Source organism: Phalacrocorax aristotelis, chromosome 3, assembly GCF_949628215.1.
Source record: "Phalacrocorax aristotelis chromosome 3, bGulAri2.1, whole genome shotgun sequence".
NCBI lineage: Eukaryota > Metazoa > Chordata > Aves > Suliformes > Phalacrocoracidae > Phalacrocorax > Phalacrocorax aristotelis.
In genome coordinates this window covers 130,398,098-130,519,993 of record NC_134278.1, presented here as the reverse complement: position 1 = coordinate 130,519,993, position 121,896 = coordinate 130,398,098, and the positions used below count along the sequence as shown (strand labels likewise).

Here is a 121,896-nt window from a genome sequence, read left to right as displayed (position 1 = left end):
GTTGGTCAAGGGACAGGAGGTGCACAAGGAGGCGCGGAGAAGGCAGCCTGTGGGGACCACAGAGCTCTCCTGCTTCCCGAAGCAGCAATTCCCACGTGCCAGGCCGTGCCGGGCTGCTGGAGGGGCTGGCACAGCTCCCAGCTCTTCACTGCTATGGCCAGCCCCGGTCAAGCTTGGATATCGGAGCCTCAGGGGGTGGGTGGGCGGGAATGCCAGGACTGTCCTGCGAATTGCGACACTCCAAAACGAGCTTGGCAATGTGACGGCAATATGACGAGAAGGGCTGGCACCCTGTCACACCACTGTTCTTGTCAGGCCACCACGTAGGTTTAGGGCCTTCTCAGTAGTCTTGTTGGAGGCTTGTTTTCATTTGCATGCAGCAGGCAGGGTCACGCAGCAGACCTGTATCAGAACCCACCGCCAAGGGCTGTGCCTGGGGCACCTCACCTTGCTGCTTTTTCCCGATCGTCCTGGAGCCGCGGTAACTCGCTCCTGACGGCCCTAGCTATCCACAATGCGTAAGCGCACCAGTACGGCACACCACAGAGGCTAGTGCTACAGGATATTTCAGTGAATGTCAGACAAAGGTTCATCTGGAAAAAGCCCCTCCAGCAGCCCGCACTGCTAAGTAACACTGCACCAAATCCGCGGTGCCTTTGTAGTTTTAAGCTCTTCCTGAGTGATTCCGGGTTCTTGATGTCAGCCCACTTTATATCTCCTTGCACGATACAAGGCGCCCTCAGCAGCCTTTGGTGCTTGCCGTTCCCTCAGGCCAGCTCAGCCACAGACATGCAACTCATGACAGATGACAGATGGCTTTGGGAGCTTCTGCTGAGGCAATATCTCTCTTTTGGTGTTTAGCGATAGCTGAGTTCTTCCAGAGCATTATTTATTATACTCTTATTGTGCACAGACTCATTAGATGCAAAACATTCTGCCAGTCAACTTTATTCCGCTCCTTCACAGCTGTCATACTGGCAGCCCGAAGACGATGACAGATGATGGTGATGGACAGGGGGACTGTAACCAGTACAGCCCTGACAGATTTAAATCAGCATGCCATTCATCTATGGAAATACTGTAACGAAAAGTCTTCCTGTGTTCCCGCTGTGCCTGTGCAACAACTCGGTGCTACGCTCTTTTTATTCACACATCATATGCACATGTCTGTGAATTGAACCTTCAGGTTGTGCCTCTGCACATCTGCTCACAAAAAACACGTTAGCACATAGGGGCTGACAAAAACTGCCAGATGAGTGCCGTTATCTGGTGAGCTGAAATGGAGTCCGCATGGGCACGCAGCCCTGACTCCGAGACCCTGCGGAGAGCAGTGAGATGCACAGAGGTGGTGGCTGTACTCAGGAGATCTCGGGGCGCGGAGACCAGCCGCTGAAGGGGAAACCAATGGCGCTGGCGGTCACTTCCCAGGAGAGAAGGTCAGACTGAGAGAGCCGCTCACCCCTGCGCCACGTCGGATGTTAGGCAGAAACTGTTCCTGCTGGGTGTCAACCAGATTATGTTTCACCACTGGCAGGCTTCCGCTACTGCTTCTTGCACAAGACTCGTCTTTTTCAGTTTGCCAGCACACCCTGGACCGCCAGCAGCCCTCCTGCTCGGCTGCCTCTGCCTCCCCTCTCCTGCTTTCAAGCAGCTGTGCGCTCGCCTGGCGCCTTCCAGGTATGCTCCTTCACCGGGGACGCCAGGGCCTGAGCTTCCGCAGCACCAGTTTTGCTTTAGGACACTTGTAATGGTTTGTTTTGGTTTTTAAGCAAAATATAGATTGGCTTTTCAAGGAAATGTTTGGTGCAGTATTAATTTTTTTCAGCACTTGTTTACGCAAGTAATTATAAGATAAGATGATCATGTTTCATTTGCATTTGCCAGTGCCACTGTCTTCTGTTTTCTTTAGCATTATCAGAAAAACAATACAAACAAAACATTCACACTAAGCGGTCTTACTCTACACTAAATTCCAGGAGGAGGAGTGCTACAATAGGCAACTTCAATCAGGGTATGTTTTATAAGGAACAGATAAAGGACAATCTTTGGCTGATACCAAGATGTGGTGCCAACACAAAGTTGCTAGGGAAATTCATTCAAGTCACAGATTTTGTTAAGAGGAATGACAACAGAAAACGGCCTAACAACAGCTAAGCGAGGCCAAGAATAATGAGAAATATAATATTGGGTTAATTTGTTCTACAGCAAATTAGCAAGGTTCCCCTCCCCTGCCAAAATCATCAGCACTGACTCCATAAGCACTGCGGAGGTTTTGTTATTTTTATTAATGATTCCCAGGCTGCTTTTTCATGTCCTCGCCCCCATCGCTGCCCTCCTAATGAAACTGGTGCAGAGTGACAGGACACAGCAGCGCACAAAATCTTCTGTTAATCCCATTTAATACCCGACAGTTTAAGTCCATTTCAACACTGTCAGATGGCTAACTTAATAGTATTTGTTTATGCAATGGGCAAAGCGATGGGACAGGGTTCTTTACGGTGCCTCTTGCAATTGTCACGAAATCGCACAGACCAATTTGACCCTCGCTGCTTCTGGCACCGTCCCCTCCTCCGCTGCTGCACCTCCGCCCTCCTGCCAGCGGTCCGCTTTCTCCTTCCCAAGGCGAAGAGGCCTCTTCCAGCGTCTCGCCCTCCAGCCTGGCTTCCTCACTGTGGAGGCAGGCCTACGGGAACTATGAGCTGTGGCATTAGCTGTGGGAGAGCAGCCGTGCTCTCCATCGCTTTTGTCATCTGTCTTCTGCCTAAACCATCCCACTGAAGTAGGGAACCAGCCCATACTGGCAGGCGACTATTTTTTAACACGGTTTTCTGTCATTCAAAGGTAAGTTTTCACACAGAGCAGTGCGTGAGGGCAAGGAGAGCACGCAGTGCTAAGACAGCAGCCTGGTCTCCAGCTTTTGCCTTCTGCCTGCCTTAAGGCTGCCACCTTTGTCCCTAAGTTGTTCCCCGACACGTTTGGGGGCGAAGCGCGGCGGCGGGCCCTGAGGGCACGCCGTGAGGCGGCGGGGGGGGGGGGGGTGTCCCCCGAAGGACAGCCGGGCCAGGCCAGGCCACCCTCCCCTCAACCCGCCATGCTGCCCTCGCCCCGCGCCTGCGCACCCCTAAGATGGCGGCCGCACCGCCTGCGCACGCGCCGCCCGCACCCATGGTGCCCCGCGCCGCTCCCTGCCCCGGAAGCGCTGCCCGCCGCCTCGCCAGGTGCCGCCGCCGCCGCCGCCGCCGCCGCCGCGCCCCGGACTGCCATGGGGGTCCCGGCCTTCTTCCGCTGGCTTAGCCGCAAGTACCCCTCCATCATCGTCAACTGCGTGGAGGAGAAGGTGAGGCGGGCCGCGCCCCGGCGCCGGCCCTCTGACGACCACCCGGGCGTTGCACCAGGCCGGAGCGGTTCGGGAGGTGTTGCTGGCTGGGACCGAGCGCCTGGCTGGGCCCCGCTGCCGCCAGCCCCCTCCCTGCGCCCTCGGGCGCGCCGGGAGCCTTTTCAGAGGGGTTGGGGGGTTGTTGTGTTTTGTTTTGGGGTTTGGGGGGGGGGGGCGTGTTTTGGTTTCGGTTTTTTCAGTTGCTAGTTTGGGCTTTTTTCTGACAGGGTGCTTTTAATTTCGGTGGAAGCAGTCGGTGTGGAGGAGAAGTTAACACTCCTGCACGCAGCAAGCTGGGAGGAATAGGGTTTTGGAGCAGGGAAGGGGGCTTGTGCCACAATTGCTCCCTAGGCCCCGAGGGAATGGCAGGGAGATGTGCCAGGGGAGGGTTAGGCTGGGCATTAGGAGAAGGCTCTTCCCCCCGAGGGTGGTGGGGCCCTGGAACAGGCTCCCCAGGGAGGCATCACGGCACCAGCCTGGCGATATTCCAGAAGCACTTGGACAAGGCCCTCAGAGACACGGTGTGAATTTGGGGTGTCCTGTGCAGGGGCAGGAGCTGGGCTCGATGGTCCTTGTGGGTCCCTTGCAGCTCAGGGCATGCTGTGATTCTATTTCTCCCACAATTCTCTAGCCTTCAGCCACTTCAGTGAAGTGCGAGCCCCTCCCGGCATGCCGGCCTCCGCCTTTGCGTTGCTTCAGGCAAAAAGAGTGGGTTTTAGGAACGTGTTTGGCAAAACTGGCATTGAATGGGGAGTAGTGGGGATGCTTTTTGCCGTTTCTTGTTTTGTTTCTGTGCATGTTCTTCATAGTTCCTCCTTTTCAAGAACTCTTTTGTAAAATACAAGCTGAAGCAAGCTTTAGGACTTGTTGAAAGTAAAAGTGCAACTGCAAGTCTTGAAAAGAGTAAGGAAATCCAAGTGTAAATGGTTAAAAATACTTGTGGGTCTGGAAACTCTCCTGTCTCGCTGAAACCACCCTGTCTGCAAGCGGATCGGTTCTGTGACCCTGCTTGTGATACAGGCCGAGGAAAGACTGTGCCAATGCAAGAGTTGAGGGCAGGAGTGAGGTGTCTGAGGAGGAGCTGGGTTGGCCTTTGTAGCTGCATGGTTTTCTGTGAGATTTAAGTGCTATCTTGGTGTACGTATGGCGCTCATTCTCCTAGCATTTGACTACTTCTCAGTTGTATAATTTTCAGGTCTTACTAATTGTTTTTGTCAGTTTCTTCTTTCACGTATTAGTCTTTCCACAGCTTCATACTTTACTCTGATTATTTTTTGTGTGTGTGGCCACCAACACAGGATAGCATGCTTGCATCCAAGACTTAAAAGAAGTCTGTAGCTGTGCTCTTTAACCCTGAGCAGCTTCAGCTTTTCTTGGCTTGTTGCTGGTATTTCCTAGTATAGGAGAAATATCTCCTGCCTGAACAGGGAGCTGATTTTTCCAAAGATATCCTCTAAAATCTGGCTTTTTGTAGGAACAGAGGATGTTTTTTGGTGAAGACTTAGTCGCAAGCTAGCTGCTGGACTCCACAGGTGGTCTTCACTAACCCATAACTCACAATAGATAGGGTTTGTTGATAGCTTTAAGCTGGCTGGTCAGATGGTTTATATTTATCGTCTTCCTTGCACCAGCACTGAGGTCTGTGTGGTTATCTGGGGAGCCCTTTCTAGGAAGTCACGCAGGTGAAATAATGTTTGTTTTTGTTTTTGCTAGGCAGTTACCAGATAGGCTGGTTCCTTCATGCACATCTCTGCAGCCACGTGAATGCTTGTGCTGTCCTAAGGGACGCGGTAGGAGGTGGAAGGCGACAGGGAGGACGGGGTGCCTCCCTTCAGCGGCAGCACAGACTTGCATTGGATTTGGACAGCTGCACTGCGGTAGCTTTACAGGGCAGTGAACACCGCAAGTTATTCTCCTCAGGGCTAACTTTGCCAAAGCTTTTCTGAGAAGATGAACTCTTGAGTTCCTGCTTCCCAAAATGCTTTTCCTGAACACTTTTCCAAATAATTTGTGTCATCTTTTCTCAGGTTGTACTAGCTGTGTTCTGCTTTTCTTTGTAATACTGTTTTTGAAAGTTCATTTTCCTGCTGCTGAGCATGCGCTGTGGCTTCTGCCTTTTTGCTATCCCCCATCCTTCCCTGGGAGAGACGTGCCTCATGTTTGGGAAACACCGTACTGTGAAGGAGATGGGATTGTGTGGGCAAGGTAGAGAAGATAAGGGAAAAGAGGAATAATTATGTATTGACACTGGGATTTTTTGGCTGTTATTTTGCATGTTATTACCTGCCTGCCTTCAGCAAGAAGTCAATGTATGCAAATGGTAGGCAGGTGAGTTTTAGTATTCAGTTCTTGTTACAGTCAGGGTGTTTGCGTTTCAGATTCAGGTCATGAAACTGAATCGTAGATTTGGCTTAATCTAATGTCACACAGTTAAAACTGAGTTACTCTTGTTTTTATTACAATTGTGGTTTTGGTTAGCCTCTCTCAGCATGATGTGTGAAGTTTATTTTACCTGTGGCTGCAGGAAGAGAATTTTTTACTTCAGTGGATAGATAAGATGTGAGGATTTGTCTGCCTGGGGGAACTATTACAGAAAAAGGCGGTTCGTGGGTTTACAAGTATAGCTTATTAGCCACTCATATGGATGCTTGCTTTGGAATAAGCTGTTGGCAGCTAGCAGTGATTGTTCTGGTAGCTTTACTGAACTCCTGGTTTTTGTGCCCCTGATGCAATCTCTTCTGAGGATCTGGGTAACCCTCAGTTTAAAGGGCTTTCGGGGACACTGTGTCAGAGTCACGTCTGCCAGGGAAAAGTGGGTGGCAAGGGTGTTGAGGAGAATTAGAGGATGACGGGTCTCTACCAGCTACACGTATCGAGCATGTGACTTTCGACATGGAGTCTGCCTTCTTCCAGCTGGGGCTGTGGATCTTCACAGAACTAGCGTTTGAAGGTGTGTGCACATACCCTACCTGTTGTCTTCAAATCATGCCAGCTGATTTTCCTTATCCCCTTCTCGCCAAAGTGGGGAACTCACAAAGGTGAATTATTTGGTCTTTTGCTTATACTCAGCATCACAATTGGCTGGCTGTACAGTCCAAGCCCTTCATTCTCCAAACCCCCCCTTTCCTTCACCACGTCCATTCCAGTAGTAAAGTTAGACTGTGGAGGCAGCAGCTCTGTCGCTTTTATGACCCCACTGGCAGGATAGCCTCAGCGCTCAGTAACAGCAGGGGCCCGGAGGTGAAGTTTAGTTGTGATGTTTTGAAGCAGTGTTCTGATCAAAAGGGTGCAAATACAGTTTTGGCAATATCAAGTAGATCCTCTTACAGTTTTGTCTTTACTGTAAATGGCTGGTTTATATTTTTGTCTTACAGGCTTATCCAGCTGTTTCTGGATAATGCTTTAAGACCTGTCTATTTAAAAGCACTCACAATTTGAGCAGCAGATCTATCTACAGTCTGTAACAATTAACTATGGTTTTCTCCAAGAGCGGAAGACTTACTTTTTCATTACATCTGTAAACATTTAGATTAATCTTTATTTAATCAAAACTGCTCCAGTGTTAAGGTAAAATAAAGGCAGACATAGTCTTGGTTTTACTGAGTTTGTGATTGTATGTCCTGTGGGGTTTTTACTAATTGAGCTTGTAATAGCAAATATTCTTTACTAAAATAAAAAGAAAAAAATATGACATATAAAATAACTGAAGTGTCAGATCCTGATGTCCTCATCCATGTTGCTCTGCTCCAGCTTAAGAGCAGGTTGCAGCTACGGTAAGGACAGCACATGGATAAATCATATTCATTACCATTTTATATTCAAATCTAGTCATAAATGTGAGAGAGGACTGGGACAGTAGTGAGAAGCTGTAGTTTGTCTTACTCTAGATGAATTTAAACTTCTCTCATGATGTAATCAGCTTTATGTGTATTTTAGGATTGCTTATAAATCTCTCTAATCAGAAATTCTGTATCTCCTGGTAGCTTGTCTCTTTGAAATATTAAAAAGTTGATCCTTGTTCTCTTACCTTACTAGATGATTTCTTTTCCTTAAATCTGATTAATCTTCTTCTTAAGCTGAGCAGGAAGAATAAGAGGAAGATCTTGAAGATAATATAAAATCCAGGAGAGAATATTCTTAATCAAATTCATACGAATTAATAAAGCTGCAACTAAAGTATCGTATTTGAAGATCTATTTTCAATGGTTTCAAAAGAGGCTGTAGATTGAAAGCGAACAGTTTAGTTATATCACAAGAGATATCACTCCCAGATACTTAAACCTTTTACAAGGCTGTTACATTAAAAATCTGATAGGTTTATGAGGATGTAATGGTAAAGTTGCTGGCATAGCAGTATGCAGATGAAAACTGAATGGCTTTCGAAGCCATCTGAAAGAGATCATACTCATTTTGCCTTACCTTCACAACGGAAAATAAGATCTGTGATGGGCAGTTTTATTTTCCATATCACATAGTTATAAGCCTTTGATATCTTCTGAGTCACAGTTAGCTCTGGCAAGAGGCTTGACGAAAGATCAAGTAGAACACAAGGCAAGCTTCTTGTCCCATTATCTGATGTAAACCAGCATGCATGCTCTTCTTTTAAAACTGTAAGTCTTGGTTGCCCAGAGTAACTTTATTAGAACTGCAAGCCACAGTACAGTGTTTGCACCTGACAATTAGTTTCTGCTAAAACCATGTGGTTTTGTCTGTCTGCGTGTTCTAGAAAGTTCAGTAAAGAAAGCCAACACTGGTCAAGGTTTTGTCTGTCAGGATTTGACTAGTTTGGATGAGTAGTGTAACAAAGATGTGAATTAGCAGAAATTTCACCTGTTTTAAAATGAAACAGAGGGACTTAGTGTTCAGTTGTTTAAAAATGACTTCAAAAAATTGCCCTGCAAGAATTCTGTATGCCTATGGCTATAAAAAATGTGAATACTGAATTAAGACTTACTTTAAAGCTTTAGAGGTTTTAAATTTTGCCTTTTAAAACTGGGACAAGTTCAGCTAGTTCTGCTGCTACTCTAAGCAGGGAAATTGTATTGAAGTCCTTTTAAATCCAATTGATTGGACTCTGTATAAGAGATGTGGGAAACTCATTTAAAAAAAAGGTAGCAAGCAGCAAGTCTGCAAATACAAGTTCAGAGGAAGTGCTCGATGCTTGTTCATCAGCTGCTGAGAAGTTTCACATGAATCAGAGGACCAGCAGTATCGCGTCCTTCCCTCCTGTCTCACGTAATCATGTGATCACAACCTTTACATAATAACATGACATTCACTTTTTTCTTTATGCCAAGTTATTCAAGAGTACTTTTCATTCCAGCTCTGCGATCTGTTAAGACCCTTTCCAGTCATAATGTCTCTGAAAATGCATTTGACTTTTTGTGATCAGCTCATGTCTCATCCATCACTGATGCTGTTGGTGTTTAATGCAGAGGTTTTTATGTTAAAAAAAAAAAAAAAAGACTGTATGGTGAGAAAACAAAATTGAACATGCTGGCTACTCTGCTGTGTAGAGGAGCCAGTCTTTGAAACACTCAGCAGTGTTTCAAAACTGCTTGCTTTGACAGCTTGAGAGAAGGGGATGGGGCTTTTTTGTTACACAGGTATTCCAGAGCCAAAGCCAATCTCTGCCCTGGGCTGATTAGAGAGGCTGTCCTCTTCCACCAAACAGTGACTTGCAATTGACATGACAGCATACACAAAATAATGTGGGATTATTTATTACTTCCAGTTCAGCTGAGATTTGTTTTCTTTGTATTTCTGGGTTTACCTTGTATAGCTTGTTGTAAGTGTTCAGGAATGTCAAAGACGGACGGGAACATAGGTGGCTATAGGTGGTTAAAGTTGATTATAATTTAGTGTCAAGTTTACCATCTGCAGTGGGGCCTGGGTTTCATGTTCATTAGGCAGAAGCCTAGTGGTACAAGTGAAGCATTAGAGTAAAAAGTTTACTTATTTGCGGAAGTGGAAGGTAAGGACTGGGTTTTATTTAGCATTTCAAATATACCCACGGACAGACTCAGAGGCAGGAGTTGAAGGGTCCAGAGGTTTGAGCATCTCGGTGCATTTGATAGTCAGCAGGAAAAGTAATACAGATATACCCAAACTGGAGGTTTCGCTGGTGGGATCTGAAAGGATCTCCTTTCCTTGTGTAGAGCGATCTTGGGGAAAGGCCTCTTTCTAGTTAAATCTCATTGTCCTTTGCTCACCAGGATGTGCTGATATACTTTGGGAAGCTTGTCATGTCATCAGCCGTAGGTGGATCACTTTTACTGCCCTGCCTCCCTGAGCTGTGTGACTCAAAATCGGATTGCAGTGAGAAAGGGCAGAGGTGCAAGTTTGTTTGGATGTGTCAATCTGACCAACGAAGTGTTTAAAGCAGAAAGATTTTTATGCTTCTTGGTTCTCATGTTAAAGTTATAGCATCATATTATAAACTTTACTAAGTCCCTTTGCTGGATTTTGAGGGAGTCAGTATGGTCCTGGCAGTAGAAGGAGTTGCCTTCTTGAACAATATGGGGTATGGAGACTTATTCTTTACAATACAAGCTGGTCAACAGAAATGAACCAATTCTGCTGTAACTCATTATAATATCTTCTGGTTGTGCTATTTTATAAACATCTTTTTTAAAAGCTGCTATTTTAGTAGTGTAAGCATGCATCTTCGGGTAATTATGTGGGTAGCTTGTTGCTATTTTTATTTTTCTCAAGGGCAGTAGAAAAAACTTTTATGAGTCTGTACATTAATATTGGTTATTTGTGATACTTCTCTAATCAAGTACCGAAATATTTGTTTTGACTGCGTTCGCAGGCTAAAGAGTGCAATGGCGTCAAGGCTCCAATTGATACAAGCAAACCTAACCCTAATGAGGTGGAGTTTGATAACCTGTATCTGGATATGAACGGTATAATTCACCCCTGTACACATCCAGAAGACAAGTAAGGCGATTTTTTGTCTCTTTACAAATAGGATTTATTGATAGCATTTCAGATGTTAAATTGAGTGCTCTGTGTTTTAGGCCAGCGCCCAAAAATGAAGATGAAATGATGGTTGCGATTTTTGAGTATATTGACAGGATCTTCAACATTGTAAGACCAAGGCGACTTCTTTACATGGCCATAGATGGAGTAGTAAGTATTGATACAGTTGGTTCCCAGTAGTGGCTGTTTGTAAAGTTAGGGTTGATGCCATCCACTCTGATAAGATCCTCTGGGAAACAGTTTTCTAAAATGAAAATCTACTGGTAAATTATACTGTTAGTTTAATTTTGGTGAGGGTAATTCAAAGTATTCATGGGTTTTGTTGTCCACGGGGTTATATGAGCTGGCTAACGTAGTCTACTGCAGTCTGACCTTTGCTTCTGAAAAGCAGAAAACTTCCATAAGACGGTAACACACTGAAGCTACTTCTGTTCCTCTGTTCTGTGGCTTTAGTAATAATTTATGCCATAGGCTGGGAAAGACCAGAAAACTGTTTAAGCAGACGCACTTAAAATGGGCAGTGACTGAATTGTGCTGTGGAATATTTCACAGGCCAGCCTTAAGGCATGTTTGAAGCTGAAAGCTTGTCTTTCTCCATACCTGATCCCATGTCACCATGCTACATCAGCGGTCTAATAAAAGTTACCACCTTTTCTTAATAACTTTGCTTTACCGAGTATTTTCTACCCAGATTGCATAGTCTCACTGAGAGATGCCAAAACGGCCTAGCGCACTGCTGGTGGGCCTCTTAAGCTTTGGGGTTTTTTTAGGCTTTTCAGTTTCTCAAAGGTAAAATGAGTATCATTAAGCAAAAAGATTTTTAACGTGAGTTCAAGTGTAGGAGTTCCTAAGGTCTGTGTGTACATAGACGTAATCACAACTGAACATTGATGTATCCTTTTAAAAACCCCAACATACCTGCCAGAAGTAATAGCTAACTACTCTCTGCTTTAGTCTTTTTTATTTTCAAAAGAGTTACAAATACAATTGTAGGAGTTTCTTGTTGGAGAATGGGTGTGTAATAAATAATGCTTCTCAGATACATGTCACTGTAAGTTTCATTTATTTTGTATGGGGAACTTTGAACCGTTAAGCATTGTGCATTTTTGAGATGGGCGTACAGCTGTGCGTGTTGCTGCCTTACCTCATGGAGAAGCTATTACCTATTTAGAAGCACGTCCAGCTCCCTGTGCTGCCGTATGAGAGCTAGTGGTGACACGAGGGAGGGACAACAGAAATCCCCGTTTTGGTTATAGTTCAGACTGATGTCTTGCTAAATGGCTGTATAATCACAGATCAGCCAATTTCAAAAGACTTGTCCAGAGAGGAAACAATTGTCCAGATGCAACAACTGAACCAAGCATTATGATACCCTTTTTTAGGCTCCACGTGCAAAAATGAATCAACAGCGGTCTAGAAGATTCAGAGCATCAAAGGAGGGCATGGAAGCTGCTGAAGAGAAGCAAAAAATAAGACAAGAAATTCTGGCAAAAGGTAGAACTGTGCCCATATCTGAGGTTTTTCAAGTGAGAGTCACCTTGTTTGTTTTGAATGCTTCGGTAAGGTCTAGAAAAGGGATGTCTTCCTTAGTGGATGTATTTGTGCATTACTAGGAGAAGGGGGGGAATAGCAAACCTCAGAAGCATGCATCCGTGTTTTTCAAAGTTAAGATCTAAGATAAAACAAAATACCACTTTTTTTATTTCTATTGTCTCCTGCCTGAAAGGGATTTGTTTAGAGTACTCCTCATTGCTTTAGGAAAAAAATGTAGATGTAGTAGCGGAAAACTAACCAAAACTCTTATGGAAGGAAGTACAAATTTGTAGGGCTTGATGAAAGGAGAGCTGAGGCTTAAAAGCAAGGATTGAATTAAAATACTGCTGCACAGGAATAAGGAACTGCAGGCAAGGGTAGTTACTTGACAGCAGAAACTCTAACTCAATGAGGAAGCAAAGTCAGTGCAACTCTGTAGGGGTGGCAGTGACATGACTGGAGTGAAAGGAGTGTGTGTAGCTGAAGCGTGCTGTCTGGGCTGGAGCAATTAATTCAGGTGACTGTAAGAGGAATGAATGTTGCAGCCCAAGCGAGAGGGCCATTGTGTGACCTAGGTAGAGATTAAAAAGGGAGGACAAAGACTTTTTTAACACTTCTTCCTGTAGCATTTCTAGACTATGAAGACCCTTTATGAAGCTCAGAGATGAGAGAAGTTGGTGTAACCCTGTTTGTGAGCCCAAGTGAATAGATAGTGGAAACATAGGGGAGAATATGTAAGAAAATAATTATTTCCTAATGTTTTATCTCATTTAGCAAGCTCAGTTTCTTTGAGATTTCTTTCAGTCTTTTGACAGAATAGGTAGTGAAATGACTTTTCTGAAGTAACAACATTGACAAATGTACTAATACCTTATTTTAAGATGGAGATAATGTAATGGTAAGAGCTGTTCTAGTTTTGTTGTTGTTTGGGATTGGGTTTTGTTTGGGTTTTTTTATTTGTTTTTAAACAAACTAACTTTCAATGAGTGTTACTTGTTATCAGGGGAGCCATCTGGGTTTTTATAATGCAAAAATGTTTTTAATGTTCCATATTGGTTTACTTCTGTCAAATATTTTTATTGCTCTAGGTGGCATTCTTCCTCCAGAAGAAGTGAAAGAGAGATTTGACAGCAACTGTATTACCCCGGTAAGTAATCTTGCACTTTAACCAGCAATTGCCAGTGTCTGAGTGAAGGTTTAATTTATTTTCTTCTGTCACTTTTTAGGGAACTGAGTTTATGGACAATCTTGCTAAATGTCTCCGCTATTACATTGCTGACCGTTTGAACAGTGACCCAGGGTGGAAAAATTTGACAGTAAGTTTCACAGTTTCATACTTCAGGAAAATTAAGGTGATGTGTTACGCTGGGTTGGGATATGATTGAAGTGTATAAATTTAACAGATTTGTCTCATCTTCTGGCACTGTGCTGTTACTAACAGCGGACCAACTTGCACGTTCTGCTGGGACTTCATAGATACATTTCATCCTAATAACACAATCTAACAGCACCATTTGTTTTCATTTCATTTAAGAGCAAAGGAAAGATTTGATAGTAGAAGCCACAATTTGATATAACAGGAGACAGGGTTTTAGGAATACTTTTTCTTCTTTTTGGGACGAAGCATCAAGATAGACTGTATATATGTTCTTTTCACTGTTTTAACTCGTTTGCTCTCTCAGGTAGGCTGCATTTTCTCTGTTACCCTAACGGTGGGAGACAATAGATCACAGGCAACACAAATAATACGCATTAGCTTTCTTGCCTTTACGGACTTTGAAATTCTCTCCTCCTGTTCCTCAACCACTCCACTCCCACTGAGTTTTATTTCTGACAACCCTGTGTTTGCTCTGTGCGAGAGGGCAGAATGGTCAGTCTTCTCGGATGCAGCTGTCTGTTTTGTTTTCCATAAGCTGACTGTTAAAGTGGTCTAATTAGAGGGCAGTTGACTCTGCTTAATTCCCTCTGTCAGACATGAGTTTATAAACGCTAATGTTCATCTGGACATTGGTGTAAGGAAGTGTATAACGTGATAACGTATCAGTGTATCTATGAGTTTAGAAGATCTAAAGGGAAGGAGGCATACATCTGCTTTGTCTGCTAGTTCTCTAGTGTGTATTTCGATTGCCCTGATTATTTATCAGGAAACTTCAAATATGTTAGTTATTGATGTGATAATTTCAGTGGTCTTTGAACCAATATGTCAGCTTCCTCCTGGAATTAGTAGAGAAAAATGAAGGTCTATTCACTGGTTCCAAACTCTTCAATAATTTCAATTTTGAATCACAGTATTTTAGTTAAAACTACAGATTAGAATTTCAAGTATTCGTAAGTCAGAACCAGTATATGAACTACATAAATTGGGGGTTTTTTTACTGTGCTGGCCTAAATTGTTTACATTATTTTAAATTATTCACAGGTTATTTTGTCTGATGCTAGTGCTCCTGGTGAAGGTGAACATAAAATTATGGATTACATTAGAAGACAAAGAGGTAACATTCAAATAAATGTAAACATTTTGTTTTAAATTAAGATGTGGTCAGTAATAATTTATTTTACTTGGCTCTGACTAAATGTAATTTTCTTTTGTATAGCTCAACCAAACCATGACCCAAACACTCATCATTGTCTGTGTGGGGCTGATGGTGAGTTCTGTCTTGCTCGCAATATGCCCTATTAAGCTTGCTTGTGCTGTTTTGTGATTGGGTTGGGCTGTATTTTGTAAGCTTTCACTTGTATTTGTGTAAATAATCCAGTGTATTTGTTAGGTTTTTGAAAGCTTTGTGTAACGCATGGGGAAAGATCTAGCCCTGTCCATAGCTGAAGGGCTAACTTCCACTTAGTGGTGCTAGCAGGGTAGTTTGTGGGTAAGCACACCAGTGTTCATGCATGCTTAAGGCAGCACATACCTTGCTTCTGAACTTTTTAAAAAAGCTTGACAATGTTTATCCTTCATTATATTTTCTCTTTTGATTGGTAGCTGATCTGATTATGCTTGGGTTAGCTACACATGAACCAAACTTCACCATAATTAGGGAAGAGTTTAAACCAAATAAACCCAAGCCATGTGGTCTTTGTAACCAGATGGGTCACGAGGTTAAGGATTGCCAAGGTTTGCCCAGAGAAAAACAAGGCAAGGTAAGGATTCTGCTATTTCTAGAAATTCTTTTTGTCTGTAAGCTAATTTATGTTTTAGTGAGATCCTCAAATTGTTCTTGCTGTTGGTTTTGGCTGAAACTTAATGCCAATTATATTATTGGAACTACCTAGCTCTCCTCTTACATTAATAAGTAAAAATTGTACTTCCGTAGCATAAAAGTATTACGCCAAACCTGACATCCTTGCCTGTGGTGTTTTGTTGGGTTTTTTGTTCTTATTTCCATTGGTGAGAGGCAATGATCAGTAACTTAACAGATATGCAAAGTAGCAAAATGCATGCTTGGCGTAAGAACTTGAGAAACTGTACTTGTATATCTCTTAACTCCTCTCAAAGTAAGCCTTTAAAACTGAGCTGGAGAAACTTTGAGGTGAGCTTGGATGTAATGCAACTCTTCCCTTTTATTTTAGCATGATGAGTTTGCAGACAGTCTTCCTGTTGCTGAACAAGAATTTATCTTCATCAGGTTATGTGTTTTACGAGAGGTATGTTGAAGCAGTTACTATGTCTGATAATATAAATAATATTTTTAAACTCGATACACAGTGTTTTCTAATGTCCTTTCTTTTGTGTGTTGCAGTATTTGGAAAGAGAACTCACTATGGCCAGTTTGCCTTTCACTTTTGATTTTGAAAGAAGTGTTGATGACTGGGTCTTTATGTGCTTCTTTGTGGGAAATGACTTTCTTCCTCATCTACCATCTTTGGAGATCAGGTAGGTGAGAATATATGTTTTCTGTTTCTGCAAGTATACCTTCTGTGGTCTTAAATTACAAGAATCTCATGCTTTTTTTGTTTGTTTTTAGGGAGGGAGCAATTGATCGCTTGGTTAACATATATAAAAATGTGGTGCACAAAACTGGGGTAAATTTTTTTGCTTTTTCTTTAAAAATATGTGGGTGTTTGCTACAAAAATAGGCTTGCTTTTCAACTATATTATTTTCTAATTTTCAGGGGTACCTCACAGAAAGCGGTTTTGTCAACCTGCAGCGGGTCCAGATGATCATGTTAGCTGTCGGAGAAGTTGAAGATAGTATTTTCAAAAAGAGAAAAGATGATGATGTAATTTTTGTTACGTTCTTGGAGTTCGCTTTTAATCACATGTGTTACTGTTAGACTGTGACACTCTTTTAACAGAATAAGAAAAAACCCAAACGTTGTAATTTTTTTGTTATAATCTCTAGTGAGTTTCTCCATACCCAAAAAAGAATCGCATACTTCCCACTGATTTTCTTCTCCTGGACTGCAAGGCCTGCTTTTCTAATTGTTAGCCAAAGTGAAAACTGTATGTGAGCTCTGTTACTGCCTGCGGCTTTTTCAATAGCTGGTATGAAAACTGAAGAAGGAATTGTTTTGTAATTTGCTGCAACCTGTGGAAGTGCAAGCCGTGAGTAGGTGGAATACTAAATTTGAATTCCAGGTGCATTCTTGCCTTGCAGTACCACCTGCCATTTGAAATATATCCATAAATTGTTGTTCTTTTGGTCTGTCTCTACAGTTTTTGCAGACATATTCCAGTTTATTCTTTTCAGTACGGGGGATAAAACACCTTGTGAATGAAAGAGCAGAGTTGTATTTACTTTCCAGTCAAAAAATACCGTGTCAGTGCTGGCAAAATGTTTTATTTACGATTGCCCCAGCCTGCACCTCTCTTGAAGTGGGAATGCCAATTTGATGATCAAGTTTCCAGTTTCCATAGCCCAGGAATAAGAAATATATTTCCTTGAGCCTCTTTTTCTCCCGTTTCTATGACTTTAATGTGTCTCCTACTACCTTTTTTTTTTTCTCCCCTGGTGGCTGTTCCAGTGCAGGCAAGTAGCTTGTGTCCTTTGACACTGCTGTTACCTCCACCTTCAAGTAAGGCTATAGCTAAACTTAGTAGATGATATAAGCCATTACCAAAATTGTGGCGCTTTGAATACATGGGTGGTACATTCTGCTCCCCCCGCCCAGGTTTTCAGGGTAGGGTAGAAAATTCTATCTCATTTCTGTTGGATTTACAGACACAAGAATTTACCTTTGTCTTATTCAGAACATTATGTAAGAACCTTGTGGCCTTCTGGTCGGTAGAGGATTATAATGAAATATTTTTCCAAGAAATCTGTACGCTTGACTGACTTTATTTCTCTTTATTCTCTATTTAGGATAACTTTAAAAGACGGCAAAAAGAAAAAAGAAAAAGAATGAAGGTAAATTAATTCCTTTCACAGTGCAAAAACTAGCAAGAATTCAAACATATACTGTAGCTTTCAGTGGATGTGTCGGTTGAAACTGCAGTTTAATCATTGTATTTTAACTGTGTTAACTATTTTAAAGGATTTTTTCATGTTTTTTTTGTAGACTTGAGCTTTGAAAGAAGGAATTGCATATTAAAGGTTTCTTAAAAGGGAAAGGAGGGAGAGTGTTGAATGCACTGGATGATAGCTGTGTGTTGTGTCCTTCAAATCTACACAACTCTGAACTTCCATGATTACAGAAATTGCTTTTCCATGCATTGACACAAGTCATCTCAGCAGTTACGTTGCTGAGGGCAACAGAGTTTGGCATAAGAGTTTAGGTTTGAATACGTTACATCAGTTTGCATTAAATGGATTTGCTCGATTAGAGATGTTTCTAAAAGAGCAAGGAAGGCTTACCCCAAACTAGTTATCTTACGCTCTGCCTGCAAGCAAGTCAGTGTTGCCAAATGTCTCTCAAATGCAGTAGAGAAGCATTAGCTGTTGTGGGAATGATTTGCCCTTTGTGACCCACGTAAGCCCAATTCTTTAAACTTCTGTTATTGGAATGATGTTGAGTTTTCTTCTACTCACAAATCACATGTTTTCTGACTGTCCTTATTAGAACGGAAGAGGTTATTCACTTTGCTTACAAAGAACATGTTCTTCCCAGCAGGTTAGATGAAGTCTCACTTGCCTGAAAAACTGCCTTTCAGCCCACATAGAAAGAACATGGGCACACAATGCAGGGTTTGTTTGGTTTGGGTGTTTAGTTTTGTTTTTAAGAGCTTAATAAATTATAGGAATATAAGGGTCTCACTTGTGTTATATCTGGTTGAGATGTTAAACATAACTAATGCAATCTGAACTGAGTAAATTATGCTTGTTTTATATAACATGTTAACCTTAAAGTTGTGAGACAGCATCATCTCACTGCTGTGGAGATTACACAGCATTTTCAGTGTACTTGTATGTATTTATCTTTTAGAGGGATCAACCTTCTTTCATTCCTGGTGGACAGTTTTCCCCTCAAGCTCTGGGAAATCGATCTAGTCCTCAGGCAATCAGTAACCCCAGACAAGCCGCCTTTGAGATGAGAATGCATGACAGACAGAACTCCGTAAGTAGATGTTCAAAGGTATTTACACATAGAAGGGGAAATAATCACATCTTGTGTTACCGTGGACACCTTTTTCTCTACCCTATCAAGCTGTCTTGAGAAGTGGACAACAAAACACTTATTTTTCAAGGAAGTGACTTCTAATAACCAATTTTTGTGTGACTGCTCAAACAAAATGTTGTTCTTTATTTTAATGTTTGGTATCATACTGCTTGTTAAATAGTTCTGGGATGGCACGTGTGAGGGGAATGCATCCGAGTCTCATACAGCAGCTCTTCTGCCCAAACTTGTTGGGTGCTTGTGGAGTCAAACCTCCTTGTGAGTACGCATTTAGGAGCTTCCTCATTAGGTTTGTGAGAGACACAAACCAAATACCTGAGCCAGAGGTCTTGTAATATTCTTTTTGGGATTTGTATATACACGGAGACATAGATATCTGTTCTGGAAATTTGTGGTTTGCATAGCGATGTGTATGTCAGCTGCTTTCACTTTCCAAAGCATTGCTTTTCACTGGGAAGAGGAGAAACTTAGATGAAGTTTTTGGAAAGGTATTAAAAAGTGAGGGAAGACTTGAAATAAGTTGAGTGCTCTGTTAGAAGTCTTGATTTAAAGTTAGCTTTAAGTAACAATTATGACAAATATTTTCTTTCTGGGCATAAATCCTCATCCAAACAGTGAATAAATTAAAGGGCCTTTTCATCATAAAGATGTGTGTTCTGTCTCTTAAGTCTAAATAAATACAATACGCTTTTTCGAAGTATAATTTCAGTTATTCTTCCCTTTTAATCTTGAAACTTTTGCAGATGGGGTAAGCAAATGAGTTCCTTTATGGAATGGGAGAATTTTCTTTTAGACTCTGTAACATTAAGATAGATCAATTTGAAAGGAGTTTAAAAGATCTGTTGTGAAGAAACTTAGAGTATTTCTGGCAGTTCTGAATTACGAGCAGCATTTTTACAGTAGTCTGCATATGCGTCTTTCACTGTTGCTGTGAAATGAAGCTGTAACATAAGCTGTAGGACTAGAGACTCCAGTAGTATTCCAAAATTGCATGTTTCATCAATTTATACTGTCTTGTTTGTTGCACGTTTTTCTTTCTCAAATACAGTGCATTTTTTGCCTGTATGTATCAATGCCTGCCTTGTAATACAAAGATGTGTTATTCTTTTCTTTTGCCACTTGACTTGATAGTTTAAAGGTTGTGTAGCTTTTGCCTTGAGTATTTGGGGAACTAAAAATAATGCATGTAATTGTCACAAAGCTGTTAAAATTAACTTGAATTTAAAATGCCTAATGAATACTTTCCCCCCCACCTCTATTTATCTGTAATAATTCTGACCCTAGACAACTTCATCTCCAAATACCAGCCTCAATTCTGATGGCAGCCCATCTCTGGCAGGAGGAATTAAGAGAAAAACTGAAGATAGTGACAGCGAGCCTGAGCCAGAGGATAATATCAGGTGAAGCCATTTTTTGTAGCACTTTGTTAGCAAATTGCTGAAATAGATGCAGTCTAATTAATGCCATTTAGCTTAGAGCAGCAGTGCCTTCAGATGCTTTTCTATGATCTTTTTATCCACCGGTAATTAATGTGGAGGGCTAGAATATTCAGTAAATTCCAGTGAGATGTGTAAGCTATAGCTGTTAAATCTAAGTATCTAGATTAGTATGCGTGCAGGTTTTCATCCTCCAAGCCACTACTCCCTTTGAGACCAGGCACTAGATTGGCTAGACATTCAGTGTTCAGCTTTGATTATGTGAGCTGAATGCCACTGTTTTGCTGTTGAATTTTTGAGCTATTTAACCCATAAAATTCAGCTACATTCACGTGTGCAGCATTATTTATCTTGACTATCGCAATATGTTTTCCCCCATCTTCGATTTGTAGCAGGCCCTGTTTTGTCTATAACAAGTTCTTTAAATGTCTTAGGATGGCTGATCCCTGGATGATTAAGGGATAGGAATTTATGAGAATTAACTGACAGTGAATTACCAGACTCACTAGTCTGCGTTTATCAAAGGTCTAAATCAAGCTATCACCCTCTAAGCCGAGGGTGAAGGCCCTTATAATTTTTTTGTTAAAGGTTCTGCCCTGATAAATGCAACCAGGAGGTTTTTGTGTTCTGTAGAGTCAGGGGCCGTAGGTGGACATGGCAGAACAGTAAGGGTTGCTTCACTGTGAAGTGCTGATTGCTAGTGTCCAGCACTGTTGTGGTGGTATATTTGTGACATCTAGCCCATCAGATCTTAAAATATCAGGTGTTCAAGCTCTCATTCTTATTTTCTATCCTCTATGTGCAGATCTGAGTGGATTATTTTGTTTTTTTAATCAAGCAAGCAGAATTTTTATCTAAAATTAGGATAAATTTTAATGTGGCTTTCCATTTGAATTTTAGCAGACGTTCCAAAAGAAGCCTTAACCGTTTTATAGCAACTAGGGTGAATGAATCATGGTGACTTACGAGTAGCAATATTTTTGACAGGGTTGGTGTTGTCAAGCAAAAGATGTGCTGCGTTCATCCACAGTTATTTAAGCTCTTTCGTAGCTCTGAATATTTATTCAGATCCTTTTCTGAGTGGAAAATAATGTTATGCTTCTCATTGTAACTGCATAAATGTACTAGATGCAACAAAGTTGTTTGTGAAAATATATTTTGTATTTAGAAGGACCTCAAAACTGGAACAAATAGTTCTAGTCAGCTAGCAGATCGGGTTTTGTTATGTTACAGAAAAGGTTTGTGAAATTTATGCAAGTGTCTAGCTGCCAGGGAGCTCCTAGGGTGAGATGCTCATAGACTGTAGATCATCTTGACTCTGTCCTTCAAGACTTTAGCACAAGTCGCTCTGTCCTTGCTCACCTGGCTTTCTTAGTCTTGAAAACATCTCTTGGCTTCTCTATCTCCTCATCAGTTTGAATCATCTTTGAACTAGCTCAGGTCAGATTTAAAAAAAATATCCCTGTACTGGGAAGCTACCTTGAAACAGAAGCAAGGTTTACAAAACCAAAAAGATGTAAAAAAGCCTGAATCGATCTTTGTTCTCTCTTAAAGGCTTCGCATGCTATATATACACTGCTCTGTGGGATTCTGACAAGTGTACATTTGAGTTGACCTTGCAGGCTACGTGTGTGCTTCAGATTCTGAACGTAATTTAAAGTGGTCACAGCCTTTGTGGAAAGGGATCTTGCATGATGATTTTCAGATGTGACAATCAATGCTAAGTTTTGAATTGTTGAGAATAAAATTCTAATTTAAAAAAAAATTAAGGGATTATCTGATTTAATCCGTTTCTAAATCAGATTTGTAATTTGCTTTACTCTGGTTCACTCGAATACTGAAATTCACGTGAACTTTGAGATATGTGTGTGTAAAATACATGCACTATGGTGAATAATAGGTTTAAATTTAAAACAAGCAAACCAAAAACCCCAACAAAAAAACTGAAAACACCCCCCAAAACCAACCCAGACAATTTTATGAGGGAGGTCAGTTCTGAAGCATATCAAGATTGAATCAAATGTTAAGTAGATCTTACTTTTTCCGTTACTTAAGCTGCCTATTTAGTGGCAGTCTCTGAACTGAACTGGAATTTCCCCCCGATTACGTTGTGTCTGTTAGGACTAACAACTTGAAGTTTTACATGCGTACTAACAGCTCCTTGCTTGCCGCACAGCTGTCCTCTCAAACCGACGTGTCACCAGTTGAATGACAGGGACCGCGCAGATGTTGTGAGCAGATAAAACATCCAAGGAAGAAAAGCTCTGGCATCTGTAGGCAGTGATTCCTGTTGCTGCCTGTGCCCACTGCAGCTGTGTTCCCCTGCCCACTCAGTTTTTAGAGGAACCTATGGTCTGTGTTTATCTTCACAGAATATTCTTGCTAGGAATGTGGCACAATATAGCACGCTATCTACTTTTTTCCTAACTTTGCACATTAGAAGTGAGGGATTCAGATGGCTGTTTTCCCCTGCCCCATCTGTAGACAGACATAAGGGGGAGCTGTGTGAAGTAAGGATAAATGGTGTCTGAGATTGCTCTTTTGACTCCAACATCCATCTCTGAAATGAAAGATTGAAAATCCCTGTGTAAAAAGGAACTCATCAGACGTGAGTCAGCAAGCATGGGATTCCCGAGTTGCAGATAGCTGCTGGAAATCATAGCTTGTCTGAACAGCAATAAAATATAGAAATCAAGCTGCTGCTACTGCTTATTTTAACTTGCTTACTTTTTTTTTTCCTTTGAGTAGCAAAGAAACTGTACCACTTTTCTGCTTGACAGGGGTATTAAGAAGAGAGGAATAAACTTGATATGAGAAGGTATTCCAGTAAGATAAAGATTTCTGGCCTAGGGTAGATTAGACAAAAGAATGAAGGGGGAGAGTTTGTTCTCTTTCTAGTAGTTGGAAGGGTTAGAGAACAAAGTTCAAATGGCAGTTTTGGTAGTAGGTTCCCGATAAGAAGGATGAAATTGCTGATGAGGAACAATGCTGTTTTGAAAAATCCTGATGGCAGCAGCAGGCACATCTACCCTGCTCCTAACAAGTATTCTGAAGATGTGTATATCAGGATGGTAGCTTCAGAATTTCATCTGGGTTTTCTGTGATGCCAATCATCAGATTTTGTTCTCTTACTGTTGATTATCTGTTTTTATGCTTTCATTTAAATTGTATAAAAATGGAACTTGAAGTAGCAAGTGAGTTTGGCTCATATTGTAATTCAGATACGTAAATGTGCATTTATTAACATGTATTGACATCTGTGTTTGTTATCCAGGTTATGGGAAACTGGTTGGAAACAGCGCTACTATAAAAACAAATTTGATGTTGATGCATCTGATGATAAATTCCGTCGTAAAGTTGTACAGTCCTACGTGGAAGGGCTTTGCTGGGTTCTCAGATACTATTACCAGGTACTTTAAAATTTCTTCTCTGACACTTCAGTTTTCTTTCTGTGTCTTGCACCCTGTTTCTTTTCAGGAAATCATAATTATCCATTGCTCATTTTTGAAAAGCAGTGGCGTTTTTTTAAGACAGGTCTGAAACAAATGGGTGCCCATTCTATTTGATGCTCAAGATTTGAATGCAGTTTTTGTTTCTCACTGTAGAGTAACAGCGCTTGTTAGCTTATTAAGGACTGATGCATATTTTTCCTTTGCAATACATAGCCATGCACGGTGAAATTGCAGATGACTAAATGAGTGAACAAAGGGCAAAGCCTGTGAAATCTTAGGAAGAATTTGAAAGGAACAGAGTTGTCAGTCTCCTCCATAGATTGTAATGATGTTCCATGAAGTGTATTGTGATTGAAGTAATCTGTATCTGATCTAAATCTTTTGATAATTGAGATGTCAGATTGGCAAGAGATTAGTTAGACATATTGGGGTTTGTTGCACCGATGGCTAATAACTAGCTTCGTGCCCTGAAGACAAAGTAAGTTACATTTTGTGTGTGGCCTGGGAATAGAATGTGCTCGAGCTGATAAAGTTTAGCTGTTTCAGCAGGGCTTTGTAGCTTGAACGCAGTGCCATGGAGATAAATTGGCACATTTTTTCATAGGTGGCTCACACCTGTCCAACTTAGAGCCAGGCAGGGCAAATACCTTGCGTGCCTGCAAAAACCTGTGCAGCCTCAAAGTGAGTTTATTTAATGTGTACTCTTCCTCCCCCTGTCCCCCCGGGAACAAAAAGGGACTGTGTCCCATTTCCTTCCACTGTATTAATTAGCTGAGTTTGGGCTCCGACTTCCGTGTTATGGTGGAGGAAATTCGTAGAGTTTAAGGTTTGTAAGTCTGTTGCAGTTGATCTGCAGGAGATGTGAGCCTCCACATCCCTGAGTGGCTCCTTTTGCAAAGGACAAATGTCGCCTGGACGCCTCTGTAGGTGGAAATGCCCCTTATCCTGCGCACAGTTGAGGTCTGCTGAAGGCAAACTGTGTTCCTGTTAAGGGTGGCTGAATATAGTCCTAGAACTCTGTATGTGCCCACATGCCTCCCAAGTGTGTAAATGAATCTTCAGATCAGCTGTAGGTGTCTTACTTTCTGGAAAACTGTCAGTGTGACCTTTGGTGTCACAGTAGTACAACACCACTGCAAAAGGCAGTCTGGAGTTTAAGGGAAACTGAAGGGCTTAGAGGAGGGGAGTATATGGCAAAACTACTTATGCTCATTTGAAGATGGTAAAATTAAGTTTGTTTTATTCAAAGACGCATGCATGGGCTGTGCCTTCATTGCTTTGGTCAGTGGCCATGGCCTTGTGCAGACATCATGTGCTTTTATAACTGTTCAAACCGGGGTTGCATCTGCAGTTGCACTGTCGAGAGACTTGTGGCTTTAAAAGCATAGGAGCTGGAAGAGAGGCATACGCCTGTCTTAAAACAATATGAACAGATCAGCTTGTAAAACCAAACTAGTTATTGAGGTGTATGAGGGAGACTCCTTGTCCTTCTGGGTTTGTAGACATTCTGGCTGAAGCAACTGATGCATATAGAAGTGATAGATGGTTACAGTTGCAAAGAAAATAAATCAGTGAGGTTGACAACTTCAGGGAGTGCCAGAGTGCTCCCAAGAAAATTGAGGCGGAGTGCCAATAAGAACTCGAGGAAAAGTGACTGTACAGGAAATATTTTCTAGTTTAGAAGTGCTCCAAAGGAAGACTTGATGAAAGTACACGAATGTTTAGGGCTTTGTTTTTGCTGTTTTGCTTCATATTCAGATTACTCTAAAAAGAAGGAGAGTCTCTCTAGTCCTTGTAAAAATTATATTGCAGACTTAAAATAGTGCAGCAATGGAATACTTGCACGGTCTGCTGTTTGTACCAGCACAACAGACTACGTGCGGGCACGGTTCTGTACCCTGCTATACATGGACAGTCTATGGGTGCGGCGCAGCAGTCGAATCACTTCGTGCCCATATGGAAGTTAGATTAGGGAGCTGTTGGACCGGGGGAATTTCAAAATAGGTTTGCTTGAGGGTTTTTCTTTGGTTGTGTGGTTTTTTTTTTTTTCTTTTTACCATATACGAATTGTTTCCAATAACTACTGCTTGTGGTCCATAAAACTTCTGACAGAATACATGTGCTTTTCTATTCTTATAAAAAGCTAATAATGCAGAGCATGTTCCACTGGTGCGAACATCAGTTTGGAGAGGGAAAAAAAAAGAGAAGCCAATCCACCTGGCTCATGAAACATACTGAAACAATCTGAAGAATTGCATCAAATGACTATAGTCTCTGTAATTTTATACCAAAAAATATTGCTGGAGGAGCTTCATTGGCATTTACTTATGCAGAATTGGAAGTCAAAATAGTAGGCTTTTGTTTCAAGTGGTACTGCTAAGAAAAATAGCTGAGGAGGTGAAAACTTGACTTAAACCTTCTAGAGCCACGTTTCCTTTACAAAGCTCATTGTGTTCTGATGTGTTTGAGTTTACTCTTCTTCTCCTTTTGAGGATTATCTTACCTCTTTCAGGTGAATGCACTTTATATTTCCTGATATTCAAGACAGATGAATAATGGCGGGGGGGGGGCGGACGCAAAATATTACTCAAAGTGTGTATTAGTGCTTGTACTAGAAAAGCAACAGTTAACACCAGAATACTTTTCAACCTGCAACAAAGAGTGTTCACATTTTCACACCTTGTAGAGTGTATCATATCAGAGTTCTCTGCTCCCCCACATTCCTAAGTTAGCGGTAGGATTTTGCATTGAAAAAACAGTAGTGCAAAGTGGGTGCTGCCAGAAAAACACAACTTCTGTTCCTGTTGAGACCTCTGTAATGGCTTTCTGCCCAGCTTGATTTCTGCCGTCCGTACAATTACGGAAAGCTTGGAAGTTCCTCCTCTGTGTCATCTGTGTGTACTTCCCTGCTCAGGATGTGGTAGCAACTCTACACAAATTGAAAATGTGTCCAGTTCTTACAGGCTCCTCAGCTTAGCCCCAGCGACTGGTTAACCATATGGATAGACTGTGATTTCCTACCCTTTGCAATAAATTTTTGTGCTCGGTTGTGTTGGACTTTGTGCACATGCTCGTGTGTTTTTTCTCAAGGGGGAGGAAAAAGGCATGAGGTACGTTACAGTGTCCTGAAGCTAAGGTTAAGATGCTGCTGTAAGGTCTGTTGTGTCGTTATGGTGCTAGGTCCTGTCTCTTTGGCTGTCTCCCTTAGTGACTCAGACCTAGCACATAGCAAGAGTATTGGCATAGAAGTCTATCTGCTGTTCTGTGCTGCCGAGGAAATGCCCGAGGTCTCCATTCACTGTCCAGTGAACTCACTCGCTCTAGTCTGGCTATGAAAAGTTAAGTCCCAACCTGAAGTCCAGAGTACCTTTAGAGGCAAGAGCTCTTTCTTTTCTAATCATGGGGACTCCCCTTTCTCCCAGTTGATGCTGGGCTAAATTTTGTCATCCTTAGTGACTGGGCTATGTGATTTTTATTTTTTTTCTTTTACTTTTCTGATTTGTCTGATTTTTTTGTTTCTTTATCCTAGGGCTGTGCATCCTGGAACTGGTATTACCCTTTTCACTACGCTCCATTTGCTTCTGACTTTGAGGGTATTGCAGACATGCCTTCAGATTTTGAGAAAGGCTCAAAACCGGTAGGACATCTTTATTTATTTAAGACTGAACAGCTCGTTAGAAGTGTCCTACATCATCTTGTTTAATTTCAACAGTTTAAGCCTCTTGAACAACTTATGGGAGTATTTCCAGCTGCAAGTGGAAATTTTCTGCCACCAACGTGGAGGAAGCTCATGACAGATCCGGTAAGAATCCTTGTTGTGTTCCTCTCCGTAAAGTTATGCCGTCCTGCAGTTGTGTGAGCATGACTTGCTGCTTTTTGGTAGACCATGGAGATTCTTCAAAGGTCTTCAAAAGTGATTCTTTGAATTCAGATGTTTCAGTGAGGAAAAATTATTTCCTCAGTTTAGTACGATTGTTTCCTTTCTCATAGAAACCTCGTAAAACTTAACTGGGGAGCAGATACCCTAACCCAGTTATCTGGAATGATTCTATCCTGCTGAATTTCTTGTTTTGCTACTCTGTGTAATGGGAATGCCCTACCACCTTCGTGTTTAAGTGGCATTTAATAAAAGTTGTTTCTGTTAGTCAAAGTTCTTTGCGCTCTCCTTAGCTTTGTGTTTGCTCGCCCTCTGCGAAGCGCCGTGCTCCATGGCATTCTGAATCAATGTCATAATTGGCTTTCATGTTCTGTTTTTTTAATTTCTCAAATACAGGAATCAAGCATAATTGACTTCTACCCTGAAGATTTTGCTATCGATTTAAATGGGAAGAAATACGCTTGGCAAGGTGAAATTTAAAGTTTTTTCTTTTTTGAGCTATATTATATGGACCTTAGTCTTAAGAAACTATGTAAAAATAGGAAGAAAATGGAAAATTATCTTAGTGAGATAGTGACACACCAAGTCACACAGGTAACTTGTGTTACTTGGTGTGGGGGAGAAGTATTTTGCAGCAGGTGTGTTTTTGATAATTTGTTCTTCAGAGTAATTTCTTATGGTTCAGTAACTGAGGTTTGGCAATGATTGTTTGTAATTTCAGCATTCTAGATTTGTTAATTTGTCCTGAACTAGATTAATTTTTTTTTATTTTTATTTGCCTTAGTGTGTAATTGTATTTTTTCTCCTTTGCATTTAATTAATGGTTCTTGTTCTGTTCAATCAGAACAGAAGGTTCTGATTAGTACCTCTGATGCATTAGTACCTTGCAAAAAGTGCTTTGGGGAATATAGAAATATTTGGATGCATACAAAGAATGAGAAACCAGCTACAGTGTTTAATGCAGCTTCTTTCTTTAGAGAATATTAATTTCAAAGTTCTGCCAAATTTTGTGGCTGGGTACACTATTGGCTAAATAGTGTAAACATCTCAATTATAGGTATAATTATTGGGGCACAAAATGAAACACATGAAATTCCATCTGAGTCATAGGAAAGCACATTTTTGCTCTGAGGGTGGCCAGACACTGGAACACATTGCCCAGAGAGTCTGTGGAGTCTCCCTGTCCTTGGAGATGTTCCAAGCCCCGCTGGCCAAAGTCCTGGGCAACCTGAGCAGCCTGTGACCGTGCTGGAGCAGAGGGGTGGATGATCTCCAGAGGCTCCTGCTGCCACCAATGATTCTGTGGTTCTTCCCCAAAGGCAGCTCACCTATGTTTTGAAATAGCTACCGTTAGATACACGAGTATCTTACCTTGGGACAGTGTTCCCAAATCAAAGAGCGTATTCCTAGGCATTACGAGACGTGTTGCATAGCAGGTTTTCCCTCTATAACTTGAAGCCCTCTCTTACCCCTGTTGTAATTCTGGCAACTTTCCTTGGTCCTTTTGTCCAGTTACCACACCTCCAGTCTCAAGCAGTCTAAAGCAGTCTAAAGCTCCCTTCAGCAGGGTTGCCTTCAGCAACCTGTAACGTTACTTTTGATTCATTTAGTGCTTAACTGTGTTATATACTCTCTGTTCTGGACTATCATCTGGAATTCTCATGCTTAAGAGGCAGTTGTGAGACAAGAAATATTTTCCAAGCTGGAAGTGCAGGCTATCATGGTTAAAAAGCATCTAGTATACCTTGTCCCCTTAATGAAATGTTTGAAGATCTTCCTTTCAGAGATGTGATTATGCTTCTGGAGGCTCAGCATTGATCCTTTTTGCAGTCTCTGGGGTTATGAACACTTCCCGTTTTGTTGTCATTCCACCAGTGTGTTATGAAGGTGAAAATAAATTGTTTGTTTTCCAGCGTAGGCTTATCGCTGCTTCCCTTAACAAGTAGCGATGTTCCAGCCGAAATCTGAACATGGCTGAGGTCTGGTGCTGTCTTTGATAAAGCAGCAGTCAGTCTGCGTGAAGATTATCCTCATACTTCATAAGCAGGGACAGGGCAGATTTCTTGTTTGGTGAGGTTGGCAACAGCAGGCTGTACAGCTCTGCTCCTTGTTATTTTACAGTAGGCAAAGTAAAATTCCGATTCGGTTAAACTTCTGACACATCTAACATTTTATGGTTTGTTCCAAACTGGTTTTGTTAGGAGAGGGTACGAGCTTCTGGTGTAATTACGCTTCAGGTAAAGTTTTAAGTTGTCCCCTTTCCTTCAGCTCCAGGACAAGCTTTTGTTCTTATAAAGCCACGTAAAGATCTAACTTCCGGAGCAAAAGTGTTTCAGGCAGACCAAGTTTTAGATTGGGACTCTGTCCGTGGGAGTCCAAAGTCTCTGTGAATATTGTACTTTAGAGTGATGACAAATGTGTCTGAGACCTGCCTGCTGGTAGAGCTGGTATAGGCACAAATGTGAAACTGTGAATATCAGTTTAGTAGAAAGCCTTTGCTGTCATCTTGGTCAGGAAAAGCTCTAGTGTTCATGGTAAGTGTTCATGGTAGTGTTCACAGACTGGGATCCCCCTGGCAGGAGAGCAGCTCTGTGGGAAGGGACCTGGGGGTCCTGGTGGGACAGGAAGCTCAACATGAGCGAACAGTGGCTGCTGCAGCCAAGAAGGCCAACAGGGTGCTGGGTTGCATCAAAAAGGGCATCACCAGCAGAGAGAAAGAAGTCATTATCCCGCTCTAGTCAGCGCTTGTCAGGCCACACCTGGAGTACTGTGTGCAGTTCTGGTCCCCGCTATACAAAAAGGATGTGGGCAGGCTGGAAGGGGTCCAGAGAAGGGCCACCAGGATGATCCAAGGACTGGGAAGCTGCCATACGAGGATAGGCTGGGAGAGCTGGGTTTGTTCAGCCTTGAGAAAAGGAGGCTCAGAGGGGATCTCATCACCACGTACCAGTACTTAAGGGGCAGCTACAAAGAAGATGGAGACTCCCTTTTTACACAGAGTCCCATGGAGAGGACAAGGGGGATGGACACAAGTTGCTCTTGGGGAGATTCCAATTGGACAGGAGGGGGACATTTTTCACAGTGAGGACAGTCACCATTGGAATAATCTCCCCAGGGAAGGGGTTGACTCGGCCACGTTGGGCACCTTCAAGAGTCGGCTGGACAGGGTGCTGGGCCATCTTGTCTAGGCTGGGCTCTTCCTAGAAAGGTTGGACTAGGTGATCCCTGAGGTCCCTTCCAACCTGTGATTCTGTGAAATAAAATAAAAACTAAAATAATTATTCCAGATTCCAACTGATAATAAAGGTGACCAAAGTAAATCTTTGAAGAATTTTCATAGTAAATTTGTTAGTGCTTTTTTGGATTTTATAATAGAAGAAAATATATACTGGAGTGTACCAGGGAAGGCTGTTCTCCAGCTTCATCTGATATGACTGAGCGGGCTCTGAGATGTGCTGCCTAGTGAGAGATTTTGATCCTGAGAGGACCCTCCATGTTATCTCAGAGTGAAATTAATAGCTGGTAGGAATAGTCCCTGATGGATAATATCTGTATTGCCTCATTGCTGAACTGGGAGTGATTTCTTCCATTGTTGTCTCTTAATAAATTAATTTGAATAAAGTAGCGTTGAGTTCTGCCAGGGGAGTATCTGTAGCAAACGAGACAAATAGTGACTCTCTTACTGAGCTCATCTTGTTCTAAATGAGGCAGGTGTGGGTAGAGGTTACTGCTTCCCAGTGCCTACCCAGGACTAGGGAGGAGGAGGATGGAGGGGTGCTTGGAGATAAGCTTCCCTTTGCAGCCTGCACTACCACTGAACTGCTTTTCTCTAAACAGCCTGCAGGGTCTCAACCTCTGAAAGCGTAGGGTTTTCTTTTCTGTGGCTGATGCAACATTTGGTTTTTGGGTAAAGAATTTCTTGGAGCTTTCCATGCTAGTGTCTTCTCTTTTTTTTTTTTCTTCCTTTTTTTCCCCAACAAGTGTGAAAAAAAATCATGTTTTGGTTTTACCAGGTGTTGCATTACTGCCATTTGTTGATGAGCGACGCCTTAGAGCTGCCCTGGAGGAAGTCTACCCTGACCTCACCCCTGAAGAAAGTAAGGATTGTGATATTTTGTTACAACTTGTTATTACCAGTGTGTTTCCCCCTAAATGTGCAAGGTATAAGGGATGTTTGGTTGAACTGAATTATGGCAGGCTGTAGCCTCTTTTTCCTATATGGTGCTCTTAATTGGAATGATCCTCGATGGGTTTCGTTTTGTAGCTTTCACTTACTTCTCTTTTACGCAAGTAGACCTGCATAAGATTTAACCTGAAAATTAGATGGCAGATTAATTATATGAAAAGCTTCTACCAGTATACACTGTCAAGTATTTGTTAAATTAATATGTTGCAATCAAAAGAATAAACTCTGTTTCCAAGGTTAGAGTTGATGGTAAAACTTGGTCGGTGTATTGGCTGTTCTGACCAGTAGGCTCGCTGTGTCCAGTTATGATGTGTGAAGCTTCGTGTTCAGATTATGTAGGCAAATGTACGTGTTACTTTTTCCCTTGTACAAAAATAATAGCTGGTTCTTGCAGGTAAACTGCTTGGGAGTTGTGTGGGTTTTGGGGGGGGTTAGGTTGGGTTGGGGTTTTTTTTTTACCCAGCCTGTCTGTATCTTCAGCATTACTCTGTTCTAAATCCAACGTTCCTCCCATTGAACACAAGATTCCTCTTGTTTTACTGTCTGCCAGCTACCCTTGTGACCAGAAATGTCCTGTTCTGGGCAGAGACACTCTTTCCAATGCTGTCAAGGAACGTTCAGAACTTTCTCCTAAATCACAGCAAGGCTTTTCTTTTGTGGAGATGTCAACAGGACGGTGTGCTGGTCTGCTGTATTCCTTCTTCCCCTCTTTGCTCTGAACTCTTATCCCATTCTCTTCACCTTTTCTAGGCAGAAGAAATAGCCTTGGTGGTGATGTTCTCTTTGTTGGAAAACACCATCCGCTTTGTGACTTTATCGTAGAACAGTACAAGACCAAAAATACAGAGGTAGGCTGTGCTTGTTCTTAAGGGTCTGTGTAAATGGTGAGGGTGGAGGTCTAATAAAGTGCTTCAGCTGAAAAGTTGGTTTTTATTCCATAGCCAGTGGATATACCCCCAGAGCTGTGCTATGGAATCCAGGGAAAGCTGACACTGAATGAAAATGCTGTTCTTCCGGACCAGTGAGTATGGCTTTTGGTATGGGTTGTTCGATGCTAAGGGGAATTTCTTTCAGTTATGTCTGGATTTAAATAAAAATATCTTTATGCCCACAATGAGAAACCTAAAACTCCTGACAAAGCAATGCATTTACTTCTGAGGCTAAACGTGGTTTCCGCTAGCTTGTAATAGGTGTGTAGTATCATCAGCACGGGTGAAAAACCAAGCAAGTAAACCTTTCATTCCACAGTCCTATATTTTTTTATTTCAGAACTAGGTTTTTAAAGCAGCATCAGAAATCTTTAAAGCGCTCTGATATGTGTATTTAGTTGCTGCTGAATCTTTTGTTGTTTGTCATTTAACCTATGGAAGACTGATTTTTATGTATTTAGAAATGTTTGAACTTGAATAGGTGAAAGTAGCCATGATCAGCGGCCCTATTCACTATGGTCGTGTTGTTTTGGCTTCTCTGCTTCTGTACAAATGTTAATTTAATGCAGTCTGATGTAACTTACAGTAGTGCGTGCTGTTTAAAAAAAAAATAATCCAACAATTCTGCTTTCTATATGCTAATCTTAATTGCATTAAAGGAAGATCCAGAGAGATATATTTTTGCCATTTTCCATTTAGGCAGTAGCACTAAAATCAGGACTGCTACCAGCTACACATACAAAAAATGCTAATATTTTTTGTTTTCTAGGTAATGCATTTAGTTTGAGAAATTATCAGTTTAATCTTCACATTGTAGGATATGCATTCATTTATCTAACTTTGCTTAGGGGCATAAGCAGGTGTTCAGTAACTCATTTGCATTAAATGCACAAACGCGCCTATTTTGTTGGGCAGATAATGTATCTTAGCGCACACTTACTAATATACATTGCTCTATTCTTGTCATGGCTTGCGAAGAATATGAGCAAGTCAGAGCTGTTTTTGGAGGGAATAGCAATGCAGGAAACAGAACACTCTTCTGGCATTGTCTCCCCTGGATAGGGCTTGAGAAATGGGTATTATTTTTTTTTTTTTTTACCTAGAGAAGTAGTTTGCTAGGAATTCTGTGAAGGTGAGCAGGCGTTTAGAGCACTACTTCAAAATAAGTCTTACTTTGCTAAACAGATTTGTATCGAATTCAGCCAGCATGCATATAGCTTGGGACCCCTGGGAGAGATGAGTCGTGACAGGTGTGCTCAGCAGGGTGAGCAAAGGAAGCTGGTTTCTGGTTGATAAGAGCCATTTTCTCGAGCGTGGTGTTTGCTTGAATTGAAGGGGTAAAGTTTTCTGGAGGAAAGAAGGGAAGGGTTAAGATGCAACTGCATGTCAGCCTGTTAAATCTCAATTAGAAAGGACACTCTAAGTGCTGTGGAAAACAGCTGCTGAATTTTTTTTTTAAAGCCTTTTTCTTCCTAGTGAAGCAGGTTTGTGTCTTCATGTGCGTCTGTCTTTCTGGTCCTCTCCTGCCTTCTTAGAACCTGTTGGCTTGTTTCAGTCAAACCCTAGCAGTACCTGGAAGTTCCCAAGGTGCAGAATAGCACTGAGGTTTGTAAACAGGCCACTGGATAGTGGGAAGCGTATGAACCCACTGTTAGACACAGGAGAATCCACACAGTTCAGCTGCAGAAGTCATGACGTTAAGAAAAGGATTCAGTAATTCCATTGCTTGTAGAAACGTTTGATTTAGGGGAAAGGCAAGTTAATTTTGAAATCTCTTTTATGTGTCCCAGGCTTAGTTGATAGGGAAACAAGATTGGTAGCAATCGAGGAAGTGGAGCAAATGGGGAGACATATGTTACACAATGTTTTGACAGAGGTTTTTCTCTATACCAGGACAGTGGAGTCTCCTGTTCCAATGCTGCGTGATCTCGCACAGAATTCTGCGGTCAGGTAAGTAAAGTCTGGGTTTTAATGCAACAGCATACAAAATACAGCAATCGGAACTCAGTTTATTCTGGTGTTTTGTGTTGTTGAATTTGCAACAGAATCCATCTCCTCATAAAAATAAAGCTTTACTTCAAACATTTCTGTTTTTTTGGTGAGAATTGAATCCAAGGTGCGTTGTAACACAGCAGGCTTGGGTTAGGGCGGTTAAGCGGTGCCTGGGGTGACGTGCCCTGCACAGGTGTCTGAAGTGGTCGTTTCTCAGTGCATCAAACCCAGTGTGTTTCATCTCTGCAGAAATACCTCATCTTTCCTGCTGTTGCTGTTCTCCTTGCTCTCAGCTGGGTCTTTGGCAAGCAAAGAACAGCACCTGCAGAACTTGGTAGTCTGTATCAAGCCTTTTAAATTAAAGAAAACCAAACGTTTATGAGAGCAAGTCTCTGAGACAGAACTGGGTATTGATTGAAAGTCTCCCAGTTCTTCATTTCTGCCTCTTGGATTTTTATCCATCTTTATTCCTAACAATTCCCAGAGGATACCTGAGAACATAAGCTTCGTGTCCTTAAGAAGTAAAGGAGTAATACTAACTTTGCCTGAATGTGATGTTTGGGAGGATAATAAGAAACTTCATAATGAATAAAAAAAAATGCAGAGTTTCCAGGAGTAAATCTTGTGGTCAAAGGTTTTAATTACTCTTGCACTTGACAGCAAATTCCTGTAGATCTAGTGTTGTGTGTCTTTCTCGCTTAGGGTCTTTCTCGCACAGTGTAATAGGTACGTGATGCTTGAGCCTGTAACGTCTTGCTTCTTGAGCGACATAAGATACCTGAGACACTGAAAATCACTTGTGATCTGTCTGCCTCCTTGGAGGAAAAACTTGGTTCAGCCAGCGCACCTATCTACAGGCAGTAAGAAATGCTAAGTTGTGGCCTGTCAGAGTATTGTGGAAAGGATGTTCTGAAATGGGGATTTAGTTACTTTGAGTGATGAGGTAAAGGTAGTTTTTGGCTTTCCATCTGCCACTGTCAGGAGGTTTGAATTGTTTTGCGCTTCTGTCCATTCCTCTATTGCAAGGATTTTTCATCCTGTCCTTTGAGATAATATGAGCAGTCATGATTCTGCTCTTCAGTTCTTGTGACTTTGGCTGAATTTTCCAAGGGACCATTATTTTCTTTCCGTCGAGACTCATTCATTCTCTGCTGAAAAGCAGATGTATTTCAGCTGGAAGAGTGAGATTGTTCTGCTTAGTAGTTTGCTTTTATCTTTCTTGGCATCCCAAGCATTCTTCTGTATCAAATGGTAGGTAGAGAGAGAACAGGAAGCAGGTTGTGCCGTGTACTTCAAACATGTCCCTGGTGGGACCTATCTGAGACCTGGGTACTTACACCAGGAGACTGGAATTGCTAGGAGTGTGGATGAATTTTCCTAGAGCAAACCCAAACTGCTACATAATGCATTGTACCAGCAGAAATTAAGCTTTCAGCCACTTTTTACTCTATTATTATTTAGTTTGTCTAATACTGGACAGCTCAAAATGCAGGGTCTGCGAGGTGTCACTGAAAATAGGTGTATATCCCTACACGGGAACTGCATGCAACTGCAAAGCTGCCTTTCAGGATAAAAACTCCCTGGCCCAGGAAATCCCACTTCTAAGTTCTGTACAAATCTGACTAGACTGCACAGCAAGCTGGCATCCTTCCTGTCTCTAGTGTGGCAGCCTTTGAACTTAATCAAGTACCATCAGTGCTTTGACTAGAGGATTTGTTCTCAAGGGTCTGCAGAAGATACTTTCATTACCTTACATAAGACTAACTGTTTCTGGGCATTAAACTTTCTTTTGGACCGGCTGTTGATAGAGAGGAGGCAAAAGGACACCCTGTGGAAAATAATTGAGACATCCAAGTCCAGTATATCCATGTGCAAGAAATGCATTTTGCAGTTTAAGTCGTGGGTTCTAAATCTTACCTTTTCTGTTGTGTACATCACTGTTAATAAACTTTTTAATCTTGCTTGTCTTAATTATCATGTAAAGCTAATCCTCAAATACTTTCTCCTAGTATCTCTTTCAAAGATCCACAGTTTGATGAAGACTTTGTTTTCAAGGCTATTGTGTTACCTGGTGCAAAGTAAGTATTAGTTGTCAGTTTTCAAATAATTCCATTTTCTTCATTAATCTGAGTGTTTGCACTGATAAGTATTTATGGAACTATTTTTAATATTAAGGAAACCTGCTCCAGTTCTGAAACCAGGAGACTGGGAAAAAAACAACAATGATGGCAGGCCTTGGAGACCGCAGCTGGGTTTTAATCGAGACAGAAAACCAGTCCATTTGGACCAGTCAGTGTTCAGAACTTTAGGGTAAGACTGGCAGCACTGTTATTGACTGCCTCACTGGGGTGACTATACTCCTTTATTGCTTTTTTTAATTAAAAAAAAAAAAAGCAGCAGAGTGTGGGGCTGGACTGTCAGAGATAAGGTGCATGTGATATTTAAATTCAGTATCAATGAAAACTGTGTGTTACAATGATTTTGCCATAATGCCTTGCATTCTTCTTGCTTTTGGGTTTGGCTTTTTTCTACTAAATATATCTTACTAGCTTTTCCATTGGGATTTTTCAACGTGTTTGGTGGATACTCGCTTGAAGTACAGAAGGTACAATGAGAATGTTGAACACAAGTGATAATTAAAATTATTATGAAGACGGTAATGTCTTTTGCATTTTTAAAAATGGGTTTTAAAAACCCTTATTTGAAGCACATGTTACACCATACAAGCCATTTGATTGCCATTTTTCAAGGCATTGCCAGTTTTTACAGGTTCTCCAAAAGTCTGAGTAACTTTCTCACGAGCTGCAGTGTAGTACGAGGATGCTTCTGAGCGCAGGATGAGAGAACGAACTGGGGTTATATATTACAGATAAAATGAAATGCTTTTCCTTACTGGGGGGTGCAAGGAGCCATATGTTTATCAGAGCCAGAAAAGAGAATGTTTTAAAGGAGGCTGTAATACTAGCAAATAAAACTAAACCCTGTGAGCAACTGAACCTGAGTGCCTTTTTGGGAAGAGAAAATCCCTCTTCATCATATGGCTCTGGAGGAGCTGGAAGAAGAAAAAGCAACACCCTTCCCTCCAGTTGTGTGTTGGAAAGCATAATTGTTCCAGCGCTACGCTTGTGAACCATGTTCTGTTCTTCAATGTCATAGTTATATTAAAAAAAAGTATAGTTGCATTATTGATCACATACGATGTCTCATTAAATTGCTGTCCAGGGTGGCAAACACAATCATCAAAGTGTTAACACGAATGCAGTTCTGCACAGGAAAAACAGCACAGGCCTGGCAAACGTTGACACACTGACATTGGCAGGTCCCGCATCTATCAGCTCTCACTCATTAGGAAACGTGACAGCAGTTCAGTTTTACTGAACTCTTACGCAGTTTGCAGGAAGTACATGTTTTTCCGCTTATTGCGGTTTGCTATGGAAACTTCAGAATTTTTGCTGGGCCCAGCTCACAATGCGTGTGCTTTGTCTGTGGCGTGCCTGGGGCCCTGATCTGTAAGCGAGTCACTGCGTTGTGCTTGCACATCTCCGCTGACACACTGGAGAGAGCTGGGCTGTTTGCTGGGCTGGGGAGCAGCTGTGCTGTAAGGTGGCATTCATAAAAACACCCTATTCTTTTTCCTTTCCATTTCTTACACATAATAGCCATACGATGCCAAGGGAAAGAGGGATGCCAGGGATGTATGCCAATGCAGTACCTCTTGGAACTTACGGGAGCCCGTACGCCAGGCCGCTTCTGAGTGGGCAGCAGCAGATTCCTAAACTGTTGTCAAGTAAGTAGGTTCTGCTTTCTACATTTTGGGGTTGGAAAAATACTATGGTTTCATCTTGGTTTGTTGCACTACTACAAATAAAAAGTGGATTCAGGCATCCCTCTTCATTAACTTTGTGTTGCTGTTCTCTGTTGCTCTTCCTTTATGGAATTGCTGTAGTGAAAGGTACTAAAATGTAATTATGTGCCTGTAAGTGGGATTCCATTTTGATTACTGCTCCCAGTATTCAAACGCAATAGGAAAAATAGCACTTTGTCTGCTAAGGATTCCTGGTGTCTGTTATCCAAATGTTTTCAGGATGTGGCTGAATCTCAACCCCACCAGCATCAGCAGACTTAGCAGGAGGTTGGTGCTTTGTGTCTGAAGAGAACAAGAGGGGAATGCTGGCCACAGAAAATAATTAATGCATAAGGTGTGGTGGTGGATCCGGAGAGATTGTAGGACCCAGATACCAGGCTGAACCGAAACTGCTAACTCACAGTCCTGTACTGGCTTCTCCTGCCTGCAGTAGGTGTTGTAACTTCTGGCAAGGAGGTGGCAGGAGATGGTCAGGAGGTCAGGGATGCCGCTGCTGTTGGCTTGGTGAACAAGTGGGTCGCTGGAAGCAGGAAGATAAAAATCCTGTGCGACCTGAGGTGGAGTTCTTCATCCTGGGAAGAAATTGCTTTTGCGAAGGGCTCCCGGAAAGGACGCTAGTTAAGAGTCCTGTCTCTTCACCTGTGACCAGAAGCTGCATTTTTGTGATGGTGGGATTGAGGCAGGAGGAAACTTTGCTAAACTGCCTAAAAAGGTGCTCTAAAGAAAGAATGTCTCACTGTTCAACTGAATTCTTGCAATATTGGATTATGCACGTATTTTGAAGTTTAAACAGCTGACAGATAAAGTTTGAACTCCAACAGTTTGTCACATAGAGAAGACCAGATTACTGCATAGCAAAGCTGTCGGCCTTTTTGTACTTGACTTGCATTTTTTGGTGCATATGAAACAGCAAATAAATAATATTGACGGACACTCTAAATTAAACTTGTTGTCCAGTCCCAAAGTAGATGAAGTGTAGCTGAGTAGTGGGTGCAGGAATAGTGTGTAGTGTGCAGTTGAGTAGTGTGTGAGGAATCAGATTGGTTTAAGTGCAGAGGTGGATTGAATATGAGAGCCTGGAGCTATTAACTTTGATTAAAGGAAAACAAGTGCGTTCTTTTTAAACAAACAAGAAATTATCTAGATGATCTAAATATGATCTAAAAAGAACAATGCGGGGAATGGGAAGGCAGAACTACCAGACAGGCATCACATTTTTGTGTTATTCTCCAAAAAGCAAATGTGTGCATGGTTTTTGTGAGAGAGAAAGTATTTGTGAACCCATCAGTCCCTATACTGCTGTTCAAATCTTCTGAAGCTCGAGTCTTGACACTTTGCGGGAAATACTTATTTCAAAGCAGTTTTCTCTGCCTTACGTACATGGGGCTGATCTTGCCAATTAGGTACTTAGAAAGCTCTCGTCCTCGTGGCATCCGAGCACCTTGTGTTGTATAGGAAGCACTCCACATGCAAATATGCCCCAATGCCATCATTCTTTCAAATTGAGGAGGCTTGAATCCACTGATTGATATGAAATCCCAGTCCATCTGTTGGCCTCAGAAAAACTGTCTGGTGGCTTTCTTTTACACATCCCTTCCTCCCCATGTCTCTTACCCGATCCTTACCCTCAGATTGCCTCGGGCATCCACTGTTGCTGTTCTGCAGGTGTGCCTGGCAAATCTGAAAGCAAGGCTTTCTATTTCTGCACCCCCTGCCCCCTTTCTCTTGTTGTGTCGCTTCCTTTAATGCTGCTTTCTCCATTAGGCAGAGGTTGATCTCGTGCTTTCCTGTTCGTGCAGCAAAAAGAGGTGCCAGGTCAACCTGCTGGTCCCTCCGGCCGCCGTTGCGGCGCGGTGCCTCGCACACCGCCGGCAGTCGTTGTACAAAGGCGCTTTCACCAAGCAGGGGTTGTGCACCTGCCGTTGCTCTCCAGGGCTGGTTCCTGGCACACTCTGTTTTCATGGGAGAGCGCAGTGCAACATGCTGCAGATGCGTTCTTCGTCAGTTAATTTTGTTGCGTTTCTCCTCCTCTACTAATGATACCAAGCTGTCCTAGGAGATTAGTCTTAAACTTTAATTAACTTCTGATTTAAACTGACTGCAATGTGAAGTCTTTACAGCTAAGTACGGTGTCTAGTGGCCGCATGTGTCTTAACTCCTCCTTTACCAGGTAGAGACCCTGGTAAAAGGGTTAAAGCCTTGCTTAAACCCCTGTTAGAAGAATACTTCCAAGTGTCACAGCCCAAAATTTTTGCTGAAATTAGTCTTCCTGACATGGACGCTGAAGGACGCTTTTGCAAATGGGACCACACCTGGACACGGTTACTCATCCTGGGTTATGGATTGCGTGGGTCGAGTGTCAGGCAAACCTGTCAAGACAGGAGCGTGTCAGCAGCTCTCTGAACCTCACTGCAGTAGGTGGTGGTCATCTCACTAAACAGGAACAGTCTGCACGGACAGTGTGTTTGCTCCAGCAGAAATTTGTGGTCAGAATTGAGCACGTGGGCCAATTTCACCCAGACAGAGTTCTGTCTAGGAGGACCAAAAGGTGTCCTAGACCTGACAGCACAGCTATCTTGTCTTTTGCAGTCACCCCCTTCAGTCCAAGAGCAAACGTCTCTGTCAAGCACAGATATCTTCAACTAGAAAATCAAATTAGAAGGAATGGGAAGGCATATGCTGAGTTTTAATGGAGCAGGTTATTTCTTGCGTCAGAGTCGCATTCATCAGCTATTTAACTGTGAGAGAACAGCTGTATGTTGTGGCATACTTGGACTGGGAAGCATCCAGAACCCACACATTCCTGAAAAACTAGAGTTGATACGGTTAAAATTCCCACATTTTGCGGGATTGCTGCAGAGCAACTTTTCATTTTATGTATTATGTTTTTATATGTATGACAAAGTAAAATTAGACTCTAAGAAGGGCAATGCGGTCAACCAAAGTGCCATCTCTTCCTCAAGAGGCTGCTGTGGGTGTTCCTTACTGTTGTTCTCTGATTTGACTGTGATGTGCCAATTGTCAGTTGATGAATAATTGTCTGTGCTGATAACTTGGGGAGTCAAGTGCAGTATGGCAGTACTCTGTGAATGGCATATTTGGTTTCTGCAGCACGGGGTATCTGATTTGTGACTTTCATTTCAGTCAGTAAACTTGTCAATTAGCTGCATTTGAAAAGTGATTTTGATTAGTGCAATCAGTAAACAGAAAATCTCGTCTTTGATTGCCACACTGATTAGATAAATTGTTACTTGAGGAGCTGCTAGAGAAGGCAGTTTATTTGGCCTTATAGGTCTAGGAAATGCCTAAGTTTTGAAGACTGAAGAAAATATTAATTGTCATTTCTTCTCCAATTTTGTACCTTTTTGAAGTGTAATTCACTGCTCCACACTTTTTCCCTCAAAGATTGTTCTCTGTCAAAGCCATAAAAATGAACAGTAATAAGGTGGCTTTAAATGTTTTTATGATGATTTCATTAAACTCTTTCTTAAACTGTTCCCTAGAGCTGCAAAAAGATGTGGTTACAGCAGGAGAGCTGGGTCCTTTCATTTTCAGGTGGAAAGTGGATTAAATAGGACACAAGTTTTTAACTAGCCCTCAAGCAGGGGTCTGTATGAATGGCAAACACCGTACGGGAGCGAGACCAGTATCATCTCACTGGGTTTCTCACCAGAGCACCATTTGACCCTGGCAGTGGAATGGGAAGTGTGTTAATAAACTTCAATTAAACTGTGAAGTCCTGACCAGGGAGGGTCAGGGAGGGAGAGGCTGTATTAGTCTGTATAATTGCCCAGATGCTTGGGGGTCTTGCCTAGCTCAGCCTGCACAGAGGAGAAGGGTGGGGAAACGTGGCAGTTATTCTTCCTGGAATATAGAGAGGTGTTTTTCTGGAAGTGTGTGCCTCCCAGCAAGCAAAAGGAGAGCTAAGCCGGGTCGGGTTGTGGTGACAGCCAAAACCTAGCCCTGATCCTGGCGGCTGCAGGTGAAGAACTACAGGTGTTAGTAACTACAGATAGAGGGGCTTTGTGCATCTGCAAACATTTTTAGCAGAACTCCATTCTTCTGTATTGCACGTATTTCTGTGGTGCTGGTGTCTGTGAAACTTTGAAATTATTAGAAATAAAGTCTTCAGACTTTTTGATTGAAAATGGTGACACGCTTTGGCTTTGCCAAATTTTTAAAATTTTTTAAAGCAATTTCATCTTTATACTTTTTTCTTAAGCATCAGTTTAATCTTGTGGCTTAATTGCTCATTTCCCCCAAAGTAGCTGAAGACAGTGTTATGGGCCTGGGTTTTCTTGTGTTGCACTAATCTTGTATTCGAAAGCAAACACAGCATCACTGAAGCATTGTGTTAGAGCAACCTATTTATGCACATGAAAGTCCTTGTAATTCACAGGCTGGTCGGTATAAAAGTGCCACCTATCCACCTTCAGTCCTTGTGATGTTAGACTGGTTTGGTCACAGTGTACATGAAATAACCAGTTGTACCTGATGATGAGCATCAGCTGATAACAGTATATATGTCTCTGTGTGTATATAAAGAGGGAGAGGTATATAGGTTGATGTGTGTGTGTATATACATGCAGTGTTTAATAAATAAGGTGCAGGCTGTGCCCCTCTGCAGCTCAGGGGTTGCTGGGCTGGGTAGGCTGGATTAGCTGTGCCCAGAGGAGGCCTGGGGGGAACAGCCGAGCTGCTGGGGTCAGAATTTATTTCCCCTGACAAAGCGGTGTTATCTTCAATGGGGGCTGCCTGCACGCTCCCCTGCGCGCTCGGGTGCTGCCGTGAAAGGCTTCTGTCCGGGTCGGACCATTACAGCCTGCAGACAATCCACGCAGAGTTGAGAGGCAGATTTTCTTACTCTGTCTCTCCCCCGCCTTCTTTCAAATTATTGCGAAGCTTTCGTGTACTTGAATATTGGCAGTTTAACAGGGCGTTACTGTCCCATCCCAGTAGGTCCATTAGACAACTTCTGGAACCAGCTGTTGAAATTAGGTCACACTTAAACACCATTGAAAATAATCAAAGGTGTCACTGAAACTGAAGCTTTTGATGGATGCACAATTTGAGTGTTGTGGGCTGGCCGGGGAGCTATTGATTAGCTGTTTCTTTTATCCTGTTTACTGACCAGTTTATTTAGAACAACAACAACCGTTTAATTGCATGTCCTGTTAAAGCAATGTTGTTACTGCTATGTCTTTGTGAGGAGTTAGTTTGGGTAGAAGAAACAATTGAGAAGTGGGTGGTCTTTTTCACTGCAGCTTCTTATTACGGCAGTGCTAGGTCTCTGGCCAAGTTTGTACCCGAAAAGGTTTAATTCAGTCTGATTACATTATCTGAGAGATCATTAATTGATTTTTATTGTCATTGTCTAGGTCAACTTTTAAATATCTTTATCCATATATAGTTAGGATATATTTAAACTAGTTTGAATATATATATTTATTTTTAAATATTAATAAAGTGGAACTGCTCGCTTTATTACATGCCCTGGTCATTCGTTTAATTTGCTTTATAGAATAATTTAGCCTAATCAGAGGGAAACTTGCACATATTTTGAGTATTAAGTATTTGTTACTCACGAACATGGTGTGTGTTGATGACACAGCAGTGTGTGTATCTATATTTTTTCATACAGCGTAGTGATGAATGTACTTGTAAGAAATGTAATTGTTAAATGAAGTCTTCACTTGTTACAGTAACAGACACGGGTCTGCATTTTTAAAAACTCAAGAGAAGATACCTGTGAAGTGTCCAAGCACTAACCAGCGCTACTTCTAGCAAATAAAATTCATTCTTCTTATAACTTGAAGCTTATTGGACATATTTTTAAAAAAAAAAGTTGCCTTTAATACTGAGCTTGCCACTGATGGGCATAAGGGCTGTATCGAAATCAGCAAGAGTAACCAATGACTTGGTGAAATGTATATCCAGTTTGAGCTTTTCTGTCTGACTTCTTAAAAGACGTTCTCAGGCGTGTGTAAGAGTAAGCGGAGCACAGCTCCTTAAGTATACTTGCTCCTTTTTATTTTAACGTTTTTTTTACCCTCTAGATCTTAGACCCCAGGAGTCTTGGCGAGGTCCTACGCCCTTGTTTCAACAGGCACCACAAAGGTAAGGCAGGAGGGATTAAAGTTTTGGGAAATGTGGCCAGGAGGATGTACTGGGTTCTGCCAGGCTTCACAGCTTTTATTTTCTTTGTTTTGAACTTTGGTGCTTAAATTTGAAATCATGCTGTACAGCAGGGGTTTTTTTTAAGTTAATTAATGTCCATGATTTATTTATATTTTGTGGGTGCACTATGTGGTGTTCATCCTTTAAAAGGCTTGAGTACTTTGTATTTTAAAAAAAAGGCAAAAACACTTTCCATTAAAACTCAGACTTCAAAATTAACTTTACTGTTGGTGCTTTGGTACCGTTCTTGGTTCTTTGGCCTTTATCTTATTGAAGCTTTTGAGATACTATGAAATTGAACACAGAGAGCTTAAAACTGCATTAGATTTTGGACAGGCTAAACAAATTTCTTTTTAGGAGGGCTGTGGAGCTTAATGAGGCATAACTAATGGTGTTCCACTTTTATCATTTCTGTGCCGCAACCGCAGCATTAGTACAGACTAGCCATTGATTCTTGCTACAAACCTCTTGAAGTCCTAATCAGCTTCTTTGGTACAAGTTTTTCAGGCCTGACAAGCCTATTGTAGGGCAGTGTCACTGTAGGTCAGTAGTTATTAGTTGCCACTGAAAACAGTTTCTTTAACTACTTAAGACTGAACTGAATTAAATGCAGAAGGGACTCAGGGAAGGATTATGGAATCTGCAGTCCAATAAGTGCCATCGAATAGAAGGAATGTGACATGGTTTGATAATAAGGGATGTTTTACATGCGCTCCTTCATTGATAGGTTGTATGTCCTTAAGTCAGATGGACTTTATAAACTCCAGCGTACCTGTGAAAGCCATGAATAATGACATTTATTTATATTTATGGAGGAATGAGAGCGTATATGAGATCTTTGAAGTTTCTGCTCTGAGGCACAACGGGGTTTTTTTCATGGTTTTATTTGCAAATGTTAACCATTGAAAATATCAGCTTTGGGAGAATTTATTGAGCTCTCCGCAATCACGCTTTCCATGGCAACCATTTTGATCCCTATTGAAATAAGTCCGGCTCCCTTGTCCTGTGCCACGTCAATGTGGAATATTGCATTATAAATGAATCTTGCGTTACAAACTTTAATATTACTTTGTCCATGGAAGCTGCTATTCCCACACCTTAATTAAATCCGATTTATGTGCTACCATTTTGTGAAATATCGCTACTGGTCTGTAACTTGTTGTTACTTTTACAGTGCTATACTTTTATCATTGTACCCGGCTGTTTATTTTTGCAAAGCAGAAGAGTTTCTCAATTCACATACAAATAACTTTTTTCAACTAGAAATTCTGTTTGTTTCTCACTTGAAATACACATTTTTATTACAATTGTAATAATCGACTGGGTCTCTAATCAGACTCCTGTCATGAGGTTACTGTGCTTGGCTTGTGCAAATATTTTTAGAAGTGACCACGCGCTGCCCAAGTACTCTAGAGCATTTTTGCAGACAGATGGTGTTTGCGATCCGATCTCCTGACCCGTCCAGTGTGCTTCTAGTGTTGCGGTGCTGACTTCACCATTCAGTTCCCAACCTTGAGGAAACTGGTGTCCCCTGGGGTGACTGTAAATTGAAGATGTATCATCTTCACCTAGAAAATAAGCTTTAGAGAAGCTTGGAGAATGCCATTCTAGCTTTCGAGGGACGACAGTATATTTGCAGTGCTTTACCTCCCTGGTGGTGCTTTGTTACACCTCAGATGGTTTATGAGAATCACTAACTTGATGGCTTCAGTGCTGAGGAGGAGTAATTTTTCCATGTTCCTGGAAGGTGTTTGATTTGGGAAACAAATCAAACAGATGCTTAGGGCTGTTATTGAGTTAGTTGCCATACAGAGATAAGCATGCAGACTTAAGCAAAAGTTTAAACAGAAACATAAGGATATAGATAGGCTTGGTGCAGGAAAAAATGGCTGAACCTGTTGAACTGGAAACCGCCCCCCACCCCCACCCACAAGAGGTTTTTCAGTGTCCCAGTTAATTCCCTGGGAGCTGCCAGTGTCCTGTACTGCTACCCCCAAGGCTGTCCCCGCTTGCTGCTGCAGCTTCAGGTGCTCCACAAGCAACAAGGTGCTGCTGGGGAGAGCAAGCGAGGAATTTCTGTTCTCCATCACCTCTGCTCCCAGGAAGAAAGTAACTGAGGGAGAGGCCAGCCCCTGCTCCAGCCTTTTCAGATGAAGTGGGTTGGCAGGAGGCTACGATGTCCTTGATTTGCGACATCAAGCAGGGATAAACAAGGAGCCCTGTCCCTGCCAGGAAAGCTTTGAGCCTTTGTGCTATTTCAGGGATAGTGTATTGCAGTGGGGGCTATACTAGCTCTTGCTTCACAGGCCTGGGTGGGAAAAACCCAACAGCATAAGGCTGCTGCTTCGTCGGAACCCAGATGATCTCGTCTCCTGCATAAGATTTCTTACTTTTAAATTTAGTGATGCAATTCAGTGTGCAACAAATAAAATAAAATCGGTGGGTTGCCATTGAAGGGGACACCTTTCATCACGTCCTGTTCAGGCCCTGGTCTGACTGGGCTGCGTTACTGGAGATTGCAGATGATTTATTTCATGCTTTTGCCTTCAGTGCTGGTGATCTGATATCTTTCAGAGGTTATCTATATAATATTGGCTACCTGCTTTCCTGGCTGACAGAAATTTGTAATCTGGTTAAGCAAAGCCTTTTGCTTAGCCTGCTTGTAGAAGAGATTTCCAAAGGGGCAGAGGTTGGAACAAATAAATATGTTACTATGCAAAGTTTCCTGAGGTTGTATTTTAGCTGTCCTTTATGTATGTGCTTTGGTTTAATTGTAAGTTAACGTAACTCTGGATAGTGCACTTGAGTAACTTTGCCAATATCAACTCGTGTGATATTCCAAGTGGCAGAATTCTTTCTTTGTTACCCGTGAGGCATGACTTTGCTGCGTACAAATCTCCACCCTCAGGGAATTTGAATCACCAATTAATGCATCCACTAGACGAACCTGAAGTCAAGTGCTGCGGGGACTGTAATTTCCTGATTTCTGTTCACCAAATGAAAATCTAAATTCTTGTGTTTTAAAAGTAGTACATAGTTCTGTGAATTAAGAGCTGCAAAAAGGTGTAAGCTGCTTCTCTGGCTTTAAGATCAGAAAATGCGTTGCAGCTTTTCATTTTTTCTTTCCTACTAGGTTTATCCTCTAGAATATGTAGTGGTTCCAACGGAAAGTCACCAATCTTGCTCTTTCAGATGGCCTCGAAGCAAAAATGCCCCGACATAATAGTGCTATTAGTGTTAATGTGTTTCATTTGTTAAATATCCCAACTTTTCACTAAGCAGCACTTTATTAAACGAAAAGTTTAAACTCTGCCAAAAACATACTAATGTAAAATGAAATTTGTGTCAAACTTTCCCGTTCCAGGCATGTAGCAAGTGTTGGCCTGTGATCCCCAGTCGCTGAGGGTATTTATCATGAGCACGTTAGCAGAGTTGTAGAGGCAGAGTGACTGTTGATGGAAGTCCTAGAGCTGGGGCTGTAGAGGTAATTCCCTGTAGTTTTCCTTAAGGCTGAGCAATGTATTCTTCCTGGGGAGTCTGCTGGTTTCTAGGAATAATGGGGGTGGGGGGAGTTAGTGCTCAAAACACTTAATCAGAAGGAATATCTTACTTAGAATACTGATCTTGAGTGTTTAGTCCCTGAAAGTGTCATGTGCTGTTAACTTTAAATACAGTGTTGCTCCTCATAATGGAACGATTCGGACAACATTGTGCATTTCTAGACATACGTCTGAAGCTAAAACTAAAAACCACACGGTTCAGTGTTACCACTTAGCCTTTGTGCGTGTTCAATTTTAGTACATGTATTGCACATCGTATTTACCAATTGCATATTCATCAGGTAAGACTCGTACTTTTATAAACGGGGATTGAGGCACTTCACTTCTAGAGATGGTAGGAGTTTCTTTGCCTTTCTAAAATTCAGGCAGGTATTAATCTGACCAGGTGGAGCAGCTGTCTTACAGGCTTTAGTGTGAAGCCAAAAGCAATCTGCATCCCAAACCAAAAGCCTTCACATCCAAAATGCCTGTTCTCATTCATTTTAATCTTAAGTTTACCTGTCTTGATTCCAGCTGTGGCTCTGTTCCAGCTGGTGAAATGTGTGTTTAAAAGTCCTTCCTCTCCCAGCATCACTCCCTCAGTTGCCCCAAGCTCAGGTTGCCCAACATTGTACAGCTGGCTGCGAATCCTCCCTTGGTCAGGAAAGTCACACCTCCTCTCTGACCTGCAGGTGTGTTTCAAAGAATATATCAGCCTCTGGGTAGGGTTACTCCTCCGAGGCTGAAGTCCCGCCGGTTTAACCCAGCAAATCTAGGCAAGGCTCTATGAAGGCGTACAGAGTAACTTGCAGTTCAGCGGCGCAGCAGGTACATCTGAAATGCAGTGCTCGTGCTCTCTGCTGCTCCTGTCTCTTAGCAGGCTGGCAGCACACTCTTCAGCTGACTCAGTCTTAAACAGGGGTCAGAAAAGATTAACTGTCTCAACTATCCAATGTTTTTCCTTTACAACAATACCTTGTACTGCAAACCATAACTGCTATGAATTCTGTAAGGGATTGTACCCTTACCTGTCCTCAGCTTTAAAGACTATATCATGGCTGTGTCATTTTTCTAAATATTTTTAATCAGACAATGATTTGATGTATTATACCTGTTGCTTTATAATTGTAATGTTAGAATAGGTACTTGAAGGCAATTAAAACATTTCTTGCTGTTAGTAATCTGGGATGGCAAACTGGGTTATAATGGATGTTGAATTTGCGTTCCCATATAAACTGTACACCAAATGTCAGTCAGTCCATGCCAATTAGTGCTTATGTTGCTAGGTCACCATGGTCAATTGAAAACGGCATCAATAGAACTTGAAAAGGTTTCTTCCCGATCAGACCTTCTGACATATTGAGCAGAATAATGGATGGGAAAAAACAGCCAAGGCCCCTACCCTAGATTCAGAATACTCGCAGTAAGAATTCATTTGCAACCTGCAATTAACTAGAAAGAATGGACTCCCAGAAAGAGTCTGGACATTTAGAAAAGAAAGCCTCATTCTCCTGTATCGCACATGTTTACTCTCTGGATGGTGTGTTACATTTAGCTGACTTGGAGGTATCTGGGTTTTAATCTACGTTCAAGATCAGTGCGGATGAATTGGCAAATTTGCCCCTAAAATAAAAGCCGGACGGGGTCCTTCCAAGGAATTTGAAAAACCTCTGATTTGTAAAATTGAATTTCCCGCTTGTACCTGGTTCTGTAGCTTTCAAGCTGTGGTGAAGGAAGCAGTAAGCAAACGTGGCCTTTTGGTAGGAGAATCTTGGGAGATATTCCCCCCTCCCCGATTTATGTCTAACGACTTGGCCATCTGCGGTACCGCTGCAGGCATAGTTGATGTGACAGTGTTTTGCTCAGAAACAAATTGAATCATTTATCATAGAAGACCATAGAAATCTGGATTTTGTGGTGTGAAACTCTCTAGAAGCTAAGTTCATGCTGCAGCATGTTTCTTCTTTACACAGAACTGCCGGGGCTGCTCCTCTTCTTGCCTGGAACCGCATGCTGCAATCCCAAAATCAGTACCAGCCGAGCCAGTACCAGGGGCTGGGCGGACCAATGAGCTACCCACAGAGGCCTGAAGATCGGATGGACAGGGGAAGACAGGTAGGAAAACATTGCCCCATATGCAGGTTTTGTTCTCCTCCTGAGTAAGGCTGCCTTCACGTGTGGCCATGGAGAGCGAATGCCACACTGGTAGGCATTCCTGAGCTGGTTTTAGCCCAGTAGCTGTGTCACCAGCAGGAGCACTGACAGGTAAGCTTCCCAGCCTGGTCCAGCCTCTCCGTGGGTACCCCTGGCAAAGAGCCCATGCGGTGACTGCCCTGCCACTGCTTTTCGTTAAAAGTAGATAGATCAAACATGCTACCAAGTCATGCGCTTCTTGCAGCCTGAGAAAACATAATCTGAAGGCAAGTATTTCAACCAGAGTCTTCCTCTTCTGTAAGCAAATCTATCAACTACACATTTTGGGGATAGAAGGGTTTCTCCCCAGTATGTTAGAAATGTAGATTCTTAGGACTTCATTAATTTTTTTTCCCCTGGAGTGTTTATTGGCTTTCTCTTAGCTGAAAAACTACTTGAATGCAAATGTTAGATTCTAGTAGCCAGAGAAATAAACACGCCTGTGAAAGTACATGTGAAAATAGCTTTGTGTGGTTAAATGAAAATAAGTGAGCGTGATAGGAGAACCTCATCTGAAATTATAGGTGACTTTGTCATCAGTTTATGAAAATGCCACAGAATTAAAATGCTTCTTGAAAACAGCAGGTGATTTTGCTTATGTGATTTTTGTGTGTGTATATTCCCAGTAAAAACGTAATCTGCAAATACACTTGTACTACAAATTTGAGTGTGTACTATGCTATATACTAGCTTAAAATAAATTTCAGGTATCTATATTAACTTTTAAGTGCTGTAGCTGTTTTGGTAAGTCAGAACAATTACTCAGAGGTGGGAAGGTTACTGACCAGCAATGGGGAAAGAGGAGGAAGAGTGCACAGCTGCTTGGTAACAGCACTGTTTCCCAATCCTTTATATGGAAACTAAGGCACAAACTGTTTGAAATCTGCCTTCTGTTGAGACCTGGTCCAGCCACCTCTCACAAACGCGCTCAAGACAAGACACTTTTTAGTGTACGCTCTTCTTTTTCTTCTCTTCTTCCCAGCCTGCCCATCTCCTGAGTACACAAACATTTATGTTACACGGTACAGCACAAACGTGGTCAAATTTGGTGTTTGATTTCTGGGACTGTTTCTCCATGCTATTGGCAGCACATGGTCATTTTCACAGAGGTATAAATTCTGTCCCGCAGTGTGCATATTGGATAATATCCCAGTCTCCTTCACTTATACAGCGGGGACTGCGAGTACAATCCATTTAAATCATGTCATAAAGCATTTGTGAAAGCCACCTTACAGCATTTTTACCACTTCTCTGATTTCTTTGTCTGCTTTGTTTTTCTCTTCTGTTCTGGTCAGGAGACTCAGGTAGCGCTGTCTGTCACAACCACTTTTGCACCATGGCATTGTTATGGTGTGGGGGCTTTGAGGCAGCTAATACAATAAACACAGGTACTGTCGAACCAAGTTTGTAAGAGAAGAGCCTTTGGCCTTTCCTGGGGAAGCTTGTTGCAGAGTGCCGTGTGCTTCTCTCCCTGGTTCAGCTCATGAGGACCGAAGCCCAGCAGAAGCAGCCTGTGAGCTGCTAATACTGTTCTCAGCATTGTCTGCTGACTGCGGGATTACATGGTGCTGCTGAAAAGATCTATAGCCAGCAAGCAGGCTGCCCCAGCGCTCCCGACTCTTAAACTCTTGTTTGGCTGAAGCCTTGGCAGCAGCAGTGAGACTCCCTTCTCCCCCCGCCCCGACTCCTACCCTGAAGCGCTTTTAGTGCAGAGGAGGCTTTTTTTAAGACTGGAGTAAGAATTGTCTTCAGCTTGTTCAGTTGTTGTATTGGTTTTGCAGCAAGAAACGGGGAAAAGAGAGGCAAGTATGCCATCGTGCACTCTTGCTCCAAGTATAGAGGGGGAGGCATTACCAGTACGGATCCTTTTTAGGACTGGTTTGGCTATAAGCAAAATTGGACGTGGTGGATTGTGATCCCACCCTGGGGAAACAGCGGGGCTTGAATCCTGGCCGTGCTGCCCAACTACTCCCCAGTGGTTGGTTTGGGTTTTTTTAAAAGTGTATTTCGAATTTGGATGAGGTGTATTGATAGGATCAGTTCTCAGAAATCTTTCAGTTTGTGTTACACAGGTTTACCCAAAACACTGGAGACGAAGGAATAAATGCATAATTGCACTAATCTGTAACAGGGGCTGCTGTCATAATGTAGAAAAATCAGTGGAGGATTTTGATGCTGGTGGAGTCTGGGTGGTATTTAATTAGGGCTGGAGAATAGATACTTGCAAAAAGTCTGTCTGCTACGCTGTACTCTGCTCTAGCCTTTACCCAGGGCTGCCTAGGTGGATGTATTTGCAAAAGGAATCGGTGCTTAAACTAGTTCATTCCCAACCTTAAATCTTCATGTGTAGCAGCTACAGCCGGAATCACAAAGGTGATGGGCAGCTGTGTTCCAGCACAGCGTGGGCTCAGGGAGGGCATCCCCTGTTAGTTCTCGTTTGGAAAGCTCTCCCCTAACTGTGGGCTCTGGCAGCACCGCGGCTGTCTGCAGCCTGGCAGTGACAGAGGACCTCTGCCCTCCCAGCTCCAGCTGTTTGCCACCTGAATGATTAAGTAGGAGGCATATTGCTGTTTGCTAACACTGCAGTCTTGCCCAAAACGCGATCCACCTGTCACTAGTGCGGGATGTGTCTGCTGGATCACCAAACAAAGTTAAAACTGGGTGGTGACGACGGTTTTATTTGTATTCAGATATGTGATGGTCATTAAGGACAAATCTTTCAGCTCAAGTCAGTTTGTTCCTTCAAAATTCTCCTTGGCCGTTGTGCTGCTTTCCAACTGTTTTTTTAATCGCCTTTTAAATTTTTGTTGCCTCTTTTTTTTGTTATTTTTAAATGAACTTCTAGATGTCATTATTCCCTCGGGGCTGGCAGCACTGGAGTAAAATTAGAAGCTACCTTAAAGGGTTTAGGGTGCAAAACCAATAATTGAATCTAGCGCTGCTGCCTGTAAATTTCAAAGCTTTAAAGCCTTGAAAAGGGATTCAAGTGGAAGTGGTGACACATAGCAGCATAAATAATTATCTTTGGTCCCTTTCACCTCTGAATTCTTTTTTTACAGCATACACAACATGGTCTGAAGAGGTTAATAAACACGCCGCTACAAAGTGCTTACAAAATTAATGCAACCGCCATGGATATGGGTCGCTCAGTGGTAGTGGGGATTTGTTGGTGTCTTCCAGCTGTTCCAGAAAACTCATAATCTTGATGGTGTCGTGCAGGAGTTTGACATTTTTATTTTAGTCTGTAGTAATACACAACTGAATGTCCAGATACATGTCCTGCGCAGCTCTCACACTGCCTCTGAATTGTGATTCTTACAGCAATTGTTGCTATTTATGTAACTAGAAGGATTTCTTTCAAGGGGTATAGTCAATTTGTTTCCCTTTATAACTGATTACAATCAAACTGGAAACAAACTTAAAACCTTCCTGGTACTGGAAGCGGTGTGTTCCGCGCGTCTGCGAGCCCTTTGCAAGCGGGGTCTAACGAGCAGGCTGAGGCGAGCCTCCCGTCACAGGTTTGCTCCTCGCTGCCTCTTCCGTTTCCCCGTAGGACAGGCTGAGATGGATCTCTCTTTTAAAGAAATAAAGGGAAGCCCCTCTTCCCCCACCACCAGAAGAACCCTTCGAGTAAGAAACGAAACAAAGCGAGCCCTATAGCTGTTGTTGGTGCATCTCGTTTAATTAACTTCCTGGTCTCTGCGGTATATCAGGCTTTGAAATAATTTTAAATGTTTCAAGGGGGCTTCTTATGAAATTTTCTGAGAGATTTTTCACCAAATAGTTGAGGTAGAGAACGCCTCATCTAAACTTAAATACAAAAATACAGTCTAAGGTGGAATTTAGACATCTTTTACATTAGGTTTTTTTTTTTTTAAATTAATGTGTTGAAAAATGCTGCTTCTGTAACAAATACAGTTGGGTTTGGGGTTTTTTGGTGGTTGGTTTTTTTTTTCTTTTTTTCCTTAAAATGCTTCTCTGTAAAAACATCTGCCCTGCTTTTGTGTAAGATTACTCACAGCTAAACCAGAAAGCTGGTAGTTGAGGGAAAATAATTTTTTTCTTCTCAAAAACTAAACCTGACTAATGCTACGAACAGTGTGCAGGCATCGGGCATCTCAAATCGGTGCTGTCGTTAGTCCACAAAAAAGGCATCGTTACTCGGTGTAAAGCGTAAGCGTGGGTCCTGCAAAGCCCCGCGCTTCTGCAGGAACTAGCAACTTGCGTTTCAGACCTGCCCTTCATGTGTGCGTGTGTGGCTTCAACGCCCTGTACCTTTTTGCCTCCAGCACTGCTGAAAGCAGAGAACGTGCAGAGGAGTTACAGCGCGGCAGTAACTTGCCCTCAGTGCTCTCTTTTGGGGAATTTGTTTCCGATTTAGAAGTGTGGCTCCTCCCGCGGCGCGGCTGAGGCCGTACAGAACCGCTCTCCGCTGGTGGAGGCTAAAGCTTGTGTTTTCAGGAGAGCATCCGATAAGAGCCGTTCAGCTCGGCCTGTGGTACCTTTCTGTGCAAAGGATGTATTGTTTCATTTTCGTATGGCGCCTCAAGCTCGGCTAACTTGTTTACTGTGATGTTAATCCAAAAAATAAATGCTTGCTTTTGTTTGTTTGCAGGCATACGGCCCCGGGAGGCCCTACCCGCTACCACCTACCTCAGGAAGATACAGCTGGAATTAGCTCTTGACTTGGGTTTTTGTTGTTGTTGTTGTAGTTTTAATTTCTGTCTTTTTTTTTTTTTTCTTTTTAAGTATAGAAAAAGTCTGGGATTTTTGGTTTTGTTCTTTTATTAATTGGGGGGCGGGGGGGATGGAATCCTTAAGAAATATCCTTGTAGTTTTTAAACTATGATACTTGTTTTAAATGTGCACCTTTCTTACCAAACTGATTATTGGGGGGGGGCTACGTCGCTTGGAAATAGCGTATGGCAAAATACGAGTAAACTAGACTTGCTAATTTGCCTGTGAGACTTTTGATGAGGTAGAAGTGCTGTTTTGTCTTTATTACGTATACAAGCTGTGCTTAGCCGTGCCTGTCAATCTGAACTCCAAACATCCTTTACTTCACGCATAAGAGCCTGAAACCAGACCGGAGTTTTAAAGAATGCATAGAAATCGGATTTTATTAACTCTTGGGGAAGACACAGCAGGCAGCCTGCAGAGCATGGTGTTTAAAGACATGTCTGTCGGTGTTCCGTGTCGGATGCTTCCTTGAATTTCTCACAGAGAGGAGGTTTTGTTGGGGTTTTTTTTGGACTTTGAAGAAAAACATTTCAACTTTTACAACTTGTGCCTGTTTTTGACTGTTACTGTAACATAAACAAGCACGGAAGGTGTATTTGTCTGTTTTGATATATAATTTAAAATAGCTGCCAATGACAGTTTCCATTCATTTTTAGTACTCTTTCTAGGGATTTTCTGTGTGCGTGTACCAAATCAGTAAATATTTTTATTTGCCTTATAAAGTGTCTTTTGAAATTCTGAGCAGTATCAAGTGGTTTATTTCCTTTTTCCATACCTGTGTGCACACGTTTCTGTTAATTTCTTGGAAAATAATTCCACAGAGCCTCTACACTAGTGTTTAAAGTCTTTGTTTAATCAAACAAAAAAAAAGACGAGATCCTCCAGTTACATGATCAGCGTTAGCGCTAATATAACATCTTTCCCTTGTGCCACGCTCGGACTTCTCTGTTAAACACACGTATCTCATACATCAGTAAACTTCAGAGCTTTGCTGTTGCCCCTGCGCAGGGTTGCAAGGCACGGCGCTCCCGTGAGTAGTTTTTCAGCCCCTTCCTTCGAGGGCCCAGATGTTAATCACCAGCAACGAGGAAAAAGACCAGACCAATGTAACCTTGGGAGGAAGAAATCATGAAACTGGATTCATTATTTTCAAGTGATTGAGGGTGGAGCAGAATCCTTCATTGTAATGCAAAGAGTTGCCATCCTGCCCGGAGCTGGGAAACGCCATCAGCCCTCGCCAATGGCCTTCTCGCTCCGCGGGGAAAATATTTGGGTCTCAAAAAAAGTAATTTTGCTTTTCGAGCAGAACAAAACCAGCAGCGAACGTGAATTTTCATGCAAATGCGGTGGTTGAGTGCGAGGCTGGAGGAAGGAGCTGGGTGGCTTGTCCTTGTGCTGCCGAGGGTGCCCCGTGCTCCCAAGGACGAACCCGGCGTGCAAGTGGGCTTTTGTCCCTTGCTTGCCGCGTTTTGGGGCAGAGGGTGCAAAAATGGGGCTGGATAAACATTCTGGGGGGCAGCTTTGGGAAGGGCTTGTCCCTGCAGGTTCCCCCTTGCCCAGTTCTTCACCTCCTCAGCTGACAGCAGCGAGTCTCAAAGCTGGCTGCCGTTCCCGAGCGGAGCCTGCCCTTGGCCCTGCGAGAAGCAGTGCCCGCCTGGACCCTCAGAGCAGGGCTTGGAGCAATGTGTGCGGCCGGGGGCTTCTGTTCCTCTGCGCTGTGGCACAGGGGTGGGACACGGGGCCTGGCCCTGGGGCACTGCCCTTCCACGAGCCGTTTGCTTCGGCTGCCTGTGCATCCCCCTGCCCAGGTGCATGGCCCTGCTGCGTCCCAGCGCTCCCAGAACCCGCGGCCGCTGGGGTGTTTGGGGATGGCCCTTGGGGACAGGATGCCCCTGGCACTCCTGAAGCTACTCTACCTCTATATATATATATGTTTTTCAAGTCGGAGCTGAGCCTGAAGCTCCCACCTTGCATTACCGGGGTTGGAGGGGGCGGCTCGCCCACCCCGTGGGACTCAGACCCATCCGCTTCCCAGGGGCCATCCCCATCCTGCAAACTGACCGCCGTGGGAGCCGGGCCGTGGAAGCAGGGAGAGCTGCGGAGGGCCCTGCGCATCGCCCCATCCCCCCGAGGGAGCAGACCCCTTGGGGACCCCCCCACGGCTCCTGGGTTCGGAGCGGCAGGGATTCCCTGCTTCCCCTGAACCGGTCCCCGAGACTCGCAGCGGCCCAAATCAGGGTTTTTCCACCCCAGAATCGCTCCTTCACGGCGTGGAGCTCCGGGACGGGGGAGCCCCCGGAGGGGCCGGGCTCTAGCAGAGCCCCTCGGGGGTGGCGGGGCCGGGGCAGCGGCGGGGAGCGCGGAACGGAATCCCCTTGGCGGCGGAGAGAGAGAGAGGCAGAAAAACGGGGGTTTGGGGTTGTCCAGGGGCGGTGGAACCGCATCTGTGCGTACATCGAGAACGAAGCAGCCAACTCTTGAGAAGGTTTCCTTTTATTGTAGAAAAAAAAAAAAAAAAAAAAGAGAGAAAAATTGACGGAAACTTCCGAGAGGGGTTTCCCGGTGTGCTGGATTTCCTCGGGGAGGCGGCGAGGGGACGAGCCCCGCGGCCCCGGGCTGTCCCGCCGCTCCCCGTCCTTCTCCTCCCGCCGGCAGCGGCGGCGGGGCCCGATCCCCTCCCCCGGCGGGAAGCGGTGCCCGGCCCCGGCGGGGTCCCGGCGGGTCCCGGGGGTCTCCGGGATCGCGGCAGCTCGTCGGAAGCTTCGCGAAGTGCCGGGCTTTGCGGCGCCTCCGGGCGCGTACGTTCATTTACTAAGCGGTAATTAATAATAACGATAAAAACGGTTTTGCCCCTTAAATCTGAGCACCGGCGTCCGAGAGCTCTTCTGCCGGAGCGGCCCCCGCCGCTGCCAGGCTTCGGTTTGCTTTATGTTCTTGCTCCAGCCGCTCCCCGTCCTCTGAAAGGCAGCGGCCGCCGCCGCCACCTCGAGCTACGACTCAATTTCCCTTCAATGAAATAATAATGAAATTGCACTTCAGGGGCACCTTTATAAAATTAATTCTGCCGAGATAAGTTGCACTTCAGAAGATTTATTGTTGGCGTTCAGCGGGGTCTGTCAGGTATAGGCGCACCGGCGGGGGCTCCCGGGTGCGGTCGGGTTTGGGTGCCGGTGCCCGGCCCAGGAGAGGGGGGCCGGAGCCGGCATCGGGGGGGGAGGAACCCCGTGCCCCCCCCCCCGCACCCCCTCCGAGCTCCCCCCCGCCTGCCGGGCGCCCCGTCGGGGCGGCTGTCCCGGGGCCGCGCACACCGGCGCGAAGGCGGACGGGACACGGAGCCGCGGACACGCACACGCACACACCCCCGCACACCCCTCCACACGTACACCCCCCCCACACCCACGGACACCCGCAAGCAGCCGCGCAGACCAAGGCCCGCAGCCCAGCGCCCACGAGTCTGCGCGCCCGCCCCGCTGCGGCTCTGCCTTCGGGTTCAAGTTTCCAAAACCGCGGAAAGTTAAAAAAAAAAGAAAAAAAAAGGCAAAATAACCCGAAGCGAAGCCGGAGGGCGCGGGGGGGTGGGGGCGCGGAGGAGGCGGTGGCCCACGGGCAGCCGTCTGGGCTCCCCGCAGGCGCCGGGCCGGGCCGGCGCGGCCGTCGGGGCCGGGAGGGTCCTGTCCCGGAGGGCTGGGGGGGGACACACGGGACACACACACGCCCCCACGCCCACGGATTACCACGTCCTGCCGTAGAGCAGGTTGGGGCTGACCATGCCGCCGTTGTAGTCGACGCCGGCCGAGTCCATGGGGGCCAGGGGGGGGACCGGGCCGTGCAGCGCCGGCGGGCTGGGCGAGAGCTCCTCCAGGTCAGCCGCCTGCCCCAGCGAGCCGGGGTGCGGGTGGGCGGCGGCGGGGGCGGCGGGGGGCGGCGGGGGGGCGGCGGGCTGCCCGGGGGCCGGGGTGCCGCTGCCCGGCGGCGGGCAGGGCTTGCCGTCCTTCACCAGCACGGGCACGGCGACGCGGCGCGGCGAGTGCTGCTGGCAGAGGCCGCCGTCGGGGTGCAGCTGCTGGGCGGCCGCCTTGTCCTTGGCCTGGCGCTTCATCTTGTAGCGGTGGTTCTGGAACCAGATCTTCACCTGGGTGGGGGTGAGGTGGATCAGGCTGGCCAGGTGCTCCCGCTCCGGCGCCGACAGGTACTTCTGCTGCTTGAAGCGCCGCTCCAGCTCGTAGACCTGCGCCTGGGAGAAGAGCACCCTCCTCTTCCTCCGCGGGGCCGCGTGGAGCGGCACGATGGCCTTGGCGCCCTCGGCGATGCCGCTCAGGCCGCCCATCCCGGCCACGTTCATCCCTGCCGACGGGCCCATGAACCTGGAGACTGAGCGGGACAGGGGGCTCAGCGCCGGCGGCCGCCCCCTCGGGGCTCCCCCCGCCCGCCCGCCGCCCGCCGCCCCGCGCCCCCACTTACTGCTGGAGTAGCGAGGGTCGCCGCCGGCCCCGTACCAGCCGCCGCCCGCCGCCGCGCCGCTCCGCATCCCCTCGGGGTAGGCGGGCAGCTCGCCCATGTTGCCCAACCCGCCGTTGCAGTAGCCCCCGACGGCGCCGTGCGGGAACTGGGACACGCCGTGGGGCATGTGGTAGGCGGCCGCCCCGGTGGGGCCCGCCACGACGTGCTGGGGCACGGCGGCGGCGGCGGCGGCGGGGGGGGGCACGGGCGGCTGGCGGTAGGGCCCGAGGGGCGCGCCCAGCCCGCCCGCCCCGTCCATGCCGCCGAACTTCTTGTAGCTCTCCTCCATGGGGCTGAGGATGTCGGTGACCGAGAAGGGCGTCGTGTGCTTGGGGCTCAGCGACATGGCGCGGCGGGCCGGGACGGGCCGGGCGCTGCCGCCGCCACCGGCGAGCCGTGCGCGGGCGAGGCGCGGCGGCCACCAGCCCCGGGCGCCGGTAGCTCGCCGTTTCTTTTAGCCCGGCGCCGGGTTTACGCCAGACGCGGGGGGGCGGAGCGAGCGAGCCCGGCGGGGGAGAGCGGCGGCGGGCGGCCCCGTCCCCTCCCCGCCTCCCGCCGCCCTCCCCGGCCCCCTCCTCCCGGCCATTGTCCTGCACCCGACCGACGGCTCTTAAGCCCGGCCACCCCGGGGCAGCGCCGGAGCGGCCCCGGCCCGGGCCGAGCCCCGCGGCCCTCGCCCGTAAGTACCTGCCCGCACCCCCCTCCTCCCCCCCCCAACCCGCGGTGGGCTGCGCGGCACAGGCGGGGGGGGCGCGGACCGCACCTGCCTGCCTGCCTGCCTGTCTGTCGTGTGTGTCCCCCAAAATACACCGTCCCCGGGGCAGCGGGACGGCCGCGGCGCGGACCCGAACCCGACGGGACGGCCCCGACGGCGGGAACCGGGGAAACCCCTCTGCCGGGCGGATTCCCCGGGGGCGGGCGGCCTCGGGCCGGGAGAGGCAGCGGGCTGGTCCCGGCCCCTCGGGCGGCGGGAGGGACCCCCGGGCTGCCGCGCCCCGCAGCCGGAGCCGCTGCCTCCGGGGTGCGGGCCCGGGACGGGGACCTGCGCGACGCCGGGAGCCCTTTCAGGGGGGATGCTTCGTTTGCGGCTTTGTATTTTTGTTTGTTTGGGGGAGGTCGGTCGTTGTTCGTTTGTTCGCTGGTTTTGAGACAACGAAATGCTCCCTCGGGGCCGCCCGTCCCGGTGGCTGGGGGCCGGGGGGCAGGCGGGACGCGCTCCCCCTTCCCCGGGCTGCGGCTGCGGCGGCTCCTGCGGCGGGACACGGCGACCGTCGCGGGCTGCGGCCGGGGCTGCCTCCTGCTCCCGGCGGGCGGGAGGGAGCGGCGGGGACGGTCCGGGGTCCCTTTGCAGGCCGGGCTTGCCTTCTCCCCCCACCCCGGACGCGGGGCCGGGGGCTCGCCCGCTGCGGGGAGCCGCGGGGTGCGGCCGGCCGTCGCTGCTTTCACTGCCCCGGGGGCGACGCGACGGGGCGGCCGGGCGGTGCCGACCCTCGGGGGGCAGCCAGAGCCCCCGGCACCTCTGCGCGGATCCCCCGCGCTCCACCTATCCAGCGCTGTAGGGGCGGGTGGCGAGCCCCGCAGCAGCGGCGAGCTGATCCTGCACGAACACCGCAGGAGCCCACGCACAGCCCTTGCGAGTGGGGACCGGCAGAGCTGCGCTGTCCGTACAAACAGATAAAACTTGGTGTGTGCAATAAGCAGCACCTGCACCGCACCCCCCTGGGCGTGCATCCATCTGTCCATTCCCCATGTTCGCCCTGCTCCAGGAGGGGCTGAGCCCCGTTTTGGGGAGCCAGAAATGTCCCACACCTTGGGGCCGGACACTTCCCCTCCCCGAACCCCATCCTCTCCCTGACCCCTTTGGTGAAAGATGCTGGGCAAAGCACCTCCAGCACTAGGGTGATCATCAGAGAAAAATAAACCATAAAAAATCAGGGCGAGGACAGTTCTGCTTCTTAAAGTTTGTGCTGTCCCCCCTTAAACGCTGAAGACCCCTGGTGCAGGGCAGAAGTTACACAAGTTCAGACCTCTGCAAGCACTACTGCTCTGGCTGCTCATCTGTCTGATACTCCCGCTCCCCATCGATTTTATCTGCAACGTTTTATTCAGTTGCAATTTTCCCACAGTTCAGACAGAATTCCTGGTGCCTGCCTTATTTTTTCCTGTGCCTGTTTTCCCCCTCCCTGCTTCAAAAAAAATGTTTAAAACCCCTGCCCTGTGTCGCTGCCCACCGTTGTTTGCTGCGCAGAGGGCCTGCTGCCACTCCTCTGTCCCTGCACTCTGTCCCTGCGGCAGGAGGTGACCCACCAGTGAGACCCGCCTGCCCGTCGGGGCACCCCGGGGGGACACAGCTCTGCCCGCTCGCCCTGAGGGACGGGGCCCTGCTGCAGAGCCCCCGCTGCCCATGCCCACCATCCCGGGCATTTCCAGGTGCTGAGGGTACAGCTGTGCTGCACCCTGTGGCGCTGAGCATCGTCTGAGCTCAACTCTTACTTCACCAGAGTCTTCCTCAAAAGGTTGACTCTTATACTTGTATTTTGGGTTTGTTGGTTGTTTTTTTTTTTCCTTGAAGAGAGTTTTCCATCCCTTTTGGAGCTGCTGGAAACTGTGTCTTCTCTGGACTTAGAGGTGCTCTTTTGTTGTCGGGGTGGGTGGCATCATCCTGATGGATGGGGATCAGGGCCTGAGCCTCCCCCAGGACCCCCAGCCTGCAGAAGGAGGGAGGGGGACCCCCATCAGCCCTGAGGGGAAAGATCCCTGGGGTTAACCTGCAGCTTGGCAAACCAAGGACCCTGCAGCGCCCCGGGCTCCGTGCAGGTGAGACCCCTGGGAGGTGATGGATGGAGACTGGCTGGGAGAGGTGGTGAGCGGCGCTCCCGCTCCTTGTCAGGGAGGGGACAGGCTGCTCCTGGTGCCTGGGGATGATTCCGTGTAAGCTGCTGGGGCAGGCAGGGTGTTTGGGATCTCACTGAGGCCTTAGCACTGCTTTCGGAACAAACCAGACAGAAATTAGGTAAAGGGATGAGCAGGACTGGCCCCACACCCATGAGCCTGGCAGGTGTGACCCAGGTCTTCAGGGTCTGGCACAAAGAAGGTGGCCCGTAAGGACTCGCACAATGGGCACAGCTTAAGCACCTGTGGCCGCTGCTTACGCACTGAAGCATTTAACTGGGGACCTTGTGTGCAAGGATTGTAATACTACGGGTCTGCTCAGCCAGAGAGCGGCCCAGGAAGGGGGAGCCGGTAGAGGAATGACCCTGAACACATCAGCCACGGCCAAACTCCTGCTGGAGGAGCTGGGACGAGGAGTGATGCGGGGCGTTTCACCAGTGACGGGGCTGGGAGTGGCTCTCAAGGTCTGTGGCGGGTCTCTGGGGGCGCAGCGGGGACTGACCTGGTCCCCTGCCCACTGGGGGACACCCCTGGCCCCAATTCCCTGGGGGCAGAGGCCGCCCCTCCCTGCATCCCCTCACAGAGCTAAAGGGGAAGCACAGCCTGGGGGGAGCTGAAAGAAATGCAGCCAACAAAATTCCTCGTGTTTGTTTTCCTCTGAAAACACCCCAGAATTTTTCCCACAGCAGCAGCATGTGTTTTTTATATAAAAAGTGTAACATTGTAACGGAGGCTTTCCTCATTTCTTAAACCGGGCATCCGAACTGTCTTGAAACTGGCCCTTTCCTTTCGGCAGGGCCAGTATCAAATATTTGGTCCCCATTAAAACGAAGTATCGTGGTGATTTTTTCCCCTTTGCTGTTTTACTCTAGCAGAAACCCAGCACACTCCTTTGTTCCAGTTCAACTTCAGTGACTGGATTTTCTGATGGGGAGAAGGTGTTTGATTTCATTAGAACGTGCTGGACTGGTGGTAAAGAAATCCCTGTTGATATGGCAAGTGTTTCACAAAAAACCAATCTCTTAAAATCATCCTCATTTACAGAACATATATTTTTCTAACTTAATCGGTTGTTACGTGGAAGTGCCATGCAAAAATGGACCATGTCCTTCCATAGCCTGGGAGGATCAAGCTGCAGATTTCAAGCAAAGTAGTTTCAAAAGAAGATTTTTTTTTCAAACAAGACATAACAAATGCAATAAGGCTGACAGTGATAGGGAAGAACCTACTGAGAAGTCAAACTATTAGGTTTTAATTTTTTTGAATTATTTTCCTAGCTTCCTGATTACACACCTTCCACAGAAGGTCACCTTTATTTAAAGCTGCGGGAGTGCAGATGTTATTTCAGAGATCAGTTTGTCTTTCTGATAATAATGACGCATTTTGGCCGTACGGTGCTCATTTCCACACATAAGTTGTTCTTGCTATTTGAGACCGTGCCTATTACAGTAAAGATATTGACCTTGGCAAGACACAATTGACATATAGATAGAGGCTGATTTTTTTTTGGCGTTTTTCAGTAATCCAGTATAAATGCTAATTTATTTCTGTGGCAGCTTGCCTAAAAGCAATAGTTTCTTCTAAATAATCAGCGATAGTCGCTCATTGCCGAGTTACAGTGTTGTGATCACAGTTGATGGCAGTTTGCCTTGATTCAGCTCTTACCAATAATTTGCAGAGATTAAAAGGGTCTTGGAAATGGAGGCTTAAAGAATTGCTTTCTAAAGACGTTGTTAGATTGAAAAAGGAACCTGGGGTTTCCAGTGCACTCTAAAATCATTTCCACATAAACCCCAGATTTAGTAGTTTTAAGTGTCACTAAATGGCTTGTTCACAGGGAAAGAAAGATATTTATGCGACATAAAGAGATCTCTGCTCCTGCTGCAGATGTTGGTCTCGCTGCCTGTGCCCGGGTAGGTGCGCGTCGCCCTTTCCAGGGGAAATCGAGCACTTAAAAAGTAATTGTGGGCAGGAATTAATGGCCAGGGAGGGTGTTTGCTCGGGGGGAGCGGTGCTTGCTGGCAGGAACGGCTGGCGGTGCCGCCGCACGGGGCCCGGCCGCTGCAGGAGACGCTGTCGCAGATTTGGGGGGTTTGCTGTACTAAAGCCACCAGCAGGCTTACAGGGAGGGTGCGCATTATTCTCACTGCACCGGACATCTATCCACCCCTGCAGTTCCCTTCCTTCCATGAGGACAATGACCATCAGACTGTTACCATTTACAATATTTTTCTTTGCGACAGTAGGTTTTCCTTACGTTACTCTTTGGGCAAAAAACCCACTAAACATATTGGACTTCTCAAGTCCTTCCCTGAAAGTCCTGCTTGCCGGATGGATTTTTTTTCCTTGGGCCTTTTTCCCTGAGGAATCTTTCTTGCCCTTTCCCAGCACCTGCAGCAGGCAGGGTGTCTGCAGTGCCTCACAGATGCTGTGTGTTGTGCTGAAATTGCCTCCTGAGCCCTGAACTATCCATCCCATCACCTGCTGCTCCTAGCAGGCACGGCCTTGCAGGGCGAGGACATGTCTATCTGGCTGTCTGTGCCTGTCCCATCCTCGCTGATGGCTTGGGGCAGTGCCTATCCCATCACCTGGGTGGTGGGATAGGCTGGCTGAGCCCTCGAGAGAGCCCAGGAGGGTTCATCCCCCCTCTGCCCTTGGTGCCCAGGCACGTGGGTGCTGCATTTGGCTGCCTTAAGCCCACGGTGTGCAGCCACGGCTGGGTGTTGCATGGCTCTGATCACCTTTTGGTAGTAAACTCTTCCTGTAGCCATCTACTATGCTGTTAATTTGGAGGGTGGCTGAAAATACTAGTATTCCTTTCAGATTTTCTTCTGAACCACTGGAAAAGATGCTGAGCAGCACAAGACCCCTCTAGAAACACCCTGTGGGTTGGCAGTAGGTGCAGCTATCGCCTGGGCTCAGTTGCTGATCCTGTTAACGAGGATTACATTGATTTCATCCAGCACTGATCCTGCAGTCAGTGAATCCCTCGGGCCTGGGGTAGATGGTATCAGCAGTTACCTCCACTAAGCATGTTTTCCTTTCATTGAAATAATGACAAGATTGTTCACCCCGATGTGTTTTGCACATTAACGGGCACTGACTCGGCTGCCAGCTCCCGGTCCTTGTGTTTCTGGCCAGCTGTTCGTGCCCTGCCGTGGAGCGCTGCTGAGCTGGCAGCCCGCAGGGATGAGTCGCTGTGGCCGGCTGCTAGCAGCTCGCACAGATGTGGGCTGTTATTAGGTGCCTTGATTGACTCCTGCCTGGAGACACACAGGTTTATTAAGGCCCATGGGCAGGCAAGGTGCTCCCCAGGACCTGCTGTGGGCTCTGCCCCCTTCTGCTTTGCCTGGTGCAGGGCTTGGGTGGCAGCTTCTGCAGCTGTGGGAGTACAAGCCAGTTTTCCTCCTGCCTGTGGGAGGGGATGTTTCCAGCTGCAGAGGTTCCAGGTAAATGTTTTGTGTCCTCAGGTCAGGCTGGGAAAAGTTTCTGGCAAGAGAAACATGGTGACGTGTGGCGAAGTGAACAGAGCTGTCTCCTGTGGGGCTCTCGGGTGCAGAGGACGTTGGTCCTCTGAGTTAAATGAAATATCCAAGAGCTACTTCTAATGTTTTCCTAATTACTGATGCAGTAGAAAATATTCCAGTGCTGTGGACAGTAGCATCTTGTCCCACTTTTCCTCAAATAGCAGAACGTAAATATTTATTTGGCGTTCCAGCCTTTTCTGCAAGGTTCACTGAACCCTGCACCGCTTCTGGCTAGCAGCGGGCTTGTGCTGCTGCTGGCTCCTTTGTGCTGTGCCGCAGCCTCCTGGCCAACTTCCCCTTCTCTCTTTGTTGATACAGTGTTCTTTTATTCCATATTGTTTTCCTTTCCTTTTTAATTAGTAGGGTTGAATAACAAGGCTGGCTTTCCTCATCACCGCAGTGTGTGGGGCTCGATGACTTCTCTGCAAGGGAACGCCAGTAAAATCTGGGTGCCCGTGTTACTGCTTGGGTTATTTTCTGTTGCTGTTCGACATTTCCTCCTGCTGCATGCTGCTTATAACTGCTTCTGGCTCTGGAAGAGGAGCCCTTTGACATGGGACGTGGCTGTTTGTCTGTCCAGATGTTGTACCTGGCCCGGGCTGTGCTTAGAGATGGCAGAGGGATTATCACACACCTTCATGCTCCTTAGCAGCTCGATTAGATGCACGCACAGGATGCGGGGGCTCTAATACACTTCTGAGACGTGGGGGTGAATTTTAATGCTGCCTCTCCTGTCCTGCTCTCTCACCCAGGAGAGAGCTTTCTGCTGATGTGAGGGCTACCCAAATCCATGTGGCTTCTTCCCTCTGTTGACAAAGGCTCAGTGTTTCCCCTGAGCCCCCTTACTTAAGTATTTTACTAATTTAACACCAATTTTTTTGTCTCACCATATCCATTCTCTCTTGTGCCCAGGCCAGAGACCTGAGCTGAGCTCTTTGTCAGGTCTGACACCATTGCTGATTTGCAAAACGCTGACCCCCAGTTTGTCTTGATGTTTGCTGGAGCTGCTGGGCCCTCGTCTGCCCGAGGGTTTCATGGCTGTGGCTTGCTTTCCATTGAGGAGGCTAAACTCTTCTGGAGTGGAGGGAGGCCCTCAGCCACTGGCCTCTGTGCATGCTCAGGAGTCCATGATGCAAACAACTTATTTAGCAAACTGCAAAAAGATTTATGTTACCCAGGGAGTATTAAAGAATCACAGAATCATTAAGGTTGGAAAAGACATTTAGGATCACCAAGTCCAACCATCAGTCCAACACCCCCAGGCCTCCTAAACCATGCCCTGAAGGGCCACATCTACACATCTTTTAAATACCCCCAGGGACGGTGACTCCCCCACCTCTCTGGGCAGCCTGTGCCAGCGCCTGTCCGCTCTGGCAGGGAAGACATTTTCCCTAATATTCAACCTAAACCTCCCCGACACAGCTTGAAGCCATTTCCTCTCATTTTATTGCTTTTTACTTGGGAGTCAAAGGCTGCCTATATCCAGCCTGGATAGTAGGTTGAGAAGTTAGACAGTCTTCAGGCACAGAGCTCTAAACAAAACCCAGACAGGCATTTAACAATGCATGAGTTTTCTTTGGAAGTGGAAAAAAAGATGAGAACCCCTCCGTGCTCATTTGATGACACCTCCTGGTTTTCTTTGTTGGCACCCTTACGTTAGCACGTGGTCAGGGTGACTCTTTGGGTTAGATTTAGGTACCGTGTGAGGAAATCGCAAAGCAGAGGGACTTTCTGAAGGATCCTCTCCATTACTTTTGAAGCCAGAATAATAAATATTCCTTGTATAATTAGAAGTAATCATAGTTATTCGGAGCCCTGGCTCCAGGAGGCTGAGCAGGGCAAGGGGGTTACCAGAGTGGGGAGAAAACTCCTCTTTTGGAGGAAGGGTTTCTGTGCCAGCCCTGTGGAGCAGGAGCATGTCTGACAGGCAGCATAGGTGCAAGACCTGGCACGGGGAAATGGAATTGCATTCCCAGTGATGTGGAGAGTGAGGGAAGCTGGTCCGTGGGGCTTTGTTTATCAGTAGTGTGGCTGTGGGTGCTGGCGATGGCACTCAGCTGTGAAGCTGGGCTTTAAGGGTGTTTATCCCCTTGACAATTGCCTGTGAAGGGAGGGCTCACCTGTCTGGTCTGACAAAGTGAAGGGGAGCTGAGGAGCAGCTCCTGCTGGTCCCACCAAGGAGATGAGGACGTGGCCGTTTCCACAGGGTGTGAGATGAGGCTGCCTCCCTGGTGGCAACGGGGGTTCGGCTGTTTTGGGAGATGGGGAGCACACAGCAGAGCAGCACCTCCCACGGCAGCGCTGGGGCTTGCTGCCCTGTCCCCTGGCGTGGCAGGAGCCGGGGATGTGACATGGCAGAGCTTTCCTGCTGGGACAGACCTGCGGGAGCTGTGATGTGACAGCCAGCTCTGCTGCTGGACCACCTCAAGTCAGGACCTTGCAAAGGGCACCTGAGCATGCATGTGGCATGCTGGCACCCCAGTCAGTTCTTCTGACTCCCTACGGTGGGAGGACTGGAATATACACAACAAAAGAATATTCTCAAGAAATCAGAAGGGGATAATGGAGGCACCAGAAAGACAGTTTTCTAAAGAAGAAACCATGTCTGAGCTATTTCTTTTAATTAAATTACACTGAGGGAAGCCAATGCATGTAGAGATGACTTACAGTATTGGCTATTAGGAATCAAGAGGCAACACTTGAAATTAACCAAAGCGAGCTTGCATCCGAGTGCTGTCACATGGACAGAGCAGAGCAGGGGTGGCTGGTGGTGGGGTGCAAGGTGCCCTTTGGCTGGGAGAGGGAGTCTCTGTGCCCTGGTGACCTCATTTCTCTGCCCTTCTGTGCAGAGGAAGGTTCGCCTTTAGGCTACCCTGCGCCTGCTCGGAGGTGTCTGGCCTGTCCAACAGTTTGTGTGGTATGAGTGGGGTTCTTTAGACCTCATGAAGGACCATAAACCCTGGTGAAAAATCAATGGGAGTTTTGTTCCTAACTGGGAGGTATTTTCTTCAAGGGCATTGGGTGCTTCAGGCTGCTGTCTCGTGCTGCTGGACCTCTCCAACCCACCCAGAGCATCCGTGCACTCTGCAGCCAGGTACCGACTCATCTTTCCTTCTTGGGTGCCTGTCAGCACCTCCAGGTACTGGAATAACTTCATAAATCCCCCTGGGGTGAAGCCAGCTCTGGTTTGAGCACGGGGCAGCCACGCTACCCTCTCGCCATTCTCTGCTGTGCTGCCCTGCCTGGCTCAGCCAGAACAGGACTAGTAGCTCGATTACAGCACCGTGCTGTTCCTCGGTCAGCCTCTTGCGCAGAGCCAGCAAAGGCCACGTAGGCATTCTTTAAATCTGACTTCTATATCCAGCGAGCCTGTAGTTCAGCATCTTGAGGCTCTCAATGTATATGAAAGTTTATGGGACAGCCTGGTATGGAGGTGATCTGCATGGAGGGGAGCAGAGCCAGTAACTGGCCAGGTCAAGACTGAGTCAGGAGGAGTTGGTTAAACTGGTTTTATGAATTATGTGGACCTGGACGAGACTAGTTCTGCTCTCAAAGGAGCAAGCGGTGGTAAAAGGCACTCTGGAAAAGCATCTCCCAGGTTCCCTCCACAGAAATCCCTATTGTTGTAGCCACCTCTGCCTAGAAAGCTGCTGCACAGGGAAATGAGCTTTGGGGTTTAGAAGGCTGCAGAGGGGTGAGTGCCCTGCTGATGCCTTCCTAGTGTCTGGAATAGGCTGCTGCATCCCGAGGAGTGGCGTTCACAGGCTAAGCTTCACGGCGTGTGGTACCCTGATGACGATGAATGCAACCGAGCCATTATTTCACTGCTCTCACCTGCAGGAGGCAGCACTTTGGGGGAAAAAAAAAAAGCTGGAAATGTCACATTTTTGAAGTGCTGAAATACGCAATTGATGGGCCAGGTATGTTAAAACAGCAGAGGCAAAGGAAAAAGAAGTTTGATACTTGAACAAGGCATCCAAGCAGATGTTTAAGAGGTGCTGGCCTCTTCCAGATTGTGTTAATAAAAGATTTCATTAGGTTAAAAAAGAGGAAACTTAAGTTAAGGACCTTCTCTTCTCTGCTGTGTGTTTTCTTGTCCTCAAGGTTATCCTCTTTTTCATACCCTGGGTTGCTGCTCCAGTTCATTGTTTTCTTCCCTTGCTGCCACACGTGATGTGCAGGCTCTGACCCATGGGTGTCACAGGTTTCCTGGTGGTGCTTGTCACCATGGAGTTGCAGTCTGCAAAGCGATAGTGCCATTAAAAAGAAGCATTGCCTTCAACAACCAGCAAAGCAGAGCAGGTGGCAACGATGGCACAACTGCCTGGGATGCTCTGGAGGTGGGTGCCTGGCGGAGTGCCTTTGTTTACCTGCTTATTCTTTACCCCTGAAGATCTGCATGTGGATGGGGGAGAGGGGGGAGCTGAGGGAGCCATGGGTGCCTGGGCACCATGCCTGAAAGGAGCAACAGACACCTGTAAATTCCCCGCTCTTACTTTTATTTTTTTTTTTTCCTGCAGGAACCTGCTCTGCTCCAGGGTTCTTGGGCCATTCGGGGTGGGAACTGTGCCTGAGTCCCAGGGCTGTTTATTTTTAGCATGGGAACTGTGCCTGGGCTGCTCCATCATGCCTTGTAGGCTTATGAGGGCTGGTCCAGAGCCCACAGCAGGGTGTCCCATGCAGGGCTGTCCTGTGCTGGGCTCCCAATATGGGCGAGTATGCTCCCCACTGCCTGCAAGCGCTGGGCATACCTGCTCAAGGGCAAGGGTAGGGGTGAGTGTCTTCTCAGGGGGTTTCTTGTGTTTGTACTCACTCTTACCAAGAGCCAGTCTTCATTATTTTATTTTTGTTTTTAATTCACATTGTATGTCTGGTGTAAGGCACTGGGTTTGACCCAGGTCTAAAACCTGTCTGCGTTGGTCCATGGGGAAGCTGGTAACTCTGCGTGCTGATGTCTCCTTTTCTGTCTGTGGGATGGAGTTGCCTCCCATGTGAGGTTTTTGAAGGCTTCAGGTTTTATGTGCAAAAACTGGCTGTGTCCTCCTATCAACCCCATGCAAAGTGGGAACTGAGTTGCAAGAGGTGCTGGGAAGCTGCTGATGTCCACTGTCACCATTGTGCTCGCTAAAAATACAGAAACAAAATGACCTGATAGCCAGGGCCGGGGGGGGAGGTAGGACTGACCTTACCTCTCTGGAAAGCAGTGGGGTTTGGGGCTGTGCAAGCCAGTGTGAGCATTGGCACCCACCAGGGCAGAGCCTGCGGTGGTGTACGGGTCCAAGCAGCGAGATCGCTGCCTGGCGTGGGCTTCCCCCGCATGGCTTCTCGGGAGAAGGTGGCCAACAGCATCAAGGTGGGAGATAACAGGTTATTTCTCATTCCTCTGTGATTCCTGCTGAGCTTACTGCTAAGGAATGGTGATTTGGGGCCCTGTCATGTGGTCCCTGGCATCCAAAATGCCACACAACATCCCTGCCGGGGCAGGCTTGCACAACAAGTGCATGCTGGTATGGAGGTCCTGCCGCTTGAATATTTATAACACCTTTGCTATGTTCATTCTAGCATTAAACTGCTAATTAATTATGACATTTGTACTACTTCATTTTTCACTGTGAATCTGCAGAACCTGGCAGGCAGTTAATTAGCTCTCTCTATGCAAAGGATACTAAGGAAAAATAATTGCTTGAGGAATCATCATCGCGTTCTTTCAGAAAGGTCTTACCTATGAGCTGGCTTAAAGCTTGCTAGATTTGCACTTTGAAAGATGCCTCTGTCAAAGGCCAATCCTTTGGAAGAGAGATTTGAAGGAAAAGGTTATCTCAGAGATGTGGCTCAGTGGGTGTTATTTAGTGCTTGTGAGTCCAAGGGAAATCAATTATCTAAACAACTCCTGTTCTGGAATGGATTTCTTTATTCTTCTTTAAATATGTACTCATCTTTGTCTTCATATTGATGTGTACAGCCAACAAACCTGAGACTGAGGGAGGAAATCTCTCAACCTCCAGGCTTCTTGCAGCTATTTCCTGGGAAAGGGTGAGTGAGGGTCTTCCCCATCATGTTTTTTTTAATTTAAAAACAGATTTTTAAAGAAAAAAAAAGAAGAGCTATGGAGGAAAGGTGCTTACAAATGGCCTCTGGTTTCATATGCCCCTGGTCTTCTCTTCCTGCAAGTATCCTGACCTCACGAACACACAAACCTGTCTAAGCCCCTCGAGGGGTTTGGTGACATGGCTGAAATTGCTCCTGGGCTGATGGTTACGGTGCGTCCTGCCTGTAGGGCTGCCCAGGCTTTTGGATCTCGCTGCTTCTGGGGGGGTATTTGCCTGGGGCAGGTTCCTGAGAGGGTTTGGCAGCACATCACGGGGCAGCTGCTCCTGTTTCTCCCATCTTTGCTGCTGTCTAATGCAGCTTTTTTTTACGGCCCTGCCAGCATGCTGGGCATTGCTCTTCATATTTTCTGGCTTCTCCTGTAACAAAAACAGGTCTGTGCCCGCTACAGGCTCCCTGGGATAAGGAGCAGTTTTTATTTTTGGGCAACAAGGACAAGCAGAAAAACAGAATAATGAAAATGGTATTTGTGCCTACAGGGATAAACAGGCATTTTCTTAAACAGATTGAAACCTACAGCGGGTATGCTTGCCCTCAGCACTCCCTTTGAGAAACTTGTTTTATTAGCAGATAGTTACATGTTGAGGTTACCGAAGGAGCATTACAGTAATGGAGTTGACATCTATATAATGGAGTTGACATTTTATTGAAAGGAAAAAGAAAAAACCTTAACAAACAGAGTTCCCTTCCCTCCCCCTTTCTTTATTTCCTTATTTTGCTGTCATCAATTGCAATAAGGCACACAAACTTTGAACAGCCGTTGATGCTGGCAATTTAATAAAATTTCATACAACGGTAGGTGCTTCAGGAATGTTAGCAGGACTAATCAGACTGCTGTAAACTTGAACTTTGCTGAGAAATCAAGGCAATAGCTTGTTCAACAGCAAATCATAACAATTTGAATCAATTCTTGGCAGCACGCTCTTGTTATTAACTATTACACACAGTCTTGGCTTCCAGTTTGTGTTAGGGGCTTTTAGCAAGAAGTTCAGAATAGGGAATCTCTTCCTGGAGGACAATGCTTCATTTCTGAACTAGTTAATGGATGGGCTTTGCTCTGTTGGGGCCGCTGATTAGATTTGTGTCGGTTTTGCACTGGATTGGGCTGGGGTGTAAAGAAGGTTCTCTGCATGCCAGATCCATTAGAGAAGATTCAGGATAAGAGGGACAAACAAGCACATTTGGGCTTACCCAGATGAAAGGAGGCGCCAGAGCAAGATACCAAATGGATTGGAAAAAAAAAGAGAACAGAAACAGAAAACCATCTTCAGTCTTTGAGTCCATGAGAAGCGTCAGTGAAGCATTTTTCAGACCTTGCTCTCCAAGACTGTATTTTGGATTTCTTGTATTAACTTGTGACGACTGAGTCAGCAGCTACAGCTAGGCTGTCGCTAAAGGGCTGTAAAACATGGACCTTCCTCACTGTGGAAGATGAACCATTCAAGTCTTCATCTCTGATTCAGGCAATCAAGAAACGGAAACTGTCTGTAGTTCTCCCTTCTGGCTGCATTGTCCTGGCCTTTACTTGTTCTGGGTGCAGCAAAAGGATCACTTAAGAAAAACAAAAACTCTGCTCCTGAAATGCTTTTCAGAAGTAATTTTTTTTTTTAATTAACAAATGTTACAAGTCCCTTGTTGGCTTCTGCTCTTCCCTCTGTACTGTGATTTAAGGAACTCATCTGGGGTTTTTTTTATTCTGGTAACTTAGGTTACTACAGCCCATTGACATTTGTATTTCTAATGTAATAATCAAATGCTAAAATACAGAGATTACATTTGGATCAACACATTCAGTTCTTAAACCCTGAAAGTAATTATCTTTTCTCATGTACAATGAAATGAAAAAATTATTACATTAACCATTAGCAGCTCTATCATCTCAGTGTCAGCCTGTGGCACCACTTGCAATGTCATCTGCTGCTTCTGTAGACTTAAACCTCACAAGTTTTCCCATAGCTGGAAACTTTCTGGGGAGCTGTGGGTGATCCTTGTTCAGGAACCATGACATATGAGATGCACAGCTCTTCCTAGCAGGTGATCATTGACTCAAGTATAATGAAGTGTCCATGAAGTGATGAGGCTGAGGCTCTTTGACTTCATGGCTGAACATGTAGATAAGGTCTGGTTAACTCCATTCCTGACATCTGATTTATGGAAAGCTTTTTGGAGCTGCGCAGTTGAACTGAGCCGCTCAGGACACAATGGGGTACCCACAGAGAGACTTGAACTGTGCTGGGGCTTTTTCTTGACACACTAAATTCAAAACCATGGTGCAGAGAAGCCATTAAACTTTTCAAAAGCTTCTTGCAAATTCACATAAAATGGGGAGAGAGAAGGCAATTAATTGTGTGGTGAGGCCGGGGCTGTTCCCAGCCGTTGCGTGCCTGTCTGCATGGTGTTGCTCACACGGTGGTGCAAGGCGCAACCTGTCTCCAGCCAAGGTGGAGCTTGGATACAACCAGCCATCGCTACAGCATAAGCCCTGTGCTGCAGAGATCCAGCGTTTCACTCTGGGCTGTGAGTAGCTGTTGTATTTCCATATAAAATGGCTTTTTAGTTCCTGAGCCAAAGCCCGTCCAAATGAAGAGAAAACCTGTCAGTGGTCGTTCCTGGCTGCTTGCATGGGCAAGTGTTCGGTTTACCTCAGCAATCATAGCTGTTGCTTATGCAAACCAGGGACATGGGACTGAGCCTAAACAAGGGCTTTAAGTTCTGGTCATGCAAGGCTTGACCCTGTCGTGTGTTCCTGAGCAGTCCTGTGCGTTGATGGCTTTCACGCTGCTTGAAAGCAAAAAGCTGTCAGACTATACTGGGTTTGAAATAGAGGAAAGTACTGGCTTTCATGGTGGATAAATAACTTGAACAATTCTCTTGCTGAAGGGGTCCAGTTTCATGTGAGTTTCTGGGGGGATATGAGGAACTGTTTCCACTTCTCTCAGTTGCAAGGTGATTGCTCAAACATCTGCAGGTAAGGATCCAGGCTGATTTGTAATACATTTGCCCAAACATAAGCAGTTCTAGACTGCTGAGATACTCTGTTTTTAAGGTCTGACATGTATCAGCCGGTGTGACTTTTATCACAGCTGTGAAAAACCTTGCGAGAGCTCTACCCCAACAGTAACCTGCACTTGGTAGTTTACAGTGGTACAATACACAACGCACATTTTAAAATGTGACAGTGATCTGCAGAGACCTGTTGCGAGGTTTCTAAAAAGGCTTCGAACACCAGGTTTAATTTCCCAGTGCTGTGAAGCTAGAAATTCAAACCCTTCACCAACGTGTTCCCATGGTCTCGTAAGAGGCCGGGACAAAGCCGTTGAGTCCTTGTTGGCACCTACCGATGCGCAGCAGCGATTAGGCCCTGTCAATGGGATCCTGCGTCAGCGCTTGCAGAGCACGCCGCGTGTGCTGCCCTTGGCCGCTGTTCAGTAAGCGGCTGTGGCTTGTCTTTGCTGTGGAGGAAGACATTTGCAGTGCCGAAACGTAGGAACAATATTGATGCAACCCGATCTACTGTGGTCAAGCCGGCATTCTGGCTATTGGTCTGAAAGGCTGGCACTAACCAGACTTTGCTGTTTGGGCAGCTCCAGATCATCCTCGGCTGCAGCTGGACTGTTGCAATGAAGCCAGTGACAGCAGGAATGCATTCATTGCAGGGGTGAATGGCTCTGGGAGCAACACCCTGGCCAAAGGGGTAGGTACCTCTTTATACCAAGGTGAATGCTACTTTGCCTATTCTCTCCCATTAGTCTGGAACTAATGGGAGAAACGGCGATTATTTATCTTGGGAGAGGCTCTCGGGTGAGGGTTACCCATACCCTTGTCCAAAGGGCACTCCAAGCCCATGTAGACCTTTTGCAACTGGAGACTGGACTTGCTGGGCATCTGCAAAAGCTCCTGCACTGTGAGGAACTGATAGTATTAACTGGTCACCTGCTTCAGAGTTGAGGAAAAGAGGGTTTTAGCCCTTATATTTTCTAGTTTACAGCAAGGTCTTAAAACTAGGGGAATGTTTTCAGCACTGCATCCATAGACTTTAGCTGCTGTCCAGCACATCCCATGCTAGCCTGTGTTTCCTGGCTTAAAATCATGGTTAAATTCCTTTGGTTTCCTGGCAAATCCAGCTAAATAGTTGGGATTCGGCTGCTGCTGCTCTGTGTGCAGAGGGCAGGCGAGGGCTCAGTGCCCGGTGTGATCCTGCGGTGGGTGCTGGGCAGGCAGCATTTCAGGAAGCTGCCTGCCAATTCTGCCTGTGCCTCCCAGGGTGAAGTGCAACTCTGCCACTTCAGATGAGAAAGGGCCTTGAAGGAAGGTAGAAAAACATCTTGCTGGAGCATGAGCTAGCGAGTGCTGTCCGGCTCTCCGGGCATGTGGCTCTCCACTTGAGTCCCTGTGAAACAGGGATGTGATCAAGGCCCACCAAGTATACTTCAGAAAGCATTTGATGCAGGGAAATTGTGCGAGTTGATAAAGAAGTCGATAACAGTGCGTGTCTGAAGTGGAACTTAAGCTAACTGCTGAAAATACTTTGAAAAGCACTGACCACAATTAAGCACTTAATCAGGAGAGAGCTGCAATTTTCTGAGGCTCAAAGTACAAAAATCATGAACTACAGATCCAGAGATATGAAGGAAAATGTCTCTTTGGCAATTAAGATCCATTCTGCTCAAAGGCTGAAAATGGTATCATTGAATTACTTTTGTTGCACAGTTGATACACTGAATTATCTAAAATGTAAACCATTGTGCCTAAAATGCCACTCAATGAGTAAAACAGCTTCTCCTGTTCAGCTGTTACTCAGCTCAGCGAATTGCCTTCTGATGGTATCTACTTCCCCTTCTTTAAAATAACACTTTAAATTTACTTTATTTTTTTCTTTCTCCCCTAGGAAATCATGCTGGTTGCAAGGACCCATGCAAAAATACTGAGGATAAGAGGTTTTCCAGGAACTTTTCTATCTGCACATAGGTGCAATGCCTAGCACAGAGTTGACATGCAAAGCCTCCGAGGAAGGTGTTCGTGGTCCCACAGGAGAAAGTACCAGGGTACCTGCCCCACTGTTTCTTTGCACTTATTATTTGGAGGCTGGTTCATCTTCTGTACTTGACCTGACAGGTGGATAAGGATTGACTTTCTCCCCCTTTTGTCAGGTGTACATCCATGCAATGCAACGGCTACTGCAAGTGCCCAAGCCAGTGATGTGGGTGGGTGAGGAAGCTGAAGCCCCATCTATATGTTGCTGAGAGGTTGGAGGGGAAGCTTGGGTGGTGCAACCTCCTGACCCATGGTCTCCTGCTGGGAATGCAGGTGAAGGAGGGTGGTCACTATTGCCTATCGCTGGAGACCAGCTATTCTTGAGCGCCCTGTGGATTACCCCAGTTCTCACAGCAAAGGAAAGGGAGCCTGTGTGTTGCACGCAAAGATGTGCACCGTGTCTCACAGCCTGTGGCTTTGTAAGGGCTGGACTGCTCTGGCATGTGGGGTGGGGGGGTTTGACTTGCTGCATGGAAAGCTAACATGTTTACTTGCAGGAGTCTGCTGGTGATCCGCTAGAAGGAGCGGTCCTGGTCTCTGTATGTGGCTGCAGTCAAAGTCCCAGGCTCGACTTCACATTTGAGAAGCCTCTTTGGTGGAAGGCAGAGCTGATGCTAGGAGGAAGATGCTATCCAAAGTACCCCACAACCGTGCTGCTAGCAGGTGTCAGCAGGAGAAGCCTGCCTTGGCAGGAGTTGGAGGGGAGACACGTTCGTGCTGCTGCAGACCTGATGGCAAACACCATGGTTCTCCGGCCAGTGACAGGAGAGGATGATGTGATGCCCTCAAGTGACACGAGAGTGCTGTCACAAGTAGGTCAGTCACAGTCATGCGTGGTGTGGGGGGAGGGAAAAGCATCCCGCAAGTGCACTGTGCAGACATCGGGGACGTGGTGAGTGCTGCTGTTGGTCAGAAGAGAACTGGCTTGAAGGGACGTCATGCTAATGGGTGTCTGTCCTCTCCCTTGTGTCACAGGTGTGCCTGGAATCTGCTGATGACAGGTACCCAGGAAAAACGACCCCTACAAACAGGGAGATGTACCCCTCACCCTCAGGTCTCACTGGGTCTGAAGGACCTTTTGAGGATGTCTGTGGAAGAGCGTCTCAGTTACACGAGTGCCAGCTGGCCATTGGGGGGTGGTAGCAAAGCAGTCACGCTGGGGCATCGGTCAGGAGTGGCAGGTAGGATTAACAGGAAGGCGCATTCCCTCTTGGTTTTTTTCCCTCCCAGAGGAGCTGTTGCAATGACTGAATCATTGCAAATCCAGCTCTGCTGTGTGAATGTCTCTGCTCTTATCCTTTGTAACCCCAACGTGTTGATAGCAGATCTCCAACAAGTACCACTGGAAGTACTTTGTGTTGAAACTGCTGCTATTTCCACTTATTTTACACTTGATTATAGATGATGTTGTAGAGTTTTATTGTTGATTTTTTTCCATCTGTGACTTCTCAGAACTCCTTGTTACATCTGCAAGTGCCAATAAATATGAAGCCTGTATCCATCAGTCACTTTTTGTACCTTGTCTTCCTTTGAGAGCCTGACTCAGTGTCTCCTGAAGTCAATGTGAGTCTTTCCATTGATTCCAGTGGATGTCAAGTCAAGCTCTTCTTTAGACTAAGATGGCAGGCACTGTCTTTGAATCGGCTGTGAGTGTCGTACAGCTAGTACGATGGGACCCTTATTCATCTTGGGACCCCTAAGAGCTATATTGACAATGATGGTGAAGTCATCCTAAATAAAGTCAGATGAAACTCTTGTATCGCACCACATCTTGTATTTTGTTTTTGGAGAGGCATAGACAAAACTAGGATTACTGTAACTGCAAGTTACCTCTTTGAGAGCCGTGTGTTTTTGTGTAGGCAATTTAAGAGGTGGGAGAAGACTCAAGTGACATGTATTATTTGTTAAAGACTAAAAAGGTTGATAAACAGTGTAGCAAACTAGATAGCTACATGTATTTTTAGTTACTCCACTCTGGTGTTCATTTCCAAAGCTTCATAAAGCAGCACGGTGTTACACTAACACAGCCTATAGAGGAGTTAAGGGTAGCTTTTATCCTCTGATGACAAACATGCTGCAGCCAGATGGAATCGTATAAATCTCTTCTTACACACAACCAAGCCAAAACAAATATTATACCGTGATTAAGTGGCAACCCAAACAGAAGCAGGCATCCTGTGGGCTGAAACAGGACATCTTGGGTTACAAAACTCAAGATATGTTAATTTAATTTGATTGTATATTTGATGGCTATCTAAAGTGGCCCATGAATAATTGATGAAAACTAGAAAGGCTGTTGTTTGCCTTTAAAACCAAGCTGAAGAAAGTAGAGACTGAATATTTAGGAACATAATTGCTATTTGCATGAGTCACATGAGAGGTCCCCACAGCCTACCACTGTCCCTGGTGGTGACCAGAAGCAGGAGCTGATGGAAGAGAGCATGTGGGATCTCCCCCAGCCTGGCTCCAGTAATGGCTTATTGTAAATTAAGTAAGGTTACTTGCACTCGGTCTAGCCAAGTTCTGTAAATAACTGACTCTTTCACAGTTGTGGGGATGTGTCTGCAGCTTGGATAACTTCCAAAGCCAGAGGTACTGGGGCTTCACAAGGCAGCACAAACTGCTGATTGGGTCCTCCATCCCCTCGCATAGGCTGTAAGCAGCCAAGCTAAGGAGATACGATAGCTTCAACACCTGCAGCGTTGCCTGCCTGGAAACCACAGGGGGCTGCATCCTGCCGAAACACTGGGGACACTTGCATCCTACCCAGCAAACTCAGAAGAGCCATTTAATGTGAGCAAAAGGCACCTGACAGCACTGCTTAGCCCCGATCCACTACCAGTTCTTGGAGGTGGGGGAGGAAACCAGTTATGTTTATGTTTCTGGCAAGGGGCCACAGCATAGTGCTGATCCCCTCCGTAGTGGGGTTGACTAAGATCCTTCTTGTCAAGGAGAGGGCTATTTTCCCTGATTGCTTTTTAATGTGTTCTACAGGCTTTGACAAAAACGTTCTGGAGATGGGTATGGTTGCAGGGTGTAAACACACACAGATAATCTTTATCCTGAGAAGGCTGCTTATCCTGTTCTTGTGATCCCAAGAGACATGGTGAGAGCCACAGTCGCATCAGCACAGCGGCAGCCAAGGAACCTGCTTGAGGGTGAACCCAAGCTCTGCTCTGTTGTTGCTCTGGAGGAGGAACAACAAAGTTCCTCAGCTCTTCTGTGGCTGAGATGGAACCAGGAACCTCCCAAAACCCAGGTGGGTGCCACTGTCTGCATTTACCTGATGTAGTCATAGTGTGAGCAGGGGATGACATTGGGACTAAACTTCTCATGATTTGCATAGCCAAGTGTCTCTTCAGAAGATGCAATGACTTAAGCTTTATTGGTGGTGCTCCTGAAAACCAGGTCTTTCACACTTCCAAAACCTTTGTTTTAAATATGAGCAAAGACCCATTTGCTTCAGTTTCTTTGTTATATTAATAATTATCTTGCATGAAACACAGCTGAATAATGACTGTGTTGGTGGAGCTGCCCTTGCCTGATGAACTGTTCTTAGTCTGAGCTGGTCCTGGATCCCCTCCCAGCACCCCAGCCCTGTGTCCCCGGCAGCTGGTCCCCTCCACCACCAGCACAAAGCTGGCCCCTGCTGCCCGTGACCAGGCATGTTGCCCCTCTCCGATGAAGGATGTTCGGCAAATGAGTCCTGACCGGTGCACGTGGTGACTGTGATTTAAGGCTAAGGAGGCAGATCAAACCCAATGGAAGGCTGGAGATGTGACAAGGGTCAGATGTCAGCACTTTATCTGAAGAATTGAAGAAAGTGTGACACATTTTCCCCACAGTGAAACTGCGTAGCTCGGCTGCAGAGCAAACGGTGTGACCAAAGGCTATGCATCCTTACTTACCAAGGAGAGGGCTGAAATGAAAGGGGTTACCCGGCAGTGACTTCTTGCTATTGTAAGAGGTAGTAAACAAGATAAGGGCAGAATAGGGAAGATGGGTAAATAGTCATTCTTAAAATAAAATAAACATCAAACTTTTATTTGTCTGGGCCTTTGAAGGAGCACAATAACAGAAGGCATATGGGGAGGGCAGAAAGCGTTATTTACTCCAGGAAGCGATCGTGAATTATACAGAAAGTTGTCCAGGAGCTCCTCCGGAGCTGTGACCTCTGGTGATTTGTGAAGAAGAGAGCACGTTCGTAGCAGTTTGCTCTCAGCTGAAGCAAGTGTTACACCCCACGGGCTCTAATGGAGAGATGCTGGTTTCCACTAGCTGAAGATCTGACCTCAGTAGTAACTGAGAGGTAAAAGCAAGTAGATGGAGAACAAAAGCCTATCTTTAGCATACTTTAAAGTCCTTAACCTAGATACAAAGCATGGCTATAAATGAAAAGACAGCCCTAGAATTTTAGTTTAAGCCAAACAAAATTGACTGGTTATGGAAAAACAGTCTTATCTTGTTTACTGCCAAGCTTCAGCTTTACGTTTGAGCTGAAAGGGGAATAAAGTTTAACAGTGATTACTTTTAGGTTCCTATTTAAATCCTTACACAGTGGTTTTAGCTGAATGGAAGGTCTAGACTGGTTTAGGGGTTTTATGACAGTGGTAAAAACCCAATGATATGTTGGGCCAGATGGCTTAAAACATGCCATTGAGTCGATTTATTCCTTCACGGATGCTGGGGTGTCCAGAAAAAAAATATTTTCCTAAGTGGTCCAAAGACAATAGTGTTCTTGAATGTTGGTAATAGGTGTCCTGACTTTGGTGGACTTGGGATCAGCAGGAGATGGACCCATACGTATCGGTATAGGTCAAGCTTGATGTTCCTATGCTCTTTGAAACATTTTCACAGAGCTGATACATCACTGCCATAATCCTTTTCTTCTTTAAATCCCTTCTGAAAATTTATACTCACAGTGGAGACAATGTCATGATTTTGTGATCACGTGTACTAGCTGGCGGTCACTAATTTGCTACTAATTTGTTCCAGAGTGAGTTTGGACAGACCAAGTTTTGGCCAGGTTTCTGTCAAATTGGACCATGCAGCACTGAGGCTGCAGTTTAATAATTGGGTTGTTATTATTTACAGGCAAAGACAAAGGTACTTGGTTCAAGAAGAATGGAGAAGAAGAAGTAATCCTTAATGTCCTGGACTGCAAAAAGGCAAAATTACTTTCAATATTACCATTCCTTTGTCATTTTAGATTAATTTTGTAGTCCATCTATCTTCACCGATTTATGTTTCCCAAGCCTTTATCTTGGAAGCAGGGGTCACATGGTTACTGTATATGGGCAGTACACAGCACAAAATGCGCCAAGAGTGGTTGGATGCCTGCTGGTACCAACTGGGTGACCATCCCCTCTTGGTTTTTCTTTCTCTTCTCGTCTTAATCAGTTTGATCATTCTTTGACTCTGGCTTGAGTTTTATTTTTGCCTCATTCTGAAACGCTTGCCTTAAGAGAGCCAAAATACAAAAAGCTGGGGATGTTTCAGTTGCTGTTTTGTCCATAATATGGAGTTTTAAGTGGCCTCATTTGAGAGGGACAAATCAAGTAGTCTTCTGAAAAATGCAAGGAACAGCCGCTATCCAAAGTCACCACTAATGATAACACTGAATTTTCTTTTGTAGTGGATTTCCATCCAGCTGTTACCTAACTCTGAAAGGGACCATCAAAGGCAAGTTCTGCATTTATCCATTACTTCAAAAAGCATCACATAAGCCATGAGTGAGTCTCTCTTTTGACCTTTAAAACCTTTCTCTTTGGCAATCGGTGGCAAGAATTGCATGAACCTAATGTATTTTCACCCTGGCTGCAATGCTGCCATGGCAGGAGTAAGTTAATGAGGTGTCCGGCGCTGCCAGCACCGCTCTCCTTGCCTTTCTCCAATGTGTATGTAAATTCATGTCTGTCACACAGACAAGCATATACCAATTTATATTATTGGTGGTCATGATGGACGAGCATGTGAAGGCAGCATCAGTGGGGCAAAGGATCTGTGAGGGTGGAACAGACCGCAATGAATGCACAACACCATTTTCCCCTTCCTCAGCCCACTTGGTGGGTTTGAGGTCACCCTTTCCCACCTCCTGCCTGGGAGGGCATGCTCAGCTCCCCAGGGGCTTCAGGCCACCGCTGGCAATGTGAGCTGAGTGTGGGGACGCAGGGTAAGGTGACACTGCTTGCCAGTGTCCTCTTTCCACTGGCTGCTACACCGGCCCAGGAGGTGGGTTGAAGGAAAGAAGAGGTCTCAGTTCTCCAAATCATGGGCCGGTTCTTGGCAGAGGCAAGGTTTTTCCTAAATATCTCTAACGGTTTGCTGGGGGATGCTAAAGATGTCGTTACCTGGCATGGAAGAGTAAGCAACATGAGACGGGACAGAACCCTTGATCTGGGCTCTGCGAAAACCTCTAAAATCACCAGTAATTCCCTTTCCTTCCTCACCTATTGTCATGGTACTTGAGGGTCTGACATGTAGCCACTGCCTCTCCCCACCCGGCAGGAAGGCAGTGTGGGAATCTCAAAAATCTTGGGTGCATGCCAGGCTCTGCGTACATCTCGGCAAAGGCAGCATCTCTTCTCACTTCTAGAGCAAAGTAAGGTCAAGTTAGAAATCACTTGTTTTGTATATAAATGGGCCTTCTAGGATCACTCTGTGGGCTGTGATTTACACCCAGTTCAGTTAAGGGGGCTACAACATACTTTTAACTGGGCTCTGACGGCTGCTGCTGGCTTGTGGGAATATACCTGGGGGGAAAAAACCTCAAGGGTTGCTTTGCTGCAGCTTTATTTAAAAGCACGTTTCAGGACATTTCCTAACATATCTTCTGAACTTGAGCATGTTTCTGCTTGTGCTCAGGTTGTGGAAGGAAAGCTGCACCTCGGACTGGACTTTCTCAGCCACTGGAGTGATTATGGAAGCAGAAGCGTAAAGGGGAGGAAGAGGAATAAACAAACCCAATGGCCGCTGCACGACATGAGCTTCCTTATCTGACAAGTGTGGGGGTTGTCACTGCAGATGCAGCGGAGAGCCACGTGCTGGGCTGCCACGGACCTGTTGGGACTGGGTCTGGTCTGTGCCCAGGCAGCAGTGAGATGTTTTTAAAGAGCACTTCTCTCCCATTGTGTTCACTGCAGGCACCTCCTCTGTCCCACGCTGTTGCTGTTGCATCCCTCACTTGCAGTGTTACCTGGCTCTGCACTCCCTGGGGAGCAGCACCGCACCCCTTTGGCTTGCTGAACACAGAGCAGGGCAGGTCACAACTGCACCAAAAGAGGGTCAGGAGCTTGTTTTACCCTGCGAGATATGGTGCCAAGTCCTCTGTGGTGTAGGAGAGGATGAAGACTGGGCTGAGCCTTGGATAGAGGATATGAGGGATTTAAGGCCATTTTTATCAAAAAGGTATTGAAGCTGAAGTACTCGGTCTGATCTTAGGTAACAAATCAGGTGTGTCTTTGTCCCTTTTAGGAGTCAGTGACTTTCAGGCTTTTCCAGGACAACTTTAAATGAAGAAGCAGGGAAAAAAAGTCTGAATAAAAATAGCTGGGAAGCTCCGTGACTGGGGAATTTTTCCAGGGACAGGTTTTACAGTCTGGGACAACAGGAGACAAACTTTTCCTGCAAAAGACTCTCTCCTGCTAGATGCCCACAATGCGTCCTGAAGGTCGTGGGGAGAGAGCAGCTTTCCTGTGTGTCTCCTCCATCGCCCTTGGTCAGTGCTCACATCGGCAGTGTGACCACAGGGCAGGGGGACACAGCCTCTGCCATGACCTCGGGGATGGCACTGAAATGATGCTGCGGTAACCCAGGGAAGAGGCAGGGCCGCTCCTGGCAGTCTGGTGCTGTACGGCACACTGTACCAAGGAATGACCACCAGTACTGCGTAGTTTACTAGTTACAGATACAGCCTTAGGTGCTACTGGGATCCTGTGCTTTTAAGTCCCCCATCCTATGTATGCCATGTCGTCAGAGTGGGTTTTGATATCTTAAGATGTTTTAATTCCTCGTATGTTTGTTTCTGAGTTAGATTGATATACTTTTGGTTTGTGTTCTTTGTGCTAAAAAAAACCCACAATCAATCAGCATAGACATACACTGGCTTGTTTCACCTGTTCTTTCCATAAAGAGTTGAAATAGTTCAGCCCACTTGACCAGACCAAGCTGTGGTGGTGATAATATGATTTTACACAATTTATTCTAAGCAGCTTTGCTTGAAGTTTTTATCTCATGGATAACTTTCTCCCTGAAATGGTGCTAAACCCCATGAAATACAGCAGATTTCTCTGCAGAATCAAGGGACTCTGAGTGAATCTGCAACAATTCAAGGCAAGTTTCTCTGGGCTCTTGGATTTTTATGTCACACTTTGAATGTTTTCTGTTGATAGCGTTGACATGATTTCTAGCAGTTAAATCCCAAACATGGGAGTGGAACTAGGGCTTATTATGTGTCCCACATTTACCTCAACCTGCTCAAACATTATTTGTGTTAAAATAATAAAATATGTTTAACGCTAAAATGGAGGTGTGGTAACTCATGTTTTAAATTTTTTGCTGAATGCATAAAACCTTTCTTTAAATAATTTGTCAGGTTTGTGTGCCAGTATGGCCCTGTGGCACCTCAAGGGGTACTGCGTGTTGGTGCCCATTTTGATCCACAGGACAGATACGCAGAGCGCCGTGGTGCTGGGGCTCGGCCTGGGCACCTGCAGGAGATGCTGTGCCCAAGCTCATACCCACTCCTCAGGCTTAAATCCCATTGGGTTTCCAACCAAACACTTGTCCTTTGCACCTGGAGCACCCCAGGTGCAACCTGCTGGTCATCCAAATGTGTTGGGGGACCAACCTGTCCCAGCTGTGGCTATGGCCAGGAGGAGAGGGAGGAGGGGGCTGCTGCCTGAAAGGAGTGGGGGGAACCCCTGAGGGGAGGTCCCTCCTGTCCAACCCCCTGGGTCAGCTGGTGTGGGCTGCATGAAGAAACCTGGGTTGGTGAGCTGGTGCTGGAAGCTGCCTCTGAAGCTTTTTGTTTTGGGAAGTGGGGTGACAGCTGCCCCTCAGGTAAGGTCCGAGCACCCTGGAGCAGCAGAAGACGAAATGCTTGAGTTTCACCCCCAGTGAGTGATGGCTGGCAGGCCAGCTCCTCTGCAAAGCCACAGCACCGGCTGCGCGAGGTGGGAGCAGCGCTGCGTGGGGAGGGATCGTGGGTGGGAACACCTTTGAGGGGTGGCTGGCCAGGGAAGTCTTCACCCCATCTACACCCCAGTGTCCCCAGCCAGCAGGCACTTCTCTGTGTGTTCCTAGGTGTTCTTGTGTGTGTGTGTATATATGTATATAAAAAAAAAAATTAAGAGAGCCAGAATTGTTGGCTTTTTAATATGGAAGTATCATTAGTTAATGGTTGTTTTGCAAAAACCAGCAATTTCTCCATCACCGGATGGTGAACCTGCTGAATGAAAGTCTTGCTGTTCACTGAATTAAATGCAAAATTTAGTGATGCATCACCTGGTGAGAAATAAGCACAGAATGGTTGAGCCTGTGAAGAAAAATGGATCTTTCTGGGGCTGGAAATGGATTACGTCCTGGGGAAGAAATGGAGACCTCTGTCTCGGAGAGTGCTTGTCATGCTCCGCCCCAGAGAGAATGGTGGAGCAACCCTGGCCATGCCTCAGTGAGGCTGTAGCATGGAGGGGAGCAGTGCCAACCCGTGCCCCGGCACTTTATTTGAGGGCTGTATCTGTTTCTCCTGAAGCATTTCCTACTGGGGAGGTCACTGTAAGGAGGAGTGAGCACACAACGCTGCTGGTGGGAATGAGAGTTGACACTTTCCCAGGACTGGATTTTTTTTCTTATGAAGGTGTCAGAACTTGCTTGCTATGAGCTTTTAACCTGCTGCTCGGACAGAAGCAGGGACAAAACCATATCTTGGACTCCTGTTTTTTGACACAAAACGTGAGTATTGATGCTCTTTTAAAGCTTGTTTTGGCTAACGCAATGAGCCAAGTAGCACAGGGAGGAAAAAATCACAGCTGAGCATCCCTGTGGCTATTGCACAGTGCAGCGGGCTACCTGCTGGTGGCGGGGAGACTTGCTAAAGGCACAGCAAGGCGAGCCAGTGGCTACTGTTTACTAGGCCTTTCCCAAAGCACTTTTGAGTTGGATCGTTCAAATAAAAGGGGCTGTCCTTAAGCACCTACCTGCCATGCTTAGGTGCCACTCTCTCTTTGAGCGTGCGAGCCACAGGTGCCCCCGGTGCGCTCAAAAGCAGCAAGGCAGCTGCCGCTGTCCCTGGCACTGCCCACGCTCTGTCTTCATGCAGGGGTGAGAAGAGACAGGAGTGCTGGGAGGAAACTGTGTCTGCACCATCACTTCATCTTCAGCTCTCTGAAACACTGTGCTACCCCTCGTGGGCTTGTTTGCTCTTCTGGTGTGGTGAATGCTTTGCACCAAACCCTGCCTAGGACTTGCAGACACAGTGTTTGCCAAAAAGATGGGTTCCTGGGTCTCGAGGGTCTGCGTGACCCCTGGGGCCAGTGGGGGCAGAAGGGGCAGCAGTACCACCACCGTGTGGGGCAGGGGTCCCCACCTTGTGCTCTCTTGCCCCACATAAGGATTACAGGATGCATATTTTCACCTTGTGATTTCGCACCTTGAGCTCTGCGCTGTATTTCCAAGCCATGGCTTGGGGCCCCTCAGAGTGATGCTCCCCCTGTGCCGTGGGGAGAGGTGGGGTGCTGGCGGGATGTTCCCCCTCAAACCCTGGGCTGCTCCGTGTCCGTCCGTATTCCCCGTACCGCCGCCGTGCCACCGGGGGGTGGTGGGAGGGGCCTTTCGTCCGGGGTGACGCTGTGAGCGGGCTCCGGGCCACGGGTGGGACCCCTCGGGGGTGGGGGGGCCCCACGGCGCGTCCCTTATCCGGCAGCGCCCTCCTGCGGCCCCGGCGGGAAGGAGGGGGGCCAGTGCACATCGCTTCGCCTCCCCCGGGTTCCCCACCCACCCACACCCCCGGCCCCGGGGGGGGGGAGCGCGGAGGGGCGGTGGGTCCCCCACCCCCTACCCCTCCGCCGGGCTGCGCGGGGCTCTGCTGCCTCCCCGCGGCCGCCGGCCCCGCACCGCACCGCACCGCGGCGGGAAGGAGCAGGGGGACGGACGGACACCCAATATCAAATAAATCCCTCCCCCTGCGGAAAGCAATAAATCCTTAAACGCTCTCCTTTTCGGTGAGATAGCGGCGGGCCGCTTGGCGGGGGCGGTGCGGGGGTTGTTTGCAGATGCGGGATAACGGGAGGCGATGCGGGGAGAGCATCCATCGCGCTCCTGAAGCCACAAGTGCGGATTTCCTGAAATCGCCGCCCAGGGCCCTATCTCGCCTCTCCAGCCGCACCGGGGAAGGGGGGGGAAGCCCCCTCCCCCTCCGTGTTCCCCCGCAGCCCTTCCCCACCGGCCCCTTAATAAACACCGCCGAGAATTGCCCTTATACTTTGTAAATATTGGATTAGCTTTTCATTGACCGGCTCTCTTGAAAAGACCCGAAAAATCCACACCGGTTCCAAACTAAGCCAAACAGTCAATAGGTGACGAAAGTAAGTTATTTCCAGGGCTTAAGGGGGCTTCCAGCTCATTATCAGGTTATCTGAGGCGCCTAAATAGTTTCTTCCCTACAAGAGGGTGGAGGAAGGAGAAAAGGGGGGAAAAAATGGGGGAAAAAGAAGGGCAGGGAGCGGAGGGTGGTGGGAAATAGCTCCAAAGGTTGGCTGTGCCTCGCAGCGCGATCCGAACCCGCGGGCGGCTCTGGCGGCGCCCGGGGAGGGGAGGGGGCGGGCGAGGCGCCGGACCCCCAGGCGAAGCCTCGTCCCTGCGCTGCGGGCCCGCTCCGACAGCAGATCAACTGCAGGTGCCGCCAAGGTCCCCGCGCAGCGCCGCGCATCCCCCCGCCTCTGCCCGAGCTGCTGAACCCGCCGGGGAGGCTCGGGCTGGGGGGCGGTGTCCCCCTTTTTCCTTTTTTTTTTCTTTTTATTTTTTCCTCTTTTTTCTTTCTTTATAGTTCTTCTTTTTCTTTTCTCTTTTTCTCTTTTTCTTTTTATCTTTTTTCGTTCTCTTTTTCTTTCTTTTTTTGTATTTTTTTTTCCTTTTTTTTTCTTTTTTAAAATTTCTTTTTCATCCTTTGTCTTTTTCTTCTCTTCTTTTTCTTTCTTTCTTTTGTTCTTTCTTCTTTCTTTTCCTTTCTTGCTTTTTTCTTTTTACTTTTTTTTCTTTTTATTTTCCTTTATCTTTTCCTTTTTCTTTTTCTTTCTTCTTTCTTCTTTCTTTCTTCTCTTTTCCTTTTCTTTTTTTTTAGGTTTTTTTCTCTTTTGGCCTCTCTTTCTCTCTGTCCGTCCCCCCCTCCCTCCCCCCCGACGGCCTGCCTTGCACAACGAGGAGCTACGACAAGAAAGAGCCGTTTCTCCGGGGGCGAAGCGGGACGTGCCAGCCCGCCGCGCGGTACGGCCGGGCCGCGCAGGGAGGCAGCCTCTGCATGACATTACCGGCCCTGAATGCAGCCTTGTTCTGCTGCCCGCCGCAGCCCGCGGGCAGCGCACGCAGCGCAGGCAGGGCGGGCACCGCGGGCAGGGTAGGCAGGGCGGGCATTGCGGGCAGGGCGGGCAGCGGAGCTCCGCCGGCGGGCCGGAGGCGCAGGAGCGGGCATCGCCTGGTGTTTTACGGGGGGAGACGCGCTTGGGCCTTTGGGGGCGGGGGGGACGCTAATTTCCTGTGAAATCAGAGAGAAACTTGTCAGCGGGAACTGGGAGAAGAGGAGGGCCTCTGTTAGTCTTCAAAGAGAGAGAGGGAGAGAGGAGAGAGGGAGAGAAAGAGAGAGGGATTCTTTTTCCCTGTGTCTCCCCCGCCCCGTTTTTTTTCCAGAATAGATATAGCACGAATTTTTAATTCGTCTTCCTTTCACAGACAACAATGCTGGTTTTGAAAGCTGGGCACAATTTGGGTTTTGTGAGGGGTCCCCCGGCCCAGCTGGCCATATGGGATACAACATGTAGAACATGCCTAACAATGAGCACGAGTGACAGCCCTAACAAAACGCAAAGGACACTGCTCCCTGACTCCGAGATGGACTGCCTCCCGTAAATGAATTGAATAGCCCTAAAACGAGGCGGAGGAGGCACAGGGAAGGGGTCCATCCCCCCCAAAGTGTCTCTCCTTTTTTTTTTTCTCCTCTCCCGGCCCGGCCCAGCCCTGGCTGCCTTTGCCTCCGTCTCTTTAATATGCACGCCTCTAACATGCTCACCTCCCTGCCTCCCCCATTGTGCTGTTTTGTGAAGTCTACTGTATATTGTGCAAAGATAGACTGCCCGGAGCTGGCCCGGCAGCATGGGAGATATAAGGCCACGGAGGTTAGGGCCACACAACTGGTTTTATAGACTTAGCAGAGCCTGGGGAGAAAAAAAAAAAAGGGGGTTGGTGACATTTTTCCCCCTCTCCCGCTCCTGGCTCGCACGCCGGGGCTGGAGAGGGGAAAACCTGCGCACGTCCGCGTAGCCCGCGGCTGGGGCATGGAAAGGCTGCCCCCGGGCTTGCTCGGCGGGCCCGGCCCGGGCAGGAGCCGCGGGCGCTCCGCCGGTGCGCAGCCGAGCTGCCGGCGCCGCCCCTGCCGCGGAGCTCAGCAGCTGCCCGGGCCCGGCCCGTTCGGATGCGGGCTCACCCGGCGGGGAGCAGGAGCGGGAGGCGGGATGGGGGAAACAAACAAACAAAAAAGAGGAAAAGGAAGAATTAAAAAAAAAAACACAACAAAACAAACCATCCCGAGCGCGGAGGCTGGGCCCGGGCTTTGTGGCCGGCGGAGGCTGCAGCGAGGCGGGGTGCGGGCGGCCGGTACCGGCCGAGGCTTTGCTCCGGGTGTTGAACCGAACCGGCCACGGTCGCCTCGGCCCCGGCCCCATCACACCGGACAAGCCCCCCGTTGTTTTTTGTTTTTCTTTGGTCTTTTTAAGCACCTTTCCCACCCTAAAATGGCAGGGGAGGGCGGGGCGAGGGAGCGCACAGCTGTCCCGGCTCTGCCTAACCCCGCTCCGAGCCGGGGGCTGCGCCTGCCTGAACCCGGTCTTAACTTCATCCGGGCCGGGCTGGGTCCCCGCCTCACCCCGGCCCACCCCTTTCTTCTCCCTTATCCCCCCCCTTCCCCCGGTTTTTTTTTGGGGTGCCCCAGGTGTTAACCCTTTCCCACGACTTTCCTTAGCCGTCGGCGCGTCCCCCATGGCTAACCCCGCGCAAACGGCCCCCGGCCCGGGGAGGGGGGCATCGTGGTGAGGTGGTACCCCAAACTCCGCAGCCGGAGGGGTCCAGCTACACCGGGGGGCGCTGGGGTGTATAAAAGCACAATCACAGATATAAAATACTTCCGCCCCCCTCCGCCCCGTTCTTCGCTCAACCCGGCTGCCCCGAAAAAAAAAAAAAGCCGTTTTCCCTCGAGAAAAAAAAGAAGTTGCGGGGGGCGGCGGGTGTGGGTGTCCGTGGGGCCCTGCTCGGCCGTGTCTGCCCGCGGGCCCCCCCAGCCGCACGCCGGGCTGAGCCCCGCCGAAACGCCGCCGGGGGATGCGGGGAGGCGGCCGCGGGCGCCGGCCCTGCCGAGGAATCGAACAAAACCGGTTCGTCGTTGTTAGCGGTACCTTCGCTTTTCTTTTTTTTTTTTTTTCAGTGAAACGCAGCTTTAAAAAAAAATTCAAATTCTTAGGAAAGCCCGCACAATGAGCCCGCTTTCCCGCGGCGGTGAGCGGGGAGGGTTTAATCTGCGATTCTTTTTCCTCTGCTCGTGGTTACTCGGGAATAGTTGCGCGCAAACCCCAAATAAGGAAAAAAAACCCCAACCAGAAACCAAAATAAAAGCCCTGGCTGCTGCTGGCGGCAGCAATAAGCACAACGAGATACAAAAATAGGCCCGCTAATAGCTGTCGGGGGTTCCGGGGCGCCGCAAATCGCCCCGGGAGGGGAGCGGCGGCGGTGTCGGGGTGCCCTGCGCGGCGTTGCGGGGCCGCACTCCGGGCGCACGCACGTTCCTCACAAAACCACAGGAGCAGCGGGGGGGTTTTATTCTTTATTTTTTTTTTTGTAATTGTGACGATTCCCCCCCACCCCTCCCCCCCGCCTTTTATTTTAGTTGTAGGTAGACAGGACCACTCTGAATGGCGCAAAAATTTCTGTAAACAATGACGCACAAAAACACCTCCCCTCCCTTCCCCCCGCCTCCCTCCGAAATTAAACCGAGCCCCCCCCCCAAAAAAAAAAAAAGGAGGGGAAAAGAAACGGGAGAGGGAAAAAAAACCATAATAATAATAATAATAGCAATAATAATAATAATAATAATAGCGTTTCCCTCTCCATTCCTTCCCCCCCGCAGTTTTGATTTTATTTTTGGAGCATCAGTCTGTCTCTTTCTCTCTCTCTCTCTTTTTTGTATTATTTTTGTTTTTCCTCCTTTTTTATCTGCGTGGGTGTGCGGGGGCCGTGTGTGCGTGCGTGCGCGCTCCCCTCCAGCGTTCACCAAGTCCATTGCTGAGCTTGTACCAAATGGTGTGCTGTGGGGTACTGGGGGTTGCTGGTAGCGCTGTACTGGGCGTTGTATTGCATATGCTGTAGAGACTGGGCGCTATAGGCGGAGAAGGGGATTCCCGTCTGGAAAGTCGCGGCTGCCAAGTCCTGAGCTTTGAGCGTGTGGCAGGGCTTGCCGTCCCTGACTAAGACCGGCACGGCCACCCGCCGCGGGGAGGGAAGAGGAGTCACTTCCATACCTTTCTCGGCCCGGGCCCGCTTCATCTTGTAGCGGTGGTTCTGGAACCAGATCTTCACCTGGGTGGGGGTGAGGCGGATCAGGCTGGCCAGGTGCTCCCGCTCCGGCGCCGACAGGTACCGCTGCTGCCGGAACCGCCGCTCCAGCTCGTAGGTCTGCGCCTTGGAGAAGAGCACCCTCCTCTTCCTCTTCTTCCCCGCGTCCCCGCCGCCCGCCGCCTCCTTCTCGTTGTCGGGAGACTCGTCAGCCGACGGTTCCGGCGATTTGGCGGAGGGGTCCTGGCCGCCGGCACCGGCCGTCAGTCCGTGCACTGCGGAGAGCCCGGCCGAGAGCCCCCGGTCAGCGTGGGGAGGGGGCCGGAGCTGCGCTCCCCCCCTCCCGCCGCCCCCCCGCCGCCCGGCCCCGCGGGGCAGCCCCGCTCCCTCCCTCCCCCCCCGTGGGGTGTGGGTGGGTGCGGGGGGCTCCGGCCGGGGCTCAGCCAGCCGTGGCCAGCGGGACCCCCCCCTCCCTACGCCGGGCAGCCCGCGTGGGGCGGTGGGCGCGGGGCTGCCCGCTCGCCGTGTCCGCGGGGCTGCGCGGTACTCACGGGAGTATTGGATGCCCTCGGCGCTCGCCAGCCAGCGCGTGTAGGGATTATCGCTATTATCATAGAAAGGGTTCTTCAAAGGCAGCGTCTGAACAGTGTCCAAGGGGGTTTGTCCCAAAACTCCCGCTTTCTTGGGCGGCTCCGGCGCCTCGCTCTCCTCCTCGCCGCCCTCTGCGGCGGAGCCGTCCTCATCGTTGGTGTCGGGGAGGTCCAGAATGTCCTTCACCGAAAAGCCCGTCTTTGTGTTGGTCAGAGACATGTTCCGGCCAAATTTACAGGGGGGACCTTGGAGGAGCAGTTTCGCCGATCCGCCGTGTCACGGGCGCACACGCGGAACGGCGGTGGCAGTAACGCCGCGCACGCACACGGCAGCCGGGGGAGGAGGCTGCGGGGCGGCGGCACGCGTGGAGCGGGGAAAACAAAACAAACAAAAAAAAATAATAAAGGTATGTTGGAAAATAACCGAAGCGGTTTGTGCCAGAAAAAAAAAAAAAAAAGCGGAGCGCCGGCCACCGCGGTGGATGTCTGCGGTGGTGGTTTTCAGGGGCTTGTTCTGCCACGGGGGAAATTCAGAGAGCGGGAGAAGCAGCTGGCTTCGGAAATAGTTTGTAACTCCAGGGGAAAGGGGGAAAGACACGCCAAAGAAAAAAAAAAAAAAAAAAGGAAAAAAATTGAAAAAAAAAAAGAAAAGAAAAAAAGATCACTTCTGGATCTTGTTTAAACACCCCGAACCCGTGCCTGCCGCTTGAAACCACCGAGCCATTGCTGGAGCGAAGAGTCCATATAAGGCTGGTCCCCACACATGAACCTGCCGAGAGGAGGGAGAAAAAAAAATACATTAAACCCGCGAAAGGTTGGCCACGTGTGGGCGGGTCTTGGAAGTCAAGTGGATGAAGACAGTGTTTGCAGATGTGAAATTGCGGGTTTTGGGCGAGCTCCGAGCTTCCACCATTGGTGATGAGTGGTATAACGTGTCAGTTAATTACCGGCGTGGGGAGGGCCCTTCCGCGGGTGTGTGTGTGTGTGTGTGTGCCGGCGGGAGAGGGAGGGTGCGATTCTCCTTTTTTTTTAACCACGGTATTTACATACAAAGAGCCTCGCACACCAGCCCGGTATTCCGCACACTCCAAAGTGTGTTTTCCAGCGATTGCCTTAAAAAGCAGGGAGGTGGAAAAAAAAATATATGGGGGGTGGGGGGTGATAAGGAGCAAGGGAGGCTGCTTGCGCGGTTTCCCACCCCTCCCGCGCAGCCTGCGCGCCCTCGCAAACCCCGAGGGCAGCGGGTTTTTTGCGCGGGGACGCGCTCAAAGCCCCGCGCGGGACCGAAACGAGAGGCGGCTCAGATGGCAAGAGACCAACTTATCTAAACCGCCTAGGTCAATATTTTGGTTGAGGCTTAAGGATGAACGCTGGAAATTAAACAGCGAGTAATTGATTCTAGTTTGCTCCGAAATTAACCGAACTGGCAAAATGCGATCGTCAGTCACGACCCGGAGAGATCCGGGAGGTGATTACCTGGGGGTGGGGGCTTTATTTGAAGAGGTCTCATTGATTTTGTCTCCTTTTTCCAGGGGAATAAAACCCAGCCTGTTTGGTTAATTTAAGGGGCTGGAGCCCAACGGACTTTCAAATACAACCGAATTCATTTTTCTCCTTTTCTTTTTTTTCCTCTCTTTTTCAGGACCTGGGGAAGGAGGGGGATAAAGGAGGGTCTGCCTCCCAAAAGGGCCTTTTGGCAGGCCGGATCTCCAGGTTCCCGCACCCACGGCGTCGGCAGCCGCGGAACCCCGGAGCATCCCCGGCCGCGGGTCCCGGCGAGCGGCGCGGAGTGGAGCAGCGCTGCGCGGCCGCGGAGGCTCCCCCTGCCCGGCGCGGGGCTGCAGGCACCCCCTCCTCAACTTCTTCCCTCTCTATCTGTCTGCCATCAACTTTTATTTTCATTTTCCTTTTCCTCCCCTTTCCTGCGCCGGCTGATGACCTTTTACCTTTCCCTTTCCCTTTTCCCCTTTCGCTTTTCCCCTTTCGCTTTTCCCCTTTCGCTTTTCCCTTTTCCCCTTTCCCTTTTCCCCTTTCCCCTTTCCCTTTTCCCCTTTCCCCTTTCCCCTTTTCCCCTTTCCCTTTTCCCCTTTCCCCTTTCCCCTTTCCCCTTTCCCCTTTCCCTTTTCCCCTTTCCCTTTTCCCCTCTCCGCTCTCCCCTCTCCCCTTTTCCCATTCCCCTTCCCCCTTCCTTTTCCATTTTTCCCTTCCCTTTTCCCTTTGCCCTTCTTTTCCCCTTCCCCGAACTGCCCCACAGCCGGAACCCGGCCCGGGACGGGCTTGTGCGTGGGGATGCTGGTGGTGTGCGGGGCGGGGAGGAAGAGGGGGGTGGTCTAAGGTCTGGGAAGGGGTTTCTCACCACCGCCTTTATTTCTGGGAAAGAAAAGTTGACAGACTTTCCTTTCGAGGAGGAGGGAGCGGGACTGGGGCTGCCGGCGGTGGGAAGAGGAGGAACACGGTCCCTCAGAGATCCTCCCGTTCGCCCGTCAATGTATTCTCACCTTCTCCTCTTCTCCCTCCCCGCTCCCCCCATCTTCCCGTCCCCAGCCCCCAGCCTGCCTCCCATAAAGTATGTGATGTGGCTGACAATGCCCAGGGATTTTTTTTCTCTCCCCCCCCCTTTTTTTTTAAGCGAGCCCCTGAGCACATCCTGGGTGGTCGGCCCCGCGCAAACACAAATACAACCCTATGGCTAAGCTGGAAACAATGTCCGCAATGTAGACAAATGTCCGGCTTCTGTTGGAACCCTTTGTCTCGGCGCAGTTTTTGCATTTATTTCAGTGGGGAAATAATACGTGATTGACGCCCTCTTTCAATGTGTCCTAACTGTTGGGAATAAATCTGAGGTTGTTCCTAGTTGTCATGGTATTCAACCGCACTCAATGGCTATCTCTTCATCCATTTCGGAGTTCTTCCTCCACATCGAGGGAACCCCTTCGGGCGGGCGCTCCCCCCCCCGCTCCCCTTTCCCGGGGGAGGGGCTTGGGGCGCGCACCAGGCATATCGCTTTAGTTTCCAGCAAATCTCGCGCTTATCGATGGATTTAGCCCCCACCGCCACCCCGTAGAGAGGGGGTGGCGGCGTTTCGTTCGGATGGGGCTTTAATTCCTTCTTGGCCGGCGAGGGGACGGGGGGCGTGGGGGGTGTGTGTGGGGGGGAAATAGCCGCCGTAACTGTGACAGTCGCGACGGCGACAGAGCGACGATACAAAGTCCCGAATTAAAGAACCCCGGCCTAAGGCAAGGCCGGAGGGGCGGGCAGAGCGTCCCCGGGGGCGGCGGGGCTGGCGGCCCGCTCCGCTCCTGGGCCGCGCTGAGCAGCCGGACTTTAACAGGAATAATAATAATAATAAGAGTAGTAATAATAATAATAAATGTAATAAATAATAATTTTTAAAAAGTAACTGAAAAGGACCCCACGCAAGCCGCGGCAGGCGCGGAAATGTCGCGGCAAGCGCGGAAATGTCACGCCGAGGGCACAGCGCCCTGCGAACCCCTCGCGACGTGGGGCCCGACGGCGGCGGGATCGGGGGGTGCCCACGGGAGGATGCCGGGCCGTTCAGCCACCCACTAACCCGCGGGGAACAATGGTCCCTTGTGGGCCCACAAAGCCCCGGAGGCCGCGGCCCCCCTTCCCTCGGCTCCGCGCCGCCCGGTGGTGGTGGGGATGTGGGGGGTCCCACGCGCGGGTAACGCCACGGGACGAGGCCACTAGCCCCTCCGCGGCCCGGGACGCCGTGACGTCACCGGCGGGGGGGTTGACGTGAGGGCCGCTCGGGGCCTTTGACGTCAGGAGGGGTCGCGGGGCCGGGACGCAGCCCCACGCCGGTCGTGCCCGGGGCCGCGCTGCGTGGGGTGTGTGTGTGGGAACACCAGACGGCAGCCCAGCGGCTATCGCGACAGTCCACCCCTGCCACCTTCGTGTCTTCCCCCGCCGTGTCCCCCTCCCGGCACCCCGCTGGAAGCCCACCGGCCGCCCTGCCCGGCCCTCCCCACGCGCGGGACCAGCCGGGTGTGTGTGTGTGTGCGTGGGCGATGCTCCAGCGCCACGTCGCGGAGGGAGTGGCCGGGCGGGGGGGGCCCGCAGAGACTGCCGGGGGTCCCCCCCAGCCCCGTTCCGCGGGGGCCGCAGGCGGCAGGGTTGTTTGCACAAGCCCACGGGAGGCCGCGGCGCGGTGCGTGTAGGCAGCCCGAGTGGCTGCACTTGAAGCCGAGTGCCGCCGCCAGCGGAGGGGTGTTTAACTGTTTACTTTCGCAGGTAGCTCAAACACCTGCCGTTCGCCCCCCGCTCTCTCCCGCTGTTTGCCCCCCCACGCCCCGAGCTGCGTGGGGAGCGCCCCCCCTCCCCCCCCCGCGGGCGGCGGGTGTTCATCCCAACGGCATTCAGGCTTATTGGTGGTTTGATTTTTCTGTTTGAAGACCGGGGATGAGACGCCCGGTGAGGGCGAAGAGCCCGTGGGAGCGGCTCCCCGCAGTGCGGGGCCCGGGGAGGCAGCGGCGTGTGCGGGGCGCCGGGCGGGCCGGCGGTGCGGGGCCTCCCCACGCCACGGGCGGGACCCGGGTCGCGTTTTTAAGCGGCGAGGTGCCTTGGCTTGCTTCGCCGCCTTTCTCCTTCGTCCCGCTGGCTGCCGCTCCCGCCGGCGCTCCCTCTGCTATACGTGTGTTCTATATAATAATACATAACTGGGGGGGATATATAAACCGGAGTCTTCCGCGATCCCGCCCCTCCCCGCTCTGACCCCGAAGCCATCCCCGCATCCCATCTCCGATAACAGCCGTCAAGTGGATTAGTTTATTGTTTGATTAGACCAAAGGTGCGAGCTATTGTTTTCCTTCACTCCAGACCACAAATAAACAAACAGAAAGGACGGCACCTTGCCGCTTGGTACGGATTAGCGAAGCCCACACAAAGCCTTTGTTAGGGGGACAGGTTTATTTTATCTCTTAGCGTGAGCTACACTTGAAATAAATAGGGAAAGGGAAGCGCAGCCGATGTCGCTCCTGGTAATTGTTATTAGGAGATTCACCCCAGGAGCATCTCCTGTAAGCAACACCCTCTTTGTTTTAAAGTGTGGCGGGGGAAAGGAGAGCCGCGTCCTTACAGCGGCGGCTTTGGGTCGTGATGAAATAAAAAATAATTTAAAAAAACAACCAGAAACGCCAAAATCAAAATAGAACTCTCGCTTCTAAATATACCCTCCGAGAACCCCGCACGAAGGGTTTTTAATTGCCTTCGCCCCCCCCCCCCCCCCCCCCCAGCGATAAAGCGGCAGCTCCGCGGAGATGCCGCCAGCTCGGCGGGGCCGCGTCCACGCCAGGCCGTGGGAAAGGGAGCGGGGACCCACGCCGACCGGTTGCCCTGCGTTCCGGCGTCCCGGCCGCGGGAGGGAGGGAGTGGGGAGGGGAAAAAAAAATCCTATTCCTTGAAATCAGGGGGAATCAGGGCCTTCTGAATCCTCCGTCGCTTTCAAGAACTTAATTGTAACGTGCGGGGCTCGGAGTTTCTGCGGGGTGAAATTCCCGGCTCTTTTCATGTCTGGAAAAATGGCATTGACAAAGGCGTTAAGGATGTTTTGGGGGAAAAGAGAAAAAAAGAAGGGGGGAAAAAAAGGGGGGAGAAGATTCCCCCGGACGCAGAAAGGGAGCCGGCCCCAGCCTTCCCATCGAGGCTCAGGAGAAAGCTCCTGCCACCCCCCAAAATCCCGGCGCCGGCCTGCCTTTCTCCCACAGACAATTAAATCTTCTCCAGGACATAGGAATCTAAATGAGCTTTCCTATTCTCACGATTACTCTATCTCCTTCTCCCCGAAGCTTCAAAGGCGGAGAAATCCTTCCAATTCACCGATATTACTTATAAATTTGTAGATCTAGATCTAGCCTGCCCTCCAACCAACCTCCCGAGGTGGCGAATTGTAATAGAAATTGGGATTTTTCCCCCTCCTCCCTGGGGGCTAGCGGGGTTATGTCAGAGCCGGAGGGCACATGTTAGGGCTTTGATAAATGCACTTTAATGAGATCTTTGAAAATATTGCCAATAGTGGCGGAGGCAGTTTGTTAAGGCCATGCGTGCGAGCACAAAGCCGGGAGCCCCCCGCATCTCGCAGCCCCCCGACCCAGGTATTTGTCTCATTATATTCCTCCCCCCACCCCAACTCGCCCCCGGGGAAAGCTGTAAGCCCGGCCCGGGGCCTCCCTTCCCTTTCCAGGCTATTATAAACTGTTTTATTTGACGGGCAAACGTTTCGCTCCCCCCCACCCCCCCGGAGCCCCCCGGCTGCATTCGTTCTCGTCTCTCTAATGATTAAGCGGGTCCCAACGAGATTAAGCTTTGTCAGGGACGTTCCTCCTCGGGAGGGGAAGCCCGGCCCGGGCGCCGCGGGCGGTGGGAATGCGGCGGATTTAGTGCTCGGGAGCACTTTCTTATCTGAATTTACTTCTCGCACCCGCACGCACAACATGGAGGGCTTAGCGAGGAGCCCGGCCGTGCGCGCAGGTAGCTGGTGGGTGTGCGTCGCGAGTGGGGGGGCCGGCGGTTAGTGTGAAGCCTCCGAAGAATGCTCCGGTGCCCGCACCGGGGGGAAGGGGGGTGGTGTGTGTCAGGCCCTTTTCGGGAGAGGGTTGGGGAAGGGTCCACCCGGGGGAGCCGACCCAGGTGCTCGGGCCCGAGTCGTGGCGCACACGCGCGGCGTGGGCAACGCCGGGGAAGCGAAGAGAAGGAGTCACGGAGGAGGGAGCGGGGCGGCGGGCAGAGCCGGGGCCGGCGGGGGCCGGGGGCCGGGGCCATTCCCGGTCCTCTGGCGTACTCTGCCGTCGCAGCCGAGAAGTGTCCCGCCGCCGGGGCGGCGGGGGGAGCGCCCCCGGCTCCCCCCTCCCCGGGCCAGGCGGGCGGAGCGCCCCGGCGGGGCCGCGCGCCCGGCCGGGGCCGGGGGCGTGGGCGGGCCGGGCCGGCGGACCCCGCCGTCGGGGCAGGGGGACGCGTCCCCATGTGTCCCCCCCGCCCTTCCCCGCTCCTCGGGCGGCCGCTCAGCACCAACTTCTACCTGCGCCGCCGCTCGACACACGTACCCCACGGACACCCCCCCCCCCGCCCCCGCGCAAGCCCCTTCACACCTGCTGCTCCCGAGCCCCGGCTCTCCCGCGGGTCCTCCCGCCACCCCCTAGGCTGCGAGGGCGCGGCGCCCCCCTGCCCCCCGCGGCGGGGCTCACCTGGGGGCCGGGGGTCCCTAGGCGGGCGGGGGCTGGGCGCTCCCCGCCGCTCGCATTGTCTCCGCCGTGTGCAGGGCGGCCGCTCCTTCCTCCGGCTTTACATCGCGCGGTCTGTTTGCTTTCCTCCCCGGCGGGTGACGCCAGGCGAAATACTGGCCATATGTTCAGCGGTAATAAATTGGTTATAAGCGCAAACACGCCGGTTCCTGGATGGCTCTTTTAAGCCTGCCCCGGCCCTGCCGCTGAGCCGGCCCCTCTTCCCCCGGGGGGCAGAGCCCTCCTCCCGCCCCCCCTCCCTTCCCCAAAGATGCGGAGAAGCCGCTTTCTGCGTGCGCTGCCCAAATCCTCACTCGGCCACCGCTCCCACCTCGCTCCTTCACACCTCCCGCCCCGCACTGCCTCGGGCAGCCCGCAACTTCCCCCGGCCCAGCCCGGGCTGCTCTTTAACAAGCTCGCCCTCTATAAATCGCTCGGTAGCTAAGACGCTATAAAACCCAAATAGCCAGATGTGGCACGTTATTTATGTGTGAAAGCTCGTTTACATTAGATATGCTGATCCAAGCTTTGATAGCGGGGGTTTGCGAGAGATTAGAGCTGGGTTGCCAGAGACAGCTCCAGCTGCAGCCCCCCTCCGCTGCCCCTTTTTGGTTTTCATTTTTTTAAATTGTAATTTTATTTATTTACGTGTCTGGTTTTTTTTAAAGGGGGGGCGATTCAGCTGCCGGGGGGGGGGGGGGGGGCGGGGCGGCGCTGTCCGACTTTCCTGAAGCTGGGGATGAAAAGTGGTACCTGGCTGCAAGAGGCTTCTGTGAAAGGTATGACCCCCCATGAATGCAAAGAGGTTACAGCTGGCTGGAAGGGCTTTCTGGGCATCCGAGCCTGGCAGTCCATCTCCCTTCCAAAGGCTGTGCCTGGGGTAAACGCCACCAGTGCAGCCCTGCTGCAAGGTGAGCCCTGCGGCCGCTGCTCACCCCCAGGAGCCATCCATTGCACCGGGCCTGGGCAAAGCCAGCACAGCTCCTCGGGAGTCAAACCCCATGCACCAAAAGGTTGTGCTGCCTCATTTTAACCCCGGGGGTCTGCAAATGGCGTAACCCTTGCGGCTTTCCATTTTCAGGAAAGCTCCCCGCATCTCTCCAGGGCGACGTGCGAAGTCCTCTTGAAGGGGCATCGCTGGTGACTGCTGGGGGTAGAGGAAAGGTCATGGGGGCCCTTCTCCATCTCACCTCATCTGAATTCTCTCCACCACCTGCCGTATTTTTAAAAGCACTGGATAGACCTTGGACTCCTCTGTGAAACTCCCCAGGGCCCAGGGCAGATATCTCTCAGCTAAATACCCCAGTCACAGGCAGCTCTAACAGAGCTGCCCACAGATAAAGTGATTGATCCTTACACTAATCAATACAGATCTTGTTCAGAGCAATTAATAACTTTGCCAAGCTTGTTTTGCTTGGATAAAGAAGTGCCCGGATTGCTGACTGAGGGAGGGAAACTGCGGGGGGGGGGGAGGAAATCCTGTTGCCCACATAAAAATACAAATGTAAATAACTACTTCTTCATTTACATACCTGCAAAGTCTTCAGGTTTCATAACAAGAAATTCAGCCCGGATGTCCAGGACGTGTCTCACTACATCCCCAGGTAAAGCTGCGCAGAGGGATCTGAGCTTGCACTGCTATATGTTTGGTTATAAATCTGCGTAAGAGGTGTGAGCTTGCAGAGGCACGGGGCGTGCAGGTCCCCTGCGGCAGAGCCTGCTGTGCCCCGGGCTGGGAAGCGGGTCCCACCGCCTCCCCAGCTGCAGCTCCTGCCTCCCCGGCACCACACATACAGCAGCAGGAGGAGGAGCGTGGGAAACAGGCAAGGGTGCAACAGCTGGATTTGAGGCAGGTGAGGGAGGGTCAAAGGGGAGCAAACTGGGACCTGAGGAGGGAGGGAGAATGAGGCTGGGAGCAGCTGGATGGGGAGATGGGGGAGAAGGATGGTACATAGCTACAGGAGCAGCAAGCTGCACCTTCAGGACCCTGATTCGAGCCTGGGCTTCAGGCTGCTGCCCCTGCCCGGTCACTGATGGCAAACCTCCTGGCAAGGTATGGCTCTCAGCCCCAGCGATGCTGGTGACTCTGCACCTGCCTACTGATGGTGTTCCAGTGGCAAAGCAGCGCCCAACGGAGTGCGGGGGTCTGGGCCCCACAGATGTCCCTGCTGACAGTGACAAGTTGTTGCTCCGATGGTACTGTAAAACATACAGTCACTGGTTTGTTAATAAAATAATTTTGTGTTCGTTACTGAAAGTTAACCTTTTTGGAGGGCTTTTTGGCACCTGATGTGTGTGTCCCGCCGTCCTCTAGGACTGCTGAAAGCCAAACCGATGGAGATTTCCACACCAAACCCACAGGGCCTCGTTTTGCTCAATCGTGGGAATTAAGTCTTTATTGGTGAGTGAAAACAGGCCGGGAGGTTTTGTCGGAGGGTATGTTTCACAGGTAGGGGAAGCTTTTTAGATATTTATTTGGTTGTAGGATTGTCAAGAAATGTTGCTTCAGGAAAAAAGTGGAAGAGCAGAGGCCAGGATACCTTTTCTATGTGGGATTGTTCTTTTCCTTAAACAGCTCCAACAACTGTAACGGTTTTTTTGGAGAAGGCTGGACTCTCAAATCATGAGGATGCATTGGGAAGAGGTGCCAGATCCCTTCCAGCTCCAGGGAGAGAATAAACGGCAGTGAACCAGTGATAAGCTGCTGCTCAGCCCTCCCCAACCCCTCCTCCTTCAGCAGCTCCGTTGGAGAGCAGTCGTCTGCTTCCTCCACCCATTCCCATCGCCCTGCCTCCCCGCACCCAATGCACTGCCCATTTCAAGGAGGCAAGAGTGGAAAACCCTGCTCCTAAAATATCCTGTGCAGAGTCTCTCGGAGAGGTGGACGGCCTGGCCCCAGTTTGGAGAGGTTGGGACGGGCTCCACCTTGTTCCAGGATGGTTATTTCCAAGTATCTACAGCGAAGGCCTCAACTTCTCTTGTGCAGAGTTCACCAGCACCTCCTTGTGCCCCTAGCTCTGGGTGGGCTGTGAGTTGCGCGTCTCTGTGTGCCCCAGGGGAGGGGAAAGGCCTTCTCCCGTTTCAAGGCTTAGCCAACTTCTCAGCAGGCTCATCCAGCCGCAGGGGTGGCGGGGCCGCCTGCCCTCCTCCTGCTCATTGCTCAAAGGGTAAGGTGACAACCCTTGGCTACTGCTGGTGCTGATTTTGAGCCACTTCAGGCTACCTTGGCCCTGTTAATAACACCTTTCCAGCATTTCATGTGCCTGATCCCCAGCGCCCCTGGGAAGCAATGTCTGGAGGCTGGGTTGAAGCAGTCAGTGCATGGCACCGGCACAACACGCAGGGTGGGCGTGTGCTCCTGCGGGCCCATCCCCAGCGTTTCTGAGCCAGCCCATATTGCTTTGGCCTGGCCAGAGGCTGGTCTCTGGACAGAGGATGGTCTCATGGAGAGGAAGCCTCGGGTATAGCCAAGGGACCTAAAGACATGTGGGCTGCTGTCATGCAACCACGGGCTCCGGGGGACCCCTTCTCAGGAGCTGAACTTTGGGCTGTGGTCCCTGGAGAGTGTGGGCATCTGTGCCAGTTAAGACCATATTTGGAGACGGGGGTGGCTGCACAGGCTGGGTCAGATGTGAGCCCAAGCATTCCTGAGAGGTCCCTAAATGTGGGGACAAATCTTTTCTTGCAAATCAAAGTGTTGGTGCCTGGGCTTGGGATGCTCAGGCTAAAATAAACCTGGCTTCCCTGGCTGGAGGAATGTATTTCCACTTTTGGTACACACACACACTCCTTTCACAAATGTGAAGGAATTCAAAAAGACCAGAAGGACGTTCTCTCCTGGAGAGGACGAGAGCTCAGTGCTCATATGGCACTGTGTGTCGGGACATGCCGGGTTTTGGTGAAGAACAGGAGCAGTTTCTGTTGAGTCTGGTCTGAGTTGTCCCTTGTTCCAGCCTGGTTTTTTTGTAATGAATAAAAAAGACAACATGTTCACCACCCAAGCCTTTGATGCCAGGGACAGTGATGGAGGAGATGGGAGAGGGCAGCACATCCACACGCCGCTTTAACAACCCCCACACATGCCGAGTCGGGCGACCGGTATGTTTGAGGAGCCAGCAGACTATCTCTGCCAGCAGAGCCACGGCGTGTACACACCTGGGATTAACAGATGGCTGCGGGCTGTCCCTGCGGGTTTGAGCACACAGCGCAATCTGGCAGCAGCAGAGCCTGCGCTCTGGGACGGGGGGTCACTCTGGCTCTTTTTCATAGTGTCTTGGCTGGATGGAAGAGGGGAGGGGAAAAATGAAGCCTATGGACAGGTAGATGTGAATTGCCCTTTTTGGCCAAGTCTGGTTTGGAAGTGGGCATCCATCCTTTGTTTTCTTATATTATTTTTTCCTGGGGGTTGCAATGGGGAGGAGCAGGAGCAAGTGTTGGTGGGAGCTGGTGGGATGCAGAGGCTGGTGCTGGGGGGACTGATGGGGACATAGCAGCCTCAAGTCACGACCTCTGTGCTCACACACCAGCCCTTGGTGATCGGATATGGTGTGCTGGGGGGCTGGTGGGAAGCGGAGGGGGTTCTGTAGCATCAGCAGCTTTGCACAGGCACTGGGGACTCCCTGGGGATGCTGCTGGCTTGTCCTGGTGGTCCCACCTGCCTGGCAAAGCCAGTGCTGCTCATAGCACATACCGGGGGAAGGCTCCCAGTATTTTCAAGTGAAGGTCCATGTCCATGGCGAGGAGGAGCTGTCAGCTCAAAAAGGGGGAGAGGGAGGGATCTCACGGTGATGCCCATCATATTCCCACCCAGACTGAATTTCTACTCCCCTCTTAACAAAGCCCGTCCATCCGCTTCTCTTTGTCCATAGCTAACCTTGGTCCTTCTATGTGCACCCAAGTTTTTGGATGACACTTGCCATTGCAACTTTTGACTAAAAATTCCTATGGAAGACGCTTTAGGTAGATTTAGATCTCAGCAGACCCGCCATGAAAAATAGGCACCCATCTCTTCAAACTCACCTGGTTCCCCTGGACAGTTGGGAAAGATGGGTCTTGCCCAGAATAGTTTGTCCAATTTTACTAATCCTGAAGATGAAATAGATTCACCAAGGTGCGTGAATAGGCGTGAAAGAACAAAAACAGGTTTAAAAAAAAGAAAGCCAAGGGAAAGAAAATGACATTGATGCCATAAACTCCGTGAGCGACATGGGAACCAACCAGGAAGCCACAGATAAGGAGCGCACCGTGGCGTATCGCGGGCGCCCCATCAATCACTCGTCCATCTCCAGGCGCCCGGACCCCGGCGCGGCAGGAGCGGATGGGAGCGTGGCTGCGGCATCACTGTCAGTAGGGATCAGGGAGGCTGTTGGTGGGAATGCTGCTGACATGGGTGCTGGCTGGCATCAAAGGAGAAATTGCAGGAGTGGCTGGTAAGATGGGAGTGGCATCATCCATTTCAGTGGCTTCCCAGGAAGTGTCCAGGGAGGATTTGACCTAATATCCCCAAAATGCTGGTGGAGGTGGGACTGGCTGGCTACAGGGCTACTCTGAGGGATCTGGGAGCTGAAATAAAGTGCTGCTTAGCTCATTTTTGATCTGTTCTCATCACTTTTCAGCTGAACTTGCCCATCACTAATGACGTTTCCTGGGCTTCCCTTAGCAAAACCTCAGTGACAGTGGAAGCACCGACTGCCGACCCTCCTGCGCATGTCCAGTGCTCGGCATGCTGGCGGGCAGCAGTGAAACCCTGGCCGGAGCAGGTCCACAGTGCCATGGGCTTCAAGGACCTCCCTGGGAAAAACGTGACACATCCAAAGCAACAATGTGACAGAGAATACTGCAAGGGTTGTTCAAAGTTGGGCTGGGAGGGGGCTTACTGCCTGGTTTCTTTTGTTTCCATGGAAACGGGATACAAATCTAGTGATAAGAAAAGTTGAGCTCTGTGCCCGGTGGAACAGTGCAGCTCTTGCAGGGGCTGCCTTGATGGGGGGATGGACAAACCCTGTTCCCTACAGCTCGGCACCTTGAAGCCCAACACTAGGAGAGCTGATCTGGGGAGGGGGTGGGGAGCAGAAGGGTCTGCAAACAGGGGAAAGAGGGAGAGAGGGGGTTCTGAGGTCTATGACAGCCCTGGCAGGAGTTTGCAGACTCAGGACCATCTTGAGAAGAGCATTAGAAGGACCTTCCATGAGAGCAAACTTCACCAGGTGTCCCTTATCAAGGGCTCTCCTGAGCCCAGGGGAAGGGTCCTCCTTGCACGCAGGGCACGACCAGGTGCCAAATGAGGCTGCCCACCCCTCCCTCGCCACCTGCCCTCTGCCCACCCACATGCCCGAGATGTACATAAGCCCTGCCTCGGAACTTGCTCAGGCTTTGTTCCCTGAGCTCCTGTCTCCCTGGGGTTTCTGACAAGTGCTGACACCCAAAAGCAGGCGAGCAGAAGGCAAGGTAAAGGTGGCACAGATGTTACACATTAACAGTGTGACCGACTGCTTTTTCCTTCTGTCTCGTAACCGTTCCTATTACTGGGGACCTTGGTGCGGCTGCTCTGGCTAATGTGTAATCCCAGATATTTGCTGCTCCCTTCCACGAGGATGTCCCAGTAGCTAGGGTGGCTCAGTGAGGTGGGGGCTGTGCCTGTGGAGGTAGGTGGCATGTGCTAGCGAGACTATTTGATGTTCTTCATCTTTATGGATGAATATTTTTCTAGTGCCCCAAAATGCTTCCTTGTAGGCATAAAGCAACCCGGGGGAGCTTTTGCACCAAAGTCAACTTATACCAAGTCTCTTTTCCTGCTAAAACCTGGCTGACAAGACCCTAGTGTGTCCCCTGCCTGCTTGGTGGGGCTGCCTGAGATATCGTGGCTGCTGCTGCCTGGTCCGTGGGGGTCACGTTTCGGGGGGAACTGCAAACATAGAGCTGCTGGAGTTGAGTGGTGTGGTGAGCTTGTGCTGCTTCCTTGGGATGCTCAGGCTCAAGGTGCTGTGCGGTTCTTGTTTACACACACATTGAAACTAATAGTGTTGCTGTAGCTATTGCTAACCATAGCCTTGCCACAGTGATAATTGAAAGATATATTGATTGGTCCTTCTCCTTGGTGTAACTCTGACTTTCTTCCTGTAGAGATGCCTTTATTGATTTGCACTTTTTCCCCCCTGCTAAGACTTAAGTAGCTGGGACTTCAAGCCCAGGAAGAAGTAGGACAAGCCACAGGCTGGCAGGTCTTGGGCAGGTGCTAAGTTGTGATCTGATCCTCCTTTTCTTTGAAGCAAGGTGGGAACGAGAAAATGCCGTTTTTGGTTGGTTTTACCCCCACCCTTTTTTTAAAGTAGTTATGTTCAATAACGATTCTCAAGGGTTTTTTTTTTCCCTCTTAGTACAGCTAAGCAAACTCTTTTGCTTATGAGATAGTGCTACATAGCCCATTTATTCCAATAGTAGGTCACATTATGTACTAATCAGGATGCTAAATACTGTCTGTAAACCAAAGTTTTTCATCAAAGAAAAAGACCTGAGTGAACAGCTGAGTCAAGTAATGAGTATCAGGAGGGTTCTGCTCTTCAAAGGCAGAGAAATGTTGATTCTTTTTAAGATAAAAGCCTGATGTTTAAAAAAAATAATTGGAAGTAAACCTAAAAGATTTACTTATCACAAAATATTATTCACACCAACAGTAGTTGGATTTCCTCCCCCATGGCAGACTGGAAGGTATTCTGTGGTCTCAAAAAACCCTGATTCAAGTGACAGGCAGAGAGGAGGGAAACTGCTGTTGGGTAGAAATTCACCAGACTGGGGACTTTGGCTTAGGGGTTCTTCAGAAAACTGGGTGCCTTTAAAACGCTCCTTGCTGGGTGTGCGGAGGTGCTGGTTGCTTGGCTTTGCTGGGCGGAGCGTGGCATTGGCAAGCCTGGCTTCATCTCCAGGGCTTGGCTTACTGAATCCGTTTGCTGCAACTGTTTGGGGGTGTAGGGGGAAACTGGGAATTGTGTCCTACTTCTACTGCTACGTGTGCAAAGAAAATCAGCAGGCAACCTTAAAAATGAGGAGATTAACTAAAAAAGGGGGGAGAAAAAAAAAACCCAACCATCCACCATCACTCTGTCAGCTACACAAGAGCAATTCTACTCTAGTCCTCCACAAAAGCCAAGCTCTTCCATGCAGCAGAGATGCAGGCAAGCTGATAAAGCTTTTGACTAGTGGTTTAGTTGAATGCTGAATGCCTGACCCACATTATAATCTGAGGGTAATTAATAGGCTGTGATGTAGGGAGAGAGATGCCTGGGCTTTTTCTCATCGTACCTAACCAATCTGGGATTTTTTTCCTCCCACTCTCAGATAACACTCAAATATAGTGGAATGAAACCCAGTGAGCTTCTTGGAGTCACTTTTGTATTTTGCCTCTGTAATCTCTGGGTTTATTTAAATGTTCTCGTTGCAGTTATTTTCTGAGGCTCTTTTTTCATGTTGAACGTCTCCTGTTGAATAACTCCTCAGACACTATAATTTCAGGATCAACAATGATGCTGACAATAGAGGAAAAAAATACATTGTGAGGTACAGAAAAATGAGTCCATATCCCATTTTTATTCTGCTGTTCAGAGAGCATCTATGTATCCGTACTCCAAATTAATACAATGATCAACTTTTGGGCTATTTTTGCTCAGATTCTTACAAAAGACAGAAGTACCTAGTCACATTAAATAATTGGAAGCACCGTGGGACTTGTGACCTCAGGTAGGAGAGCACATGATTTCAAGTGTGTAAAGCAGAGGCAGCCTGGGAGAGGGGGATGCTTCAGGCAGCAGCAAAAAATGGCTGGTGTTTCTAAAGCCCAGGTCTGAAAATCAGGCTCATTGGTCCCCATTTCTCCAGCCACTCTTGCTCTGACTTCCAGGAGGCTGGAGCTGCTGGCAGCTGCAACTGAAGCTGAGGGTGGAGGGAAGTCTTCAGGCATCAGTGTAAATGTACTTGGAAGTGTTGCTTTTCCTGGTTATAAAGCTGGTCCAAGATTAAAGGCATTTAGACACTGTTTTATCCAGCGCATCCCTAGTGGGGGCACCCTGGGGGGAGGTAGGTGCTTGTTCGGGGGGTTACTCTACCCTCCTGGCTGCCACTGAACTCATAAACAGGTTCAGGATCCTTACTTTAAAAAATATATCTAAAAATCAAATTAAAAAAGCCCACCAAGACCCCAAGAAACCAAAGGAAAGGCATCACTTCCCTCACCCTCTGCAGAGTCACCAGGCAAGGCTTGCCTTGAGTTGCTTGTGCTTGTAGGGCTCAGAGCTGCTGACTGAAGCAAAACTGCACAACTTTGGCCTCCTCCCTCCTGCAATACCTACATCTCGGGTGACCGCGCTTACAGCTGGGCAGCTGTAGTCCTTGGGGAGCCTGGCCCTTTGCTTCCCACCCTATCCCTGCATCCCAGGCTCCCCAGGTGGGTACCTCATTATGTGCTGTGGTCTCTGCTACCCTGGAGAGACAGACTTGCATGAGTCAGCAGCAAATTGCTCACCTGATGTGCTCTGCCTGGCCAGCTGAACAGTAATTAGTGTGGTGTGCTGAGCTGGCAGCCTTCCCCTAGCTACCCAGCTCCCACTCGCTCCTCTTCCTGGGGGTTTGCTCCCCACCGCGGGATGCCTCCCCCGTCTCTGGTTCCCGGGGTACTTCATATTGCGCCAGCACTAAACCCAAACCAAAGCTAGAGATATGCAGTATGACGGGTAAAGCTGCAACCCGGCTGACTCCCACCCGGGGCCAGGAAGCTCAGGCTGCCTCTTAGAAAGGTTTAGAAGAAATGAGCCAACCCAGAGCATGAAAACATTAGCTGCCGTGTGCAGCGGGGCAACAGAGGCTGTTCCTTCGTCCTTACAGATCCCTGTGGTTTCACTGGGCAGCTTGCTTCAGGGGTAGTGGAGGAGATTTTGGACCACAGGCATCATTTTTTTAAGCAGCAGCCCACATCACTCCGGTGCATGGGACTGGCATTCAGCAGACTAGAGGCTTTGGTGCTGTTAATCATTATTCACCAAGGCAGAAGCCTGTCTGGAACTGGGGGTGCAGCGTGCAAGGCAGAGGAAGAGATGACGACTCAATGAAAGAGGTTCAATGACTTGTTCTTCATGTCCTGGACACCTGGAATATTTTCCTTGAACTACCTGCATTCAGTCAAAAGCCCTACATTATTTTCTGAAGGACATCAGAGATAATTTTATTCATAACAGAATAAATTCTGTGACTGTCTGTAAAAGAATAAATGAAGAGACTTAACACAGCGGAGGATATGGAACATGTCACAACTGTGGCATTTCATTGAATATGCAGCATGTCTTTCTCGACTTAAGTGAATTGAAGAGCTTTAAATATATTCACAAACTCTTGTAACTACAAAAAAAGTAAAGCAAGTGCATTACCGGGGTGGCAGGTGTCAAGTGACTTAGCATTTTAACATTTTCATTATGCTTGGGAACAGTAAACAGAAAAGCAAGCCAAGGTTCTTTCCTATAAATTGCATTAGGTTTCTAAACGATACATGGTGAACCCAAAGCCAGCACAAAACCCTGGTGAATTGAAAGAGGAAGCAATAGGAAATCATTGGGGTTTTGTTCTCTGGGTGGCAAGTGCACAGACACGGGCAGGTGGATTTGTCACAGCTGAAGTTTTCCTTTCCCTTCCCCAGCCCCTGCCAAAGGAAGGGCTGATCCTGGTTCCCAAAGGCCCTGGCTTTGGAAAGCACCTGGGGAGGGTTCCCAGCTTTTTGGGACTCTCCTCTCAGGGAACGCAGCAGCAAATGACCAAAATCCTGATGGATTGTGCCACATGGATGTGGATGATCCTTAGGAGGTAGCTGCTGGCAGGTGGGGTGCCTCAGCGGCGTGGGAGGACTGCTGGATGTCAGGGCATCAGTGAGGCCATGGCACCACGCTTGAGACCAGTCCAGCGTATGTCTTGGGTTCCTCTTGTAGCTGGGAAGTATTGCGTAGCAGAACGAGAAGCTTGGGGAAAGGGGGCCTTTCCTGAGACGAATGTGTTGCAAGGATGTGATGATGCTCACAGATAATTGAGCAATCTTCTTCCCTGCTGTTAGAGACGGTGATACTGCAGCTCACCTCCGCAAAAGCTGCCTGTGGGTTGGTGTTGGCACACCGGGGCTGGCAGCCACTGAGGGTGCCTTGGTGGGACCGGAGCTGTAACCGTGTGAAGGATGGGTTAGCATGCCCAAACACCAAGGTCTGGCTCTCCAAGGCTGCAGGAGAGATCCATGGCACCGCATCGAAGCCCCAGCCTTACAGCCCTCCAGCTGCAGAGGTCCTGCACCTCGCTACCTGGCTGCTGTTGTGCTGGAGCCCACCCTCGCCTGCTGCTTTGCTGACACGGTCCAGCCTTGAAACGCCCACTCCCTTCCTGGCCCTGAGCAAAGCCGTGTGATTCGCAACCTCTGCTGAGGTGCCAGCGCTGGCGTGATGAATAATACGGGGCTCGGTGTGCCTCGGCGCCTGCGGCACAATGCGCCGGGCTCTTTTGTGACTCCCTGACTCAGGAGCTCTCTGCATCTGTTCGAGGCTGAAGTGGCTCTTGGGCTGTTTAAAGGTTGAGTGCTACTGCTCCAAACGACGGAAGACAGATTCGGTTAAATAAACACAGGGGCTTAGAAATAAATTGAAGGTTATGTGAAGAGCTGGATCAGAATATAATGTTGTCAGACACATTACAACATGCCGATCTGAATGCGGCTCTCCAGCCATATTACTCTGAAATGTGCTTTGACACATTCCCTGTAAGTCACCGCTGCTGGGAAGGTGGTGGGGAAAGGGGGGGGCAGTGGGGGGCTCAGGCATGGGCTGGCGGTGGGAGGAAGAGGAGGGATGGCATGTGACCAGAAGCCCGCTCGTTTAGGCAGAAGGAAACTGATAGCAGTCCTGCTGCCTGTTAATCACTGCACATTAAATTTTTTTCCCCTAGTAGGTGTGTAACTGCTCCGTAAGAAGCTATACAGGGTCCGTCAGATGGCACGACTCTCCTGCCGTCAGCTCTGACCATCACCCAGCCCCAGTGCCCCATTGTACAATATAGGCTTTGTAACGCTATAATCTTTCTTAATAACTGAAGATACTGTTTTACTGTCTGGGAGATTGTTTGGATTTAATTCCAGCATCTCAACAGCTTTCTGCAAGGCAAAGGCAGCACACTTTGATTTAATTCTTGCCCCCTATAAACAGGTATATGTTCTGGATGTTGTTTTTGTAGTGCTATAACAATTTTGATTTGGAGAGCACTTCTTTTTAACCGAAAAGGCCACAATAACCTAACTCCTATCACACTGGCCTGCCTCAAACAGGTGCAGCTCGTTTTCACGCTCACTGGTGTAAATGTTTTCCTGCTGGCTGGCTCAGTAACAAGCCAGAGCTGTAACTTCTGTGTTGGAGCAGTGCCGGTGGCAGGGGAGCGATGCTGACCTGCCCTCGGCGTGCTGTGCTGGCGGAGGTTAGGGTTCAGCGCGCTGTTTGTTCAAGGTGTCTCGTTGTGGAGCAGACCTCTTTATGCCTGCGCGAGTGCACCGATAATAATCTGGCTGAGAATAGCATTATGTGGAGTGTGTTTATGCTGGCGTCGGAGAGAAGAGTCCCAGTGGATACGCCAAAAGATTATTCTGCCATGGCTTAGCCTGGTTTTCCACCCGTCTCCCTTTGCAGCGTTTCACACCATCCCAACTGCTCGCCTGCCCCAAGGTGAAAATTCCAATTTAGCCCACTGAGATTCTGCGTGGGGAGAACTTTTCCAACCAAAAGTATATATACATTCTTGTTGAAACCAAACAGAATTGGTTTGCTGCAAAACGTCCGCTCTTTGCTCTGGAAAGAGATGCAGGCTTTTTTCTTTCAGTTTCTAGTGAATGTTTCAAAGCCAGCCGGTCCCCTTTCCCTCCACACTCAGGTGGGGAGCCCTTGGCAGCCAGAGCCGCTGCCCGGTGTGGCTCCCCTGGGCCCTGCACGGCCATGCTCTCCCATCCCTCCTAACCCACCTGCGCCCTGAGCCATCAGCAATAACATAGCCGGGAGGGAAATGCTGACGCAGCCCACCTCTGTGTTTGGTGGTTGTGTCATGGATCTTGGTTTGTTCCCCAGGGGGCTGTTTGGACAGCAGTAACGCAGGGGGAAGAGCTGATGGAGTCTGTGATACGGCGCATTTTGTGCCCAGCTCTTTTTAAGTGCCTTTAGTGCCCTGGCCTCTCCCAGGCAGAGGAAGGGTGGGCTGAGATCTCAGCATTTCACTCTCCCTGGAGCAGCTCAGGTCCCTTTTACAGGAAAACAGAGTTTTGGCCAATACCAGACTCTGAAAACAACGGGGGTGCAGGGGAAGGCAGCTGGCAGAGAAAGGAAGGCAGAGGCAGGAAAGCAAAGGGGAGTTTGGATGGAAGAAAAACTCCAAACTTCCAAAACAAGTTCACCAGACACTCCTACCCGACATAAATGTGTGCTGCTTCATTATAGCCAGGCGTGGGGTTATGCTGCTGATTGCTGTTTGTCACCGTGTTTGCTCTAACGGCTTTTGTATTTTTCAATACTTGGGAATCAAGGTATGAACTGGGACCTCACTGTGCTGGAGGTGGTGCAGTTCTAGCCTTTACTTAATCTCTGAAATTGTTCTTAGTCATTGTGTCTCTATGATGGCAAAGTGTCTGTTCAGATGCCCCAGCTCAACCAGTTCCATATTCCTGAAGGCCATAAAAATAATACCTGGGGCTTATTAATCCCTTTTATTGGAAACCGCAGAATACACATCTAGTTTTAGAGCCTCATTTGTTGGATTTTTGCTATTATATTCTTGTGTGATCTCTGCTCTGGTTTAACAGGGGAGAGAAATTGCTAGCTCTGCCTGTAGTGGAAAGCTGAAGTAGGTGCATTCAAAGGGCATGGACACCTGAAGATGAGTGTAGAGAAACCTACTGCATTTTAAAAACTGTGTTATGTTTGCAGCAGAACTCATTATTTTTCAGGGCTTTCTATTACTTGTTTGGACAAGAGTGAGATGGAAGAGGCAGGCACTGCCTGGCCTGTGGCAAGCCCTGGCTGCGCAAAGCCACAGGAGGCTGTGAATGCAGCCCACCCTCATCTGCCGTGGGGCTTCTCTGAGCATCTCCCATGACAGCAGAGGGTGGGACCTGGCTGTTCACCGCTCACTGGAGGCCAGTGCAGGATGAGGTGTCTGGTGAGGGATGAAGCTGGAGTGGTGTGAAAGCACAGGCAGTGCAGGCGCCCGCATGGGTCGGGGCTCAGCCGCCTCCTCTCCACGTATCAGGAACAGCTCTGGTCGCTTCAGCAGGTCAGGGCAATACGTGGGGCTGATTTTGGATGTGGCTTCAGTCGTGGTGCAGGATGCAAAGCAGGAGCCTGGGGAGGAGCCCTTTGTGGCTGCCGAGGGGAAATCCCTTGATGGTGTGGTCTCCTTGGCTGAGATGGATGCTCCCAGCGCTCGGCAGCGAGCGTGACCCGCTTGGGTGAGGGTGTGGGACCACAGGCGTCAGACCTCGCTGGCAGCCTGGCCTGTCTTGGTGAGCGTACTGGGCTGTGGGATTCAGACCTCGCTGGCAGCGCAGCCAGGCTCAAACTGGGTATGAATTTTTGGATGTTGACATTGTCCTGCCTGCACTCCTGTAGGCATCAGGAGAGCTTTCCTATGGGCTGCTTTGAGTCAGTGCTTGTGGTAGTGAATGCTCAGTGCTACTAAAAATCTCATTTAAGGAAAATACCTGGTGAAACCCATGCTGCCAGCTCTGTAGTCCCTTCTGTATAGAAAAAAGTGTCATGGTACCATTCTGACCTTTTCTCTTAGCGCTGCCTTGGTGGTGCCAGGATAAAGCCAGTGTATAAAGCAACACTTTGCTTGAAAAGGTCTGTCTGTTTGGTAACGTCTCTTACAGTTTCTCAATGTGAGGTTGGCAAGAAGAAATACTGGGAAGCTATGTTTCAAACCTGTATTTCCACACAGTCCTGGAGTAAATCAATAATGGTTTATTTTACACAGAGGGCTACATCTTTAGCACTCCTAATGCCGCTGTAGCACCATTAAAATTGTTTGGCTCAATCTAACTGACCAGTCAGCTAAAAACGTAAGTACGCAAGAATTAAAATAGAAGCACTGAATTAAGACTGCCCAGCAACTAGAGCAGCCCCGGCTGTGCTGTGCTGCCTGGGCTGTGTCCCTGTGCTAAGGAGCCTTTTGGAGCATGGGGGCAAGGCCAGGCTGGGGATGCTCTGGGATGCTGGCAGCGGAAGATGGGTGGGACAAGAAGTACGGAGGAGAAGGAATGAATAGAAAGAAGTGGGCAGAAAAAGGGAAAGGGGTGAGGGGGAAACACCAGAGAGGAGGCAGCACTGGCAGAGGTTACCTGTGCATTGCCAAGTGCTTGTTACCTGGTTTGGGTCACTGGTGCTGCATAGCCTGGGGCCGAAAAGCTCCGTCTGGGACAGCCTTGCTGGTCCCTTACCCTTTCCATTTTGGGACTGCCTGGGGCAGGACCAGACACTGGGAAGCTGCCGGAAGCCTCTGCCTCCGCACCCCGGCGAAGGAGATCGGTGGGACCCCTGGATTTTCAGGGCAGCTGAGCGAAGCCGAAGGGATGTCAGAGAAGAGACGCAGCAGGTGGGGCCGGGAAGCTCATCGGGAGCACGGAAACAGCAAAACCCCTCTTGCACCCGCCGATGGCGTCGCCCAGGCTGTGGGTGAGGAGGGCCGGTGCGGGCCCGATGCGGGGCCGGCGATGCGGCGATCTCCGCTGACACCGTGTGGCAGGTCCCCGCATCTCCGCCCGGCAGCTGCAGCCGCCCAACAACGGGCATTTAACCCCCCTCCCCCGAATCCTCTCCAAACACCTTCTGGGCGCAGGCGAGTGTCGTTGGGCGCCGGGAAGGGCGCAGGGCGTGCGGTGCGGGCTGCGGGGGCTGCGCGCCCCTTCCTCCCGCTCCCCTGCGGCTCTGCTGACACCAACTCTGCCAGCTTCCCGAGTGCCTCGAAACGAATCGGATTCAGGCATTTCCCAGAAAGACCTGCCTGGATCAGCCCAGCTGATCCGGGATATTTTTATTTCCCCCTTCTTGCAATTATCACAAGTGCCACATTCTTGAAAGCAAGCTGATTTCTGAAGGACTGGGACCTTTTATCTCTGATTTCGTCAGGCACGAGGCTCTGGAGAGGAACCATGCCTAATGTATTCAACTACATGTACTCTTAGTAAAAGCTCTTTTTCCTTAGTCCCTTCCAGCCACAAGGATTTGGCACTGTAAAGCTCAGCTCTGCCTGTTTTGGGGCTCGAGGAGCAGAGCAATTCTCTGCCAGCCCTGCTGCAGCCAGCCTGCCCTGCCTTGCAGGTGGATGGCAGGGCTGGGGGCAGCAAGGACGGTGGGGAGTCGCTGAGCCGGCTGCTGAAATAGCCCCTATTCTTCCGGGGTGGGGGGGGGGTGGGGGGGCGAAGAAAAAAAACGTTGTTATTGCTACAACACAAAACCATTAATAAAGGGAGGAAGGCCTTTCACGGCCCTCACAGAGGGGGCAGAAAATGTATTTAGGGAAACAAATATCATCTTGCTCAGAGCAACGCCAGGACCCTGCGAAGGCACTTGCTGTGTTTGGAGGGTGCCTCTCCTCTTAGGGCCCTCGGACAGGCGGAGAGCAGAGCTAAAGGAAGATTTAGAGCTCAGGAAAGAGCCCCAACAATAGACAATGGAGCCATTTAAGGGACAACAAACAACTTTATGCCCTGTGAGTTTGTCCCATTGAAGTCACGGGGTGAGCGCTACGGCGGAGGGGAATGAATGGGTGTTTTACTCTCGGTTTCAAGGGAGCCAGGATTTTACCCACTGTGCAGCCACTTCAGATGCTGTGGCATTTTTTTTTTTTTTCACAGGATCAGGGCCAGAGAATGAATGGGAACAAAAGCCTCACATTTGCTGTCAAAAAGGAAGGAAGGGAGAGAAAGGGCTTTAAAATAGGGCACAGATGGGAAAATATGAATATTCTGCCTAAGAAAGCCAAGCAGAAAGGGACTGAACCTCTCCCAGAAATGGCTCCAAGACTGGTCCAAAGCTGGAGAGCTGAGGCAGCCCCTCTCCCTGAGCACTGGGGTCTCGGGAGGGATGTGGTGGAGTCAGTGCAGGCTGGAAAGCTGAAATCTGTGTCCAGCACTTTTTGCAGAGTGTCTTTCCCAACCGGCTGGGGGGTGCCGGGGTATCTGTGTCTTGGGCACCCGTGGATTAAGAGTGTTTGGCTGGAGCAAATCCTGTGGCCGTGTGCTGTGAGTGAACTAAGGCAAGCTAGTGCAGAAAGTTTGGGATGAGAATGTTCTGGGCTCTCCTGTCCCCTTTCCGTGTTGTTCTGCTGCCTGCTTACAACTCAGTGGGGTTTGGTAGCAGTTAGTGCAGGAGCAATAACGAGCTGACATAAAGCTAGATTCTTCTGGAGACAGGAGAAATTGGAAAACATTTCCTTCTCTAATTCTGTCCCTGGCTGCCAGATGAAGCCGGGCTGTGCTCTTACTTGAAGCACAATGGCTGCTTTACTGAGATATGCTCGGGCTCTTGGTCTCCCCGACTTTCGTTTGTCCTCTTTTTTTATTGTGTTGTATACTCTGGGAATGAACTGTGAGAATTGGAGAGCCTACAGGAAAGTTAAAGGATTTTTTTCCCTGGAGTTTAGTAAGTTAAAAATAGAAATAATTTGAGAGAAATTAAAAAAAACTCAAGCAAACCAAAATTGAACAAGATCCAAGCTAGGAAGGTAGAGCTGAAGATGTAGGGTGTCTGACATGGGCGTGTGCTGGCCGGAGATGAACTGACCTGCTCCGTTTCCTCTGGGGTTTGGTTTCTGTAAGGTCTCCAGCCCATTTTCAGGTATCGTAGGCCTGAGTTTGTCTCCACAAATAATTGCTTTTAATCGAATGGTCATGGGCAAGCGATCACTTTCCCCATGCAACCAGTGACGGCAAAATCACCCGGCCATAACTTTATTGTTTGTGCAGCTTGGGGAATCTGGGGAAGATGCTGCCATCGCTCTCCGGGGGCTGCTTTGGTCCTGCGTGGCAGCGGGATGCTTTAAGGAGCTTTGCTCCGCGATGCCGCCGGCCCCGGCGCACCATGCTCCCGCCAGCCGGGGGAACTCCCCGGAGCCACTTCTCCCGGCGCCCGCTCCGCCAGCATGCGAGGTTAATTAGCGCGATTAATAGTGAATGCTCTAATTGCAGACATTTAGTGGGAGACTTTGATTATTGTTTTCTGCTGCAATTGTGCTGAACACTTGGGTGTCTCTTTATTAAAGGAAATAAAGCCGTAATTAGTCACAGTCTAATCCCAGTGCTGGCAGGAGACCTGCGGGGATGTAACTGCTCAGTCTGGAGCAAGGGGGTCCTTGACAGATCCTGTCATTCCTTCACTCACTACCTAAACGATGTGGGATTTGGGGCGGCCTGATGTCGTTTTGAGCCAAAACCAGTGGGTTTGAAAGGGAAATTTGCAGTAAGCACGGCTCCCAGGGTGTCCACACCAGCATGGGCTGTGGTGCACATCAAAAGCAAACAAAGCCTTAATAACATGCCTGGAAAGCCCCAGCTGGGTCAGCTCTTCCTCAGTAGAGATATGGTAATGAATTTCTCTTCTAAGTGAAATTAATGCACAGATTGTATAAGTATAGTAGTCCTACACTCCGTTATGTGATATGAAGATGTGTCTGAGAGTTTCATCTATACTCTGGGTGACACTATTCATACAAGTTTATCTCTTTTATGGATTTGAAGCTTTTTCAGATACATATCAAAGACCTTTCCTTGCTTCCAACACGAATAATATATGCTGGCACAGCTTATAATAAATCATCTCGGTTCCCTGTGCAACAGCGAGTGAGCAGGGCTATTTTAAGTACAGCCATCTGCATTACAGACCATGTCTAACATCCTAAAACTGTTCTCTACCTTCCTCCTGGCAGGCCTACCAGCTCCAAGCATGGCACTCGAGCTGGGTTGCAGCCAGGTGCCTCCAGACCTCTGCCGTGCTGGGATCAGCCCATCAGCCTAGCAGGAGATGTCCAAGGGAAGGGCAGACCTTCAATCCCATTTTTTGGGTTTCTTTGCCTCTGAGAACGAAGAGCACGGGCTCCTGGCTCTGCCTCCTCGCCTGGTGCTGGCCTTTCCCTGGCCATCACTGCCAGGAGGGTCCATCACCGGTGCAGGGGTCATGGATGCAGCTGCGTTTGGCTTTTTGCCAGTGCTGGGGCACACCATGACCTGGGGGAGCCCTGCCATGCCCGGCTGCTGCCTGAGGTGATGCTGGAAAGCTTCAGGAAGCTGGGAAGACCTTTGGTGTTAAAAGCCAGAGAAGCCTAATGGGCTCCAGCGATCTAAGCATAGGTTGGAGCTGTGCTGGGGGCCCTGCGCTGAGAAGGGACTCTCGGATGCCTAAACCCCGCTTTCCTCCTTGTTTGCAGATCTAACCCTCACCCTCGGGCTCTTCCTCGCAGAGCCCTGGAGCTCCCAGCTCGGCACCAGCTCATGCAGGGCGCTCAGAAGCACGTGGAAATGCATCCACTCCCACCCACGGGAGCAGCCACCCCCCAGGCAGCCAGCGCACGTATGTTGAACCCTGATTTGACTTACATAAGATTTTGGCGAGGAAAAGCTTGCTGTGTATAGAGTATGATAGCATTCTCTTTAAAATCAATTATTCTCAGTTTATAGAGTGCATTTTCTGTTACCTAATGTGCTGTAGCCAGTATATCTGTTGATTTCAAGGAATTTTTTTTATTTCACCTTGGCATGTCTTTTATCAGAAATCATTTTGAAACTTTTTAATTTATGGGCTTTTATTGCAATACTCAATTCATCCTGAGTAGTCTATTATTAAGTGTTCTAGAGGCTCTTATTGTCCTTTATCAGAGGATTGTATCTCTGTGCAATTCATCTGTAGTCATTCTTCATAGAGAAAATCTTTCATATTAGGTTTCTTTCATCATTCGATGACAACTCTTGAATACATCATTATTCAGCAGTGGGTTTAGAAATTATAATCATTAGGCAATTTTTCATATAATCTGATTTTATAAACTGTTTCTTTTTATTATCTTTTGATGGAAAACAGTAAATGCATCTGTCTGTTTTGATGCTCTCTGATAACAGTAATAGAAAAACTAAGTAAGGACATCTTATTGAGGAAACAGCCCAGCTGCATTTCTTATACGCACAGAACCAAAGGTTATTTAGTGCGAAGGAAAACTCACTATCTAGAGTGATGCACCGAGCCCAAATACCGAACAGTAGTACTGTGGTTCTTGTGCATAATCGTCACGGGTCAGCTGACTTGGTTTTCTGGGTGGCTTATGGGGTCATGGGGTGGCATTTATGCAATTAAAAGAAAAAAAAATTAGTAGGAAGGAGGAAAGGACAACCCCACCAACGTGTTTGGGACCAGGTTTTTGGGAATAAGTGTCCCCTTTCCCCTCGCCAGCCAGGTGAGGAAGATGTACAACTTATATTTGCAACCACCGCGAGCCTCATTTTGCTGGGAGGGGGATGCTCTGGTTGCAAGGCAGTGGGTTACCAAACTCCTCCTGGGGCTTGGACGTGGGGAAGCGAGGGGCTGCCCTGGCTGGGCATGGGGACAGGCAGGGGGGAGCTGGGGTCTCACCGAGGTGGGTGTTGTGCTGTGCATGAAGCATCGTTTGTCCTCGTTGGGCCTGAAAATGGGACCAGGGTGGCACAGGAGGGAGGAAGGGCACCTCCAGCTGGGATCGGCACCAAAACGATGGCAGCTCTGCCAGGCTTGTCGGGCATGTCTCTCCTCTCTCTTCATTTTCCTTCTCCCCCTTCTTTTTGTCATGATCTGTTTCCTTTCCCAAATGTCCTCAGTGACTTTCCTGCTGCGCTGCAGCCATCAGCTCTGGGAGCTGCTGGGAGAAATGGGACTGGAAAGTAGAGCTGGTACCAAACACATCACTGGGTGTTCTCACGTGAGCGCAGAGGTGGGCTGTATCCATCGGAGCTGCAAATCAGATTTCTTTTAGAGCATTATAGTAATCAGCATCCCTGGCAGTCCAGCTGGGGGAGGAATTCAGGGCTCCCTTGCAGAGATGTTGTTTCCTTTTTAAAAAACTTGTGCTTTTGCTTTATAATTCTGGAAAATCTATAGCAGTCAGCTTATTTGCCAATTTTTTTTTCCCATTAAGATGCTTTTTGCTCATCTCTCTTTCTAGAAGAGAAGTCAACTCAATAGCTGGAGGTGAAAATAGTTAAATCTCCATATTTCTTTTCTCCTTGGAAACTCAGGAGAGTGGGGCAGGGGGGCATGCAGCCAAGCCAGGAAGCTGCTCAAACAGGGATGAATAAAT

The 121,896-nt window shown here is 48.3% G+C and overlaps 3 protein-coding genes across 3 annotated transcripts; 1 reads left to right on the top strand and 2 right to left on the bottom strand.

The window, feature by feature from the left end:
• Positions 1–3,180: 3,180 nt before the first annotated feature.
• Positions 3,181–55,572, top strand: XRN2 (5'-3' exoribonuclease 2). The gene is made up of 30 exons (XM_075089684.1): positions 3,181–3,337; positions 10,191–10,318; positions 10,399–10,510; positions 11,743–11,854; positions 12,982–13,040; positions 13,120–13,209; positions 14,313–14,385; positions 14,488–14,538; positions 14,874–15,031; positions 15,461–15,535; positions 15,631–15,764; positions 15,856–15,913; positions 16,004–16,111; positions 17,194–17,238; positions 18,254–18,385; positions 19,730–19,845; positions 23,156–23,291; positions 26,863–26,970; positions 27,046–27,135; positions 27,607–27,679; positions 31,224–31,307; positions 32,147–32,244; positions 32,338–32,417; positions 34,219–34,275; positions 36,327–36,395; positions 36,493–36,627; positions 37,977–38,104; positions 44,239–44,299; positions 49,872–50,013; positions 54,707–55,572. Exons 1-30 carry the CDS (start codon positions 3,263–3,265, stop codon positions 54,767–54,769), a joined length of 2,850 nt encoding a protein of 949 aa, XP_074945785.1. The 5' UTR covers positions 3,181–3,262; the 3' UTR covers positions 54,770–55,572.
• A 2,638-nt stretch (positions 55,573–58,210) lies between these two features.
• Positions 58,211–59,677, bottom strand: NKX2-4 (NK2 homeobox 4). Its single transcript, XM_075089900.1, has 3 exons — positions 59,293–59,677; positions 58,739–59,202; positions 58,211–58,702 (listed from the first exon to the last, which is right to left on the bottom strand). Exons 1-3 carry the CDS (start codon positions 59,675–59,677, stop codon positions 58,562–58,564), a joined length of 990 nt encoding a protein of 329 aa, XP_074946001.1. The 3' UTR covers positions 58,211–58,561.
• Positions 59,678–92,177: 32,500 nt separating this feature from the next.
• Positions 92,178–100,669, bottom strand: NKX2-2 (NK2 homeobox 2). Its single transcript, XM_075089899.1, has 3 exons — positions 100,495–100,669; positions 93,254–94,061; positions 92,178–92,977 (listed from the first exon to the last, which is right to left on the bottom strand). Exons 2-3 carry the CDS (start codon positions 93,510–93,512, stop codon positions 92,418–92,420), a joined length of 819 nt encoding a protein of 272 aa, XP_074946000.1. The 5' UTR covers positions 93,513–94,061; positions 100,495–100,669; the 3' UTR covers positions 92,178–92,417.
• Between the last annotated feature and the right edge of the window lie 21,227 nt (positions 100,670–121,896).

Bases quoted from the DNA above. Each gene is read 5' to 3' on its own strand.
- XRN2 (XM_075089684.1), top strand. From the start codon at position 3,263: ATGGGGGTCCCGGCCTTCTTCCGCTGGCTTAGCCGCAAGTACCCCTCC. The intron at 13,041-13,119 runs GTAAGTAATCTT...GTCACTTTTTAG, and splicing joins ACAGCAACTGTATTACCCCG to GGAACTGAGTTTATGGACAA. The intron at 32,418-34,218 runs GTGAGTATGGCT...TCTCTATACCAG, and splicing joins AATGCTGTTCTTCCGGACCA to GACAGTGGAGTCTCCTGTTC.
- NKX2-4 (XM_075089900.1), bottom strand. From the start codon at position 59,677: ATGTCGCTGAGCCCCAAGCACACGACGCCCTTCTCGGTCACCGACATC. The intron at 59,203-59,292 runs GTAAGTGGGGGC...TGTCCCGCTCAG, and splicing joins CGACCCTCGCTACTCCAGCA to TCTCCAGGTTCATGGGCCCG. The intron at 58,703-58,738 runs GCCGCCGCCCAC...TCGCTGGGGCAG, and splicing joins CGCCGCCCCCCGCCGCCCCC to GCGGCTGACCTGGAGGAGCT.
- NKX2-2 (XM_075089899.1), bottom strand. From the start codon at position 93,512: ATGTCTCTGACCAACACAAAGACGGGCTTTTCGGTGAAGGACATTCTG. The intron at 92,978-93,253 runs GTGAGTACCGCG...GGCTCTCCGCAG, and splicing joins CGAGGGCATCCAATACTCCC to TGCACGGACTGACGGCCGGT.